This window comes from Festucalex cinctus, chromosome 15, assembly GCF_051991245.1.
Source record: "Festucalex cinctus isolate MCC-2025b chromosome 15, RoL_Fcin_1.0, whole genome shotgun sequence".
Taxonomy (NCBI): Eukaryota; Metazoa; Chordata; class Actinopteri; order Syngnathiformes; family Syngnathidae; genus Festucalex; species Festucalex cinctus.
The window spans coordinates 5,332,683-5,476,861 of record NC_135425.1 but is presented as its reverse complement, the minus strand read 5'-3'; the positions used below and the strand labels follow the sequence as shown (position 1 = coordinate 5,476,861).

Sequence of the window (144,179 nt, the reverse complement as noted above, 5' to 3'; positions counted from 1 at the left end):
ATATAGATGTTTTCAGGCCGTGACTATTACGTTGCCTGAGAAGTTTGAGATTTTTTGGAGCTTGAACATGGGAGTTATTAAGCATTTGCTCTTTCTGGACAAATGAAATTTTAAAGACAATATTTGATGCCCCGCCCCCATCATATAGTATTTCGAAAAGGCAAGACTTTTTGCCCAGTTGTTCTCTCAGGTCTTGAGATGATAAATGCCAAGTTTGATGTGAATTGGATGAAAAATGTTTGCAGAGGGGGAAAAAGCATGACCACAGTGAATGTGCCAAAATAGGCCAAAATTGGACATAAAAAAATTCATAGCTCATTTCCTGTACATTTTAGCTACATGGTCCCAATAGACTTTTTTGTGCGTCTCGGGGTGCTACACGTGCCTGCCAATTTTCGTTGCTCTAGCTCAAACGTGCCAGGCTTGGTTTTTATTTTTCTACGCTAGGGGGCGCTATAGAGTCGCGTTGTTATGACGACTTCATAATATCAAATTTTTCGCCGGGCCTGAGGAGTGTGCAAAGTTTGGTGAGTTTTCGTGAATGTTTAGGTACTCAAAAATGCGATTGTTTACGGAGAAAAAGAAGAAGAAGAATAATAATAACTAGAGCTGCGAGCAGCTATAAAGGGCCCTCGCAGCCCAGGCCACGTTGGGGTCCTTGCACGTTGGGGTACTTGCACGTTAGGGTACTGGCACGTTGGGGTACTGGCATATTGGAAGCAAAATTTCTTTGAAAATGGCAGAATAAACGTTTACATGTAGAATATTTTTTTTGCCAGTGTGTGTCAAGCTCAACGGGTTTTGGTGATTGTTAAGACCTGCAAAAATCAGCGTCCTTTTTTATTTTTAGGCAATGAGTTGCCCTGATTGGTATTTTTTGTAAAAGTGTATATATACATCATCGCTCGTTGTACTCATTGCACAATGTTACTTTTATTGTCCAAAGGGGCAATCAAAAATGAATAAAACAAAATGGAAACGTACATACGTTTGGATCGGTGTGAAGCCAGTGAACAATTTGAGTGGTGGAAACTAAAAGAATATTCATAAATGACTTAGTCATCACACTTAGAATGAGTTTACATTTTTTTGTACAAAATACCGTATGTGGGGTTTTTTTTTTATATAAGCCTCAAGGGCGAGGTGGCGCTGTATTTATAACTGAATGTTGTCATCGAGATACCTTCAGGCCTTGATTATAAGCATACATGTCAAGTGTGGGATTTTTTTTGGAGCATGTACCGTGGAGTTATTAAGCATATCCTTCATTCACGATATTGCTTTTAATGTCCACAGAGGCTATCAAAAATAAATAAAAATATATATATGTTTGGATAAGTCTGATGCCAGTGAACATTTTGAGTGGTGGAAACTAAAAGAATATTCATAAATGACTTCGTTATCACACTTAGAATGAGTTTACATTTTTTGTACAAAATACCGTATGTGGGGTATTTTTTTTTTATGCCTCAAGGGCTAGGTGGCGCTGCATATATAACTGAATGTTGTCATAGAGATAGCTTCAGGCCTTGACGATAAACATACATGTCAAGTTTGGGATTTTTTGGAGCATGTACCAGGGAGTTATTAAGCATATCCTTTTTCAGTGCGAAACACAAATTTTGATGCCCCGCCTTCATCATATAGTATTTCGAAAGGTCAAGATTTTTCCCCCTGTCGTTGGCTCAGGTCTTGACATGGTCCAGGTCAAGTCTTAACTCAGTCAGATGAAACGTGTAGGAGAAGTGGGCAAAAGTCTGCCCCCTGTGAATGTGCAAAAATTGTCAAAAATGGGACATTCAAAAATTCGTAGCTCACTTCCTGTTCATTTTAGCATATGGGTCCAAGAGACTTTTTTGTAGGACTTGGGCTCCCTCATACATCTAAAAATATTCGTCGTTCTTGCTTAAACGTACAACCGGGGCTGCTTCGTTAAAAACTTCTAGGGGGCGCTATTGAGTCATTTTTGTAAAAATAGCACAATCAACAATAAAATATGGCTCATTTTACCAGGCCAGATGTGTGTGCCAAGTTTCATGAGTTTCTGTGCATGTTTAGACCCTCAAAACTGGCGTTGTTTTCTTGGCGAACAGCGCTTAGCCACACCCACAGCAATTCGCGAAAACTCACAAACTTCGTGTTGTGACATCATGAAGGCCGAAACCCTCATCTGAGCAAATATGAGGTAGGTCCAGTTAACGTGTTTGGAGAAAAACGTAGAAGAAAATTCGTAAGAAAAAAAATTGCCACTAGGTGGCGCGATCAGTTAGATGAAATATAAGTCAGTAGATGTCTTTAGGGCTGGACTCTCATCAAATGTGTGAAATTTTGAGAAGATAGGATCATCTCGGTCAAGTTAATGCAGCTTTTATTTTCACGAAAAATCTTCAGACTTTGCGTCACAGTAGCGGCCACGCCCTTTGGCGAAAAGTTACAATATTCGGTGTGGGGCATGATCAACATCTTAAGGCTTTTCTGACCAATTTTCAAATGGATCCCTTCAACAAGCTCAGCACAGTAGCTAAAAACGTAAAGTATGACATTTATTGTAACCACTAGGTGGCGCTATATGTATAACTGAATTTTATCATATAGATGTTTTCAGGCCGTGACTATTACGTTGCCTGAGAAGTTTGAGATTTTTTGGAGCTTGAACATGGGAGTTATTAAGCATTTGCTCTTTCTGGACAAATGAAATTTTAAAGGCAATATTTGATGCCCCGCCCCCGTCATATAGTATTTCAAAAAGGCAAGATGTTTTGCCCAGTTGTTCTCTCAGGTCTTGAGATGATAAATGCCAAGTTTGAAGTCAATTGGATGAAAAATGTTTGCAAAGGGGGAAAAAGCATGACCACAGTGAATGTGCCAAAATAGGCCAAAATTGGACATTAAAAAATTCATAGCTCACTTCCTGTACATTTTAGCTACATGGTCCCAATAGACTTTTTTGTGCGTCTCGGGGTGCTACACGTGCCTGCCAATTTTTGTTGCTCTCGCTCAAACGTGCCGGGCTTGGTTTTTATTTTTCTACGCTAGGGGGCGCTATCGAGTCGCATTTTTATGACAACTTAATAATATCAAATTTTTCGCCGGGCCTGAGGAGTGTGCAAAGTTCGGTGAGTTTTCGTGAATGTTTAGGTACCCAAAATCGCGATTGTTTGCGGAGAATAAAGAAGAATAATAATAATAATAATAATAATAATAATAATAATTTTTACAAAAACAATAGGGACCTCGCAGCGGTCGCTGCTCGGGCCCTAATTACCATGATGTTGTCCCAGGTGTTGAGATGGTACAGCCCAAGTTTGAAGTCAATCGGGTTAACCGTGTAGGAGAAGCGGGCAAAAGTATGACCCCTGTAAATGTGCAAAAATGGGCCAAAATTGGACATTCAAATACTCATACCTCACTTCCTGTCTATTTTAGGGTACACATATCAAAGAGGTTTTTGTTCATCTGGATGTGCTACAGGTGCCACACAATTTTCGTAGCCATAGGACAATCGTAGCGGGACAGGGATCTGTTAAACCTATGTAGGTGGCGCTACAGAGCCATTTTTCTGTTATCATGTATGGCGACTTTAAAATATCAAATTTTTCGCCAGGCCCGATCTCCGTGTAAAGTTTGGTGAGTTTTCGTTCATGTTTAGTGCCTCAAAAATGTGGTTGTTTGCGGAAAAGAATAATAACAAAGAAAAAGAAGAAGAAGAATAATAATAAGAATTCCTTCAGGAACAATAGGGACCTCGCAGCGGTCGCTGCTCGGGCCCTAATAATAATAATAATTCGAACGAAAAACAATAGGGACCTCGCAGCGGTCGCTGCTCGGGCCCTAATAATAATAATAATTTTTACAAAAACAATAGGGACCTCGCAGCGGTCGCTGCTCGGGCCCTAATAATAATTTTTACAAAAACAATAGGGACCTCGCAGCGGTCGCTGCTCGGGCCCTAATAATAATAATAATAATAATTTTTACAAAAACAATAGGGACCTCGCAGCGGTCGCTGCTCGGGCCCTAACTAGAGCTGCGAGCAGCTATAAAGGGCCCTCGCAACCCGGGCCACGTTGGGGTATTTGCACGTCGGGGTCCTGGCATGTTGGGGTACTGTCAAATAGGAAACCATCTAAATTGTAAACGTTTTTGCCCGGCTTTGTGTTTGTAAAGTTTCATGGAAAGGCCAAAAATGATGCACAATTAACAAAATAAAATCAAAATGGATTGTCACATAGCTATATAGAATACTTTTTGAATATATTAGGCATGCCTGCCAATATTAACACATCTAGCTGAATCATATAATCGGAAAGACTTTACAAAAATGTCTAGAGGGCGCTATTGAGCAATTTATTACAAATTGCACAACAAATCTCTAAATAAAATATTCATGTTCCAGACAGGTCTGGTGTGTGTGCAAAGTTTTGTGAGTTTTCGCCCATATTTAGACTCTCAAAAAAGCATTTTTCTTCACAAACAATGCATGGCTACAGCAAAGGCGTGTGACAAAATAAAAAAATTCAATAACTTTTCATCTTAAATATCTTAAGATGAAACATGCCAAAGAATGAAGACGATCTGATAAGTTCTGTTGAAAATATGACCCCTATAAAAGGCCCCAAAAAATGGCAGACTTCCTGTTTGATTCAGCATATGGCTTTAGAAACCTTTTTGTAAGTCTTAGGCTGATAGGTATCCCAATTTTTACAAATCTAGCTGAATCATAAAATACAAAACATTTGCAAAAGCTTCATAAAAATGTCTAGAGGGTGCTATTGAACCATTTATTGCAAATTGAATAAGAAATCTCTAAAATATTCATGCTTATGACAAGCCTGATGTGTGTGTAAAGTTTCATGAGTTTTTGCACGTTTAGACCAAAAAAAAGCAGCATTTTACTTGGCAAACAATGCATCGCCATGACAACGGCGTGCGACAAAATAAATAACTTTCGATAACTTTGCATCTTAAACATCTTAAGATGAAGCACACCAAGTTTAAAGACAGTCGGATAAATTTTGTAGGAGGTGTTCGTTAAAATATGACCCTAAAAAAGGCCACAAAAAATGGCTACAAATCCCAACGTAAATCAAAATGGCGGACTTCCTGTTTGGTTTAGCAGATGGCGCCAAGAGACTTTTTTCGTACATCGTGGGCTCTTATGTATGCCTCTAAATTATCATAGCGCTAGGTGAAACGTACAACCGGGAATGCTTCGTTAAGAGGAGTTTTTTAGCTCAAAATGTGATGCCCGGCCCCTACGGGACTTCCTGTTGGGTTTAGCACATGGCACCAGGAGCCTTTTTTGTACATCGTGGGCTGTTACATTTGTCTCCAAATTTTCGTAGCTCTAGCTGCTTCGTACAACTGGGAATGCTTCATTAAGAAGGAATTTTTTCCTTTGCAAACTGTGCATGCCACGGCAACAGCGTGCGACGAAATAAAAAGCTTTCAATAACTTTTCATCTTCAACATCTTAAGATGAATCACACCAAGTTTGGAGATGATCGGATAAACTCTGTAGGAGGAGTTCGTTAAAATAAGACCCCTATGAAATGGCTCAAAAAATGGCAACACGTTCCAAAGTAAAGCAAAATGGCGGACTTCCTGTTCGGTTTAGCATATGGTCAAAAAGAGTTTTTTGTACCTTGAGGGCTGTTACATATGTCTTCAAATTTTGGTAACTCGAGGTGAAATGTACAGCCGGGAATGCTTCATTAAGTTAGAATTTTGAAACACAAAATTTGATGCCTCGCCTCTGGCGGACTTCCTGTTAGGTTTAGCATATGGCACCAACAGGCTTTTTTGTAGATCATAGTCTGTTACATATGTGTACCAATTTTCATAGCTCTAGGTTAAACGTACCACCGGCAATGCTTCGTTAAGTAAGAATTTTGAAACTGTAAATTTGATGCCCCGCCACCGTCATATAGTATGTCAAAAACTTTTGATTTTTTACCATGATGTTTTCCCAGGTGTTGAGATGGTACAGCCCAAGTTTGAAGTCAATCGGGTTAACCGTGTAGGAGAAGCGGGCAAAAGTATGACCCCTGTAAATGTGCAAAAATTGGCAAAAATTGGACATTTAAATACTCATACCTCACTTTCTGTCTACTTTAGGGAACACACTTCAAAGAGGTTTTTGTTCATTGGGATGTGCTACAGGTGCCACACAATTTTCATAGCCGTCGGACAATCGTAGCGGGACAGGGATCCGTTTAACCTATGTAGGTGGCGCTACAGAGCCATTTTTCTGTTATCATGTATGGCGACTTTAAAATATCAAATTTTTCGCCAGGCCCGATCTGCGTGTAAAGTTTGGTGAGTTTTCGTTCATGTTTAGTGCCTCAAAAATGTGGTTGTTTGCGGAAAAGAATAATAACAAAGAAAAAGAAGAAGAAGAAGAAGAACTAGAGCTGCGAGCAGCTATAAAGGGCCCTCGCAACCCGGGCCACGTTGGGGTACTTGCACGTCGGGGTACTGGCACGTTGGGGTACTGTCAAATAGGACAAGGACCATCTAACATGTTTTTGACAAGCCTTGTGTGTGCAAAGTTTAATCAAAACGCAAAATATGGTGCGCAATTCCCAAAATAAATTCAAAATGGCGGACTTCCTTTTAGGTTTAGCATACGGCTACAGAATACGTTTTGTAGGTCTTAAGCTAATAGGTATGCCTCCCAGTTTTCACAAATCTAGGTCAAGTCATCTTTAGTTGTGTATCGCTTGAATCATACAATTGGAAATGCTCCATAAAAATGCATAGAGGGCGCTATTGAGCACAACGTTGGGTTACTTGCACGTCAGGGTACTGGCACGTTGGGGTACTGTTACATGGAACAAGGACCATTTAAAATGTTAGTTTTTTCCATTCCTTGTCTGTGCAAAGTTTAATGAAAAAGGCCAAAAATGATGTATAATTCCCAAAATAAAATCAAAATAGCGGACTTCCTCTTTGGTTTGGCAAATGGCTACATAATACTTTTTTGTAGGTCTAGCATAATCATACAATCGGAAATGCTTCATAAAAATGTCTAGAGGGCGCTATTTATTGCAAATTGCACAATAAATCTCTGAAAATTCATGTTCATGACAAGTCTGATGTGTTTGCAAAGTTTCATGAGTTTTCATGTGTATAAAAAAAAAAAAAGCAGCACTTGACAAACAATGCATTGCTATGGCAACAGCGTGTTACAAAATAAAAAACTTTCGATTACTTTGCATCTTAAACATCTTAAGATGAAACACACCAAGTTTGAAGACAGTCGGATAAATTTTGTAGGAGGGGTTCGTTAAAATATGACCCCTGAAAAAGGCCACAAAAAATGGCAACAAATCCCATTATAAATCAAAATGGCAGACTTCCTGTTTGGTTTAGCACATGGTTCCAAGAGACTTTTTTGCACATCATGGGCTCTTATGTATGCCTGCAAATTATCATAGCGCTAGGTGAAACGTACAACCGGGAATGCTTCGTTAAAGAGGGGTTTTTTAGCTCAAAATGTGATGCCCGGCCCCTGGGGGACTTCCTGTTGGGTTTAGCACATGGCACCAAGAGACTTTTTTGTACATCCTGGGCTGTTACATATGTCTACAATTTTTCGTCGCTCTCGCTGCTTCGTACAAGTGGGAATGCTTCATTAAGAAGGATTTTTTTCCTTTGCAAAAAGTGCATGCCACGACAACAGCGTGTGACGAAATAAAGAGCTTTCAATAACTTTTCATTTTCAACATCTTAAGATGAATCACACCAAGTTTGAAGATGATCGGATAAACTCTGTAGGAGGAGTTTGTTAAAATATGACCCCTATGAAATGGCCAAAAAAAAATGGCAACACATTCCAAAGTAAATCAAAATGGCGGACGTCCTGTTAGGTTTAGCATATGGTTCAAAAAGAGTTTTTTGTACCTCGAGGGCTGTTATATACCTATACAAATGTTGGTAACTTTATGTGAAACGTACAGCCGGGTATGCTTTGTTAAAGAGGAGTTTTTTAGCTCAAAATGTGATGCCCGGCCCCTGGGGGACTTCCTGTTGGGTTTAGCACAGGGCACCAAGAGACTTTTTTTTACATCTTGGGCTGTTACATATGTCTACAAATTTTCGTAGCTCTAGCTGCTTCGTACAAATGGGAATGCTTCTTTAAGGATATTTTTTTTCCTTTAAAAACAGTGCATGCCATGACAACAGCGTGCGACGAAATACAAAGCTTTCAATAACTTTTCATCTTCAACATCTTAAGATGAATCACACCAAGTTTGAAGATGATCGGATAAACACTGTAGGAGGAGTTCGTTAAAATAAGACCCCAATGAAATGGCCAAAAAAATGGCAACACGACTTCCTGTGAGGTTTAGCATATGGTTCAAAAAGAGTTTTTTGTAGGTCATAGCCTGTTACATATGTGTACCAATTTTCGTAGCTCTAGATTAAACGTACAACCGGCAATGCTTCGTGAAGTAAGAATTTTTAAACTCTAAATTTGATGCGCCTCCGCCGTCATATAGTATATCAAAAACTTTTCATTTTTCACAATGATGTCCTAGGTGTTGAGATGGTACATCCCAAGTTTGAAGTAAATCGGGTTAACCGTGTAGGAGAAGCGGGCAAAAGTATGACCCCTGTAAATGTGCAAAAATTGGCAAAAATTGGACATTTAAATACTCATACCTCACTTTCTGTCTATTTTAGGGTACACACTTCAAAGAGGTTTTTGTTCATTGGGATGTGCTACAGGTGCCACACAATTTTCATAGCCGTCGGACAATCGTAGCGGGACAGGGATCCGTTTAACCTATGTAGGGGGCGCTAAGGAGCCATTTTTCTGTTATCATGTATGGCGACTTTAAAATATCAAATTTTTCGCCAGGCCTGATGTGCGTGTAAAGTTTGGTGAGTTTTCGGTCACGTTTAGTGTCTCAAAAATGCGATTGTTTGCGGAGAAGAATAATAATAAGAAGAATAATAAGAAGAATTCCTACAAAAACAATAGGGCCTCGCAGCGGCACCGCCGCCGCCGCTGCTCGGGCCCTAATAATAATAATAATAATAATAATTTTTACAAAAACAATAGGGACCTCGCAGCGGTCGCTGCTCGGGCCCTAATAATAATTTTTACAAAAACAATAGGGACCTCGCAGCGGTCGCTGCTCGGGCCCTAATAATAACTAGAGCTGCGAGCAGCTATAAAGGGCCCTCGCAGCCCGGGCCACGTTGGGGTACTTGCACGTTGGGGAACTTGCACATTGGGGTACTGGCACATTGGAAGCAGAATTTCTTTGAAAATGGCATGATAAACATGTGGACTTTTTTTTTTTTTTTGCCAGGTGTGATGAGTGTGTCAAGCTCAATGGGTTTTGGTGATTGTTAAGATCTGCAAAAATCAGCGTCTTTTTTTTATTTTTAGGCAATGAGTTGCTCTGATTGGTATTTTTCGTAAAAGTATATATACACACATCATCGCTCGTACTCATTGCACAATGTTGCTTTTATTGTCCATAGAGGCGATAAAAAAAATAAATAAAACTAAATAAAAAATACGTATGTTTGGATCGGTCTGATACCAGTGAACATATTGAGTGGTGGAAAGTAAAAGAATATTCATAAATGACTTAGTTATCACACTTACAATGAGTTTACAATTTTTGCAAAAATACCGTAAGTGAGGCATTTTTTTTTATGCCTCAAGGACTAGGTGGCGCTGTATTTATAACTGAATTTTGTCATAGAGATACCTTCAGGCCTTGACTCTAAATATACATTTCAAATATGGGATTTTTTGGAGCATGTACCTGGGAGTTATTCAGCATAGCCTTCATTCACCATATTGCTTTTAATGTCCATAGAGGCTATCAAAAATACATAAAACTAAATAACAAAAATATGTATGTTTGGTTAGGTCTGATGCCAGTGAATATTTTGAGTGGTGGAAAGTAAAAGAATATTCCTAAATGACTGAGTTATCACACTTAGAATGAGTTTACATTTTTTGTACAAAATACCGTAAGTGGGGTATTTTTTTTTCATGCCTCAAGGGCTAGGTGGCGCTGCATATATAACTGAATGTTGTCATAGAGATACCTTCAGGCCTTGACGATAAACATACATGTCAAGTTTGGGATTTTTTGGAGCATGTATCGGGGAGTTATTAAGCATATCCTTTTTCAGTGCGAAACACAAATTTTGATGCCCCGCCCTCATCATATAGTATTTCCAAAAGTCAAGATTTTTCCGTCTGTTGTTGGCTCAGGTCTTGGCATGGTCCAGGTCAAGTCATAAGTCAGTCGGATAAAACGTGTAGGAGAAGTGGGCAAAAGTATGCCCTCTGAAAATGTGCAAAAATCGTAAAAAATGGGACATTCAAAAATTCGTAGCTCACTTCCTGTTCATTTTAGCATATGGGTCCAAGAGTCTTTTTTGTAGGTCTTTGGCTCCCTCATACACGTAAAAATTTTCGTAGATCTTGCTTAAACGTACAATCGGGGCTGCTTCGTTAAAAATTTCTAGGGGGCGCTATTGAGTCATTTTTGTAAAAATAGCACAATCAACAATAAAATATTGTTCATTTTACCAGGCCAGATGTGTGTGCCAAGTTTCATGAGTTTCTGCGCATGTTTAGACCCTCAAAACTGGCGTTGTTTTCTTGGCGAACAGTGCTTAGCCACGCCCACAGCGACTCGCGAAAACTCACAAACTTCGTGTTGTGACAGCATGAAGGCCGACACCCTCATCTGAGCAAATATGAGGTAGGTCCAGTTAACATGGTTGGAGAAAAACATTGAAGAAAAATCGTAATAAAAAAAATTGCCAGTAGGTGGCGCTATCAGTAAGATGAAATATAAGTTTGTAGATGTCTTTAGGGCTGGACTCTCATCAATTGTGTAAAATTTTGAGAAGATAGCATCATCTCGGTCAAGTTAATGCAGCTTTTGTTGTCACGAGAAATCTTCAGACTTTGCGGCACCGTAGCGGCCACGCCCTTTGGCGAAAAGTTACAATATTCGGTGTGGGGCATGATCAACATCTTAAGGCTTTTCTGACCAATTTTCAACTGGATCCCTTCAACGAGCTCAGCACAGTAGCTAAAAACGTAAAGTATGACAATTATTGTTACCACTAGGTGGCGCTACATGGATAACTGAATTTTATCATATAGATGTTTTCAGGCCGTGACTATTAAGTTGCCTGATAAGTTTGAGATTTTTTGGAGCTTGAACATGGGAGTTATTAAGCATTTGCTCTTTCTGGACAAATGAAATTTTAAAGGCAATATTTGATGCCCCGCCCCCGTCATATAGTATTTCGAAAAGGCAAGATTTTTTCCCCAGTTGTTCTCTCACGTCTTGAGATGATAAATGCCAAGTTTGAAGTCAATTGGATGAAAAATGTTTGCAAAGGGGGAAAAAGCATGACCACAGTGAATGTGCCAAAATAGGCCAAAATTGGACATTAAAAAATTCATAGCTCACTTCCTGTACATTTTAGCTACATGGTCCCAATAGACTTTTTTGTGCGTCTCGGGGTGCTACACGTGCCTGCCAATTTTCGTTGCTCTAGCTCAAACGTGCCGGGCTTGGTTTTTATTTTTCTATGCTAGGGGGCGCTATAGAGTCGCGTTGTTATGACGACTTTATAATATCAAATTTTTCGCCGGGCCTGAGGAGTGTGCAAAGTTTGGTGAGTTTTCGTAAATGTTTAGGTACCCAAAATCGTGATCGTTTACGGAGAAGAAGAAGAAGAAGAAGAATAATAATAACTAGAGCTGCGAGCAGCTATAAAGGGCCCTCGCAGCCCGGGCCACGTTGGGGTCCTTGCACGTTGGGCTACTGGCATATTGGAAGCAAAATTTCTTTGAAAATGGCATAATAAACGTTTACATGTAGAATATTTTTTTTTGCCAGTGTGTGTCAAGCTCAACGGGTTTTGGTGGGTGTTAAGACCTGCAAAAATCAGCGTCCTTTTTTATTTTTTGGCAATGAGTTGCCCTGATTGGTATTTTTTGTAAAAGTGTATATACACATCATCGCTCGTTGTACTCATTGCACAATGTTACTTTTATTGTCCAAAGGGGCAATCAAAAATGAATAAAACAAAATGGAAACGTACATACGTTTGGATCGGTGTGAAGCCAGTGAACAATTTGAGTGGTGGAAACTAAAAGAATATTCATAAATGACTTAGTTATCACACTTAGAATGAGTGTACATTTTTTGTACAAAACACCGTATGTGGGTTTATATATATATATATATATATATATATATATATATATATATATATATATATATATATATATATATATATATATATATATATATATATATATATATATAAATGCCTCAAGGGCTAGGTGGCGCTGTATTTATAACTGAATGTTGTCATAGAGATACCTTCAGGCCTTGATTATAAGCATACATGTCAAGTGTGGGATTTTTTTTGGAGCATGTACCGTGGAGTTATTAAGCATATCCTTCATTCACGATATTGCTTTTAATGTCCATAAAGGCTATCAAAAATAAATAAAAATATATATATGTTTGGATAAGTCTGATGCCAGTGAACATTTTGAGTGGTGGAAACTAAAAGAATATTCATAAATGACTTAGTTATCACACTTAGAATGAGTTTACATTTTTTGTACAAAATACCGTATGTGGGGTATTTTTTTTTTATGCCTCAAGGGCTAGGTGGCGCTGCATATATAACTGAATGTTGTCATAGAGATAACTTCAGGCCTTGACGATAAACATACATGTCAAGTTGGGGATTTTTTGGAGCATGTACCGGGGAGTTATCAAGCATATCCTTTTTCATTGCGAAACACAAATTTTGATGCCCCGCCCTCATCATATAGTATTTTGAAAAGTCAAAATTTTTCCCCCTGTCGTTGGCTCAGGTCTTGACATGGTCCAGGCCAAGTCTTAACTCAGTCGGATGAAACGTGTAGGAGAAGTGGGCAAAAGTCTGCCCCCTGTGAATGTGCAAAAATCGTCAAAAATGGGACATTCAAAAATTCGTAGCTCACTTCCTGTTCATTTTAGCATATGGGTACAAGAGACTTTTTTGTAGGTCTTGGGCTCCCTCATACACCTAAAAATATTCGTCGTTCTTGCTTAAACGTACAACTGGGGCTGTTTCGTTAAAGATTTCTAGGGGGCGCTATTGAGTCATTTTTGTAAAAATAGCACAATCGGCGATAAAAAATTGCTCATTTTGCCAGGCCAGCTGTGTGTGCCAAGTTTCGTGTGTTTCTGTGCCAGTTTAGGCCCTCAAAATTGGCGTTGTTTTCTTGGCGAACAGCGCTTAGCCACGCCCACAGTGACTAGCGAAAACTCACAAACTTCGTGTTGTGACATCATGAAGGCCGAAACCCTCATCTGAGCAAATATGAGGTAGGTCCAGTTAACGTGTTTGGAGAAAAACGTAGAAGAAAATTCGTAAGAAAAAAAATTGCCACTAGGTGGCGCTATCAGTTAGATGAAATGTAAGTTAGTAGATGTCTTTAGAGCTGGACTCTCATCAATTGTGTACAATTTTGAGAAGATAGCATCATCTCGGTCAAGTTAATGCAGCTTTTGTTGTCACGAGAAATCTTCAGACTTTGCGGCACCGTAGCGGCCACGCCCTTTGGCGAAAAGTTACAATATTCGGTGTGGGGCATGATCAACATCTTAAGGCTTTTCTGACCAATTTTCAACTGGATCCCTTCAACGAGCTCAGCACAGTAGCTAAAAACGTAAAGTCTGACAATTATTGTTACCACTAGGTGGCGCTACATGGATAACTGAATTTTATCATATAGATGTTTTCAGGCCCTGACTATTAAGTTGCCTGATAAGTTTGAGATTTTTCGGAGCTTGAACATGGGAGTTATTAAGCATTTGCTCTTTCTGGACAAATGAAATTTTAAAGGCAATATTTGATGCCCCGCCCCCGTCATATAGTATTTCGAAAAGGCAAGATTTTTTCCCCAGTTGTTCTCTCAGGTCTTGAGATGATAAATGCCAAGTTTGAAGTCAATTGGATGAAAAATGTTTGCAAAGGGGGAAAAAGCATGACCACAGTGAATGTGCCAAAATAGGCCAAAATTGGACATTAAAAAATTCATAGCTCACTTCCTGTACATTTTAGCTACATGGTCCCAATAGACTTTTTTGTGCGTCTCGGGGTGCTACACGTGCCTGCCAATTTTCGTTGCTCTAGCTCAAACATGCCGGGCTTGGTTTTTATTTTTCTATGCTAGGGGGCGCTATAGAGTCGCGTTGTTATGACGACTTCATAATATCAAATTTTTCGCCGGGCCTGAGGAGTGTGCAAAGTTTGGTGAGTTTTCGTAAATGTTTAGGTACCCAAAATCGTGATCGTTTACGGAGAAAAAGAATAATAATAATAACTAGAGCTGCGAGCAGCTATAAAGGGCCCTCGCAGCCCGGGCCGCGTTGGGGTCCTTGCACGTTGGGGTACTTGCACGTTAGGGTACTGGCACGTTGGGGTACTGGCATATTGGAAGCAAAATTTCTTTGAAAATGGCATAATAAACGTTTACATGTAGAATTTTTTTTTGCCAGTGTGTGTCAAGCTCAACGGGTTTTGGTGATTGTTAAGACCTGCAAAAATCAGCGTCCTTATTTATTTTTAGGCAATGAGTTGCCCTGATTGGTATTTTTTGTAAAAGTGTATATAGACATCATCGCTCGTTGTACTCATTGCACAATGTTACTTTTATTGTCCAAAGGGGCAATCAAAAATGAATAAAACAAAATGGAAACGTACATACGTTTGGATCGGTGTGAAGCCAGTGAACAATTTGAGTGGTGGAAACTATAAGAATATTCATAAATGACTTAGTTATCACACTTAGAATGAGTGTACATTTTTTGTACAAAATACCGTATGTGGGGTATTTTTATTTTTTTTTATATAAGCCTCAAGGGCTAGGTGGCGCTGTATTTATAACTGAATGTTGTCATAGAGATACCTTCAGGCCTTGATTATAAGCATACATGTCAAGTGTGGGATTTTTTTTGGAGCATGTACCGTGGAGTTATTAAGCATATCCTTCATTCACGGTATTGCTTTTAATATCCATAGAGGCTATCAAAAATAAATAAAAATATATATATGTTTGGATAAGTCTGATGCCAGTGAACATTTTGAGTGGTGGAAACTAAAAGAATATTAATAAATGACTTAGTTATCACACTTAGAATGAGTTTACATTTTTTGTACAAAATACCGTATGTGGGGTATTTTTTTTTTATGCCTCAAGGGCTAGGTGGCGCTGCATATATAACTGAATGTTGTCATAGAGATAGCTTCAGGCCTTGACGATAAACATACATGTCAAGTTTGGGATTTTTTGGAGCATGTACCGGGGAGTTATTAAGCATATCCTTTTTCAGTGCGAAACACAAATTTTGATGCCCCGCCTTCATCATATAGTATTTCGAAAAGTCAAAATTTTTCCCCCTGTCGTTGGCTCAGGTCTTGACATGGTCCAGGTCAAGTCTTAACTCAGTCAGATGAAACGTGTAGGAGAAGTGGGCAAAAGTCTGCCCCCTGTGAATGTGCAAAAATCGTCAAAAATGGGACATTCAAAAATTCGTAGCTCACTTCCTGTTCATTTTAGCATATGGGTCCAAGAGACTTTTTTGTAGGTCTTGGGCTCCCTCATACACCTAAAAATTTTCGTAGATCTTGCTTGAACGTACAACCGGGGCTGCTTCATTAAAAATTCCTAGGGGGCGCTATTGAGTCATTTTTGTAAAAATAGCACAATCAACAATAAAATATTGTTCATTTTACCAGGCCAGATGTATGTGCCAAGTTTCATGAGTTTCTGCGCATGTTTAGACCCTCAAAACTGGCGTTGTTTTCTTGGCGAACAGTGCTTAGCCACGCCCACAGCGATTCGCGAAAACTCACAAACTTCGTGTTGTGACATCATGAAGGCCGAATCCCTCATCTGAGCAAATATGAGGTAGGTCCAGTTAACGTGTTTGGAGAAAAACGTAGAAGAAAATTCGTAAGAAAAAAAATTGCCACTAGGTGGCGCTATCAGTAGGATGAAATATAACTTCATAGATGTCTTTAGGGCTGGACTCTCATCAAATGTGTGAAATTTTGAGAAGATAGGATCATCTCGGTCAAGTTAATGCAGCTTTTATTGTCACGAAAAATCTTTAGACTTTGCGGCACCGTAGCGGCCACGCCCTTTGGCGAAAAGTTACAATATTCGGTGTGGGGCATGATCAACATCTTAAGGCTTTTCTGACCAATTTTCAACTGGACCCCTTCAACGAGCTCAGCGCAGTAGCTAAAAACGTAAAGTATGACATTTATTGTTACCACTAGGTGGCGCTATATGTATAACTGAATTTTATCATATAGATGTTTTCAGGCCGTGACTATTACATTGCCTGAGAAGTTTGAGATTTTTTGGAGCTTGAACATGGGAGTTATTAACCATTTGCTCTTTCTGGACAAATGAAATTTTAAAGGCAATATTTGATGCCCCGCCCCCATCATATAGTATTTCGAAAAGGCAAGACTTTTTGCCCAGTTGTTCTCTCACGTCTTGAGATGATAAATGCCAAGTTTGAAGTTAATTGGATGAAAAATGTTTGCAGAGGGGGAAAAAGCATGACCACAGTGAATGCGCCAAAATAGGCCAAAATTGGACATTAAAAAATTCATAGCTCATTTCCTGTACATTTTAGCTACATGGTCCCAATAGACTTTTTTGTGCAGCTCGGGGTGCTACACGTGCCTGCCAATTTTCGTTGCTCTAGCTCAAACGTGCCGGGCTTGGTTTTTATTTTTCTACGCTAGGGGGCGCTATAGAGTCGCTTTGTTATGACGACTTCATAATATCAAATTTTTCGCCGGGCCTGAGGAGTGTGCAAAGTTCGGTGAGTTTTCGTGAATGTTTAGGTACCCAAAATCGGGATCGTTTGCGGAGAATAAAGAAGAAGAATAATAATAATAATAATAATAATAATAATAATAATAATAATAACTAGAGCTGCGAGCAGCTATAAAGGGCCCTCGCAGCCCGGGCCACGTTGGGGTCCTTGCACGTTGTGGTACTTGCATGTTGGGGTACTGGCACATTGGGGTACTGGCATATTGGAAGCAAAATTTCTTTGAAAATGGCATAATAAACGTTTACATGTAGAATATTTTTTTGCCAGTGTGTGTGTCAAGCTCAACGGGTTTTGGTGATTGTTAAGACCTGCAAAAATCAGCGTCCTTTTTTATTTTTAGGCAATGAGTTGCCCTGATTGGTATTTTTTTGTAAAAGTGTATATACACATCATCGCTCGTTGTATGCACAATGTTACTTTTATTGTCCAAAGGGGCAATCAAAAATGAATAAAACAAAATGGAAACGTACATACGTTTGGATCGGTGTCAAGCCAGTGAACAATTTGAGTGGTGGAAACTAAAAGAATATTCATAAATGACTTAGTTATCACACTTAGAATGAGTGTACATTTTTTGTACAAAATACCGTATGTGGGGTATTTTTATTTTTTTTTATATAAGCCTCAAGGGCTAGGTGGCGCTGTATTTATAACTGAATGTTGTCATAGAGATACCTTCAGGCCTTGATTATAAGCATACATGTCAAGTGTGGGATTTTTTTTGGAGCATGTACCGTGGAGTTATTAAGCATATCCTTCATTCACGATATTGCTTTTAATGTCCATAGAGGCTATCAAAAATAAATAAAAATATATATATGTTTGGATAAGTCTGATGCCAGTGAACATTTTGAGTGGTGGAAACTAAAAGAATATTCATAAATGACTTAGTTATCACACTTAGAATGAGTGTACATTTTTTGTACAAAATACCGTATGTGGGGTATTTTTTTTTTATTCCTCAAGGGCTAGGTGGCGCTGCATATATAACTGAATGTTGTCATAGAGATAGCTTCAGGCCTTGACGATAAACATACATGTCAAGTTTGGGATTTTTTGGAGCATGTACCGGGGAGTTATTAAGCATATCCTTTTTCAGTGCGAAACACAAATTTTGATGCCCCGCCTTCATCATATAGTATTTCGAAAGGTCAAGATTTTTCCCCCTGTCGTTGGCTCAGGACTTGACATGGTCCAGGTCAAGTCTTAACTCAGTCAGATGAAACGTGTAGGAGAAGTGGGCAAAATTCTGCCCCCTGTGAATGTGCAAAAATTGTCAAAAATGGGACATTCAAAAATTCGTAGCTCACTTCCTGTTCATTTTAGCATATGGGTCCAAGAGACTTTTTTGTAGGTCTTGGGCTCCCTCATACACCTAAAAATATTCGTCGTTCTTGCTTAAACGTACAACCGGGGCTGCTTCGTTAAAAACTTCTAGGGGGCGCTATTGAGTCATTTTTGTAAAAATAGCACAATCAACAATAAAATATTGCTAATTTTACCAGGCCAGATGTGTGTGCCAAGTTTCATGTGTTTCTGTGCCAGTTTAGGCTCTCAAAATTGGCGTTGTTTTCTTGGCAAACAGCGCTTAGCCACGCCCACAGCGATTCGTGAAAACTCACAAACTTTGTGTTGTGACATCATGAAGGCCGAAACCCTCATCTGAGCAAATATGAGGTAGGTCCAGTTAACGTGTTTGGAGAAAAACGTAGAAGAAAATTCGTAAGAAAAAAAATTGCCACTAGGTGGCGCTATCAGTTAGATGAAATATAAGTCAGTAGATGTCTTTAGGGCTGGACTCTCATCAAATGTGTGAAATTTTGAGAAGATAGGATCATCTCGGTCAAGTTAATGCAGCTTTTATTTTCACGAAAAATCTTCAGACTTTGCGTCACCGTAGCGGCCACGCCCTTTGGCGAAAAGTTACAATATTTGGTGTGGGGCATGATCAACATCTTAAGGCTTTTCTGACCAATTTTCTAATGGATCCCTTCAACAAGCTCAGCACAGTAGCTAAAAACGTAAAGTATGACATTTATTGTAACCACTAGGTGGCGCTATATGTATAACTGAATTTTATCATATAGATGTTTTCAGGCCGTGACTATTACGTTGCCTGAGAAGTTTGAGATTTTTTGGAGCTTGAACATGGGAGTTATTAAGCATTTGCTCTTTCTGGACAAATGAAATTTTAAAGGCAATATTTGATGCCCCGCCCCCGTCATATAGTATTTCAAAAAGGCAAGATGTTTTGCCCAGTTGTTCTCTCAGGTCTTGACATGATAAATGCCAAGTTTGAAGTCAATTGGATGAAAAATGTTTGCAAAGGGGGAAAAAGCATGACCACAGTGAATGTGCCAAAATAGGCCAAAATTGGACATAAAAAAATTCATAGCTCACTTCCTGTACATTTTAGCTACATGGTCCAAATAGACTTTTTTGTGCGTCTCGGGGTGCTACACGTGCCTGCCAATTTTTGTTGCTCTAGCTCAAACGTGCCGGGCTTGGTTTTTATTTTTCTACGCTAGGGGGCGCTATCGAGTCGCATTGTTATGACGACTTAATAATATCAAATTTTTCGCCGGGCCTGAGGAGTGTGCAAAGTTCGGTGAGTTTTCGTGAATGTTTAGGTACCCAAAATCGCGATCGTTTGCGGAGAATAAAGAAGAAGAAGAAGAAGAAGAATAATAATAATAATAATAATAATAATAATAATAATAATAATAATAATAATAATTTTTACAAAAACAATAGGGACCTCGCAGCGGTCGCTGCTCGGGCCCTAATAATAATAATTTTTACAAAAACAATAGGGACCTCGCAGCGGTCGCTGCTCGGGCCCTAACTAGAGCTGCGAGCAGCTATAAAGGGCCCTCGCAACCCGGGCCACGTTGGGGTATTTGCACGTCGGGGTACTGGCACGTTGGGGTACTGTCAAATAGGACAAGGACCATCTAAAATGTTTTTGACAAGCCTTGTGTGTGCAAAGTTGAATCAAAACGCAAAATATGGTGCGCAATTCCCAAAATAAATTCAAAATGGCGGACTTCCTTTTAGGTTTAGCATACGGCTACAGAATACTTTTTGTAGGTCTTAGACTAATAGGTATGCCTCTGAGTTTTCACAAATCTCGGTCAAGTCAAGTCATCTTTAGTTATTTCGCGCTTGAATCATCCAATCGGAAATGCTCCATAAAAATGTATAGAGGGCGCGATTTATTGCAAATTACACAAGAAACATCTAAAAATTCATGTTCATGACAAGTCTGATGTGTGTGCAAAGTTTCATGAGTTTTCACACATGTATAGACCAAAAAAATAAGCAGCACTTTACTTGGCAAACAATGCATCGCTATGGCAACAGCATGTGACAAAATAAAAAACTTTCGATAACTTTGCATCTTAAACATCTTAAGATGAAACACACCAAGTTTGAAGACGGTCGGATGAATTTTGTACGAGGAGTTCGTGAAAATATGACCCCTAGGAAGGGCCACAAAAAATGGCTACAAATGCCGACGTAAATCAAAATGGCGGACTTCCTGTTTGGTTTAGCAGATGGTTCCATGAGACTTTTTTGTACATCGTGGGCTCTTATGTATGCCTCCAAATTATCATAGCGCTAGGTGAAACGTACAACCGGGAATGCTTCGTTAAAGAGGAGTTTTTTACCTCAAAATGTGATGACCGGCCCCTACGGGACTTCCTGTTGGGTTTAGCACATGGCACCAAGAGACTTTTTTGTACATCGTGGGCTGTTAAATTTGTCTCCAAATTTTCGTAGCTCTAGCTGCTTCGTACAACTGGGAATGCTTCATTAAGAGGGAATTTTTTTCCTTTGCAAACTGTGCATGCCACGGCAACAGCGTGCGACGAAATAAAAAGCTTTCAATAACTTTTCATCTTCAACATTTTAAGATGAATCACACCAAGTTTGGAGATGATCGGATAAACTCTGTAGGAGGAGCTCGTTAAAATAAGACCCCTATGAAATGGCCCAAAAAATGGCAACACGTTCCAAAGTAAATCAAAATGGCGGACTTCCTGTTCGGTTTAGCATATGGTACAAAAAGAGTTTTTTGTACCTTGAGGGCTGTTACATATGTCTTCAAATGTTGGTAACTCTAGGTGAAATGTACAGCCGGGAATGCTTCATTAAATAAGAATTTTGAAACACAAAATTTGATGCCTCGCCTCTGGCGGACTTCCTGTTAGGTTTAGCATATGGCACCAACAGGCTTTTTTGTAGATCATAGTCTGTTACATATGTGTACCAATTTCCGTGGCTCTCAATTAAACGTACCACCGGCAATGCTTTGTTAAGTAAGAATTTTGAAACTGTAAATTTGATGCCCCGCCACCGTCATATAGTATGTCTAAAAATTTAGATTTTTTACCATGATGTTGTCCCAGGTGTTGAGATGGTACAGCCCAAGTTTGAAGTCAATCGGGTTAACCGTGTAGGAGAAGCGGGCAAAAGTATGACCCCTGTAAATGTGCAAAAATGGGCCAAAATTGGACATTCAAATACTCATACCTCACTTCCTGTCTATTTTAGGGTACACATATCAAAGAGGTTTTTGTTCATCTGGATGTGCTACAGGTGCCACACAATTTTCGTAGCCATAGGACAATCGTAGCGGGACAGGGATCCGTTAAACCTATGTAGGTGGCGCTACAGAGCCATTTTTCTGTTATCATGTATGGCGACTTTAAAATATCAAATTTTTCGCCAGGCCCGATCTGCGTGTAAAGTTTGGTGAGTTTTCGTTCATGTTTAGTGCCTCAAAAATGTGGTTGTTTGCGGAAAAGAATAATAACAAAGAAAAAGAAGAAGAAGAATAATAATAAGAATTCCTTCAGGAACAATAGGGACCTCGCAGCGGTCGCTGCTCGGGCCCTAATAATAATAATAATAATCCGATCGAAAAACAATAGGGACCTCGCAGCGGTAGCTGCTCGGGCCCTAATAATAATAATAATAATAATAATAATCCGATCGAAAAACAATAGGGACCTCGCAGCGGTAGCTGCTCGGGCCCTAATAATAATAATAATAATAATAATAATAATTTTTACAAAAACAATAGGGACCTCGCAGCGGTCGCTGCTCGGGCCCTAATAATAATAATAATAATAATAATTTTTACAAAAACAATAGGGACCTCGCAGCGGTCGCTGCTCGGGCCCTAATAATCCGATCGAAAAACAATAGGGACCTCGCAGCGGTAGCTGCTCGGGCCCTAATAATAATAATAATAATAATAATAATTTTTACAAAAACAATAGGGACCTCGCAGCGGTCGCTGCTCGGGCCCTAATAATAATAATTCGAACGAAAAACAATAGGGACCTCGCAGCGGTCGCTGCTCGGGCCCTAACTAGAGCTGCGAGCAGCTATAAAGGGCCCTCGCAACCTGGGCCACGTTGGGGTACTTGCACGTCGGGGTACTGACATGTTGGGGTACTGTTTCATAGGAAACCGTCTAAATTGTAAATGTTTTTGCCATGCTTTGTGCTTGCAAAGTTTCATGGAAAGGTCAAAAATGATGCACAATTAACAAAATAAAATCAAAATGGTTTGGCACATGGCTATAGAATAATTTTTGTAGGTATTAAACTGATAGGTGTGCCTCCAAATATTCACACATCTAGCTGAATCATATAATCGGAAATACTTCATAAAAAATGTCTAGAGGGCGCTATTGAGCCATTTATTACAAATTGCACAACAAATCTCTAAAATATGTATGTTCTTGAGAGGTCTGATCTGTGTGCAAACTTTTGAGTTTTCGCTCATGTTTAGACTTTCAAAAAAAAAAAAGCATTTTTCTTTGCAAACAATGCATCGCTAGAGCAAAGGCGTGACAAACAATTTCAATAACTTTTCATCTTAAATATCTTCAGATGAAACACGCCAAAGAATGAAGACAATCTGATAAGTTTTGTAGAAAATATGAGGCCTATAAAAGGCCCCCAAAAATGGCTACAAATAGCAAAGTAAATCAAAATGGCAGACTTCCTGTTTGGTTTAGCATATGGCTTTAGAAACTTTTTTGTCAGTCTTAGGCTGATAGGTATCCCAATTTTTACAAATCTAGCTGAATCATACATTTCCAAAAGCTTCATAAAAATGTCTATAGGGCGCTATTGAGCCATTTATTGCAAATTGCACAAGAAATCTCTAAAATATTCATGTTTATGACAAGTCTGATGTGTGTGTAAAGTTTCATGAGTTTTCGCTCGTTTCGACAAAAAAAAAAAAAAACAGCATTTTACTTGACAAATAATGCATCGCTATGGGAACGGCTTGCGACAAAATAAAAAAAACTTTCGATAACTTTGTATCTTAAACATCTTAAGATGAAACACACCAAGTTGGAAGACAGTCGGATAAATTTCGTAGGAGTTCGTTAAAATGTGACCCCTAAAAAAGGCGTAAATCAAAATGCCGGACTTCCTGTTTGGTTTAGCATATGGTTCTAAGAGTCTTTTTTTTTTTTGTACATCGTGGGCTCTTATGTATGCCTCCAAATTATCATAGCGCTAGGTGAAACGTACAACCGGGAATGCTTCGTTAAAGAGGAGTTTTTTACCTCAAAATGTGATGCCCGGCCACAAGGGACTTCCTGTTGGGTTTAGCACATGGCACCAAGAGACTTTTTTTGTACATCGTTGGCTGGTACATTTGTCTCCAAATTTTCGTAGCTCTAGCTGCTTCGTACAACTGGGAATGCTTCATTAAGAAGGAATTTTTTCCTTTGCAAACTGTACATGCCACGGCAACAGCGTGCGACGAAATAAATAGCTTTCAATAACTCGCAGCGGCACCGCCGCCGCCGCTGCTCGGGCCCTAACTAGAGCTGCGAGCAGCTATAAAGGGCCCTCGCAACCCGGGCCACGTTGGGGTACTTGCACGTCGGGGTACTGTCAAATAGGACAACGACCATCTAAAATGTTTTTGACAAGCCTTGTGTGTGCAAAGTTTAATCAAAACACAAAATATGGTGTGCAATTCCCAAAATAAATTCAAATTGGCGGACTTCCTTTTAGGTTTAGCATACGGCTACAGAATACTTTTTGTAGGTCTTAAGCTAATAGGTATGCCTCCCAGTTTTCACAAATCTAGGTCAAGTCATCTTTAGTTGTGTATCGCTTGAATCATACAATAGGAAATGCTCCATACAAATGCATAGAGGGCGCTATTGAGCACAACGTTGGGTTACTTGCACGTCAGGGTACTGGCACGTTGGGGTACTGTTGCATGGAACAAGGACCATTTAAAATGTTAGTTTTTTCCATGCCTTGTCTGTGCAAAGTTTAATGAAAAAGGCCAAAAATGATGTATAATTCCCAAAATAAAATCAAAATCGCGGACTTCCTCTTTGGTTTGGCAAATGGCTACATAATACTTTTTTGTAGGTCTAGCATAATCATACAATCGGAAATGCTTCATAAAAATGTCTAGAGGGCGCTATTTATTGCAAATTGCACAATAAATCTCTAAAAATTCATGTTCATGACAAGTCTGATGTGTTTGCAAAGTTTCATGAGTTTTCATGTGTATAAAAAAAAAAAAAGCAGCACTTGACAAACAATGCATTGCTATGGCAACAGCGTGTGACAAAATAAAAAACTTTCGATTACTTTGCATCTTAAACATCTCAAGATGAAACACACCAAGTTTGAAGACAGTCGGATAAATTTTGTAGGAGGGGTTCGTTAAAATATGACCCCTGAAAAAGGCCACAAAAAATGGCAACAAATCCCATCATAAATCAAAATGGCGGACTTCCTGTTTGGTTTAACACATGGTTCCAAGAGACTTTTTTGTACATCGTGGGCTCTTATGTATGCCTGCAAATTATCATAGCGCTAGGTGAAACATACAACCGGGAATGCTTCGTTAAAGAGGAGTTTTTTTAGCTCAAAATGTGATGCCCGGCCCCTGGGGGACTTCCTGTTAGGTTAAGCACATGGCACCAAGAGACTTTTTTTGTACATCCTGGGCTGTTACATATGTCTACAATTTTTCGTCGCTCTAGCTGCCTCGTACAACTGGGAATGCTTCATTAATAAGATTTTTTTTTCCTTTGCAAAAAGTGCATGCCACGACAACAGCGTGTGACGAAATAAAAAACTTTCAATAACTTTTCATTTTCAACATCTTAAGATGAATCACACCAAGTTTGAAGATGATCGGATAAACTCTGTAGGAGGAGTTTGTTAAAATATGACCCCTATGAAATGGCCAAAAAAAATGGCAACACATTCCAAAGGAAATCAAAATGGCGGACGTCCTGTTAGGTTTAGCATATGGTTCAAAAAGAGTTTTTTGTACCTCGAGGGCTGTTATATACCTCTACAAATTTTGGTAACTCTATGTGAAACGTACAGCCGGGTATGCTTTGTTAAAGAGGAGTTTTTTATCTCAAAATGTGATGCCCGGCCCCTGGGGGACTTCCTGTTGGGTTTAGCACAGGGCACCAAGAGACTTTTTTGTACATCTTGGGCTGTTACATATGTCTACAAATTTTCGTAGCTCTAGCTGCTTCGTACAAATGGGAATGCTTCTTTAAGGATATTTTTTTTCCTTTAAAAACAGTGCATGCCATGACAACAGTGTGCGACGAAATACAAAGCTTTCAATAACTTTTCATCTTCAACATCTTAAGATGAATCACACCAAGTTTGAAGATGATCGGATAAACACTGTAGGAGGAGTTCGTTAAAATAAGACCCCAATGAAATGGCCAAAAAAATGGCAACACGTTCCAAAATAAATCAAAATGGTGGACTTCCTGTTAGGTTTAGCATATGGTTCAAAAAGAGTTTTTTGTAGGTCATAGCCTGTTACATATGTGTACCAATTTTCGTAGCTCGAGATTAAACGTACAACCGGCAATGCTTCGTGAAGTAAGAATTTTTAAACTCTAAATTTGATGCGCCGCCGCCGTCATATAGTATATCAAAAACTTTTCATTTTTCACAATGATGTTGTCCCAGGTGTTGAGATGGTACATCCCAAGTTTGAAGTCAATCGGGTTAACCGTGTAGGAGAAGCGGGCAAAAGTATGACCCCTGTAAATGTGCAAAAATTGGCAAAAATTGGACATTTAAATACTCATACCTCACTTTCTGTCTATTTTAGGGTACACACTTCAAAGAGGTTTTTGTTCATTGGGATGTGCTACAGGTGCCACACAATTTTCATAGCCGTCGGACAATCGTAGCGGGACAGGGATCCGTTTAACCTATGTAGGGGGCGCTAAGGAGCCATTTTTCTGTTATCATGTATGGCGACTTTAAAATATCAAATTTTTCGCCAGGCCTGATGTTCGTGTAAAGTTTGGTGAGTTTTCGTTCACGTTTAGTGTCTCAAAAATGCGATTGTTTGCGGAGAAGAAAAAGAATAATAATAAGAAGAATTCCTACAAAAACAATAGGGCCTCGCAGCGGCACCGCCGCCGCCGCTGCTCGGGCCCTAATAATAAGAATTCCTTCAGGAACAATAGGGACCTCGCAGCGGTCGCTGCTCGGGCCCTAATAATTCGAACGAAAAACAATAGGGACCTCGCAGCGTTCGCTGCTCGGGCCCTAATAATAATAACTAGAGCTGCGAGCAGCTATAAAGGGCCCTCGCAGCCCGGGCCACGTTGGAGTCCTTGCACGTTGGGGTACTTGCACGTTAGGGTACTGGCACGTTGGGGTACTGGCATATTGGAAGCAAAATTTCTTTGAAAATGGCATAATAAACGTTTACATGTAGAATATTTTTTTGCCAGTGTGTATCAAGCTCAACGGGTTTTGGGGATTGTTAAGACCTGCAAAAATCTGCGTCCTTATTTATTTTTAGGCAATGAGTTGCCCTGATTGGTATTTTTTGTAAAAGTGTATATATACATCATCGCTCGTTGTACTCATTGCACAATGTTACTTTTATTGTCCAAAGGGGCAATCAAAAATGAATAAAACAAAATGGAAACGTACATACGTTTGGATCGGTGTGAAGCCAGTGAACAATTTGAGTGGTGGAAACTAAAAGAATATTCATAAATGACTTAGTTATCACACTTAGAATGAGTGTACATTTTTTGTACAAAATACCGTATGTGGGGTATTTTTTATTTTTTTTTATATAAGCCTCAAGGGCTAGGTGGCGCTGTATTTATAACTGAATGTTGTCATAGAGATACCTTCAGGCCTTGATTATAAGCATACATGTCAAGTGTGGGATTTTTTTTGGAGCATGTACCGTGGAGTTATTAAGCATATCCTTCATTCACGATATTGCTTTTAATGTCCATAGAGGCTATCAAAAATAAATAAAAATATATATATGTTTGGATAAGTCTGATGCCAGTGAACATTTTGAGTGGTGGAAACTAAAAGAATATTCATAAATGACTTCGTTATCACACTTAGAATGAGTTTACATTTTTTGTACAAAATACCGTATGTGGGGTATTTTATTTTCATGCCTCAAGGGCTAGGTGGCGCTGCATATATAACTGAATGTTGTCATAGAGATAACTTCAGGCCTTGACGATAAACATACATGTCAAGTTTGGGATTTTTTGGAGCATGTACCGGGGAGTTATCAAGCATATCCTTTTTCATTGCGAAACACAAATTTTGATGCCACGCCCTCATCATATAGTATTTCGAAAAGTCAAGATTTTCCCCCCTGTCGTTGGCTCAGGTCTTGACATTGTCCAGGTCAAGTCTTAACTCAGTCGGATGAAACGTGGAGAAGAAGTGGGCAAAAGTATGCCCCCTGTAAATGTGCAAAAATCATCAAAAATGGGACATTCAAAAATGCGTAGCTCACTTCCTGTTCATTTTAGCATATGGGTCCAAGAGACTTTTATGTAGGTCTTGGGCTCCCTCATACAACTAAAATTTTTCGTAGATCTTGCTTAAACGTACAACCGGGGCTGCTTCGTTAAAATTTTCTAGGGGTCGCTATTGAGTCATTTTTGTAAAAATAGCACAATCAACATTAAAATATTGCTCATTTTACCAGGCCAGATGTGTGTGCCAAGTTTCATGAGTTTCTGTGCATGTTTAGACCCTCAAAACCGGCGTTGTTTTCTTGGCGAACAGCGCTTAGCCACGCCCACAGCAATTCACGAAAACTCACAAACTTCGTGTTGTGACATCATGAAGGCCGAAACCCTCATCTGAGCAAATCTGAGGGAGGTCCAGTTAACGTGTTTGGACAAAAACGTAGAAGAAAATTCGTAAGAAAAAAAAAATGCCACTAGGTGGCGCTATCAGTAAGATGAAATATAAGTTCGTAGATGTCTTTAGGGCTGGACTCTCATCAAATGTGTGAAATTTTGAGAAGATAGGATCATCTCGGTCAAGTTAATGCAGCTTTTATTGTCACCAAAAATCTTCAGACTTTGCGTCACCGTAGCGGCCACGCCCTTTGGCGAAAAGTTACAATATTCGGTGTGGGGCATGATCAACATCTTAAGGCTTTTCTGACCAATTTTCAACTGGATCCCTTCAACAACCTCAGCACAGTAGCTAAAAACGTAAAGTATGACATTTATTGTAACCACTAGGTGGCGCTATATGTATAACTGAATTTTATCATATAGATGTTTTCAGGCCGTGACTATTACGTTGCCTGAGAAGTTTGAGATTTTTTGGAGCTTGAACATGGGAGTTATTAAGCATTTGCTCTTTCTGGACAAATGAAATTTTAAAGGCAATATTTGATGCCCCGCCCCCGTCATATAGTATTTCAAAAAGGCAAGATGTTTTGCCCAGTTGTTCTCTCAGGTCTTGAGATGATAAATGCCAAGTTTGAAGTCAATTGGATGAAAAATGTTTGCAAAGGGGGAAAAAGCATGACCACAGTGAATGTGCCAAAATAGGCCAAAATTGGACATTAAAAAATTCATAGCTCATTTCCTGTACATTTTAGCTACATGGTCCCAATAGATTTTTTTGTGCGTCTCGGGGTGCTACACGTGCCTGCCAATTTTCGTTGCTCTAGCTCAAACGTGCCGGGCTTGGTTATTATTTTTCTACGCTAGGGGGCGCTATAGAGTCGCGTTGTTATGACGCCTTCATAATATCAAATTTTTCGCCGGGCCCGAAGAGTGCGCAAAGTTCGGTGAGTTTTCGTGAATGTTTAGGTACCCAAAATCGCGATCGTTTACGGAGAATAAAGAAGAAGAAGAGGAAGAATAATAACTAGAGCTGCGAGCAGCTATAAAGGGCCCTCGCAGCCCGGGCCACGTTGGGGTACTTGCACGTTGGGGTACTTGCACGTTGGGGTACTGGCACGTTGGGGTACTGGCAAGTTTAGGTAAGGCACATTGGAAGCAGAATTTCTTTGAAAATGGCATGATAAACCTTGACATGTGGATTTTTTTTTTTTTTGTAAAAATACCGTTAAGTTGGTGTATTTTTTTTTATGCCTCTAGGGCTAGGTGGCGCTGTATATATAATGGAATGTTGTCATAGGGATACCTTCAAGCCTTGACTCTAAACATACATGTCAAGTGTGGGATTTTTTTGGAGCATGTACCGTGGAGTTATTAAGCATATCCTTCATTCACGATATTGCTTTTAATGTCCATTAGAGGCTATCAAAAATAAATAAAAAAGTACATGTTTGGATAAGTCTAATGCCAGTGAACATTTTGAGTGGTGGAAAGTAAAAGAATATTCATAAATGACTTAGTTATCACACTTAGAATGAGTTTACATTTTTTGTACAAAATACCGTATGTGGGGTATTTTTTTGTTTTGCCTCAAGGGCGAGGTGGCGCTGCATATATAACTGAATGTTGTCATAGAGATACCTTCAGGCCTTGACGATAAACATACATGTCAAGTTTGGGATTTTTTGGAGCATGTATCGGGGAGTTATTAAGCATATCCTTTTTCAGTGCGAAACACAAATTTTGATGCCCCGCGCTCATCATATAGTATTTCCAAAAGTCAAGATTTTTCCGTCTGTTGTTGGCTCAGGTCTTGGCATGGTCCAGGTCAAGTCATAAGTCAGTCGGATAAAACATGTAGGAGAAGTGGGCAAAAGTATGCCCCCTGAAAATGTGCAAAAATCGTCAAAAATGGGACATTCAAAAATTCGTACCTCACTTCCTGTTCATTTTAGCATATGGGTCCAATAGACTTTTTTGTAGGTCTTTGGCTCCGTCATACACGTAAAAATTTTCGTAGATCTTGCTTAAACGTAGAATCGGGGCTGCTTCGTTAAAAATTTCTAGGGGGCGCTATTGAGTCATTTTTGTAAAAATAGTACAATCAACAATAAAATATTGTTCATTTTACCAGGCCAGATGTGTGTGCCAAGTTTCATGAGTTTCTGCGCATGTTTAGACCCTCAAAACTGGCGTTGTTTTCTTGGCGAACAGTGCTTAGCCACGCCCACAGCGATTCGCGAAAACTCACAAACTTCGTGTTGTGACATCATGAAGGCCGAAACCCTCATCTGAGCAAATATGAGGTTGGTCCAGTTAACGTGTTTGGAGAAAAATGTACAAGAAAATTCGTTAGAAAAAAAATTGCCACTAGGTGGCGCTATCAGTAAGATGAAATATAAGTTCGTAGATGTCTTAAGAGCTGGACTCTCATCAAATGTGTGAAATTTTGAGAAGATAGGATCATCTCGGTCAAGTTCATGCAGCTTTTATTGTCACGAAAAATTTTCGGACTTTGCGTCACCGTAGCGGCCACGCCCTTTGGCGAAAAGTTACAATATTCGGTGTGGGGCATGATCAACATCTTAAGGCTTTTCTGACCAATTTTCAACTGGATCCCTTCAACGAGCTCGGCACAGTAGCTAAAAACGTAAAGTATGACATTTATTGTTACCACTAGGTGGCGCTATATGTATAACTGAATTTTATCATATAGATGCTTTCAGGCTGTGACTATTACGTTGCCTGAGAAGTTTGAGATTTTTTGGAGCTTGAACATGGGAGTTATCACACTTAGAATGAGTTGACATTTTTTGTACAAAATACCATATGTGGGGTATTTTTTTTTCACGCCTGAAGGGCTAGGTGGCGCTGCATATATAACTGAATTTTGTCATAGAGATACCTTCAGGCTTTGACTATAAACATACATGTCAAGTTTGGGATTTTTTGGAGCATGTACCGGGGAGTTATTAAGCATATCCTTTTTCAGTGCGAAACACAAAATTTGATGCCCCGCCCTCATCATATAGTATTTCCAAAAGTCAAGATTTTTCTGCCTGTAGTTGGCTCAGGTCTTGACATGGTCCAGGTCAAGTCTAAAGTCAGTCGGATGAAATGTGTAGGAGAAGTGGGCAAAAGTATGCCCCCTGAAAATGTGCAAAAATCGTCAAAAATGGGACATTCAAAAATTCATAGCTCACTTCCTGTTCATTTTAGCACATGGGTCCAAGAGACTTTTTTGTAGGTCTTGGACTCCCTCATACACCTAAAAATTTTCGTAGATCTTGCTTAAACGTACAATCGGGGCTGCTTCGTTAAAAATTTCTAGGGGGCGCTATTGAGTCATTTTTGTAAAAATAGGACAATACATGATAAAATATTGCTCATTTTGCCAGGCCAGATGTGTGTGCCAAGTTTCATGAGTTTCTGCGCATGTTTAGACCATCAAAACTAGCGTTGTTTTCTTGGCGAACAGTGCTTAGCCACGCCCACAGCGATTCGCGAAAACTCACAAACTTCGTGTTGTGACATCATGAAGGCCGAAACCCCCATCTGAGCAAATATGAGGTTGGTCCAGTTAACGTGTTTGGAGAAAAATGTACAAGAAAATTCGTAAGAAAAAAAATTGCCACTAGGTGGCGCTATCAGTTAGATGAAATATAAGTTCGTAGATGTCTTTAGGGCTGGACTCTCATCAAATGTGTGAAATTTTGAGAAGATAGGATCATCTCGGTCAAGTTCATGCAGCTTTTATTGTCACGAAAAATCTTCAGACTTTGCGTCACCGTAGCGGCCACGCCCTTTGGTGAAAAGTTACAATATTCGGTGTGGGGCATCATCAACATCTTAAGGCTTTTCTGACCAATTTTCAACTGGATCCCTTCAACGAGCTCAGCACAGTAGCTAAAAACGTAAAGTATGACATTTATTGTAACCACTAGGTGGCGCTATATGTATAACTGAATTTTATCATATAGATGTTTTCAGGCCGTGACTATTACGTTGCCTGAGAAGTTTGAGATTTTTTGGAGCTTGAACATGGGAGTTATTAAGCATTTGCTCTTTCTGGACAAATGAAATTTTAAAGGCAATATTTGATGCCCCGCCCCCGTCATATAGTATTTCAAAAAGGCAAGATGTTTTGCCCAGTTGTTCTCTCAGGTCTTGAGATGATAAATGCCAAGTTTGAAGTCAATTGGATGAAAAATGTTTGCAAAGGGGGAAAAAGCATGACCACAGTGAATGTGCCAAAATAGGCCAAAATTGGACATTAAAAAATTCATAGCTCACTTCCTGTACATTTTAGCTACATGGTCCCAATAGACTTTTTTGTGCGTCTCGGGGTGCTACACGTGCCTGCCAATTTTTGTTGCTCTAGCTCAAACGTGCCGGGCTTGGTTTTTATTTTTCTACGCTAGGGGGCGCTATCGAGTCGCATTGTTATGACGACTTAATAATATCAAATTTTTCGCCGGGCCTGAGGAGTGTGCAAAGTTCGGTGAGTTTTCGTGAATGTTTAGGTACCCAAAATCGCGATCGTTTGCGGAGAATAAAGAAGAAGAAGAAGAAGAATAATAACTAGAGCTGCGAGCAGCTATAAAGGGCCCTCGCAACCCGTGCCACGTTGGGGTATTTGCACGTCGGGGTACTGGCACGTTAGGGTACTGTTTCATAAGAAACCGTCTAAATTGTAAATGTTTTGCCATGCTTTTTGTGTTTGTTCACATTGCTATGGAATGCTTTGTCGAGGTATTCGGCTGATAGGTATGCCTCCCAATATTCACACATCTAGCTGAATCATATATAAAAAAAAAAATTCTTTGCAAACAATGCATCGCTACAGCAAAGGCGTGCCACGTTGGGGTACTTGCACGTCGGGGTACTGGCACGTTGGGGTACTGTCAAATAGGACAAGGACCATCTAAAATGTTTTTGACAAGCCTTGTGTGTGCAAAGTTTAATCAAAACGCAAAATATGGTGCGCAATTCCCAAAATAAATTCAAAATGGCGGACTTCCTTTTAGGTTTAGCATACGGCTACAGAATACTTTTTGTAGGTCTTAAGCTAATAGGTATGCCTCCCAGTTTTCACAAATCTAGGTCAAGTCATCTTTAGTTGTGTATCGCTTGAATCATACAATTGGAAATGCTCCATAAAAATGCATAGAGGGCGCTATTGAGCACAACGTTGGGTTACTTGCACGTCAGGGTACTGGCACGTTGGGGTACTGTTACATGGAACAAGGACCATTTAAAATGTTAGTTTTTTCCATGCCTTGTCTGTGCAAAGTTTAATGAAGAAGGCCAAAAATTATGTATAATTCCCAAAATAAAATCAAAATAGCGGACTTCCTCTTTGGTTTGGCAAATGGCTACATAATACTTTTTTGTAGGTCTAGCATAATCATACAATCGGAAATGCTTCATAAAAATGTCTAGAGGGCGCTATTTATTGCAAATTGCACAATAAATCTCTGAAAATTCACGTTCATGACAAGTCTGATGTGTTTGCAAAGTTTCATGAGTTTTCATGTGTATAAAAAAAAAAAAAGCAGCACTTGACAAACAATGCATTGCTATGGCAACAGCGTGTTACAAAATAAAAAACTTTCGATTACTTTGCATCTTAAACATCTTAAGATGAAACACACCAAGTTTGAAGATGAACGGATAAACTCTGTAGGAGGAGTTTGTTAAAATATGACCCCTGAAAAAGGCCACAAAAAATGGCAACAAATCCCATCATAAATCAAAATGGCAGACTTCCTGTTTGGTTTAGCACATGGTTCCAAGAGACTTTTTTGCATACGCCTGCAAATTATCATAGCGCTAGGTGAAACGTACAACCGGGAATGCTTCGTTAAAGAGGAGTTTTTTAGCTCAAAATGTGATGCCCGGCCCCTGGGGGAATTCCTGTAGGGTTTAGCACATGGCACCAAGAGACTTTTTTGTACATCCTGGGCTGTTACATATGTCTACAATTTTTCGTCGCTCTAGCTGCTTCGTACAACTGGGAATGCTTCATTAAGAAGGATTTTTTCCTTTGCAAAAAGTGCATGCCACGACAACAGCGTGTGACGAAATAAAAAACTTTCAATAACTTTTCATTTTCAACATCTTAAGATGAATCACACCAAGTTTGAAGATGATCGGATAAACTCTGTAGGAGGAGTTTGTTAAAATATGACCCCTATGAAATGGCCAAAAAAAATGGCAACACATTCCAAAGTAAATCAAAATGGCGGACGTCCTGTTAGGTTTAGCATATGGTTCAAAAAGAGTTTTTTGTACCTCGAGGGCTGTTATATACCTCTACAAATGTTGGTAACTCTATGTGAAACGTACAGCCGGGTATGCTTTGTTAAAGAGGAGTTTTTTAGCTCAAAATGTGATGCCCGGCCCCTGAGGGACTTCCTGTTGGGTTTAGCACAGGGCACCAAGAGACTTTTTTTGTACATCTTGGGCTGTTACATATGTCTACAAATTTTCGTAGCTCTAGCTGCTTCGTACAAATGGGAATGCTTCTTTAAGGAATTTTTTTTTCCTTTAAAAACAGTGCATGCCATGCCAACAGCGTGCGACGAAATACAAAGCTTTCAATAACTTTTCATCTTCAACATCTTAAGATGAATCACACCAAGTTTGAAGATGATCGGATAAACACTGTAGGAGGAGTTCGTTAAAATAAGACCCCAATGAAATGGCCAAAAAAATGGCAACACGTTCCAAAATAAATCAAAATGGTGGACTTCCTGTTAGGTTTAGCATATGGTTCAAAAAGAGTTTTTTGTAGGTCATAGCCTGTTACATATGTGTACCAATTTCCGTAGCTCTAGATTAAACGTACAACCGGCAATGCTTCGTGAAGTAAGAATTATTAAACTCTAAATTTGATGCCCCGCCACCGTCATATAGTATGTCAAAAACTTTAGATTTTTTACCATGATGTTGTCCCAGGTGTTGAGATGGTACATCCCAAGTTTGAATTCAATCGGGTTAACCGTGTAGGAGAAGCGGACAAAAGTATGACCCCTGTAAATGTGCAAAAATTGGCAAAAATTGGACATTTAAATACTCATACCTCACTTTCTGTCTATTTTAGGGTACACACTTCAAAGAGGTTTTTGTTCATTGGGATGTGCTCCAGGTGCCACACAATTTTCATAGCAGTCGGACAATCGTAGCGGGACAGGGATCCGTTTAACCTATGTAGGGGGCGCTAAGGAGCCATTTTTCTGTTATCATGTATGGCGACTTTAAAATATAAAATTTTTCGCCAGGCCTGATGTGCGTGTAAAGTTTGGTGAGTTTTCGGTCACGTTTAGTGTCTCAAAAATGCGATTGTTTGCGGAGAAGAATAATAATAATAAGAATAATAATAAGAAGAATTCCTACAAAAACAATAGGGCCTCGCAGCGGCACCGCCGCCGCCGCTGCTCGGGCCCTAATAATAAGAATTCCTTGAAAAACAATAGGGACCTCGCAGCGGTCGCTGCTCGGGCCCTAATAATAATAATAATAAGAATTCCTACAAAAACAATAGGGCCTCGCAGCGGCACCGCCGCCGCCGCTGCTCGGGCCCTAACTAGAGCTGCGAGCAGCTATAAAGGGCCCTCGCAGCCCGGGCCACGTTGGGGTACTTGCACGTTGGGGTACTGGCACGTTGGGGTACTGGCATATTGGAAGCAAAATTTCTTTGAAAATGGCATAATAAACGTTTACATGTAGAATATTTTTTTGCCAGTGCGTGTGTCAAGCTCAACGGGTTTTGGTGATTGTTAAGACCTGCAAAAATCAGCGTCCTTTTTTATTTTTAGGCAATGAGTTGCCCTGATTGGTATTTTTTGTAAAAGTGTATATACACATCATCGCTCGTTGTACTCATTGCACAATGTTACTTTTATTGTCCAAAGGGGCAATCAAAAATGAATAAAACAAAATGGAAACGTACATACGTTTGGATCGGTGTGAAGCCAGTGAACAATTTGAGTGGTGGAAACTAAAAGAATATTCATAAATGACTTAGTCATCACACTTAGAATGAGTTTACATTTTTTGTACAAAATACCGTATGTTTTTTTTATTTTTTATATAAGCCTCAAGGGCTAAGTGGCGCTGTATTTCTAACTGAATGTTGTCATCGAGATACCTTCAGGCCTTGATTATAAGCATACATGTCAAGTGTGGGATTTTTTTTGGAGCATGTACCGTGGAGTTATTAAGCATATCTTTCATTCACGATATTGCTTTTAATGTCCACAGAGGCTATCAAAAATAAATAAAAATATATATATGTTTGGATAAGTCTGATTCCAGTGAACATTTTGAGTGGTGGAAACTAAAAGAATATTCATAAATGACTTAGTTATCACACTTAGAATGAGTTTACATTTTTTGTACAAAATACCATATGTGGGGTATTTTTTTTTTATGCCTCAAGGGCTAGGTGGCGCTGCATATATAACTGAATGTTGTCATAGAGATAGCTTCAGGCCTTGACGATAAACATACATGTCAAGTTTGGGATTTTTTGGAGCATGTACCGGGGAGTTATTAAGCATATCCTTTTTCAGTGCGAAACACAAATTTTGATGCCCCGCCTTCATCATATAGTATTTCGAAAGGTCAAGATTTTTCCCCCTGTCATTGGCTCAGGTCTTGACATGGTCCAGGTCAAGTCTTAACTCAGTCAGATGAAACGTGTAGGAGAAGTGGGCAAAAGTCTGCCCCCTGTGAATGTGCAAAAATCGTCAAAAATGGGACATTCAAAAATTCGTAGCTCACTTCCTGTTCATTTTAGCATATGGGTCCAAGAGGCTTTTTTGTAGGTCTTGGGCTCCCTCATACACCTAAAAATATTCGTCGTTCTTGCTTAAACGTACAACCGGGGCTGCTTCGTTAAAAACCTCTAGGGGGCGCTATTGAGTCATTTTTGTAAAAATAGCACAATCAACAATAAAATATTGCTCATTTTACCAGGCCAGATGTGTGTGCCAAGTTTCATGAGTTTCTGTGCATGTTTAGACCCTCAAAACTGGCGTTGTTTTCTTGGCGAACAGCGCTTAGCCACGCCCACAGCAATTCGCGAAAACTCACAAACTTCGTGTTGTGACATCATGAAGGCCAAAACCCTCATCTGAGCAAATATGAGGTAGGTCCAGTTAACGTGTTTGGAGAAAAACGTAGAAGAAAATTCGTAAGAAAAAAAATTGCCACTAGGTGGCGCTATCAGTTAGATGAAATATAAGTCAGTAGATGTCTTTAGGGCTGGACTCTCATCAAATGTGTGAAATTTTGAGAAGATAGGATCATCTCGGTCAAGTTAATGCAGCTTTTATTTTCACGAAAAATCTTCAGACTTTGCGTCACCGTAGCGGCCACGCCCTTTGGCGAAAAGTTACAATATTCGGTGTGGGGCATGATCAACATCTTAAGGCTTTTCTGACCAATTTTCAAATGGATCCCTTCAACAAGCTCAGCACAGTAGCTAAAAACTTAAAGTATGACATTTATTGTAACCACTAAGTGGCGCTATATGTATAACTGAATTTTATCATATAGATGTTTTCAGGCCGTGACTATTACGTTGCCTGAGAAGTTTGAGATTTTTTAGAGCTTGAACATGGGAGTTATTAAGCATTTGCTCTTTCTGGACAAATGAAATTTTAAAGGCAATATTTGATGCCCCGCCCCCGTCATATAGTATTTCGAAAAGGCAAGACTTTTTGCCCAGCTGTTCTCTTAGGTCTTGAGATGATAAATACCAAGTTTGAAGTCAATGGGATGAAAAATGTTTGCATAGGGGGAAAAAGCATGACCACAGTGAATGTGCCAAAATAGGCCAAAGTTGGACATTAAAAAATTCATAGCTCACTTCCTGTACATTTTAGCTACATGGTCCCAATAGACTTTTTTGTGCGTCTCGGGGTGCTACACGTGCCTGCCAATTTTCGTTGCTCTAGCTCAAACGTGCCGGGCTTGGTTTTTATTTTTCTATGCTAGGGGGCGCTATAGAGTCGCGTTGTTATAACGACTTCATAATATCAAATTTTTCGCCGGACCTGAGGAGTGTGCAAAGTTCGGTGAGTTTTCGTGAATATTTAGGTACCCAAAATTGCGATTGTTTGCGGAGAATAAAGAAGAATAATAATAATAATAATAATAATTTTTACAAAAACAATAGGGACCTCGCAGCGGTCGCTGCTCGGGCCCTAACTAGAGCTGCGAGCAGCTATAAAGGGCCCTCGCAACCCGGGCCACGTTGGGGTACTTGCACGTCGGGGTACTGGCACGTTGGGGTACTGTCAAATAGGACAAGGACCATCTAAAATGTTTTTGACAAGCCTTGTGTGTGCAAAGTTTAATCAAAACGCAAAATATGGTGTGCAATTCCCAAAATAAATTCAAAATGGTGGACTTCCTTTTAGGTTTAGCATACGGCTACAGAATACCTTTTGTAGGTCTTAAGCTAATAGGTATGCCTCCCAGTTTTCATAAATCTAGGTCAAGTCATCTTTAGTTGTGTATCGCTTGAATCATACAATTGGAAATGCTCCATAAAAATGCATAGAAGGCGCTATTGAGCACAACGTTGGGTTACTTGCACGTCAGGGTACTGGCACGTTGGGGTACTGTTACATGGAACAAGGACCATTTAAAATGTTAGTTTTTTCCATGCCTTGTCTGTGCAAAGTTTAATGAAAAAGGCCAAAAATGATGTATAATTCCCAAAATAAAATCAAAATAGCGGACTTCCTCTTTGGTTTGGCAAATGGCTACATAATACTTTTTTGTAGGTCTAGCATAATCATACAATCGGAAATGCTTCATAAAAATGTCTAGGGGTGCTATTTATTGCAAATTGCACAATAAATCTCTGAAAATTCATGTTCATGACAAGTCTGATGTGTTTGCAAAGTTTCATGAGTTTTCATGTGTATAAAAAAAAAAAAAAGCAGCACTTGACAAACAATGCATTGCTATGGCAACAGCGTGTTACAAAATAAAAAACTTTCGATTACTTTGCATCTTAAACATCTTAAGATGAAACACACCAAGTTTGAAGACAGTTGGATAAATTTTGTAGGAGGGGTTCGTTAAAATATGACCCCTGAAAAAGGCCACAAAAAATGGCAACAAATCCCATCATAAATCAAAATGGCAGACTTCCTGTTTGGTTTAGCACATGGTTCCAAGAGACTTTTTTGTACATCATGGGCTCTTATGTATGCCTGCAAATTATCATAGCGCTAGGTGAAACGTACAACCGGGAATGCTTCGTTAAAGAGGAGTTTTTTAGCTCAAAATGTGATGCCCGGCCCCTGGGGGACTTCCTGTTAGGTTAAGCACATGGCACCAAGAGACTTTTTTGTACATCCTGGACTGTTACATATGTCTACAATTTTTCGTCACTCTAGCTGCTTCGTACAACTGGGAATGCTTCATTAATAAGATTTTTTTTCCTTTGCAAAAAGTGCATGCCACGACAACAGCGTGTGACGAAATAAAAAACTTTCAATAACTTTTCATTTTCAACATCTTAAGATGAATCACACCAAGTTTGAAGATGATTGGATAAACTCTGTAGGAGGAGTTTGTTAAAATATGACCCCTATGAAATAGCCAAAAAAAATGGCAACACATTCCAAAGTAAATCAAAATGGCGGACGTCCTGTTAGGTTTAGCATATGGTTCAAAAAGAGTTTTTTGTACCTCGAGGGCTGTTATATACCTCTACAAATTTTGGTAACTCTATGTGAAACGTACAGCAGGGTATGCTTTGTTAAAGAGGAGTTTTTTAGCTCAAAATGTGATGCCCGGCCCCTGGGGGACTTCCTGTTGGGTTTAGCACAGGGCACCAAGAGACTTTTTTGTACATCTTGGGCTGTTACATATGTCTACAAATTTTCGTAGCTCTAGCTGCTTCGTACAAATGGGAATGCTTCTTTAAGGATATTTTTTTTCCTTTAAAAACGGTGCATGCCATGACAACAGTGTGCGACGAAATACAAAGCTTTCAATAACTTTTCATCTTCAACATCTTAAGATGAATCACACCAAGTTTGAAGATGATCGGATAAACACTGTAGGAGGAGTTCGTTAAAATAAGACCCCAATGAAATGGCCAAAAAAATGGCAACACGTTCCAAAATAAATCAAAATGGTGGACTTCCTGTTAGGTTTAGCATATGGTTCAAAAAGAGTTTTTTGTAGGTCATAGCCTGTTACATATGTGTACCAATTTTCGTAGCTCTAGATTAAACGTACAACCGGCAATGCTTCGTGAAGTAAGAATTTTTAAACTCTAAATTTGATGCGCCGCCGCCGTCATATAGTATATCAAAAACTTTTCATTTTTCACAATGATGTTGTCCCATGTGTTGAGATGGTACATCCCAAGTTTGAAGTCAATCGGGTTAACCGTGTAGGAGAAGCGGGCAAAAGTATGACCCCTGTAAATGTGCAAAAATTGGCAAAAATTGGACATTTAAATACTCATACCTCACTTTCTGTCTATTTTAGGGTACACACTTCAAAGAGGTTTTTGTTCATTGGGATGTGCTACAGGTGCCACACAATTTTCATAGCCGTCGGACAATCGTAGCGGGACAGGGATCCGTTTAACCTATGTAGGGGGCGCTAAGGAGCCATTTTTCTGTTATCATGTATGGCGACTTTAAAATATCAAATTTTTCGCCAGGCCTGATGTGCGTGTAAAGTTTGGTGAGTTTTCGTTCACGTTTAGTGTCTCAAAAATGCGATTGTTTGCGGAGAAGAAAAAGAAGAATAATAAGAAGAATTCCTACAAAAACAATAGGGCCTCGCAGCGGCACCGCCGCCGCCGCTGCTCGGGCCCTAATAATAATAATAATAATAATAATAATTTTTACAAAAACAATAGGGACCTCGCAGCGGTCGCTGCTCGGGCCCTAATAACTAGAGCTGCGAGCAGCTATAAAGGGCCCTCGCAGCCCGGGCCACGTTGGGGTCCTTGCACGTTGGGCTACTGGCATATTGGAAGCAAAATTTCTTTGAAAATGGCATAATAAACGTTTACATGTAGAATATTTTTTTTTGCCAGTGTGTGTCAAGCTCAACGGGTTTTGGTGGTTGTTAAGACCTGCAAAAATCAGCGTCCTTTTTATTTTTAGGCAATGAGTTGCCCTGATTGGTATTTTTTGTAAAAGTGTATATACACATCATCGCTCGTTGTACTCATTGCACAATGTTACTTTTATTGTCCAAAGGGGCAATCAAAAATGACTAAAACAAAATGGAAACGTACATACGTTTGGATCGGTGTGAAGCCAGTGAACAATTTGAGTGGTGGAAACTAAAAGAATATTCATAAATGACTTAGTTATCACACTTAGAATGAGTGTACATTTTTTGTACAAAACACCGTATGTGGGTTTTTATATATATATATATATATATATATATATATATATATATATATATATATATATATATATATATATAAATGCCTCAAGGGCTAGGTGGCGCTGTATTTATAACTGAATGTTGTCATAGAGATACCTTCAGGCCTTGATTATAAGCATACATGTCAAGTGTGGGATTTTTTTTGGAGCATGTACCGTGGAGTTATTAAGCATATCCTTCATTCACGATGTTGCTTTTAATGTCCATAAAGGCTATCATAAATAAATAAAAATATATATATGTTTGGATAAGTCTGATGCCAGTGAACATTTTGAGTGGTGGAAACTAAAAGAATATTCATAAATGACTTAGTTATCACACTTAGAATGAGTTTACATTTTTTGTACAAAATACCGTATGTGGGGTATTTTTTTTTTATGCCTCAAGGGCTAGGTGGCGCTGCATATATAACTGAATGTTGTCATAGGGATAACTTCAGGCCTTGACGATAAACATACATGTCAAGTTTGGGATTTTTTGGAGCATGTACCGGGGAGTTATCAAGCATATCCTTTTTCATTGCGAAACACAAATTTTGATGCCCCGCCCTCATCATATAGTATTTTGAAAAGTCAAAATTTTTCCCCCTGTCGTTGGCTCAGGTCTTGACATGGTCCAGGCCAAGTCTTAACTCAGTCGGATGAAACGTGTAGGAGAAGTGGGCAAAAGTCTGCCCCCTGTGAATGTGCAAAAATCGTCAAAAATGGGACATTCAAAAATTCGTAGCTCACTTCCTGTTCATTTTAGCATATGGGTACAAGAGACTTTTTTGTAGGTCTTGGGCTCCCTCATACACCTAAAAATATTCGTCGTTCTTGCTTAAACGTACAACTGGGGCTGTTTCGTTAAAGATTTCTAGGGGGCGCTATTGAGTCATTTTTGTAAAAATAGCACAATCGGCGATAAAAAATTGCTCATTTTGCCAGGCCAGCTGTGTGTGCCAAGTTTCGTGTGTTTCTGTGCCAGTTTAGGCCCTCAAAATTGGCGTTGTTTTCTTGGCGAACAGCGCTTAGCCACGCCCACAGCGACTCGCGAAAACTCACAAACTTCGTGTTGTGACATCATGAAGGCCGAAACCCTCATCTGAGCAAATATGAGGTAGGTCCAGTTAACGTGTTTGGAGAAAAACGTAGAAGAAAATTCGTAAGAAAAAAAATTGCCACTAGGTGGCGCTATCAGTTAGATGAAATGTAAGTTAGTAGATGTCTTTAGAGCTGGACTCTCATCAATTGTGTACAATTTTGAGAAGATAGCATCATCTCGGTCAAGTTAATGCAGCTTTTGTTGTCACGAGAAATCTTCAGACTTTGCGGCACCGTAGCGGCCACGCCCTTTGGCGAAAAGTTACAATATTCGGTGTGGGGCATGATCAACATCTTAAGGCTTTTCTGACAAATTTTCAACTGGATCCCTTCAACGAGCTCAGCACAGTAGCTAAAAACGTAAAGTCTGACAATTATTGTTACCACTAGGTGGCGCTACATGGATAACTGAATTTTATCATATAGATGTTTTCAGGCCGTGACTATTAAGTTGCCTGATAAGTTTGAGATTTTTTGGAGCTTGAACATGGGAGTTATTAAGCATTTGCTCTTTCTGGACAAATGAAATTTTAAAGGCAATATTTGATGCCCCGCCCCCGTCATATAGTATTTCGAAAAGGCAAGATTTTTTCCCCAGTTGTTCTCTCAGGTCTTGAGATGATAAATGCCAAGTTTGAAGTCAATTGGATGAAAAATGTTTGCAAAGGGGGAAAAAGCATGACCACAGTGAATGTGCCAAAATAGGCCAAAATTGGACATTAAAAAATTCATAGCTCACTTCCTGTACATTTTAGCTACATGGTCCCAATAGACTTTTTTGTGCGTCTCGGGGTGCTACACGTGCCTGCCAATTTTCGTTGCTCTAGCTCAAACATGCCGGGCTTGGTTTTTATTTTTCTATGCTAGGGGGCGCTATAGAGTCGCGTTGTTATGACGACTTCATAATATCAAATTTTTCGCCGGGCCTGAGGAGTGTGCAAAGTTTGGTGAGTTTTCGTAAATGTTTAGGTACCCAAAATCGTGATCGTTTACGGAGAAAAAGAATAATAATAATAATAATAATAATAATAATAATCCGATCGAAAAACAATAGGGACCTCGCAGCGGTAGCTGCTCGGGCCCTAACTAGAGCTGCGAGCAGCTATAAAGGGCCCTCGCAGCCCGGGCCACGTTGGGGTCCTTGCACGTTGGGGTACTTGCACGTTGGGGTACTGGCACGTTGGGGTACTGGCACGTTGGGGTACTGGCATATTGGAAGCAAAATTTCTTTGAAAATGGCATAATAAACGTTTACATGTAGAATTTTTTTTTTTCCAGTGTCTGTCAAGCTCAACGGATTTTGGTGATTGTTAAGACCTGCAAAAATCAGCGTCCTTATTTATTTTTAGGCAATGAGTTGCCCTGATTGGTATTTTTTTGTAAAAGTGTATATACACATCATCGCTCGTTGTACTCATTGCACAATGTTTACTTTTATTGTCCAAAGGGGCAATCAAAAATGAATAAAACAAAATGGAAACGTACATACGTTTGGATCGGTGTGAAGCCAGTGAACAATTTGAGTGGTGGAAACTAAAAGAATATTCATAAATGACTTAGTTATCACACTTAGAATGAGTGTACATTTTTTGTACAAAATACCGTATGTGGGGTATTTTTTTAATTTTTTTTATATAAGCCTCAACGGCTAGGTGGCGCTGTATTTATAACTGAATGTTGTCATAGAGATACCTTCAGGCCTTGATTATAAGCATACATGTCAAGTGTGGGATTATTTGGAGCATGTATCGGGGAGTTATTAAGCATATCCTTTTTCAGTGCGAAACACAAATTTTGATGCCCCGCCCTCATCATATAGTATTTCCAAAAGTCAAGATTTTTCCGTCTGTTGTTGGCTCAGGTCTTGGCATGGTCCAGGTCAAGTCATAAGTCAGTCGGATAAAACGTGTAGGAGAAGTGGGCAAAAGTATGCCTTCTGAAAATGTGCAAAAATCGTAAAAAATGGGACATTCAAAAATTCGTAGCTCACTTCCTGTTCATTTTAGCATATGGGTCCAAGAGACTTTTTTGTACGTCTTTGGCTCCCTCATACACGTAAAAATTTTCGTAGATCTTGCTTAAACGTACAATCGGGGCTGCTTCATTAAAAATTCCTAGGGGGCGCTATTGAGTCATTTTTGTAAAAATAGCACAATCAACAATAAAATATTGTTCATTTTACCAGGCCAGATGTGTGTGCCAAGTTTCATGAGTTTCTGTGCATGTTTAGACCCTCAAAACTGGCGTTGTTTTCTTGGCGAACAGCGCTTAGCCACACCCACAGCAATTCGTGAAAACTCACAAACTTCGTGTTGTGACATCATGAAGGCCGAAACCCTCATCTGAGCAAATATGAGGTAGGTTCATTTAACATGTTTGGAGAAAAACGTAGAAGAAAATTCGTAAGAAAAAAAATTGCCACTAGGTGGCGCTATCAGTTAGATGAAATATAAGTCAGTAGATGTCTTTAGGGCTGGACTCTCATCAAATGTGTGAAATTTTGAGAAGATAGGATCATCTCGGTCAAGTTAATGCAGCTTTTATTTTCACGAAAAATCTTCAGACTTTGCGTCACCGTAGCGGCCACGCCCTTTGGCGAAAAGTTACAATATTCGGTGTGGGGCATGATCAACATCTTAAGGCTTTTCTGACCAATTTTCAAATGGATCCCTTCAACAAGCTCAGCACAGTAGCTAAAAACGTAAAGTATGACATTTATTGTAACCACTAGGTGGCGCTATATGTATAACTGAATTTTATCATATAGATGTTTTCAGGCCGTGACTATTACGTTGCCTGAGAAGTTTGAGATTTTTTGGAGCTTGAACATGGGAGTTATTAAGCATTTGCTCTTTCTGGACAAATGAAATTTTAAAGGCAATATTTGATGCCCCGCCCCCGTCATATAGTATTTCAAAAAGGCAAGATGTTTTGCCCAGTTGTTCTCTCAGGTCTTGAGATGATAAATGCCAAGTTTGAAGTCAATTGGATGAAAAATGTTTGCAAAGGGGGAAAAAGCATGACCACAGTGAATGTGCCAAAATAGGCCAAAATTGGACATAAAAAAATTCATAGCTCACTTCCTGTACATTTTAGCTACATGGTTCCAATAGACTTTTTTGTGCGTCTCGGGGTGCTACACGTGCCTGCCAATTTTTGTTGCTCTAGCTCAAACGTGCCGGGCTTGGTTTTTATTTTTCTACGCTAGGGGGCGCTATCGAGTCGCATTGTTATGACGACTTAATAATATCAAATTTTTCGCCGGGCCTGAGGAGTGTGCAAAGTTCGGTGAGTTTTCGTGAATGTTTAGGTACCCAAAATCGCGATCGTTTGCGGAGAATAAAGAAGAAGAAGAAGAAGAAGAAGAAGAATAATAATAATAATAATAATAATAATAATTTTTACAAAAACAATAGGGACCTCGCAGCGGTCGCTGCTCGGGCCCTAACTAGAGCTGCGAGCAGCTATAAAGGGCCCTCGCAGCCCGGGCGACGTTGGGGTACTTGCACGTTGGGGTACTTGCACGTTGGGGTACTGGCACGTTGGGGTACTGGCAAGTTTAGGTACGGCACATTGGAAGCAGAATTTCTTTGAAAATGGCATGATAAACCTTGACATGTGGATTTTTTTTTTTTTTTTTAAATACCGTTAAGTTGGTGTATTTTTTTTTATGCCTCTAGGGCTAGGTGGCGCTGTATATATAATGGAATGTTGTCATAGGGATACCTTCAAGCCTTGACTCTAAACATACATGTCAAGTGTGGGATTTTTTTGGAGCATGTACCGTGGAGTTATTAAGCATATCCTTCATTCACGATATTGCTTTTAATGTCCATAGAGGCTATCAAAAATAAATAAAAAAGTACATGTTTGGATAAGTCTAATGCCAGTGAACATTTTGAGTGGTGGAAAGTAAAAGAATATTCATAAATGACTTAGTTATCACACTTAGAATGAGTTTACATTTTTTGTACAAAATACCGTATGTGGGGTATTTTTTTGTTTTGCCTCAAGGGCTAGGTGGCGCTGCATATATAACTGAATTTTGTCATAGAGATACCTTCAGGCTTTGACTATAAACATACATGTCAAGTTTGGGATTTTTTGGAGCATGTACCGGGGAGTTATTAAGCATATCCTTTTTCAGTGCGAAACACAAATTTTGATGCCCCGCCTTCATCATATATTATTTCGAAAGGTCAAGATTTTTCCCCCTGTCGTTGGCTCAGGTCTTGACATGGTCCAGGTCAAGTCTTAACTCAGTCAGATGAAACGTGTAGGAGAAGTGGGCAAAAGTCTGCCCCCTGTGAATGTGCAAAAATAGTCAAAAATGGGACATTCAAAAATTCGTAGCCAACTTCCTGTTCATTTTAGCATATGCGTCCAAGAGACTTTTTTGTAGGTCTTGGGCTCCCTCATACACCTAAAAATATTCGTCGTTCTTGCTTAAGCGTACAACCGGGGCTGCTTCGTTAAAAACTTCTCGGGGGCGCTATTGAGTCATTTTTGTAAAAATAGCACAATCAACAATAAAATATTGCTCATTTTACCAGGCCAGATGTGTGTGCCAAGTTTCATGAGTTTCTGTGCATGTTTAGACCCTCAAAACTGGCGTTGTTTTCTTGGCGAACAGCGCTTAGCCACACCCACAGCAATTCGCGAAAACTCACAAACTTCGTGTTGTGACATCATGAAGGCCGAAACCCTCATCTGAGCAAATATGAGGTAGGTCCAGTTAACGTGTTTGGAGAAAAACGTAGAAGAAAATTCGTAAGAAAATAAATAGCCACTAGGTGGCGCTATCAGTTAGATGAAATATAAGTCAGTAGATGTCTTTAGGGCTGGACTCTCATCAAATGTGTGAAATTTTGAGAAGATAGGATCATCTCGGTCAAGTTAATGCAGCTTTTATTTTCACGAAAAATCTTCAGATTTTGCGTCACCGTAGCGGCCACGCCCTTTGGCGACAAGTTACAATATTCGGTGTGGGGCATGATCAACATCTTAAGGCTTTTCTGACCAATTTTCAAATGGATCCCTTCAACAAGCTCAGCACAGTAGCTAAAAACGTAAAGTATGACATTTATTGTAACCACTAGGTGGCGCTATATGTATTACTGAATTTTATCATATAGATGTTTTCAGGCCGTGACTATTACGTTGCCTGAGAAGTTTGAGATTTTTTGGAGCTTGAACATGGGAGTTATTAAGCATTTGCTCTTTCTGGACAAATGAAATTTTAAAGGCAATATTTGATGCCCCGCCCCCGTCATATAGTATTTCAAAAAGGCAAGATGTTTTGCCCAGTTGTTCTCTCAGGTCTTGAGATGATAAATGCCAAGTTTGAAGTCAATTGGATGAAAAATGTTTGCAAAGGGGGAAAAAGCATGACCACAGTGAATGTGCCAAAATAGGCCAAAATTGGACATTAAAAAATTCATAGCTCACTTCCTGTACATTTTAGCTACATGGTCCCAATAGACTTTTTTGTGCGTCTCGGGGTGCTACACGTGCCTGCCAATTTTTGTTGCTCTAGCTCAAACGTGCCGGGCTTGGTTTTTATTTTTCTACGCTAGGGGGCGCTATCGAGTCGCATTGTTATGACGACTTAATAATATCAAATTTTTCGCCGGGCCTGAGGAGTGTGCAAAGTTCGGTGAGTTTTCGTGAATGTTTAGGTACCCAAAATCGCGATCGTTTGCGGAGAATAAAGAAGAAGAAGAAGAAGAAGAAGAAGAATAATAATAACTAGAGCTGCGAGCAGCTATAAAGGGCCCTCGCAGCCCGGGCCACGTTGGGGTCCTTGCACGTTGGGGTACTTGCACGTTGGGGTACTGGCACGTTGGGGTACTGGCATATTGGAAGCAAAATTTCTTTGAAAATGGCATAATAAACGTTTACATGTAGAATATTTTTTTGCCAGTGTGTGTGTCAAGTTCAACGGGTTTTGGTGATTGTTAAGACCTGCAAAAATCAGCGTTCTTTTTTATTTTTAGGCAGCAGTTGCCCTGATTGGTATTTTTTGTAAACGTGTATATACACATCATCGCTCGTTGTACTCATTGCACAATTGTCCAAAGGGGCAATTAAAAATGAATAAAACAATTAAAAATGAATAAAACAAAATGGAAACGTACATACGTTTGGATCGGTGTGAAGCCAGTGAACAATTTGAGTGGTGGAAACTAAAAGAATATTCATAAATGACTTAGTTATCACACTTAGAATGAGTGTACATTTTTTGTACAAAATACCGTATGTGGGGTATTTTATTTTTTTTATATAATATGCCTCAAGGGCTAGATGGCGCTGTATTTATAACTGAATGTTGTCATAGAGATACCTTTAGGCCTTGATTATAAGCATACATGTCAAGTGTGGGATTTTTTTTGGAGCATGTACCGTGGAGTTATTAAGCATATCCTTCATTCACGATATTGCTTTTAATGTCCACAGAGGCTATCAAAAATAAATAAAAAAATATATATGTTTGGATAAGTCTGATGCCAGTGAACATTTTGAGTGGTGGAAACTAAAAGAATATTCATAAATGACTGAGTTATCACACTTAGAATGAGTTTACATTTTTTGCACAAAATACCGTATGTGGGGTATTTTTTTTTTATGCCTCAAGGGCTAGGTGGCGCTGCATATATAACTGAATGTTGTCATAGAGATAGCTTCAGGCCTTGACGATAAACATACATGTCAAGTTTGGGATTTTTTGGAGCATGTACCGGGGAGTTATTAAGCATATCCTTTTTCAGTGCGAAACACAAATTTTGATGCCCCGCCTTCATCATATAGTATTTCGAAAGGTCAAGATTTTTCCCCCTGTCGTTGGCTCAGGTCTTGACATGGTCCAGGTCAAGTCTTAACTCAGTCAGATGAAACGTGTAGGAGAAGTGGGCAAAAGTCTGCCCCCTGTGAATGTGCAAAAATTGTCAAAAATGGGACATTCAAAAATTCGTAGCTCACTTCCTGTTCATTTTAGCATATGGGTCCAAGAGACTTTTTTGTAGGTCTTGGGCTCCCTCATACACCTAAAAATATTCGTCGTTCTTGCTTAAACGTACAACAGGGGCTGCTTCGTTAAAAACTTCTAGGGGGCGCTATTGAGTCATTTTTGTAAAAATAGCACAATCAACAATAAAATATTGCTCATTTTACCAGGCCAGATGTGTGTGCCAAGTTTCATGAGTTTCTGTGCATGTTTAGACCCTCAAAACTGGCGTTGTTTTCTTGGCGAACAGCGCTTAGCCACGCCCACAGCAATTCACGAAAACTCACAACCTTCGTGTTGTGACACCATGAAGGCCGAAACCCTCATCTGAGCAAATATGAGGTAGGTCCAGTTAACGTGTTTGGAGAAAAACGTAGAAGAAAATTCGTTAAAAAAAAAAAATGCCACTAGGTGGCGCTATCAGTAAGATGAAATATAAGTTCGTAGATGTCTTTAGGGCTGGACTCTCATCAAATGTGTGAAATTTTGAGAAGATTGGATCATCTGGGCCAAGTTCATGCAGCTTTTGTTGTCACGAAAAATCTTCAGACTTTGCGTTACCTTAGCGGCCACGCCCTTTGGCGAAAAGTTACACTATTCGGTGTGGGGCATGATCAACATCTTAAGGCTTTTCTGACCAATTTTCAACTGGATCCTTTCAACGAGCTCGGCACAGTAGCTAAAAACGTAAAGTATGACATTTATTGTTACCACTAGGTGGCGCTATATGTATAACTGAATTTTATCATATAAATGTTTTCAGGCTGTGACTATTACGTTGCCTGAGAAGTTTGAGATTTTTTGGAGCTTGAACATGGGAGTTATTAAGCATTTGCTCTTTCTGGACAAATGAAATTTTAAAGGCAATATTTGATGCCCCGCCCCCGTCATATAGTATTTCGAAAGGGCAAGATGTTTTGCCCAGTTGTTCTCTCAGGTCTTGAGATGATAAATGCCAAGTTTGAAGTCAATTGGATGAAAAATGTTTGCAAAGGGGGAAAAAGCATGACCACAGTGAATGTGCCAAAATAGGCCAAAATTGGACATAAAAAAATTCATAGCTCACTTCCTGTACATTTTAGCTACATGGTCCCAATAGACTTTTTTGTGCGTCTCGGGGTGCTACACGTGCCTGCCAATTTTCGTTGCTCTAGCTCAAACGTGCCGGCCTCGGTTTTTATTTTTCTATGCTAGGGGGCGCTATAGAGTTGCGTTGTTATGACGACTTCATAATATCAAATTTTTCGCCGGGCCTGAGGAGTGTGCAAAGTTTGGTGAGTTTTCGTGAATGTTTAGGTACCCAAAATCGCGATCGTTTGCGGAGAATAAAGAAGAAGAATAATAATAATAATAATAATAATAATAATAATAATAATAATAATAATAATTTTTACAAAAACAATAGGGACCTCGCAGCGGTCGCTGCTCGGGCCCTAATAATAATAATAATAATAATAATAATAATAATTTTTACAAAAACAATAGGGACCTCGCAGCGGTCGCTGCTCGGGCCCTAATAATAATAATAATAATAATAATAATAATTTTTACAAAAACAATAGGGACCTCGCAGCGGTCGCTGCTCGGGCCCTAATAATAATAATAATTTTTACAAAAACAATAGGGACCTCGCAGCGGTCGCTGCTCGGGCCCTAATAATAATAATAATAATAATAATAATAATAATAATAATAATTTTTACAAAAACAATAGGGACCTCGCAGCGGTCGCTGCTCGGGCCCTAACTAGAGCTGCGAGCAGCTATAAAGGGCCCTCGCAGCCCGGGCCACGTTGGAGTCCTTGCACGTTGGGGTACTTGCACGTTAGGGTACTGGCACGTTGGGGTACTGGCACGTTGGGGTACTGGCATATTGGAAGCAAAATTTCTTTGAAAATGGCATAATAAACGTTTACATGTAGAATATTTTTTTTGCCAGTGTGTGTCAAGCTCAACGGGTTTTGGTGATTGTTAAGACCTGCAAAAATCAGCGTCCTTTTTTATTTTTAGGCAATGAGTTGCCCTGATTGATATTTTTTGTAAAAGTGTATATATACATCATCACTCGTTGTACTCATTGCACAATGTTACTTTTATTGTCCAAAGGGGCAATCAAAAATGAATAAAACAAAATGGAAACGTACATACGTTTGGATCGGTGTGAAGCCAGTGAACAATTTGAGTGGTGGAAACTAAAAGAATATTCAGAAATGACTTAGTCATCACACTTAGAATGAGTTTAAATTTTTTTGTACAAAATACCGTATGTGGGTTTTTTTTTTTTTTATATAAGCCTCAAGGGCTAGGTAGCGCTGTATTTATAACTGAATGTTGTCATCGAGATACCTTCAGGCCTTGATTATAAGCATACATGTCAAGTGTGGGATTTTTTTGGGAGCATGTACCGTGGAGTTATTAAGCATATCCTTCATTCACGATATTGCTTTTAATGTCCACAGAGGCTATCAAAAATAAATAAAAATATATATATGTTTGGATAAGTCTGATGCCAGTGAACATTTTGAGTGGTGGAAACTAAAAGAATATTCATAAATGACTTAGTTATCACACTCAGAATGAGTTTACATTTTTTGTACAAAATACCGTATGTGGGGTATTTTTTTTTATGCCTCAAGGGCTAGGTGGCGCTGCATATATAACTGAATGTTGTCATAGAGATAGCTTCAGGCCTTGACGATAAACATACATGTCAAGTTTGGGATTTTTTGGAGCATGTACCGGGGAGTTATTAAGCATATCCTTTTTCAGTGCGAAACACAAATTTTGATGCCCCGCCTTCATCATATAGTATTTCGAAAGGTCAAGATTTTCCCCCCTATCGTTGGCTCAGGACTTGACATGGTCCAGGTCAAGTCTTAACTCAGTCAGATGAAACGTGTAGGAGAAGTGGGCAAAAGTCTGCCCCCTGTGAATGTGCAAAAATTGTCAAAAATGGGACATTCAAAAATTCGTAGCTCACTTCCTGTTCATTTTAGCATATGGGTCCAAGAGACTTTTTTGTAGGTCTTGGGCTCCCTCATACACCTAAAAATATTCGTCGTTCTTGCTTAAACGTACAACCGGGGCTGCTTCGTTAAAAACTTCTAGGGGGCGCTATTGAGTCATTTTTGTAAAAATAGCACAATCAACAATAAAATATTGCTAATTTTACCAGGCCAGATGTGTGTGCCAAGTTTCAGGAGTTTCTGTGCATGTTTAGACCCTCAAAACTGGCGTTATTTTCTTGGCGAACAGCGCTTAGCCACACCCACAGCAATTCGCGAAAACTCACAAACTTCGTGTTGTGACATCATGAAGGCCGAAACCCTCATCTGAGCAAATATGAGGTAGGTCCAGTTAACGTGTTTGGAGAAAAACGTAGAAGAAAATTCGTAAGAAAAAAAATTGCCACTAGGTGGCGCTATCAGTTAGATGAAATATAAGTCAGTAGATGTCTTTAGGGCTGGACTCTCATCAAATGTGTGAAATTTTGAGAAGATAGGATCATCTCGGTCAAGTTAATGCAGCTTTTATTTTCACGAAAAATCTTCAGACTTTGCGTCACCGTAGCGGCCACGCCCTTTGGCAAAAAGTTACAATATTCGGTGTGGGGCATGATCAACATCTTAAGGCTTTTCTGACCAATTTTCAAATGGATCCCTTCAACAAGCTCAGCACAGTAGCTAAAAACGTAAAGTATGACATTTATTGTAACCACTAGGTGGCGCTATAGTATAACTGAATTTTATCATATAGATGTTTTCAGGCCGTGACTATTACGTTGCCTGAGAAGTTTGAGATTTTTTGGAGCTTGAACATGGGAGTTATTAAGCATTTGCTCTTTCTGGACAAATTAAATTTTAAAGGCAATATTTGATGCCCCGCCCCCGTCATATAGTATTTCAAAAAGGCAAGATGTTTTGCCCAGTTTTTCTCTCAGGTCTTGAGATGATAAATGCCAAGTTTGAAGTCAATTGGATGAAAAATGTTTGCAAAGGGGGAAAAAGCATGACCACAGTGAATGTGCCAAAATAGGCCAAAATTGGACATAAAAAAATTCATAGCTCACTTCCTGTACATTTTAGCTACATGGTCCCAATAGACTTTTTTGTGCGTCTCGGGGTGCTACACGTGCCTGCCAATTTTTGTTGCTCTAGCTCAAACGTGCCGGGCTTGGTTTATATTTTTCTACGCTAGGGGGCGCTATCGAGTCGCATTGTTATGACGACTTAATAATATCAAATTTTTCGCCGGGCCTGAGGACTGTGCAAAGTTCGGTGAGTTTTCGTGAATGTTTAGGTACCCAAAATCGCGATCGTTTGCGGAGAATAAAGAAGAAGAAGAAGAAGAAGAAGAAGAAGAAGAAGAAGAAGAAGAAGAAGAAGAAGAAGAAGAATTTTTACAAAAACAATAGGGACCTCGCAGCGGTCGCTGCTCGGGCCCTAATAATAATAATAATAATAATAATAATAATAATAATAATAATTTTTACAAAAACAATAGGGACCTCGCAGCGGTCGCTGCTCGGGCCCTAATAATAATAATTCGAACGAAAAACAATAGAAAACTAGAGCTGCGAGCAGCTATAAAGGGCCCTCGCAGCCCGGGCCACGTTGGGGTCCTTGCACGTTGGGGTACTTGCACGTTGGGGTACTGGCACGTTGGGGTACTGGCATATTGGAAGCAAAATTTCTTTGAAAATGGCATAATAAACGTTTACATGTAGAATATTTTTTTGCCAGTGTGTGTGTCAAGCTCAACGGGTTTTGGTGATTGTTAAGACCTGCAAAAATCAGCGTCCTTTTTTATTTTTAGGCAATGAGTTGCCCTGATTGGTATTTTTTTGTAAAAGTGTATATACACATCATCGCTCGTTGTACTCATTGCACAATGTTACTTTTATTGTCCAAAGGGGCAATCAAAAATGAATAAAACAAAATGGAAACGTACATACGTTTGGATCGGTGTGAAGCCAGTGAACAATTTGAGTGGTGGAAACTAAAAGAATATTCATAAATGACTTAGTTATCACACTTAGAATGAGTGTACATTTTTTGTACAAAATACCGTATGTGGGGTATTTTTTTTTTTTTTATATAAGCCTCAAGGGCTAGGTGGCGCTGTATTTATAACTGAATGTTGTCATAGAGATACCTTCAGGCCTTGATTATAAGCATATTGTTGTTGTTATAACGACTTCATAATATCAAATTTTTCGCCGGACCTGAGGAGTGTGCAAAGTTTGGTGAGTTTTCGTGAATATTTAGGTACCCAAAATCGCGATTGTTTGCGGAGAATAAAGAAGAAGAAGAAGAATAATAATAATAATAATAATAATAATAATAATAATTTTTACAAAAACAATAGGGACCTCGCAGCGGTCGCTGCTCGGGCCCTAAAAAAACAAACTGAGGGAGAAGGCTGATGGCTTTTATTACAGGGGATAATTGGTGGCAGGTGGCGACAATCATGGGCGGACCGGTAATGAGCGGGCAGCAGGAAGGGCAAGTGACCTGGGGTGAGAAGGGAGTTAGTGACTTTCAAAATAAACAGGAAATATGAGTACAAAATAAAAGCACGATCCGTCACACTGGTGGCGGCGTGACACATTTACACTCCTTTAAACAACACCTTTTCTTTTTATGCCGCTTTTTCGGCTGAAAACCAGGATCGACTCATGTTGACGACTCGGAAGCCACGTTTAAGCTCGAGAGGTTTTGCGAGACTTCCCGTCACATTCTTGAATGAACTCTGCTCGAATGGGGTGTGTTGGTTGTGCAGTGTGGCCGCACACTGTACGTTCAAAACTGGAACTCCCGTGATTTTTTCTCTTCACGTGTGGTGTCTGTCAAAGATTGGAAATCGGCGACAATTTTAAAATCTTTCCGTGTGAACCAGGGTTTCGGGCAGTGCTTCTCAAATAGTGGGGCGGGACCCCCAGGAGGGTGCGAGACTCCATCAAGGGGAAGTTTGACCTCGGAGAACATGCTTTTTTATTTTTTATTTTTTATTATTATTATTATTTTTATTTTTTTTTTACTGTCCTAGAATAAATTGCAATTGCACCTCCACTACATTAGGGGGCAGTGGCGCTCTCATTATTGGCAGAGTGCGCACAGAGAGCATTCGCTCGGTGGTGTAGGGGTTTTGTTTGCACTGAGCATGCGCGCTTGCACACAGCAAATAAATAAATAAATCAGCACAAATTATTTTATTTATTTTTGTTTTGCAGGTTAAAGTTTTTTTTTTAATATTGTGCTCCCGAGTTTATTATTATTATTATTTATTGATTTTATGTAATTTTATTTTTCCGTATCATATGATTTGACATGGTCAGTCAAAAAATGTTTATAATTTAATTAAGGATTTAATTTTATTTTTGAATTTCAAATGCACTTTAAATCTTTTCTATTACAGTTAATAAAGCTATTCTTTGTATAAGTTGGTCCATATTTCTTTCTTTCTTTATTCTCTTATACGTTAATAAGGATACAGTGTTATGCAGAGGTGTGCTTATAACAATTTTATAGACAAATGATACTATTTATAGTCGCGCGGGGGGCGCGAGATGTTTTCTTCTTACTGGGGCGGGGCATGACAGAAAATAAGGGTTAGGGTAAGGGGCTAGGAAATGCATTGTTAATGAGATGGCCCCACAAAGATAGCACCGCGAGGATGTGTGTTTGAGAGAGAAAGAGTGCGTGCAGCCTATACACAGACTAAGCAGCACACTTAGGGCCCCGGCCTTCCTGGGTGGAGTTTGCATGTTCTCCCCGTGCCCGCGTGGGTCTTCTCCGGGTACTCCGGTCTCCTCCCACATTCCAGAGACATGCATGGCAGGTTGATTGGGCGCTCCGAATTGTCCCTAGGTGTGCTTGTGAGTGTGGATGGTTGTTTGTCTCTGTGTGCCCTGCGATTGGCTGGCAACCAGTCCAGGGTGTCCCCCGCCTACTGCCCAAAGCCAGCTGAGATAGGCGCCAGCACCCCCCGCGACCCTTGTGAGGAATAGGTGGTCAAGAAAATAGATGGATGGATGGATGGATGTTATTATTATTAATTCAATCTCTGGTGTAATAACCTTATTTATTGATTGATTTTTCATTTTTTATTTTATTTTCTGTTCTTATTGCTGCTGGATATATAAATTTCCCAGAGGGAGCAATCCCAAAGGGATCAATAAAGTCAAGTCTAAATCTAAGTCATGCATGCTGAGCTCAGGTCTCTGATCAACTGATGAAAGGAGACTGATTATGTCCTCTTTCATCTAAAACTGCTTCAAACATCAAAAGCGTATGTAGGAATGGAAGAATGTTGATTTGTTGTGATTGTATTGGTGTTAATGTTTTATTAGGGCCCGAGCAGCGACCGCTGCGAGGTCCCTATTGTTTTTGTAAAAATTATTATTATTATTATTATTGTTATTATTATTAGGGCCCGAGCAGCGACCGCTGCGAGGTCCCTATTGTTTTTGTAAAAATTATTATTATTATTATTATTATTATTATTATTATTATTAGGGCCCGAGCAGCGACCGCTGCGAGGTCCCTATTGTTTTTGTAAAAATTATTATTATTATTATTATTATTATTATTATTATTATTATTATTATTAGGGCCCGAGCAGCGACCGCTGCGAGGTCCCTATTGTTTTTCGTTCGAATTATTAGGGCCCGAGCAGCGACCGCTGCAAGGTCCCTATTGTTTTTCGTTCGAATTATTATTAGGGCCCGAGCAGCGACCGCTGCGAGGTCCCTATTGTTTTTGTAAAAATTATTAGGGCCCGAGCAGCGACCGCTGCGAGGTCCCTATTGTTTTTGTAAAAATTATTATTATTATTATTAGGGCCCGAGCAGCTACCGCTGCGAGGTCCCTATTGTTTTTCGATCGGATTATTATTATTATTATTATTATTATTCTTCTTCTTCTTCTTCTTCTTCTCCGTAAACGATCACGATTTTGGGTACCTAAACATTTACGAAAACTCACCAAACTTTGCACACTCCTCAGGCCCGGCGAAAAATTTGATATTATGAAGTCGTCATAACAACGCGACTCTATAGCGCCCCCTAGCATAGAAAAATAAAAACCAAGCCCGGCACGTTTGAGCTAGAGCAACGAAAATTGGCAGGCACGTGTAGCACCCCGAGACGCACAAAAAAGTCTATTGGGACCATGTAGCTAAAATGTACAGGAAGTGAGCTATGAATTTTTTAATGTCCAATTTTGGCCTATTTTGGCACATTCACTGTGGTCATGCTTTTTCCCCCTTTGCAAACATTTTTCATCCAATTGACTTCAAACTTGGCATTTATCATCTCAAGACCTGAGAAAACAACTGGGGAAAAAATCTTGCCTTTTCGAAATACTATATGACGGGGGCGGGGCATCAAATATTGCCTTTAAAATTTCATTTGTCCAGAAAGAGCAAATGCTTAATAACTCCCATGTTCAAGCTCCAAAAAATCTCAAACTTATCAGGCAACTTAATAGTCACGGCCTGAAAACATCTATATGATAAAATTCAGTTATCCATGTAGCGCCACCTAGTGGTAACAATAATTGTCATACTTTACGTTTTTAGCTACTGTGCTGAGCTCGTTGAAGGGATCCAGTTGAAAATTGGTCAGAAAAGCCTTAAGATGTTGATCATGCCCCACACCGAATATTGTAACTTTTCGCCAAAGGGCGTGGCCGCTACGGTGCCGCAAAGTCTGAAGATTTCTCGTGACAACAAAAGCTGCATTAACTTGACCGAGATGATGCTATCTTCTCAAAATTTTACACAATTGATGAGAGTCCAGCCCTAAAGACATCTACAAACTTATATTTCATCTTACTGATAGCGCCACCTACTGGCAATTTTTTTTCTTACGATTTTTCTTCAATGTTTTTCTCCAACCATGTTAACTGGACCTACCTCATATTTGCTCAGATGAGGGTGTCGGCCTTCATGCTGTCACAACACGAAGTTTGTGAGTTTTCGCGAGTCGCTGTGGGCGTGGCTAAGCACTGTTCGCCAAGAAAACAACGCCAGTTTTGAGGGTCTAAACATGCGCAGAAACTCATGAAACTTGGCACACACATCTGGCCTGGTAAAATGAACAATATTTTATTGTTGATTGTGCTATTTTTACAAAAATGACTCAATAGCGCCCCCTAGAAATTTTTAACTTAGCAGCCCCGATTGTACGTTTAAGCAAGATCTACGAAAATTTTTACGTGTATGAGGGAGCCAAAGACCTACAAAAAAGACTCTTGGACCCATATGCTAAAATGAACAGGAAGTGAGCTACGAATTTTTGAATGTCCCATTTTTTACGATTTTTGCACATTTTCAGAGGGCATACTTTTGCCCACTTCTCCTACACGTTTTATCCGACTGACTTATGACTTGACCTGGACCATGCCAAGACCTGAGCCAACAACAGACGGAAAAATCTTGACTTTTGGAAATACTATATGATGAGGGCGGGGCATCAAAATTTGTGTTTCGCACTGAAAAAGGATATGCTTAATAACTCCCCGATACATGCTCCAAAAAAATCCCAAACTTGACATGTATGTTTATCGTCAAGGCCTGAAGGTATCTCTATGACAACATTCAGTTATATATGCAGCGCCACCTAGCCCTTGAGGCATGAAAAAAAAATACCCCACTTACGGTATTTTGTACAAAAAATGTAAACTCATTCTAAGTGTGATAACGAAGTCATTTAGGAATATTCTTTTACCTTCCACCACTCAAAATATTCACTGGCATCAGACCTAACCAAACATACATATTTTTGTTATTTAGTTTTATGTATTTTTGATAGCCTCTATGGACATTAAAAGCAATATGGTGAATGAAGGATATGCTTAATAACTCCCAGGTACATGCTCCAAAAAATCCCATATTTGAAATGTATATTTAGAGTCAAGGCCTGAAGGCATCTCTATGACAAAATTCAGTTATAAATACAGCGCCACCTAGCCCTTGAGGCTTATATAAAAAAAAATAAAAAATACCCCACATACGGTATTTTGTACAAAAAATGTACAATCATTCTAAGTGTGATAACTAAGTCATTTATGAATATTCTTTTAGTTTCCACCACTCAAATTGTTCACTGGCTTCACACCGATCCAAACGTATGTACGTTTCCATTTTGTTTTATTCATTTTTAATTGCCCCTTTGGACAATAAAAGTAACATTGTGCAATGAGTACAACGAGCGATGATGTGTATATACACTTTTACAAAAAAATACCAATCAGGGCAACTCATTGCCTAAAAATAAAAAAGGACGCTGATTTTTGCAGGTCTTAACAATCACCAAAACCCGTTGAGCTTGTCACACACACTGGCAAAAAAATATACTACATGTAAACGTTTATTATGCCATTTTCAAAGAAATTTTGCTTCCAATATGCCAGTACCCCAACGTGCCAGTACCCCAAAGTGCAAGTACCCCAACGTGCAAGGACCCCAATGTGGCCCGGGCTGCGAGGGCCCTTTATAGCTGCTCGCAGCTCTAGTTATTATTATTATTCTTCTTCTTCTTTATTCTCCGCAAACAATCGCGATTTTGGGTACCTAAATATTCACGAAAACTCACCGAACTTTGCACACTCCTCAGGTCCGGCGAAAAATTTGATATTATGAAGTCGTTATAACAATGCGACTCGATAGCGCCCCCTAGCGTAGAAAAATAAAAACCAAGCCCGGCACGTTTGAGCTAGAGCAACAAAAATTGGCAGGCACGTGTAGTACCCCGAGACGCACAAAAAAGTCTCTTGGGACCATGTAGCTAAAATGTACAGGAAGTGAGCTATGAATTTTTTTATGTCCAATTTTGGCCTATTTTGGCACATTCACTGTGGTCATGCTTTTTCCCCCTTTGCAAACATTTTTCATCCAATTGACTTCAAACTTGGCATTTATCATCTCAAGACCTGAGAGAACAACTGGGCAAAACATCTTGCCTTTTTGAAATACTATATGACGGGGGCGGGGCATCAAATATTGCCTTTAAAATTTCATTTGTCGAGAAAGAGCAAATGCTTAATAACTCCCATGTTCAAGCTCCAAAAAATCTCAAACTTCTCAGGCAACGTAATAGTCACGGCCTGAAAACATCTATATGATAAAATTCAGTTATACATATAGCGCCACCTAGTGGTTACAATAAATATCATACTTTACGTTTTTAGCTACTGTGCTGAGCTTGTTGAAGGGATCCATTTGAAAATTGGTCAGAAAAGCCTTAAGATGTTGATCATGCCCCACACCGAATATTGTAACTTTTCGCCAAAGGGCGTGGCCTCTACGGTGACGCAAAGTCTGAAGATTTTTCGTGAAAATAAAAGCTGCATTAACTTGACCGAGATGATCCTATCTTCTCAAAATTTCACACATTTGATGAGAGTCCAGCCCTAAAGACATCTACTGACTTATATTTCATCTAACTGATAGCGCCACCTAGTGGCAATTTTTTTTCTTACGAATTTTCTTCTACGTTTTTCTCCAAACACGTTAACTGGACCTACCTCATATTTGCTCAGATGAGGGTTTCGGCCTTCATGATGTCACAACACGAAGTTTGTGAGTTTTCGCGAATTGCTGTGGGTGTGGCTAAGCGCTGTTCTACAAGAAAACAACGCCAGTTTTGAGGGTCTAAACATGCACAGAAACTCATGAAACTTGGCACACACATCTGGCCTGGTAAAATGAGCCATATTTTATTGTTGATTGTGCTATTTTTTACAAAAATGACTCAATAGCGCCCCCTAGAAGTTTTTAACAAAGCAGCCCCGGTTGTACGTTTAAGCAAGAACGACGAATATTTTTAGGTGTATGAGGGAGCCCAAGTCCTACAAAAAAGTCTCTTGGACCCATATGCTAAAATGAACAGGAAGTGAGCTATGAATTTTTGAATGTCCCATTTTTTACGATTTTTGCACATTCACAGGGGGCAGACTTTTGCCCACTTCTCCTACACGTTTCATCCGACTGAGTTAAGACTTGGCCTGGACCATGTCAAGACCTGAGCCAACGACAGGGGGAAAAATTTTGACTTTTCGAAATACTATATGATGAGGGCGGGGCATCAAATTTTGTGTTTCGCAATGAAAAAGGATATGCTTGATAACTCCCCGGTACATGCTCCAAAAAATCCCAAACTTGACATGTATGTTTATCGTCAAGGCCTGAAGTTATCTCTGTGACAACATTCAGTTATATATGCAGCGCCACCTAGCCCTTGAGGAATAAAAAAAAAAATACCCCACATACGGTATTTTGTACAAAAAATGTACACTCATTCTAAGTGTGATAACGAAGTCATTTCTGAATATTCTTTTAGTTTCCACCACTCAAAATGTTCACTGGCATCAGACTTATCCAAACATATATATATTTTTATTTATTTTTGATAGCCTCTACGGACATTAAAAGCAATATCGTGAATGAAGGATATGCTTAATAACTCCACGGTACATGCTCCAAAAAAATCCCACACTTGACATGTATGCTTATAATCAAGGCCTGAAGGTATCTCTATGACAACATTCAGTTATAAATACAGCGCCACCTAGCCCTTGAGGCTTATATAAAAAAAAAAAAAAATACCTCACATACGGTATTTTGTACAAAAAATGTACACTCATTCTAAGTGTGATAACTAAGTCATTTATGAATATTCTTTTAGTTTCCACCACTCAAATTGTTCACTGGCTTGACACCGATCCAAATGTATGTACGTTTCCATTTTGTTTTATTCATTTTTGATTGCCCCTTTGGACAATAAAAGTAACATTGTGCAATGAGTACAACGAGCGATGATGTGTATATACACTTTTACAAAAAAATACCAATCAGGGCAACTCATTGCCTAAAAATAAAAAAGGACGCTGATTTTTGCAGGTCTTAACAATCACCAAAACCCGTTGAGCTTGACACACACACTGGCAAAAAAATATTCTACATGTAAACGTTTATTATGCCATTTTCAAAGAAATTTTGCTTCCAATATGCCAGTACCCCAATGTGCCAGTACCCCAACATGCAAGTACCACAACGTGCAAGGACCCCAACGTGGCCCGGGCTGCGAGGGCCCTTTATAGCTGCTCGCAGCTCTAGTTATTATTATTCTTCTTCTTCTTCTTCTTTATTCTCCGCAAACAATCGTGATTTTGGGTACCTAAATATTCACGAAAACTCACCAAACTTTGCACACTCCTCAGGTCCGGCGAAAAATTTGATATTATGAAGTCGTTATAACAACGCGACTCTATAGCGCCCCCTAGCGTAGAAAAATAAAAACCAAGCCCGACACGTTTGAGCTAGAGCAACGAAAATTGGCAGGCACGTGTAGCACCCCGAGACGCACAAAAAAGTCTATTGGGACCATGTAGCTAAAATGTACAGGAAGTGAGCTATGAATTTTTTAATGTCCAATTTTGGCCTATTTTGGCACATTCACTGTGGTCATGCTTTTTCCCCCTTTGCAAACATTTTTCATCCAATTGACTTCAAACTTGGCATTTATCATCTCAAGACCTAAGAGAACAGCTGGGCAAAACATCTTGCCTTTTCGAAATACTATACGACGGGGGCGGAGCATCAAATATTGCCTTTAAAATTTCATTTGTCCAGAAAGAGCAAATGCTTAATAACTCCCATGTTCAAGCTCCAAAAAATCTCAAACTTCTCAGGCAACGTAATAGTCACAGCCTGAAAACATCTATATGACAAAATTCAGTTATACATATAGCGCCACCTAGTGGTTACAATAAATGTCATACTTTACATTTTTAGCTACTGTGCTGAGCTTGTTGAAGGGATCCATTTGAAAATTGGTCAGAAAAGCCTTAAGATGTTGATCATGCCCCGCACCGAATATTGTAACTTTTCGTCAAAGGGCGTGGCCGCTACGGTGACGCAAAATATGAAGATTTTTCGTGAAAATAAAAGCTGCATTAACTTGACCGAGATGATCCTATCTTCTCAAAATTTCACACATTTGATGAGAGTCCAGCTCTAAAGACATCTACTAACTTACATTTCATCTAACTGATAGCGCCACCTAGTGGCAATTTTTTTTCTTACGAATTTTCTTCTACGTTTTTCTCCAAACACGTTAACTGGACCTACCTCATATTTGCTCAGAGGAGGGTTTCGGCCTTCATGATGTCACAACACGAAGTTTGTGAGTTTTCGCGAATTGCTGTAGGCGTGGCTAAGCGCTGTTCGCCAAGAAAACAACGCCAGTTTTGAGGGTCTAAACATGCACAGAAACTCCTGAAACTTGGCACACACATCTGGCCTGGTAAAATGAGCAATATTTTATTGTTGATTGTGCTATTTTTAAAAAAATGACTCAATAGCGCCCCCTCGAAATTTTTAACGAAGCAGCCCCGGTTGTACGTTTAAGCAAGAACGACGAATATTTTTAGGTGTATGAGGGAGCTCAAGACCTACAAAAAAGTCTCTTGTACCCATATGCTAAAATGAACAGGAAGTGAGCTACGAATTTTTGAATGTCCCATTTTTTACAATTTTTGCACATTCCCAGGGGGCAGACTTTTGCCCACTTCTCCTACACGTTTCATCCGACTGAGTTAAGACTTGGCCTGGACCATGTCAAGACCTGAGCCAACGACAGGGGGAAAAATCTTGACCTTTCGAAATACTATATGATGAGGGCGGGGCATCAAAATGTGTGTTTCGCAATGAAAAAGGATATGCTTGATAACTCCCCGGTACATGCTCCAAAAAATCCCAAACTTGACATGTATGTTTATCGTCAAGGCCTGAAGTTATCTCTATGACAACATTCAGTTATATATGCAGCGCCACCTAGCCCTTGAGGGATGAAAAAAAAATACCCCACATACGGTATTTTGTACAAAAAATGTACACTCATTCTAAGTGTGATAACTAAGTCATTTATGAATATTTTTTTAGTTTCCACCACTCAAAATGTTCACTGGCATCAGACTTATCCAAACATATATATATTTTTATTTATTTTTGATAGCCTCTATGGACATTAAAAGCAATATCGTGAATGAAGGATATGCTTAATAACTCCACGGTACATGCTCCAAAAAAAAATCCCACACTTGACATGTATGCTTATAATCAAGGCCTGAAGGTATCTCTATGACAACATTCAGTTATAAATACAGCGCCACCTAGCCCTTGAGGCTTATATAAAAAAAATAAAAAATACCCCACATACGGTATTTTGTACAAAAAATGTACACTCATTCTAAGTGTGATAACTAAGTCATTTATGAATATTCTTTTAGTTTCCACCACTCAAATTGTTCACTGGCTTCACACCGATCCAAACGTATGTACGTTTCCATTTTGTTTTATTCATTTTTGATTGCCCCTTTGGACAATAAAAGTAACATTGTGCAATGAGTACAACGAGCGATGATGTGTATATACACTTTTACAAAAAAATACCAATCAGGGCAACTCATTGCTTAAAAATAAAAAAGGACGCTGATTTTTGCAGGTCTTAACAATCACCAAAACCCGTTGAGCTTGACACACACACTGGCAAAAAAATATTCTACATGTAAACGTTTATTATGCCATTTTCAAAGAAATTTTGCTTCCAATATGCCAGTACCCCAACGTGCCAGTACCCCAACGTGCAAGTACCCCAACGTGCAAGGACCCCAACGTGGCCCGGGCTGCGAGGGCCCTTTATAGCTGCTCGCAGCTCTAGTTATTATTATTATTCTTCTTCTTCTTTATTCTCCGCAAACAATCGCGATTTTGGGTACCTAAATATTCACGAAAACTCACCGAACTTTGCACACTCCTCAGGTCCGGCGAAAAATTTGATATTATGAAGTCGTTATAACAATGCGACTCGATAGCGCCCCCTAGCGTAGAAAAATAAAAACCAAGCCCGGCACGTTTGAGCTAGAGCAACAAAAATTGGCAGGCACGTGTAGTACCCCGAGACGCACAAAAAAGTCTCTTGGGACCATGTAGCTAAAATGTACAGGAAGTGAGCTCTGAATTTTTTTATGTCCAATTTTGGCCTATTTTGGCACATTCACTGTGGTCATGCTTTTTCCCCCTTTGCAAACATTTTTCATCCAATTGACTTCAAACTTGGCATTTATCATCTCAAGACCTGAGAGAACAACTGGGCAAAACATCTTGCCTTTTTGAAATACTATATGACGGGGGCGGGGCATCAAATATTGCCTTTAAAATTTCATTTGTTGAGAAAGAGCAAATGCTTAATAACTCCCATGTTCAAGCTCCAAAAAATCTCAAACTTCTCAGGCAACGTAATAGTCACGGCCTGAAAACATCTATATGATAAAATTCAGTTATACATATAGTGCCACCTAGTGGTTACAATAAATGTCATACTTTACGTTTTTAGCTACTGTGCTGAGCTTGTTGAAGGGATCCATTTGAAAATTGGTCAGAAAAGCCTTAAGATGTTGATCATGCCCCACACCGAATATTGTAACTTTTCGCCAAAGGGCGTGGCCGCTACGGTGACGCAAAGTCTGAAGATTTTTCGTGAAAATAAAAGCTGCATTAACTTGACCGAGATGATCCTATCTTCTCAAAATTTCACACATTTGATGAGAGTCCAGCCCTAAAGACATCTACTGACTTATATTTCATCTAACTGATAGCGCCACCTAGTGGCAATTTTTTTTCTTACGAATTTTCTTCTACGTTTTTCTCCAAACACGTTAACTGGACCTACCTCATATTTGCTCAGATGAGGGTTTCGGCCTTCATGATGTCACAACACGAAGTTTGTGAGTTTTCGCGAATTGCTGTGGGTGTGGCTAAGCGCTGTTCGCCAAGAAAACAACGCCAGTTTTGAGGGTCTAAACATGCACAGAAACTCATGAAACTTGGCACACACATCTGGCCTGGTAAAATGAGCAATATTTTATTGTTGATTGTGCTATTTTTTACAAAAATGACTCAATAGCGCCCCCTAGAGGTTTTTAACAAAGCAGCCCCGGTTGTACGTTTAAGCAAGAACGACGAATATTTTTAGGTGTATGAGGGAGCCCAAGTCATACAAAAAAGTCTCTTGGACCCATATGCTAAAATGAACAGGAAGTGAGCTATGAATTTTTGAATGTCCCATTTTTTACGATTTTTGCACATTCACAGGGGGCAGACTTTTGCCCACTTCTCCTACACATTTCATCCGACTGAGTTAAGACTTGGCCTGGACCATGTCAAGACCTGAGCCAACGACAGGGGGAAAAATTTTGACTTTTCGAAATACTATATGATGAGGGCGGGGCATCAAATTTTGTGTTTCGCAATGAAAAAGGATATGCTTGATAACTCCCCGGTACATGCTCCAAAAAATCCCAAACTTGACATGTATGTTTATCGTCAAGGCCTGAAGTTATCTCTGTGACAACATTCAGTTATATATGCAGCGCCACCTAGCCCTTGAGGAATAAAAAAAAAATACCCCACATACGGTATTTTGTACAAAAAATGTACACTCATTCTAAGTGTGATAACGAAGTCATTTCTGAATATTCTTTTAGTTTCCACCACTCAAAATGTTCACTGGCATCAGACTTATCCAAACATATATATATTTTTATTTATTTTTGATAGCCTCTATGGACATTAAAAGCAATATCGTGAATGAAGGATATGCTTAATAACTCCACGGTACATGCTCCAAAAAAAATCCCACACTTGACATGTATGCTTATAATCAAGGCCTGAAGGTATCTCTATGACAACATTCAGTTATAAATACAGCGCCACCTAGCCCTTGAGGCTTATATAAAAAAAATAAAAATACCCCACATACGGTATTTTGTACAAAAAATGTACACTCATTCTAAGTGTGATAACTAAGTCATTTATGAATATTCTTTTAGTTTCCACCACTCAAATTGTTCACTGGCTTGACACCGATCCAAACGTATGTACGTTTCCATTTTGTTTTATTCATTTTTGATTGCCCCTTTGGACAATAAAAGTAACATTGTGCAATGAGTACAACGAGCGATGATGTGTATATACACTTTTACAAAAAAATACCAATCAGGGCAACTCATTGCCTAAAAATAAAAAAGGACGCTGATTTTTGCAGGTCTTAACAATCACCAAAACCCGTTGAGCTTGACACACACACTGGCAAAAAAATATTCTACATGTAAACGTTTATTATGCCATTTTCAAAGAAATTTTGCTTCCAATATGCCAGTACCCCAATGTGCCAGTACCCCAACATGCAAGTACCACAACGTGCAAGGACCCCAACGTGGCCCGGGCTGCGAGGGCCCTTTATAGCTGCTCGCAGCTCTAGTTATTATTATTAGGGCCCGAGCAGCGACCGCTGCGAGGTCCCTATTGTTTTTGTAAAAATTATTATTATTATTATTATTATTATTATTATTATTATTATTATTATTATTATTATTATTATTATTATTCTTTATTCTCCGCAAACGATCGCGATTTTGGGTACCTAAACATTCACGAAAACTCACCGAACTTTGCACACTCCTCAGGCCCGGCGAAAAATTTGATATTATTAAGTCGTCATAACAATGCGACTCGATAGCGCCCCCTAGCGTAGAAAAATAAAAACCAAGCCCGGCACGTTTGAGCTAGAGCAACAATAATTGGCAGGCACGTGTAGCACCCCGAGACGCACAAAAAAAGTCTATTGGGACCATGTAGCTAAAATGTACAGGAAGTGAGCTATGAATTTTTTAATGTCCAATTTTGGCCTATTTTGGCACATTCACTGTGGTCATGCTTTTTCCCCCTTTGCAAACATTTTTCATCCAATTGACTTCAAACTTGGCATTTATCATCTCAAGACCTGAGAGAACAACTGGGCAAAACATCTTGCCTTTTTGAAATACTATATGACGGGGGCGGGGCATCAAATATTGCCTTTAAAATTTCATTTGTCCAAAAAGAGCAAATGCTTAATAACTCCCATGTTTAAGCTCCAAAAAATCTCAAACTTCTCAGGCAACGTAATAGTCACGGCCTGAGAACATCTATATGATAAAATTCAGTTATACATATAGCGCCACCTAGTGGTTACAATAAATGTCATACTTTACGTTTTTAGCTACTGTGCTGAGCTTGTTGAAGGGATCCATTTGAAAATTGGTCAGAAAAGCCTTAAGATGTTGATCATGCCCCACACCGAATATTGTAACTTTTCGCCAAAGGGCGTGGCCGCTACGGTGACGCAAAGTCTGAAGATTTTTCGTGACAATAAAAGCTGCATTAACTTGACCGAGATGATCCTATCTTCTCAAAATTTCACACATTTGATGAGAGTCCAGCCCTAAAGACATCTACTGACTTATATTTCATCTAACTGATAGCGCCACCTAGTGGCAATTTTTTTTTTTACGAATTTTCTTCTACGTTTTTCTCCAAACACGTTAACTGGACCTACCTCATAATTGCTCAGATGAGGGTTTCGGCCTTCATGATGTCACAACACGAAGTTTGTGAGTTTTCGCGAATTGCTGTAGGCGTGGCTAAGCGCTGTTCGCCAAGAAAACAACGCCAGTTTTGAGGGTCTAAACATGCACAGAAACTCCTGAAACTTGGCACACACATCTGGCCTGGTAAAATGAGCAATATTTTATTGTTGATTGTGCTATTTTTACAAAAATGACTCAATAGCGCCCCCTCGAGATTTTTAACGAAGCAGCCCCGGTTGTACGTTTAAGCAAGAACACCGAATATTTTTAGGTGTATGAAGGAGCCCAAGACCTACAAAAAGGTCTCTTGTACCCATATGCTAAAATGAACAGGAAGTGAGCTACGAATTTTTGATTGTCCCATTTTTGACGATTTTTGCACATTCACAGGGGGCAGACTTTTGCCCACTTCTCCTACACGTTTCATCCGACTGAGTTAAGACTTGGCCTGGACCATGTCAAGACCTGAGCCAACGACAGGGGGAAAAATTTTGACTTTTCGAAATACTATATGATGAGGGCGGGGCATCGAAATTTGTGTTTCGCAATGTAAAAGGATATGCTTGATAACTCCCCGGGACATGCTCCATAAAATCCCAAACTTGACATGTATGTTTATCGTCAAGGCCTGAAGTTATCTCTATGACAACATTCAGTTATATATGCAGCGCCACCTAGCCCTTGAGGCATGAAAAAAAAATACCCCACATACGGTATTTTGTACAAAAAATGTACACTCATTCTAAGTGTGATAACTAAGTCATTTATGAATATTCTTTTAGTTTCCACCACTCAAATTGTTCACTGGCTTCACACCGATCCAAACGTATGTACGTTTCCATTTTGTTTTATTCATTTTTGATTGCCCCTTTAGACAATAAAAGTAACATTGTGCAATGAGTACAACGAGCGATGATGTGTATATACACTTTTACAAAAAAATACCAATCAGGGCAACTCATTGCCTAAAAATAAAAAAGGACGCTGATTTTTGCAGGTCTTAACAATCACCAAAACCAGTTGAGCTTGACACACACACTGGCAAAAAAATATTCTACATGTAAACGTTTATTATGCCATTTTCAAAGACATTTTGCTTCCAATATGCCAGTACCCCAATGTGCCAGTACCCCAACGTGCAAGTACCCCAACGTGCAAGGACCCCAACGTGGCCCGGGCTGCGAGGGCCCTTTATAGCTGCTCGCAGCTCTAGTTATTATTATTCTTCTTCTTCTTCTTCTTCTTTATTCTCCGCAAACGATCGCGATTTTGGGTACCTAAACATTCACGAAAACTCACCGAACTTTGCACACTCCTCAGGCCCGGCGAAAAATTTGATATTATTAAGTCGTCATAACAATGCGACTCGATAGCGCCCCCTAGCGTAGAAAAATAAAAACCAAGCCCGGCACGTTTGAGCTAGAGCAACAAAAATTGGCAGGCACGTGTAGCACCCCGAGACGCAAAAAAAAGTCTATTGGGACCATGTAGCTAAAATGTACAGGAAGTGAGCTATGAATTTTTTTATGTCCAATTTTGGCCTATTTTGGCACATTCACTGTGGTCATGCTTTTTCCCCCTTTGCAAACATTTTTCATCCAATTGACTTCAAACTTGGCATTTATCATCTCAAGACCTGAGAGAACAACTGGGCAAACCATCTTGCCTTTTTGAAATACTATATGACGGGGGCGGGGCATCAAATATTGCCTTTAAAATTTCATTTGTCCAGAAAGAGCAAATGCTTAATAACTCCCATGTTCAAGCTCCAAAAAATCTCAAACTTCTCAGGCAACGTAATAGTCACGGCCTGAAAACATCTATTTGATCAAATTCAGTTATACATATAGCGCCACCTAGTGGTTACAATAAATGTCATACTTTACGTTTTTAGCTACTGTGCTGAGCTTGTTGAAGGGATCCATTTGAAAATTGGTCAGAAAAGCCTTAAGATGTTGATTATGACCCACACCGAATATTGTAACTTTTCGCCAAAGGGCGTGGCCGCTACGGTGACGCAAAGTCTGAAGATTTTTCGTGAAAATAAAAGCTGCATTAACTTGACCGAGATGATCCTATCTTCTCAAAATTTCACACATTTGATGAGAGTCCAGCCCTAAAGACATCTATGAACTTATATTTCATCTAACTGATCGCGCCACCTAGTGGCAATTTTTTTTCTTACGAATTTTCTTCTACGTTTTTCTCCAAACACGTTAACTGGACCTACCTCATATTTGCTCAGATGAGGGTTTCGGCCTTCATGATGTCACAACACGAAGTTTGTGAGTTTTCGCGAATTGCTGTGGGTGTGGCTAAGCGCTGTTCGCCAAGAAAACAACGCCAGTTTTGAGGGTCTAAACATGCACAGAAACTCATGAAACTTGGCACACACATCTGGCCTGGTAAAATGAGCAACATTTTATTGTTGATTGTGCTATTTTTACAAAAAATGACTCAATAGCGCCCCCTAGAAGTTTTTAATGAAGCAGCCCCGGTTGTACGTTTAAGCAAGAACGACGAATATTTTTAGGTGTATGAGGGAGCCCAAGACCTACAAAAAAGTCTCTTGGACCCATATGCTAAAATGAACAGGAAGTGAGCTACGAATTTTTGAATGTCCCATTTTTGACAATTTTTGCACATTCACAGGGGGCAGACTTTTGCCCACTTCTCCTACACGTTTCATCTGACTGAGTTAAGACTTGACCTGGACCATGTCAAGACCTGTGCCAACGACAGGGGGGAAAATCTTGACCTTTCGAAATACTATATGATGAAGGCGGGGCATCAAAATTTGTGTTTCGCACTGAAAAAGGATATGCTTAATAACTCCCCGGTACATGCTCCAAAAAATCCCAAACTTGACATGTATGTTTATCGTCAAGGCCTGAAGCTATCTCTATGACAACATTCAGTTATATATGCAGCGCCACCTAGCCCTTGAGGCATAAAAAAAAAATACCCCACATACGGTATTTTGTACAAAAAATGTAAACTCATTCTAAGTGTGATAACTAAGTCATTTATGAATATTCTTTTAGTTTCCACCACTCAAAATGTTCACTGGCATCAGACTTATCCAAACATATATATATTTTTATTTATTTTTGATAGCCTCTGTGGACATTAAAAGCAATATCGTGAATGAAGGATATGCTTAATAACTCCACGGTACATGCTCCAAAAAAAATCCCACACTTGACATGTATGCTTATAATCAAGGCCTGAAGGTATCTCGATGACAACATTCAGTTATAAATACAGCGCCACCTAGCCGTTGAGGCTTATATAAAAAAAAATGAAAAAAATACCCCACATACGGTATTTTGTACAAAAAATGTACACTCATTCTAAGTGTGATAACTAAGTCATTTATGAATATTCTTTTAGTTTCCACCACTCAAATTGTTCACTGGCTTCACACCGATCCAAACGTATGTACGTTTCCATTTTGTTTTATTCATTTTTGATTGCCCCTTTGGACAATAAAAGTAAACATTGTGCAATGAGTACAACGAGCGATGATGTGCATATACACTTTTACAAAAAAATACCAATCAGGGCAACTCATTGCCTAAAAATAAATAAGGACGCTGATTTTTGCAGGTCTTAACAATCACCAAAATCCGTTGAGCTTGACACTGGCAAAAAAAATATTCTACATGTAAACGTTTATTATGCCATTTTCAAAGAAATTTTGCTTCCAATATGCCAGTACCCCAACGTGCCAGTACCCCAATGTGCAAGTACCCCAACGTGCAAGGACCCCAACGTGGCCCGGGCTGCGAGGGCCCTTTATAGCTGCTCGCAGCTCTAGTGTTATGTTTGTTTTTTTGTGTTTCTGTAAAGCGCTTTGTGAAAGTCACTTTGCTGATGACACTAATATTTTAAAAAAAAATAAAGCAATGCTCCAAAAGTCCTTAAATGTTATCTCTAAGTTTTCTCAGGCATCAGGCATTAGACTTAATATTTAAAAATGTGAATTATTACCACTTGACACGACGTAAGAAGGGAGGACTCAGGCGCAGGTGATAAGTTGGCCTCAAAGGCTGCATTTTTAATAACTGGAAACACAAGACGCCTCTTAAAGAGGGACAAAACGCTGAACATAAAGAGCTCCAAACTGGAGAGGGAAAAAGGGCACTCAAAAAGGGGACAACAAAAGGCGCAAGACAAGGTAAGGCAAAAACAAGGACTGTGATTCGAGGGCTGTGAGGACGCTTCCATGCACGGGTTGTGACACTTCGGCAAACTGCAGGTGGTGGCTGATGGCTTTTATTGACGGGGTAATTGGTGGCAGGTGGAAACAATCATGGGCGTGGACCGGTGATGAGCTGAGCAGAAGGAAGGGTAAGTGACCTGAGGTGAGAAGGGAGTTGGTGATTTCAAAATAAACAGGAAGCATGAGTACAAAATAAAAGCATGACCGCCACGCCGTGGCGGCGTGACAGTACCCCCCCCCTCAACGGCCGGCTCTTGACGGCCCAGGCAAGTCAGGATGCTCCCCATGGAATTCATCGATGAGGGAGGGGTCCACGATGAAACGGGAGGGCACCCACTGCCTCTCCTCTGGACCGTATCCCTCCCAGTCCACCAAGCACTGACATCCCCGGCCCCGCTTTCTGACCTTGTATACCGGGCCCCCCTCCACCATCTCCGGAGGGGGCGGTGCAGGCTCGGGCGGGACCAGGGGACTGTCCCGAACCGGCTTGACCTGGCTCACGTGGAATGTGGGGTGGGCGCGGAGGGACCGAGGAAGGCGAAGGTGCACTGCGGCAGGCGTGGCAGATTTGGCCTGGCGTGGCAGACTTGGCGTGGCAGGCTTGGCAGACTTGACGTGGCGCGGCAGACTTGACAGACTTGGATTTGCTGATCACTTCTCGGAGATTATGATAACAGGAGGAAACTGTGTTCAGGTCCGGGTAGTCATTGTCGGTCGTGAGGGTCACCTGGTGGACGGCAGCTGAGGGTGCATCTGCTGCTGGCTGCTCCAGCCCATGGTTCTCACAGTCTTTTCCCCACTCCAAGATTTGCCCGGATCGCCAGTCAATGCGTGGTTTGTGCAAGCGCAACCAGGGATGTCCCAAGACCAGAGTGTGTGACGGAGATCGAAAGATGGAAGCAAATGTGTTCCTTGTGCTGTCCAATATGGACCTCGAGAGGCTCTGTGATATGCGTGATAACAAATAAGTCCTTGCCATTTAGTGCCCTGGCTCTCATATTGGTGGTGAGCGGCTCTGTGTTAGCCTGCAACTTTTTCACTAGGTCCCAATCCATGAGGCTTTCGTTGGCCCCTGAGTCAATGAGGGCAGGCAAATCTGTGGTGGTCGCCTGGCTAACGATCATGAGGTGAATGAGTTTTCGGGCTTTGATTTGCGTGGGAGAGTGGGAACTCACCAGGGAACCTCTCTTGATGGGACAGGCTACCACCAAATGACCTTGTTCACCACAGTAGTAGCACCGTCCCTCCTGGCGACGTCGCTGGCGTTCCTGCTGTGTCAGTCGGGCGCGGTCAAACTGCATGGGTTCCTCGTCATTCCCACTGACCTCCCTCGCGGTGGATGACTGGGGAAAAGCATGTCGTGGAGACTCACTTGCCATGTGGATACTGGAGGGGTCCAGAACCAGGTATCCCTTGGAGTCCGCTGCTCTTCTTGAGCTCCCGCCTCCGATGATCAGTGTGGATGGCAAGCGAAATCAACGAGTCCAGGTCGCCGGGTAAGTCACTGGGAAGCAAGAGTTCTTGCATGGGTGTTGTGAGCCCCTTTAAAAAGTGATCATATAGTGCTATGGCGTTCCAGCCACTTTTGGCTGCTAAGGTTCGGAATCGGATGGCATAATCGTTGACCGATTCTCTGCCTTGTCGAAGATAACTGAGTTCTCGAGCCTTCTCTCGATCCATACTGACCGGATCAAAAACTTGGCGGAGAGCTGTGCAAAACCCGGCTGCGGTTGAGCAGGCCGGGGAGTTCCGTGCCCATTCAGCGGTGGCCCAGTCTCTGGCTCGTCCAGTCAGGTGAGAGGTCATGAAGGCCACGTGGGTCTGTGGGGAAGGCCTGTGGCGCAAGTTCAAAGTGAATGTCGCATTCCGTCAGGAAGGCCTGGCAGTGTCCTGGTTCTCCCGAGTAACGCTCCGGGGGAGCCAGTCTCAGGCCTACTCCGGTAAATGCTGGAGTTGAAGTAGGCGGTTCAGCTGCTGTTTCCTGTCTCGTGGTAGTTGGCGTGGAGCTTTGCAGGTGGCACACCAGGTCCCGTATTTGTTCAACAAATTCCCCCATCCGGGTGGCCATGGCTTGCTGGACCTCCTCCTGGTGCGACAAGCGAGTCTCTTGGGTCTGTAGCCAGATCTCCAACTTGCCTGCTGAGTCCATTCTGGCCGAAGTCTGCTGACACGACGTAAGAAGGGAGGACTCAGGCGCAGGTGATAAGTTGGCCTCAAAGGCTGCAGTTTTAATAACAGGAAACACAAGACGCCTCTTAAAGAGGGACAAAACGCTGAACATAAAGAGCTCCAAACTGGAGAGGGAAAAAGGGCACTCAAAAAGGGGACAACAAAAGGCGCAAGGCAAGGCAAGGCAAGGCAAGGCAAGGCAAGGCAAGGCAAGGCAAGGCAAGGCAAGGCAAAAACAAGGACTGTGATTCGAGGGCTGTGAGGACGCTTCCATGCACGGGTTGTGACACTTCGGCAAACTGCAGGTGGTGGCTGATGGCTTTTATTGACGGGGTAATTGGTGGCAGGTGGAAACAATCATGGGCGTGGACCGGTGATGAGCTGAGCAGAAGGAAGGGTAAGTGACCTGAGGTGAGAAGGGAGTTGGTGATTTCAAAATAAACAGGAAGCATGAGTACAAAATAAAAGCATGACCCGCCACGCCGGTGGCGGCGTGACACCACTCTGAATGCTTGGACACAAGCTTAGAATCCATTCCGGTGGAGACAGAAGTAACATATTTGGACATAAACATTACGAGAGATGCAGAACTAAGAGAATCTAAAAATATAAGGGAAAAAATTGACAAAATTTACTGAGAGTCTAAATCACTGGTTAACTAGGGATCTGACCATATTGGGTAGGAATTTATCATCAAAATCAGAAGGTATCTCAAAATTAGTATACGGTAACCCATGTTATTCACTTTATGCCACTCCGCACAATATCAAAAATACTAATACAATAAAATATCAATTCATGTGGTATGATAAAGGCGGTTTAAAAACAATAGACTTTGAATCTATGATTGGAGTTTTTAGAATTAACTGGATTAAAGGGTTACTAGACAAACCAGATTCTTTGTGGTTTCACATTCCAAAGAGTATTTTTGACAAAGTAGGCGGTTTTGAATTTCCTTTAAAATGTGATTTTGAAATATATAAAGTAGCTAGTGAAATTATCTGAGCATCATAAACAGGTGTTATATTTTTGGTCGATTTTATTTACCCAGGGCGGCACAGTAGCTGACTGCACGTTCGCCTCCCAGTGCTGAGGACGCAAAACCGAGTCCAGACTTCAGCCTTCCTGGGTGGAGTTTGCATGTTCTCCCCATGCCTGCGTGGGTCTTCTCCGGGTACTCCTCCCACATTCCAAAAACATGCATGGCAGGTTAATTGGGCGCTCAGAATTGTCCCAAGGTGTGCTTGTGAGTGTGAGTAGTTGTCATCTTTGAGTGCCCTGCGATTGGCTGGCAACCAGTTCAGGGTGTACCCTGCCTACTGCTCGAAGCCGGGTGGGATAGGCTCCAGCATCCCCGCGACCCTTGTGAGCAACAAGCAGTTAAGATGATGGAAAGATGGTATTTACCCATAATTTTTCACCACATGGCTCCACCTTATGGAACAACAGAATAATTATAGCTAATAGGAAGACTGTTTATTCAAAATGGTATGAGAAAAACATTATCTTTGTTATTGATATATAAGATGAAGTTTGGACGGGTTTGGGAGAAAATGTAACATAAGAAGAGAATATAAGTTTGTAAAGCGGTTCCTGTGGCCTTAATAAGCATGATTAAAAATTACTCTAGAAGACAAATCGTGCTACCAAACATTCAATTAATGCACATTTTCCTTAAAGATAAAAACTGTAAAAACAAATGTGTCAAAAAACATTTCAAAATTAATAGATTTTATTATTTTGATGGAAGTGTTAAAATGTTTAACAGTGAAAGTCAAAGGATGGTGTGAACTTTTTGAAATGGCCAATTTCTCCTAAAATAAAAGAAATGCAATTAAAAAATTTTACATGGTTATTATTCAGTTGCAGCGGTTTGGGTTTACGGTGGAGCCATGCGTTCTTTTTTTTTTGTTTTGCGATCGAGAGAAGGCACCAATTTAATTTTATCTTGTAGCGTAACGAAGGAATTTTTGGGGAAAAAATGTAAACACTATGGATGCAAATTAAGTACCAAAACTAAATTTGTACCAAATTCTTTATGGTTTGACTAATGTACCAATCGAAGGAAGGAGACTTTGCAATATAATAATAATTATGGTTATGGGTAAATGTAAATCGTAAAATTGAAAGCTTGTAGCGAGTAGTGACGGGAGTCGGAGGCGGAGTGTTGAAGTCTGGAGCCAAAGACTGGCATTTTATTGACATCAGCTTCTCAGTGTTTAACAGCAACTCTACACTCTGCGCGAGGCTCACAGGCCAACTAACATTTCGTCCTTTTATCCTTTCATCCTTTCATCCTTTCATCCTAACCAACTCCTCACACCCGGAACGCCCCCTTCGTCCCAACGTTCCGTGGGTGAATTATGTTCCCATCACTACAAGCTATCCCGTTTTGTTTAAAAGTGTATTGCAGTCACATTTTCCTTCCTTGTGAATCTTGAAGGACTTGAATACGGACTATCAGGTGCTTTGTGAAGAGGTCTTAATTTGTTTTTGATTTGTGAGACGGAACATATAGTTGTGTTGTAGAAGTGTAAAAATGCCTTGCTGTTTCTTCTTGTTTTTTTTTTTTTTCCTTGTTTTTTTTTGTTTGCAGCACAAATATTATCTCCCAGGGACAATTTGTGTATTGTTTTTGTGTAATAAATAAATACATACATACATACATACATACATACATACATACATACATACATACATACATACATACATACATACATACATACATACATACATAAATAAATAAATAAAAAGCGTGGTCAAGTGGTTCAGTGCGTCACAAAAGCTTATGGCCATCACTAGATGGTAGTAATACGCCATGATGCATCAAAACAGCCGAAGAAGAAGAAGAAGAAGAAGAAGAAGAAGAAGAAGAAGAAAGAAACTAGAAACAAGGAACATGTTTGGAGACATTTATTCACTGTAAAATTGCGTGACGGGAAGTACCGGATGCGTACAATCGATTCAGAATGGCTTACCAGACATTTCAACAAGAGTATTTACAAATTCCGCTTGTGACTAGGGCATATACTACGGCATGTGTCCTGACAACTGCAGCAGTGGTAAGATGAACATTTTCTGTGTCGTTAGAGGAAAGACTGCATTCTCTTACTTAATTTATTGGTATATATATGTAATGCTGCTTTCGCGCTTCTTCGATAACTGTCGTAATTCATAAGAGGCTAAAATGTTTGAGTAAGACACGTCATCCCTTGATGCGTAACGTACAGACCCCTAAAATGCAAAATATGCACCCGAATTTATTTAAACGTCATGTTTTAATGACTACAGCTGATTTTAATTTTTGCATTCTTTCCTCGCTGAGCAGTTAACAGATAGCCAGTGGATATTTTTGCTGTGACCGGCAACTCTCCAGCCAGCGTTATTTTGCCGTGAACATTCTAATAGACCCTTCCAGTGTGACGTCACGTCGCGGTGGAGGGCAGGGCGTCAATGCGAGTGAATTAGAAAACAACAAATCAGCGACCGACACATGCTTTGCATGTTAATAAAAAACAGCAACTTTCCAGCGGTTGAAACGTTACTATATGGTAGTTTCACCTATGCACGCCGCTACCCATAATGCACCTTTAATTACCCATAATGCACCTTGATTTTGAGGCGCACACATCGCTTAAACTTTGTTGTCAATGTAAAGTATTGAGAATTTGTTGTGTGTTGTCTTACAATTTTACCTTTGAAAAAATAAGATATTTGTCACAGTTTATTTGTGGGTCATATGTATGCTAACAATATTTCTTAGAACATGGTATGTATGTGCTGACTGTAGAAAGTATAATATTGAACCCGTATCAAATGTAAAAACTCTAGTGAGAGGCTAACAGTAATTTCTTCCTGTGATTTATTGATGATGCACAGGAGGGCTGAGTATTGCTTATCACGATATGAATACGAGCACCTTAAGTATGAGAAATTATGTCCAGTTTATTCCTAAATTTGGATTACCTAACTGCAACAATAAGTATGTCGTGCATTTTAATAAAATAAATACAAAATAAAGGACCCTGAGAAATAACCCGAATAAAGTAAACAAAAACAAATTGTACTCTTTGAAGTTCAACATATTATATATATATATATATATATATATATATATATATATATATATATATATATATATATATATATATACGCCAAGCACGGCAGAAGGATTGATTGTACACGGTAGGCGACACGGACCTACGTAGACGTGTACGCGTGCAATTTTTCACATGCACGAACGTCGCGTGTCAGCGAGAGGGAAGAGGGGAGGCGATTTTCGCCTTGTCGCCTTGCTTCCATAGGAAATGAAGGGAGAGCGAGCAACGTCGCCTCCCGTGTGGCGAGCCCCTGAGCCAGCGAGCAGCAGTGAGCATGAATGGCTAGCAACAAGCTACACTACACTCGCTACACTGAGAGGAGAGCAATAGACAAGTGCAAACGAGGGGTGGACCGCGGAAGCACGACAAATACTTTTCGCCATCTAAACAGTGCGACAAATTTAAGTATAAAGTGTGTAGCTGCATGCTGCAGGAGCTTAGTACTTATTGTTTGTTTATTTATTGAACATATAAACATAAAATATAAACATAAACAAGTAGTAAATAAAAATTTAAAGAAGAAACTCATAGCAATTATTTGTGAGGGTTTACATGTCCAAAGGGAGTATTAAGAAGTTAAAAACTTATCTAGTCCTACTCCTTATTCTTTGTATCTTTTAACTTATTTCATTATTAAATCCAGTAAATTAACACATTGCAATAAAAGAATGTGTAATCCTGCTCATGTAGGCAATTTCACTTTACCATACGTACAATTGTCAGTAGCATATGTACATGAATTTCTTAGTTATACACAATAATAATACATCCTCATACTCACATATACAATTTTCATTACACCCATAATGGTACATCGTAAAAAATTAAATAACATTTCTGCAATTGTACTAGCTCATGTCTAATTGTGGGATGCTGAAAGCATTCCACATATGTTATTGAGATTCTTTCATCTTACTTATTATAGCATTTTATTCTCCTCACCTTTTTGCCGTCAAACTACTCCCACATAATACTTCAGATTTACACCGTTCAAATTTCAACGTGCTGAGAAAATTCACGCCTTTCGGGGTATATATCGTCTGACTCCATATTATTTACAGTACTCGCATAATTTAATGTTAAATATGAACTTTTCCCCATTCATTGTGGGATGCTGAAAGCATCCCACATATGTTATTGAGATTCTTTCATCTTACTTATTATAGCATTTTATTCTCCTCACTTTTTTGCCGTCAAACTACTAACACATAATATTTCCGATTTACACCGTTCAAATTTCAACTTGCTGAGAAAATTCACGCCTTTCGGGGTATGTATCGTCTGACTCCATATTACTTACAACATATGTTGTTTCTAACCTTTATTATTATACTTATTATAGCATTTTATTCACAACACTTTTTGCAATCAAACTATTCCTACATAATACTTCCGATCTACACCGTTCAAATTCCAACTTGCTGACAAAATTCTCGCCTTTTGGGGTATTTATCGTTTGACTCCATATTACTTACAGTACTCGCATAATTTAATGTTAAAGATCTACTTTTCCCCATTCAGTTTTTAATGGGACTGACACTGAATTTTTTCTAAGTCCCATTTTCCACGCCCACTTCCATACATACAACAGACCATCTTGACTGGCTTTCTGATACTGCTCAGTGGCGCAGTTGGGAGAGTGCATGTACAGTAAGCAGGAGGTCGCAGGTTCAAAGCCCACTGCCGACTGTACATTGCACAAGTGTCCCGTGACAATTATGTAAACGGACATTAAGTATACCAACTGACTATCACACCAGGAAATGCGTTATACTGGCATGATCAAACGCGTGTCCCAAATCAGCGCTGATGACTTTAAGTTAAGCGCTGGAGCCAGGTGAATAGCAAAGACAGCCCTACAAATGGTTCGCTGGTTCAAACCTCGGATGGAGCAACTTTTTTTTTTTTTTTTTTCCTCAGTTTCGTCATAATACAACAAGTTAACATCTATTTCGTTAAATGTCATTTGACAAACTATTTCTTCAAAATTAATCCATATTGCATAATGCATTCTATAATTTCATTGAAGTGATTGAACACGTGGCCCCCATTATTCAGCATCATATGTCACTTTTCAATATAGATGCACTGTAAGACATACTTCTTTTTTTTTTTAGTTAAAGCTAAAACTTTCGTCTTTTCATTTATAATTCATCCATAATTTCTCATTTGTAATTTACAACCAATTTATCTTTCTTTATTCATTTAACATATATATTTTTTTAATGCATTCGTTCAATGACACATTCGCTGCTTCCATTTCACAACACTTCAATGATGCCACCAAGTCTTCTGTGGGTCAGTGGATAGATTGGCAGTGCAGTAGCTCATTGAACAGTAAACAGGAGGTGAGGGTTCGATACCAGTCTCAAACTGGTTGAATTTAAGCTTCAGTCTTTTCATTTATAATTCATTCATAATTTCTCATGTAATTTACAACCAATGTAATGTAATGTAGTCTACAAGTTACTAAATAATTACGAGTAATACTACTACTAGTAATACTGTTTCTACTACTGCTAATACTACTACTGCTACTAGTACTACTACTACTACTACTACTACTGTTACTAGTAATTAATAGTTAATTACGATGTAATTTTCACGGAATTTCTTCTTATTTCCTTCATTAGCATTCTGCTATTAGAAGTCAGCTTAGCATTCAGCTATTAGCATTCGGCTTTCAGCATCCCACGCAATTTCTTCAGAAATTGCTTAGTCTAGTTATTATTATGGGATGCTGAAAGCATCCCACATATGTTGTTTCTAACCTTTATTATTATACTTATTATTATTATAGCATTTTATTCTCAACACTTTTTGCAATCAAACTACTCCTACATTATACTTCCGATTTACACCGTTCAAATTTCAACTTGCTGACAAAATTAACGCCTTTCGGGGTATTTATCGTTTGACTCCATATTACTTGCAGTACTCGCATAATTTAATGTTAAAGATCTACTTTTCCCCATTCAGTTTTAATGGGACTGACACAGATTTTTTTTCTAAGTCCCACTTTCCACGCCCACTTCCATACATACAACAGACCATTATGACCGGCTTTCTGATACTGCTCAGTGGCGCAGTTGGGAGAGTGCATGTACAGTAGGGGTGGGACAAAAAAACGATTCGACCGAACCATCGGTCGTCAAGGGGAGCTAAACGGCCGTATCGGTAGCAGACATGTCAACCGATACAAAATCCGCCCGGAATCCTTAGATACATTGCTTGTCAAGCTGTGGACCGGATATCGCGTTGCTGTGAATCGGTTGCGAGTGAGGCTTTATGGTTTTCATAACAATAGCAAGAGTTCTGCACCGTGCTCTACTTGTTTTGTTTACATTTCAGTAGCAGCACTATTCAAGCTACTTCCGTGTTTACAGAGAGCCAGCAAAGTAGCGCTCAGAGACGCTTCATTCCCCGGATGTTGTAAACATAATGCAAAGACGTTACACACCTTTTTTTGGGGGGGGGGGGGGGGGGGGGCGCCTACCGTCAACGCCTTGCTCGCGACACGGCTCGCGCGCAGTCGCGCACAACAAGTGGCAACATGCAAATGGAGACAGTTAGCAGAAGGTGCCGTACATCTCTGTATTTCCCATGGCTATCGAGTCCTCTCGGTGCACTTGTATGTGCCGGGCCGGCGCTGGTACTGCGCGCGAGCCAAAAAGAATAACTCCCGTGACGATCCAATGCATGGATTCAAACGACACAGGTATGTCCCACAGCCAACACACCAGCTAAGCTAAAAGCATACTGCAAGCATCTCATTTCTCAGTTTGTGGCTCCCTGTCAATGTACCCAACTAGCATGAGCAGCAGATAGGAGAACTGAGACGTGCCCGCGATTACGTCATCAAACTCAAAATGAACGACAGCCCAAAAAACTAAATATAAACAGTAGTAATTCTGTGGTCATCATCGTGTCTCAGATTAAAAAAACAAAAAAGATGTCATACATTAACCAAAAATGAATGTGATGGCAAAGAAAAACAAAAATTGTTAAAAACAAAAATTGTTGATTAAAAGGTTAGGGGACTTTTGGAAATATTTTGGGATATATTAAGTTGTTAAAATGTGTTTGATAGATTTATTGTTCCATAAGGTGGCTTCATATTTCTTTTGGCTGGACGGTAGGTTTATTTCATGTCTTAAATTTATGATTCTGAAATACTTCACAATGTGGACATATTCTGTTGAATTGTGTTGGTGTCTTTTTAAAGGTTAAATATTTATATTTCAAATTGAATTATCAGCCTTTTGTTTTCCTTATCCTGATTTTGAATTACAAAAAAAAAACAAAAAACAATTATAACTGTCAATAACAACTAATAAATATTTAAACTGATAAATTTTTCAGTCATATTGCCCAGCCCTTTGTTCCGGTCCATTTAAATAATTGATTCAATATATAAAAATCTAGAAGACATTGTTGTTGTTCTTTTTTTTTTACAGATTTGTAGATACTGTAAAAATTTGTGGTGTTTTAAGATTAATGTTTACAACCAACAAATGTCACTATAAGTTTTGAATATTGAAATTAATCGTATCGAATCGAAAATTGTATCGTTCCCAAACTAAATCGAACCGTTCTGTTCTGAAAGATAATAGTTTTTCAATCGAATCGCAACTTGTGTATCGAGATACATATCGAATCGGCCTCATGTCAGAGATTCCCACCCCTAATGTACAGTAAGCAGGAGGTCGCACGTTCAAAGCCACCGCCGACTGTACATTGCACATGTGTCCGTAGCTATTACGTAAATGGATATTAAGTATGCCAACTGACTATCATACCAGGAAATGCGTTATACTGACATGGTTAAACACGTGTTCCAAATCAGTGCTGATGGCTCAGCATTAGATGACACTTTGAAAGACAAATCCGCCAATTTGCTCAGATTTGCAGCGAGCCCCATTAGCTCACAGGATAAGTAACTTGCCTGCGGTTGCATTTTTACACCCAAGCCCGGGTTCGAACCGGGTTTTTTTTTTTTTGTCACCCTCAACTTTCATTTCAGACATGGATATTTTCCAATTGTTTCACATAAAATAATTAATGTACTAAACCTCAGTGCATCCATCAATTATGTAAATTATGTAAAAAAAAAAACCCAAAAAAACAGGAAGTTTAAGTAGGAAGGAGTGCAGTGGAGTGCAGCCTAGGAAGAAATTTAAATAAAATAATAAAAACAATGTCACATACTTTATTGCAGCTGTGGTGGTCGAGCGGGTCTTTGTCCAGTAATTAGGAGGTAAAAATACGCCGATTGGCTCTGTTGCTCACCAAGTCAAGTAGCTCTTGCAGTAAGTGCTTTAGAGTAGGGCCATTGTTGAAACACGGAAGTTCCAAGTTCGAATCTCAATGTGGAAATGTTAGCCCCCCCAACTTTAATTTCAGAAATGGACATTGTTCAATTGTTTTACATAAACAAATTAATAGACTAACCCTAAGTGCATCCATCGATTCTGTAAATAAAACGTGATTAGAGATAGCGTGAATCACTTTATTACACTCGTACTCCCTGTGGATCACTTGATAATACAAATTTGAAGCAAGGCTACAAGTCCGTCCTCCGTAGCTGAGCGGATAGCGCACGAAAACGCGAGTCATGATATCGTGGTTACGACATCGTGGGTACGATCCCAGTCGGGCATGTATTTTTATTTTTTTTTAATAAACGTTAAAACAAATCTCTTGACAACAGCCATTAGCTCTTGTCAATATTGTAAAACGTCACTTGTTAATAGGTAATTACTTTGTAATTTTCAGTTTCTTTGTTTCCTTCATTAGCATTCAGCTATTAGCATTCGGCTTAGCATTCAGCTATTAGCATTCAGCTTTCAGCATTCCCACGCAATTTCTCCAGAAATCGCTTCGTCTAGTTGTGGGAATGCTGAAAGCATATGTTGTTTCTAACCTTTATTATTATACTTATTATTATTATTATTATTATTATTATTATTATTATAGCATTTTATTCTCAACACTTTTTGCAATCAAACTATTCCTACATAATACTTCCGATCTACACCATTCAAATTCCAACTTGCTGACAAAATTCTCGCCTTTTGGGGTATTTATCGTTTGACTCCATATTACTTACAGTACTCGCATAATTTAATGTTAAAGATCAACTTTTCCCCATTCATTTTTAACGGGACTGACACTGAATTTTTTCTAAGTCCCATTTTCCACGCCCACTTCCATTCATACAACATACCATCTTGACCAGCTTTCTGCTACTGCTCAGTGGCGCAGTTGGGAGAGTGCATGTACAGTAAGCAGGAGGTCGCAGGTTCAAAGCCCACCGCCGACTGTACATTGCACAAATGTCCGTGGCAATTACATAAACGGATATTAAGTATACCAACTGACTATCATACCAGGAAATGCGTTATAGTGACATGATCAAACACGTGTCCCAAATCAGCGCTGATTTCTCAGCATCTGGTGACACACTAAATTACAAATACGCCAATTCTCTATGATTCTCACAGGTCCGGTGGCTCACGGGTTTAAGAGCTTGAGCCAGGTAAATAGCAAAGACAGCCCTACGAATGGTTCGCCGGTTCAAACCCCGGATGGAGCAACATTTTTTTTTTTTTCAGTTTCGTCATAATACAACAAGTTAACATCTATTGCATAATGCATTCTATAATTTCATTGAAGTGATTGAACACATGACCCCATTATTCAGCATCATATGTCACTTTTCAATAGGGGTGTGAATTGCCTAGTACCTGACGATTCGATTCATATCACGATTCACAGGTCACGATTCGATTCGATACCGATTAATCCCGATACGAATTTATAAGTCGATTGTTGCGATTTTTTTCATTCAGATTTAGAAAATACTAATCAGTAAACTTGTTGAGTGTAAGATTTGTATGAAAATGTATTATTTATTTATCTGAAACTTCAGTCTTATTCGGGTTGTAATCTGTTTCATGTTTGAACAGCATTAAAATAAAATATTACGGCTTAATGTTCCGTTCATATAACATTTTTCCATGTTGTGTGAACCCTAACCCGAAGTAAGACGTTTTGTTGAATATTTTTCAATTAAAAATGGAAGTTTAAAAATCGATTCAGCCGCCAATTGAATCGATTCGAGAATTGCGCGATGTAGTATCACGATATATTGCCGAATCGATTTTTTTTAACACCCCTACTTTTCAATATAGATACACTGTAAGACACATTTCTTTTTTTTTTTTTTTTTTTAGTTAAAGCTAAAACTTTCGTCTTTTCATTTATAATTCATCCATAATTTCTCATTTGTAATTTACAACCAATTTATCATTCTTTATTCATTAACATACATTTTATAGCGGATACAGGGGCTGTGGCATGAACCACGAGGTCATGGGTGCAATGCCAGGCAGGTCTTTTTTTTTTTTTTTCTTTTTTTTTTTTAATTTATAAAATTAATATACTAATCCTAAGAAAATTTGTCATTTTTTAATATTTGTTTCGATATTATCCGTTCTATATTCAAGGCAAGGCAAGTTTATTTGTGTAGCACATTTCATACACAAGGCAACTCAAGGTGCTTTACACAAGGAAAGACAACACAGCATCAGCAAACACAGTATTTAACATTCACAGTAAAGAAAAGACAACAAAAGTAGGTTACAAAATTTACTAAAGGAACATACATTGAAAATGTTAAAACATATACAGCAAACTTCAAAAAAATCGTGAGGAAGTTTAAAATAATAAAAATGTCACAGGTTTTATTGTTGTTGTGGTGGTCGAGTGGTTAAGTTCTTTGTCCAGTAATCAGGAGGTTGTGGGTTCAAATCCCACCTCTGACTGTATATGCTTCTTCTTTTTTCTTTTTTCTTTTTTTTTAGTTAAAACTAAAATCTCTTGACAACAGACATTTTCTCTTGTCATAATTGTAAAACATAAAAACAAACGAGAGCTGCGAGCAGCTATAAAGGCCCTCGCAACCTGGGCCACGTTGGGGTACTTGCACGTCGGGGTACTGGCATGTTGGGGTACTGTTTCATAGGAAACTGTCTAAATTGTAAATGTTTTTGCCATGCTTTGTGCTTGCAAAGTTTCATGGAAAGGCCAAAAATGATGCACAATTAACAAAATAAAATCAAAATGGTTTGGCACATGGCTATAGAATAATTTTTGTAGGTATTAGGCTGATAGGTGTGCCTCCAAATATTCACACATCTAGCTGAATCATATAATCGGAAATACTTCATAAAAATGTCTAGAGGGCGCTATTGAGCCATTTATTACAAATTGCGCAACAGATCTCTAAAATATTCATGTTCTTGAGAGGTCTGATCTGTGTGCAAAGTTTTGAGTTTTCGCTCATGTTTAGACTTAAAAAAAAAAAAAAGCATTTTTCTTTGCAAACAATGCATCGCTAGAGCAAAGGCGTGACAAAAAATTTCAATAACTTTTCATCTTAAATATCTTCAGATGAAACACGCCAAAGAATGAAGACAATCTGATAAGTTTTGTAGAAAATATCAGGCCTATAAAAGGCCCCAAAAAATGGCGACAAATAGCAAAGTAAATCAAAATGGCAGACTTCCTGTTTGGTTTAGCATATGGCTTTAGAAACTTTTTTTGTCAGTCTTAGGCTGATAGGTATCCCAATTTTTACAAATCTAGCTGAATCATACATTTCCAAAAGCTTCATAAAAATGTCTATAGGGCGCTATTGAGCCATTTATTGCAAATTGCACAAGAAATCTCTAAAATATTCATGTTTATGACAAGTCTGATGTGTGTGTAAAGTTTCATGAGTTTTCGCTCGTTTAGACAAAAAAAATAAAAAATAAAAAAAAGCAGCATTTTACTTGGCAAATAATGCATCGCTATGGCAACGGCTTGCGACAAAATAAAAAAAAACTTTCGATAACTTTGCATCTTAAAAATCTTAAGATGAAACACACCAAGTTGGAAGACAGTCGGATAAATTTCGTTGGAGTTCGTTAAAATGTGACCCCTAAAAAAGGCCACAAAAAATGGCTACAAATCCCGACGTAAATCAAAATGCCGGACTTCCTGTTTGGTTTAGCATATAGTTCTAAGAGACTTTTTTGTACATCGTGGGCTCTTATGTATGCCTCCAATTTATCATAGCGCTAGGTGAAACGTACAACCGGGAATGCTTCGTTTAAAGAGGAGTTTTTTAGCTCAAATTGTGATGCCCGGCCCCTGCGGGACTTCCTGTTGGGTTTAGCACAAAGCAGCAAGAGACTTTTTTTGTACATCGTGGGCTGTTATATATGTCTACAAATTTTCGTAGCTCTAGCTGCTTCGTACAACTGGAATTCTTCATTAAGAAGAATATTTTTCCTTTGCAAACAAGTGCATGCCACGACAACAGCGTGCGGCGAAATAAAAAGCTTTCAATAACTTTTCATCTCCAACATCTTAAGATGAATCACACCAAGTTTGAAGATGATCGGATAAACTGTAGGAGGAGTTCGTTAAAATAGGACCCCTATGAAATGGCCAAAAAAATGGCAACACGTTCAAAAGTAAATCAAAATGGCGGACTTCCTGTTAGGTTTAGCATATGGTTCAAAAAGAGTTTTTTGTACCTTGAGGGCTGTTACATATGTCTTCAAATTTTGGTCACTCGAGGTAAAACGTACAACCGGGAATGCTTCGTTAAGTAAGAATTTTGAAACTCAAAATTTGATGCCCCGCCTCTGGCGGACTTCCTGTTGGGTTTAGCATATGGCACCAACAGACTTTTTTGTAGATCATAGTCTGTTACATATGTGTACCAATTTTCGTAGATCAAGGTTAAACGTACAACCGGCAATGCTACGTTTAGTAAGAGTTTTGAAACGCTAAATTTGATGCCCCACCGCCAGTGTTGCCACAGTTACCTTGAAAAAGTAACTTAGTTACTTTACTGATTACTTGGTTTTAAAAGTAACTAAATTGCGTTACTGATTACTTGATTTTAAAAGTAACTAAGTTAGATTAAAAGTTACTTTTTTAGTTACTTTCAGCAGCTGCCGATAACACCATCTCAACATAAAAATAATGCAGTAGAAACGGAGTTCCAAATACTTTATTGAAAGTGCATTTTTAACATGAAAATAAAGGTTTTTTTTTATGAAAAACAAAATAGGCAGTCTCTCTTGACTTCTTGTAACGTAAATACTTTTTATAAAACAAAAAATAAAAATCTATCCAGGTTGAAAATGAAAATCCCCTAAATTCCTCTATTGTTTGTTTGTTCCGCTATTCCAGTGTGTACACATGTATCAGTTTAAATATTTATTAGTAGTTATTGACAGTTATAATTGTTTTTTGGTTGGTTTGTTTTTTCTCTTCAAAATAAGGATCAGGAAAACAAAAGGTTGATAATTTAATGTTAAATATAAATATTTAACCTTTAGACAGACACCAACACAATTAAACAGAATATTTGCACATTGTGAAGTATTTCAGAAACATAAATTTAAGACATGAAATAAACCTACCGTCCAGCCAAAAGAAATATGAAGCCACCTTATGGAACAATAAATCTATCAAACACATTTTAACCACTTAATATATGCAAAAATATTTCCAAAAGTTCAGTTTCCTTTTTAATCAACAATTTTTGTATTTAACAATTGTTTTTTCTTTTGTCATCACTTTCATTTTTGGTTAATGTATGGCATCTTTTTTTGTTTTTTTAATCTGAGACACGATGATGAGCACAGAATCACTACTGTTTATATTTTGTTTTTTGGGCTGTCGTAATCGCGGGCACGTCTCAGTTCTCCTATCTGCTGCTCATGCTAGTTGTAGACATTGACAGGGAGCCACAAACTGAGAAATGAGATACTTGCAGTGTGCTTAGCTTAGCTGGTGTGTTGGCTGTGGGACATACCTGTGTCGTTTGAATCCATGCATTGGATCGTCACGGGAGTTATTCTTTTTGGCTCGCGCGCAGTACCAGCGCCGTCCCGGGACAAGTGCACCGAGAGGAGTCGATAGCAATGGGAAATACCGAGATGTACGGCACCGGCTTCTGCTAACTGTCTCCATTTGTAAGTTGTCACTCGTTGCGCGCGCGCGCGCCGTGTCGCGAGCACGGAAACACGGAAGTAGCTTGAATGGTGATGCTACTGAAATGTAAACAAAACAAGTAGAGCACGGCGCAGAACTCTTGCTATTGTTATGAAAACCATAAAGCCTCACTCGCAACCGATACGGTCGTTTAGCTCCCCTTGACGAACGATGGTTCGGTCGAATCGTTTTTTTGTTCCACCCCTACTGAAAACGTAACTTGTCTGACGTCACTCCCCCTGGCGAGAGGGCGGAGACGACCTCATCCCATAATGCTTCACGGACCAGTTGAGGATGGAAATAAATTATTTTTTTTTTACCACTTTTATGGTCCATAATGCACACTTTTTTTGTTGTGTTGTGTGCCTGTTGGTTAATAAAACTAGTAGTAAAAGTATCATCACTTTTGTTTTGAATGTGCAAACCATTCATGACCAGACCATGGCTGAATTCAGTGTGGTGATCAATGACTTCTGCCTCATCTTCGTAGTTAGCAGTAGTTGTTTGTGACTGTTACAACAGTGAGATAGTTTGCCTTCTTCATCACAATGTGGAGTAACGCATTGATTCTCTGGACAGTAACTTTAATCAGACTACTTTGTAGAATAAAGTAACGCGTTAGACTATTAGTTACTTTAGAAAGCAACTTTTTTGAGTAACGCGTTACTAAGTAACGCGTTACCGGCAACACTGCCCACCGCTGTCATATAGAATGTCAAAAACTTTAGATTTTTTAACATGGTGTTGTCCCAGGTCTTGAGATGGTACATCCCAAGTTTGAAGTCAATCGGATTAACCGTGTAGGAGAAGCGGGCAAAAGTATGACCCCTGTAAATGTGCAAAAATGGGCCAAAATTCGACATTTAAATACTCATATCTCACTTCCTGTCTATTTTAAGGTACACATATCAAAGAGGTTTTTGTTCATCTGGATATGCTACAGGTGCCACACAATTTTCATAGCCGTAGGACAATCGTAGCGGGACAGGGATCCGTTTAAGCTATGTAGGTGGCGCTACAGAGCCATTTTTTTTGTTATCATGTATGGTGACTTTAAAATATCAAATTTTTCGCCAGGCCCGATCTGCGTGTAAAGTTTGGTGAGTTTTCGTTCACGTTTAGTGTCTCAAAAATGTGATTGTTTGCGGAAAAGAATAATAACAAACTAGAGCTGCGAGCAGCTATAAAGGGCCCTCGCAACCCGGGCCACGTTGGGGTATTTGCACGTCGGGGTACTGGCATGTTGGGGTACTGTCAAATAGGAAACCATCTAAATTTTAAACGTTTTTGCCATGCTTTGTGTTTGTAAAGTTTCATGGAAAGGCCAAAAATGATGCACAATTAACAAAATAAAATCAAAATGGATTGGCACATGGCGATATAGAATACTTTTTGAATATATTAGGCATGCCTGCCAATATTCACACATCTAGCTGAATCATATAATCGGAAAGACTTCATAAAAATGTCTAGAGGGTGCTATTGAAGCATTTATTGCAAATTTAATAAGAAATCTCTAAAATATTCATGCTTATGACAAGCCTGATGTGTGTGTAAAGTTTCATGAGTTTTTGCACATGTTTAGACCAAAAAAAAAAGCAGCATTTTACTTGGCAAACAATGCATCGCCATGAAACGGCGTGGGACAAAATAAATAACTTTCGATAACTTTGTATCTTAAACATCTTAAGATGAAGCACACCAAGTTTGAAGACAGTCGGATAAATTTTGTAGGAGGAGTTCGTTAAAATATGACCCCTAAAAAAGGCCACAAAAAATGGCTACAAATCCCAACGTAAATCAAAATGGCGGACTTCCTGTTTGTTTTGGAAGATGGTTCCAAGAGACTATTTTGTACATCGTGGGCTCTTATGTATGCCTCTAAATTATCATAGCGCTAGGTGAAACGTACAACCGGGAATGCTTCGTTAAAGAGGAGTTTTTTACCTCAAAATGTGATGACCGGCCCTTACGGGACTTCCTGTTGGGTTTAGCACATGGCACCAAGAGACTTTTTTGTACATTGTGGGCTGTTAAATTTGTCTCCAAATTTTCGTAGCTCTAGCTGCTTCGTACAACTGTGAATGCTTCATTAAGAGGGAATTTTTTCCTTTGCAAACTGTGCATGCCACGGCAACAGCGTGCGACGAAATAAAAAGCTTTCAATAACTTTTCATCTTCAACATTTTAAGATGAATCACACCAAGTTTGGAGATGATCGGATAAACTCTGTAGGAGGAGTTCGTTAAAATAAGACCCCTATGAAATGGCCCAAAAAATGGCAACACGTTCCAAAGTAAATCAAAATGGCGGACTTCCTGTTCGGTTTAGCATATGGTTCAAAAAGAGTTTTTTGTACCTTGAGGGCTGTTACATATGTCTTCAAATGTTGGTAACTCTAGGTGAAATGTACAGCCGGGAATGCTTCATTAAATAAGAATTTTGAAACACAAAATTTGATGCCTCGCCTCTGGCGGACTTCCTGTTAGGTTTAGCATATGGTTCAAAAAGAGTTTTTTGTAGATCATAGTCTGTTACATATGTGTACCAATTTTCGTGGCTCTCAATTAAACGTACCACGGCAATGCTTTGTTAAGTAAGAATTTTGAAACTGTAAATTTGATGCCCCGCCACCGTCATATAGTATGTCAAAAACTTTAGATTTTTTACCATGATGTTGTCCCAGGTGTTGAGATGGTACAGCCCAAGTTTGAAGTCAATCGGGTTAACCGTGTAGGAGAAGCGGGCAAAAGTATGACCCCTGTAAATGTGCAAAAATTGGCAAAAATTGGACATTTAAATACTCATACCTCACTTTCTGTCTATTTTAGGGTACACACTTCAAAGAGGTTTTTGTTCATTGGGATGTGCTACAGGTGCCACACAATTTTCATAGCCGTCGGACAATCGTAGCGGGACAGGGATCCGTTTAACCTATGTAGGGGGTGCTAAGGAGCCATTTTTCTGTTATCATGTATGGCGACTTTAAAATATCAAATTTTTCGCCAGGCCTGATGTGCGTGTAAAGTTTGGTGAGTTTTCGGTCACGTTTAGTGTCTCAAAAATGTGATCGTTTGCGGAGAATAATAATAATAATAATAATAATAATAATAATAATAATAAGAATTCCTACAAAAACAATAGGGCCTCGCAGCGGCACCGCCGCCGCCGCTGCTCGGGCCCTAATAAGAATTCCTTGAAAAACAATAGGGACCTCGCAGCGGTCGCTGCTCGGGCCCTAACTAGAGCTGCGAGTAGCTATAAAGGGCCCTCGCAACCCGGGCCACGTTGGGGTACTTGCACGTAGGGGTACTGGCACGTTGGGGTACTGTCAAATAGGACAAGGACCATCTAAAATGTTTTTGACAAGCCTTGTGTGTGCAAAGTTTAATCAAAACGCAAAATATGGTGTGCAATTCCCAAAATAAATTCAAAATGGTGGACTTCCTTTTAGGTTTAGCATACGGCTACAGAATACCTTTTGTAGGTCTTAAGCTAATAGGTATGCCTCCCAGTTTTCATAAATCTTGGTCAAGTCATCTTTAGTTGTGTATCGCTTGAATCATACAATTGGAAATGCTCCATAAAAATGCATAGAGTGCGCTATTGAGCACAACGTTAGGTTACTTGCACGTCAGGGTACTGGCACGTTGGGGTACTGTTACATGGAACAAGGACCATTTAAAATGTTAGTTTTTTCCATGCCTTGTATGTGCAAAGTTTAATGAAAAAGACCAAAAATGATGTATAATTCCCAAAATAAAATCAAAATAGCGGACTTCCTCTTTGGTTTGGCAAATGGCTACATAATACTTTTTTGTAGGTCTAGCATAATCATACAATCGGAAATGCTTCATAAAAATGTCTAGAGGGCGCTATTTATTGCAAATTGCACAATAAATCTCTGAAAATTCATGTTCATGACAAGTCTGATGTGTTTGCAAAGTTTCATGAGTTTTCATGTGTATAAAAAAAAAAAAGCAGCACTTGACAAACAATGCATTGCTATGGCAACAGCGTGTTACAAAATAAAAAACTTTCGATTACTTTGCATCTTAAACATCTTAAGATGAAACACACCAAGTTTGAAGACAGTCGGATAAATTTTGTAGGAGGGGTTCGTTAAAATATGACCCCTGAAAAAGGCCACAAAAAATGGCAACAAATCCCATCATAAATCAAAATGGCAGACTTCCTGTTTGGTTTAGCACATGGTTCCAAGAGACTTTTTTTGTACATCATGGGCTCTTATGTATGCCTGCAAATTATCATAGCGCTAGGTGAAACGTACAACCGGGAATGCTTCGTTAAAGAGGAGTTTTTTAGCTCAAAATGTGATGCCCGGCCCCTGGGGGACTTCCTGTTAGGTTAAGCACATGGCACCAAGAGACTTTTTTGTACATCCTGGACTGTTACATATGTCTACAATTTTTCGTCGCTCTAGCTGCTTCGTACAACTGGGAATGCTTCATTAATAAGATTTTTTTTCCTTTGCAAAAAGTGCATGCCACGACAACAGCGTGTGACGAAATAAAAAACTTTCAATAACTTTTCATTTTCAACATCTTAAGATGAATCACACCAAGTTTGAAGGTGATCGGATAAACTCTGTAGGAGGAGTTTGTTAAAATATGACCCCTATGAAATGGCCAAAAAAAATGGCAACACATTCAAAAGTAAATCAAAATGGCGGACGTCCTGTTAGGTTTAGCATATGGTTCAAAAAGAGTTTTTTGTACCTCGAGGGCTGTTATATACCTCTCCAAATTTGGTAACTCTATGTGAAACGTACAGCCGGGTATGCTTTGTTAAAGAGGAGTTTTTTAGCTCAAAATGTGATGCCCGGCCCCTGGGGGACTTCCTGTTGGGTTTAGCACAGGGCACCAAGAGACTTTTTTTGTACATCTTGGGCTGTTACATATGTCTACAAATTTTCGTAGCTCTAGCTGCTTCGTACAAATGGGAATGCTTCTTTAAGGATATTTTTTTTCCTTTAAAAACAGTGCATGCCATGACAACAGTGTGCGACGAAATACAAAGCTTTCAATAACTTTTCATCTTCAACATCTTAAGATGAATCACACCAAGTTTGAAGATGATCGGATAACCACTGTAGGAGGAGTTCGTTAAAATAAGACCCCAATGAAATGGCCAAAAAAATGGCAACACGTTCCAAAATAAATCAAAATGGTGGACTTCCTGTTAGGTTTAGCATATGGTTCAAAAAGAGTTTTTTGTAGGTCATAGCCTGTTACATATGTGTACCAATTTTCGTAGCTCTAGATTAAACGTACAACCGGCAATGCTTCGTGAAGTAAGAATTTTTAAACTCTAAATTTGATGCGCCGCCGCCGTCATATAGTATATCAAAAACTTTTCATTTTTCACAATGATGTTGTCCCAGGTGTTGAGATGGTACATCCCAAGTTTGAAGTCAATCGGGTTAACCGTGTAGGAGAAGCGGGCAAAAGTATGACCCCTGTAAATGTGCAAAAATTGGCAAAAATTGGACATTTAAATACTCATACCTCACTTTCTGTCTATTTTAGGGTACACACTTCAAAGAGGTTTTTGTTCATTGGGATGTGCTACAGGTGCCACACAATTTTCATAGCCGTCGGACAATCGTAGCGGGACAGGGATCCGTTTAACCTATGTAGGGGGCGCTAAGGAGCCATTTTTCTGTTATCATGTATGGCGACTTTAGAATATCAAATTTTTCGCCAGGCCTGATGTGCGTGTAAAGTTTGGTGAGTTTTCGTTCACGTTTAGTGTCTCAAAAATGCGATTGTTTGAGGAGAAGAAAAAGAAGAATAATAAGAAGAATTCCTACAAAAACAATAGGGCCTCGCAGCGGCACCGCCGCCGCCGCTGCTCGGGCCCTAATAAAAAGAATAAAGAGAGCTGCGAGCAGCTATAAAGGGCCCTCGCAGCCCGGGCCACATTGGGGTATTTGCACGTTGGGGTACTGGCACGTTGGGGTACTGGCAAGTTTAGGTACGGCACATTGGAAGCAGAATTTCTTTGGGTACCTAAATATTCACAAAAACTCACCGAACTTTGCACACTCCTCAGGTCCGGCGAAAAATTTGATATTATGAAGTCGTTATAACAACGCGACTCTATAGCGCCCCCTAGCGTAGAAAAATAAAAACCAAGCCCGGCACGTTTGAGCTAGAGCAACGAAAATTGGCAGGCATGTGTAGCACCCCGATACCCACAAAAAAGTCAATTGGGACCATGTAGCTAAAATGTACAGGAAGTGAGCTATGAATTTTTTAATGTCCAATTTTGGCCTATTTTGGCACATTCACTGTGGTCATGCTTTTTCCCTCTTTGCAAAATTTTTTCATCCAATTAACTTCAAACTTGGCATTTATCATCTCAAGACCTAAGAGAACAACTGGGCAAAAAATCTTGCCTTTTGAAATACTATATGACGGGGGCGGGGCATCAAATATTGCCTTTAAAATTTCATTTGTCCAGAAAGAGCAAATGCTTAATAACTCCCATGTTCAAGCGCCAAAAAATCTCAAACTTCTCAGGCAACGTAATAGTCACGGCCTGAAAAATTCAGTTATACATATAGCGCCACCTAGTGGTTACATTAAATGTCATACTTTACGTTTTTAGCTACTGTGCTGAGCTCGTTGAAGGGATCCAGTTGAAAATTGGTCAGAAAAGCCTTAAGATGTTAATCATGCCCCACACCGAATATTGTCACTTTTCGCCAAAGGGCGTGGCCGCTACGGTGACGCAAAGTCTGAAGATTTTTCGTGAAAATAAAAGCTGCATTAACTTGACCGAGATAAACTTCTCAAAATTTCACACATTTGATGAGAGTCCAGCCCTAAATACATCTACGAACTTATATTTCATCTAACTGATAGCGCCACCTAGTAGCAATTTTTTTTCTTACGAATTTTCTTCTACGTTTTTCTCCAAACACGTTAACTCTTTCAATCCCACGCATTTTCTGACAAGGTAACTCCAGAATCCCACCAGATTTCGCATATTTTCACCCATTTTCAATGCTTATTAGAATATTGTGTGCTATGACTAAATAGACATGGTGGTCGTTTGAAAGATTGGGGTCTCCTCTTTCATTAGAAAAAAAAAGTATGATTCTACCTTATTCTGTTCTTTAGTAATCATCATTTGAAAATGGCTTGATTTGACATAATTCAAGAATCTCGGGCAAAATAAGGAGAAATTAAGCTTTTTGTGAAATGATGCATTTTCTGCAAAACAGTGACTTTTACAGTAATATTTTTTGGTTTAGTGACATCTCAAATATCTCAACAATCCTTGCCTTCCATAAAACATGAAAAAAAAATGAAAATGTGTTTTTGATAGCAAAATAAGGATTTATTTACATATCTGATAGCGTGTGTAAACAGCAATATTTTCACATTTCACAAACTATTTACAAAATGTTGATCATTTACAGGAATGTTTGTGCATGTGTGTGGGCGTGCGTGTGCGTGCTCGTGTGTGCGTGCTCGTGCGTGTGCGCTATTTACGTACTATACAGGGAAATAACAGCTCCATTTTCACATTTGATAAACTATTTACAAATTTGGGGTTATTTACAAAATATGCATGCATGAGTGGGTGCATAGGTTTTGTTTTGAAACCCAATAGTGTCTCTTGTGTGATCGCGTGTGAAGCTTTCTTCTGCGTTCAAGAGGGACACGGCAAGATGTTCACACGCTTGTGCCTCTTCCAGTGTAGTAGCTGCTTCTGTAAATTACAGAAAATACTGTGATCAAGATGTAATTTTTATTATTGTTGCAAGGTATTGTGATTTTTTTTTTTTACCTTTCGGTCGCACTGCGTGTGACTGCGAAGGGGCCATTTGTGTACGCTGCCCCAACTGTAATCGAATGTTGTGCAACATGCGTTAGTTAGTACGAGGTTACAGACATTGCACATACAGTATACAGAAGCATGTCTGTGAATATTCTCATCCATCCAAGTCATTTCATCGCTGTCACATTCAATATACTGAACTAGTACAATTGTGATCACTCGATTTACAGAATGCTAAACGTTAGCTTACCTCCGGGGCTTCCAGGAGCTTTCGGGGATAAATCGCTGCTGCTGCTACCTTCGCCACACTTGAATTGATCTGTTCAACTGGTGAAGGCGGCTCGAGTTCGCCAAATTCGTCACGGATTCCTCGTCAGATGACGTGGACTGGTCAGAGATACGACGATGCAAACTTTCTCTCCGTGTCTCAGAGAACCCCGGAGGCGGTGGCTTCTGAAGTGGGCGCCTGTGACGTTTTTGTCGCTTTTCACACTCTCTTATGCAGAATCCGGCTCCTTGATCTTTCTATTCGTCATCTCTTGACCGATCGTGACAAACGCTCTGCTCAAAAGCGTGAGCTTTTGTTTTTAGCGGCCTCCGGTTAGCCGCCGTTAGCACTCGTCTTTTCTCCCCCAGCCACCGGCCCCCACCACTCCACAACACTCCGCCTCTACTAGGAAATCACATCCTTCTCGTGTAAAGAGACCATCACTGCCATCAAGAGGGCACAGTTCGTCACTACAGTGCTTCACGGGCTTAATATTCAGAGGGAAACTGCCCAAGAGTCTCATCCACCCATTCATAAAAAAAAACACGTTTGACGAACTAGTTTGTCTTCGGGTGACGCCCACCGGGTGTCACATGACGAACTAGTTCGTCGGCGGATTGCAAAGAGTTAACTAGACCTACCTCATATTTGCTCAGATGAGGGTTTCGGCCTTCATGATGTCACAATACGAAGTTTGTGAGTTTTCGCGAATTGCTGTGGGCGTGGCTAAGCGCTGTGCGGCAAGAAAACAACGCCAGTTTTGAGGGTCTAAACATGCACAGAAACTCATGAAACTTGGCACACACATCTGGCCTGGTAAAATGAGCGATATTTTATTGTTGATTGTGCTATTTTTACAAAAATGACTCAATAGCGCACCCTAGAAACATTTAACAGAGCAGCCCCGGTTGTACGTTCAAGCAAGATCTACGAAAATTTTTAGGTGTATGAGGGAGCCCAAGACCTACAAAAAAAGTCTCTTGGACCCATATGCTAAAATGAACAGGAAGTGAGCTACGAATTTTTGAATGTCCCATTTTTGACGATTTTTGCACATTTACAGGGGGCATACTTTTGCCCACTTCTCCTACACGTTTCATCCGACTGAGTTAAGACTTGACCTGGACCATGTCAAGATCTGAGCCAACGACAGGGGGAAAAATCTTGACTTTTCGAAATACTATATGATGAGGGCGGGGCATCAAAATTTGTGTTTCGCACTGAAAATGGATATGCTTAATAACTCCCCGGTACATGCTCCAAAAAATCCCAAACTTGACATGTATGTTTATAGTCAAGGCCTGAAGCTATCTATATGACAACATTCAGTTATATATGCAGCGCCACCTAGCCCTTGAGGCATGAAAAAAAAATACCCCACTTACGGTATTTTTACAAAAATTGTAAACTCATTCTCAGTGTGATAACTAAGTCATTTATGAATATTCTTTTACTTTCCACCACTCATAATGTTCACTGGCATCAGACTTATCCAAACATATATATATTTTTATTTATTTTTGATAGCCTCTGTGGACATTAAAAGCAGTATCGTGAATGAAGGATATGCATAATAACTCCACGGTACATGCTCCAAAAAAAATCCCACACTTGACATGTATGCTTATAATCAAGGCCTGAAGGTATCTCTATGACAACATTCAGTTATAAATACAGCGCCACCTAGCCCTTGAGGCATAATATATATTAAAAAAAAAAACCACATACGGTATTTTGTACAAAAAATGTAAACTCATTCTAAGTGTGATAACTAAGTCATTTATGAATATTCTTTTAGTTTCCACCACTCAAATTGTTCACTGGCTTCACACCGATCCAAACGTATGTACGTTTCCATTTTGTTTTATTCATTTTTGATTGCCCCTTTGGACAATAAAAGTAACATTGTGCAATGAGTACAACGAGCGATGATGTATATATACACTTTTACAAAAAATACCAATCAGGGCAACTCATTGCCTAAAAATAAATAAGGATGCTGATTTTTGCAGGTCTTAACAATCACCAAAACCCGTTGAGCTTGACACACACTGGCAAAAAAAAAATCTACATGTAAACGTTTATTATGCCATTTTCAAAGAAATTTTGCTTCCAATATGCCAGTACCCCAACGTGCCAGTACCCTAACGTGCAAGTACCCCAACGTGCAAGGACTCCAACGTGGCCCGGGCTGCGAGGGCCCTTTATAGCTGCTCGCAGCTCTAGTTATTATTATTATTATTATTATTATTCTCCGTAAACGATCGCATTTTTGAGGACCTAAACATTCACGAAAACTCACCGAACTTTGCACACTCCTCAGGCCCGGCGAAAAATTTTATATTATGAAGTCGTCATAACAACGCGACTCTATAGCGCCCCCTAGCGTAGAAAAATAAAAACCAAGCCTGGCACGTTTGAGCTAGAGCAACGAAAATTGGCAGGCACGTGTAGCACCCCGAGACGCACAAAAAAGTCTATTGGGACCATGTAGCTAAAATGTACAGGAAATGAGCTATGAATTTTTTTATGCCCAATTTTGGCCTATTTTGGCACATTCACTGTGGTCATGCTTTTTCCCCCTTTGCAAACATTTTTCATCCAATTCATATCAAACTTGGCATTTATCATCTCAAGACCTGAGAGAACAACTGGGCAAAAAGTCTTGCCTTTTAGAAATACTATATGATGGGGGCGGGGCATCAAATATTGTCTTTAAAATTTCATTTGTCCAGAAAGAGCAAATGCTTAATAACTCCCATGTTCAAGCTCCAAAAAATCTCAAACTTCTCAGGCAACGTAATAGTCACGGCCTGAAAACATCTATATGATAAAATTCAGTTATACATATAGCACCACCTAGTGGTAACAATAAATGTCATACTTTACGTTTTTAGCTACTGCGCTGAGCTCGTTGAAGGGATCCAGTTGAAAGTTGGTCAGAAAATCCTTAAGATGTTGATCATGCCCCACACCGAATATTGTAACTTTTCGCCAAAGGGCGTGGCCGCTACGGTGCCGCAAAGTCTGAAGATTTTTCGTGACAATAAAAGCTGCATGAACTTGACCGAGATGATCCTATCTTCTCAAAATTTCACACATTTGATGAGAGTCCAGCCCTAAAGACATCTACGAACCTAAATTTCATCTTACTGATAGCTAGTGGCAATTTTTTTTCTTACGAATTTTCTTGTACATTTTTCTCCAAACACGTTAACTGGACCAACCTCATATTTGCTCAGATGAGGGTTTCGGCCTTCATGATGTCACAACACGAAGTTTGTGAGTTTTCGCGAATCACTGTGGGCGTGGCTAAGCACTGTTCGCCAAGAAAACAACGCCAGTTTTGATGGTCTAAACATGCGCAGAAACTCATGAAACTTGGCACACACATCTGGCCTGGCAAAATGAGCAATATTTTATCATGTATTGTCCTATTTTTACAAAAATGACTCAATAGCGCCCCCTAGAAATTTTTAACGAAGCAGCCCCGATTGTACGTTTAAGCAAGATCTACGAAAATTTTTAGGTGTATGAGGGAGCCAAAGACCTACAAAAAAGTCTCTTGGACCCATATGCTAAAATGAACAGGAAGTGAGCTACGAATTTTTGAATGTCCCATTTTTGACGATTTTTGCACATTTTCAGGGGGCATACTTTTGCCCACTTCTCCTACACGTTTTATCCGACTGACTTATGACTTGACCTGGACCATGCCAAGACCTGAGCCAACAACAGACGGAAAATTCTTGACTTTTGGAAATACTATATGATGAGGGCGGGGCATCAAAATTTGTGTTTCGCACTGAAAAAGGATATGCTTAATAACTCCCCGGTACATGCTCCAAAAAATCCCAAACTTGACATGTATGTTTATTGTCAAGGCCTGAAGGTATCTCTATGACAACATTCAGTTATATATGCAGCGCCACCTAGCCCTTGAGGCATGAAAAAAAAATACCCCACTTACGGTATTTTGTGCAAAAAATGTAAACTCATTCTATGTGTGATAACTAAGTCATTTAGGAATATTCTTTTACTTTCCACCACTCAAAATATTCACTGGCATCAGACCTAACCAAACACACATATTTTTGTTATTTAGTTTTATGTATTTTTGATAGCCTCTATGGACATTAAAAGCAATATCGTGAATGAAGGCTATGCTGAATAACTCCCAGGTACATGCTCCAAAAAATCCCATACTTGAAATGTATATTTATAGTCAAGGCCTGAAGGTATCTCTATGACAAAATTCAGTTATAAATACAGCGCCACCTAGTCCTTGAGGCATAAAAAAAAAAAATGCCTCACTTACGGTATTTTTGCAAAAATTGTAAACTCATTGTAAGTGTGATAACTAAGTCATTTATGAATATTCTTTTACTTTCCACCACTCAATCTCTTCACTGGTATCAGACCGATCCAAACATACATATTTTTTATTTAGTTTTTTTTTTTTTTTTTTGATCGCCTCTATGGACAATAAAAGCAACATTGTGCAATGAGTACGAGCGATGATGTGTGTATATATACTTTTACGAAAAATACCAATCAGGGCAACTCATTGCCTAAAAATAAAAAAAAAGACGCTGATTTTTGCAGATCTTAACAATCACCAAAACCCATTGAGCTTGACACACTCATCACACCTGGCAAAAAAAAAAAAAAATCTACATGTTTATCATGCCATTTTCAAAGAAATTCTGCTTCCAATGTGCCAGTACCACAATGTGCAAGTTCCCCAACGTGCAAGTACCCCAACGTGGCCCGGGCTGCGAGGGCCCTTTATAGCTGCTCGCAGCTCTAGTTGTTGTTGTTGTTGTTGTTATTATTATTATTATTATTATTATTCTTATTCTTCTTCATTCTTATTCTTCTTCATTCTTATTCTTCTTCATTCTTATTCTTCTTCATTCTTCTTCTTCATTCTTCTTCTTCTTTATTCTTTATTCTCCGCAAACGATCGCGATTTTGGGTACCTAAACATTCACGAAAACTCACCGAACTTTGCACACTCCTCAGGCCCGGCGAAAAATTTGATATTATTAAGTCGTCATAACAATGCGACTCGATAGCGCCCCCTAGCGTAGAAAAATAAAAACCAAGCCCGGCACGTTTGAGCTAGAGCAACAAAAATTGGCAGGCACGTGTAGCACCCCAAGACGCACAAAAAAAGTCTCTTGGGACCATGTAGCTAAAATGTACAGGAAGTGAGCTATGAATTTTTTTATGTCCAATTTTGGCCTATTTTGGCACATTCACTGTGGTCATGCTTTTTCCCCCTTTGCAAACATTTTTCATCCAATTGACTTCAAACTTGGCATTTATCATCTCAAGACCTGAGAGAACAACTGGGCAAAACATCTTGCCTTTTTGAAATACTATATGACGGGGGCGGGGCATCAAATATTGCCTTTAAAATTTCATTTGTCCAGAAAGAGCAAATGCTTAATAACTCCCATGTTCAAGCTCCAAAAAATCTCAAACTTCTCAGGCAACGTAATAGTCACGGCCTGAAAACATCTATATGATAAAATTCAGTTATACATATAGCGCCACCTAGTGGTTACAATAAATGTCATACTTTACGTTTTTACCTACTGTGCTGAGCTTGTTGAAGGGATCCATTTGAAAATTGGTCAGAAAAGCCTTAAGATGTTGATCATGCCCCACACCGAATATTGTAACTTTTCGCCAAAGGGCGTGGCCGCTACGGTGACGCAAAGTCTGAAGATTTTTCGTGAAAATAAAAGCTGCATTAACTTGACCGAGATGATCCTATCTTCTCAAAATTTCACACATTTGATGAGAGTCCAGCCCTAAAGACATCTACTGACTTATATTTCATCTAACTGATAGCGCCACCTAGTGGCAATTTTTTTTCTTACGAATTTTCTTCTACGTTTTTCTCCAAACACGTTAACTGGACCTACCTCATATTTGCTCAGATGAGGGTTTCGGCCTTCATGATGTCACAACACGAAGTTTGTGAGTTTTCGTGAATTGCTGTGGGCGTGGCTAAGCGCTGTTCGCCAAGAAAACAACGCCAGTTTTGAGGGTCTAAACATGCACAGAAACTCATGAAACTTGGCACACACATCTGGCCTGGTAAAATGAGCAATATTTTATTGTTGATTGTGCTATTTTTACAAAAATGACTCAATAGCGCCCCCTAGAAGTTTTTAACGAAGCAGCCCCGGTTGTACGTTTAAGCAAGATCTACGAGAATTTTTACGTGTATGAGGGAGCCAAAGACCTACAAAAAAGTCTCTTGGACCCATATGCTAAAATGAACAGGAAGTGAGCTACGAATTTTTGAATGTCCCATTTTTTACGATTTCTGCACATTTTTAGAGGGCATACTTTTGCCCACTTCTCCTACACGTTTCATCTGACTGAGTTAAGACTTGACCTGGACCATGTCAAGACCTGAGCCAACGACAGGGGGAAAAATCTTGACCTTTCGAAATACTATATGATGAAGGCGGGGCATCAAAATTTGTGTTTCGCACTGAAAAAGGATATGCTTAATAACTCCCCGGTACATGCTCCAAAAAATCCCAAACTTGACATGTATGTTTATCGTCAAGGCCTGAAGCTATCTCTATGACAACATTCAGTTATATATGCAGCGCCACCTAGCCCTTGAGGCATAAAAAAAAAATGCCCCACATACGGTATTTTGTACAAAAAATGTAAACTCATTCTAAGTGTGATAACTAAGTCATTTATGAATATTCTTTTAGTTTCCACCACTCAAAATGTTCACTGGCATCAGACTTATCCAAACATATATATATTTTTATTTATTTTTGATAGCCTCTGTGGACATTAAAAGCAATATCGTGAATGAAGGATATGCTTAATAACTCCACGGTACATGCTCCAAAAAAAATCCCACACTTGACATGTATGCTTATAATCAAGGCCTGAAGGTATCTCGATGACAACATTCAGTTATAAATACAGCGCCACCTAGCCCTTGAGGCTTATATAAAAAAAAAAAAACCACATACGGTATTTTGTACAAAAAAATTTAAACTCATTCTAAGTGTGATGACTAAGTCATTTCTGAATATTCTTTTAGTTTCCACCACTCAAATTGTTCACTGGCTTCACACCGATCCAAACGTATGTACGTTTCCATTTTGTTTTATTCATTTTTGATTGCCCCTTTGGACAATAAATGTAACATTGTGCAATGAGTACAACGAGCGATGATGTATATATACACTTTTACAAAAAATACCAATCAGGGCAACTCATTGCCTAAAAATAAAAAAGGACGCTGATTTTTGCAGGTCTTAACAATCACCAAAACCCGTTGAGCTTGACACACACTGGCAAAAAAAATATTCTACTTGTAAACGTTTATTATGCCATTTTCAAAGAAATTTTGCTTCCAATATGCCAGTACCCCAACGTGCCAGTACCCCAACGTGCCAGTACCCTAACGTGCAAGTACCCCAACGTGCAAGGACTCCAACGTGGCCCGGGCTGCGAGGGCCCTTTATAGCTGCTCGCAGCTCTAGTTATTCTTCTTCTTCTTCTTCTTCTTCTTCTTCTTCTTTATTCTCCGCAAACAATCGCGATTTTGGGTACCTAAAAATTCACGAAAACTCACCGAACTTTGCACACTCCTCAGGTCCGGCGAAAAATTTGATATTATGAAGTCGTTATAACAACGCGACTCTATAGCGCCCCCTAGCATAGAAAAATAAAAACCAAGCCCGGCACGTTTGAGCTAGAGCAACGTAAATTGGCAGGCACGTGTAGCACCCCGAGACGCACAAAAAAGTCTATTGGGACCATGTAGCTAAAATGTACAGGAAGTGAGCTATGAATTTTTTAATGTCCAATTTTGGCCTATTTTGGCACATTCACTGTGGTCATGCTTTTTCCCCCTATGCAAACATTTTTCATCCCATTGACTTCAAACTTGGTATTTATCATCTCAAGACCTAAGAGAACAGCTGGGCAAAAAGTCTTGCCTTTTCGAAATACTATATGACGGGGGCGGGGCATCAAATATTGCCTTTAAAATTTCATTTGTCCAGAAAGAGCAAATGCTGAATAACTCCCATGTACAAGCTCCAAAAAATCTCAAACTTCTCAGGCAACGTAATAGTCACGGCCTGAAAACATCTATATGATAAAATTCAGTTCTACATATAGCGCCACCTAGTGGTTACAATAAATGTCATACTTTACGTTTTTAGCTACTGTGCTGAGCTCGTTGAAGGGATCCAGTTGAAAATTGGTCGGAAAAGCCTTAAGATGTTGATGATGCCCCACACCGAATATTGTAACTTTTCGCCAAAGGGCGTGGCCGCTACGGTGACGCAAAGTCTGAAGATTTTTCGTGACAATAAAAGCTGCATTAACTTGACCGAGATGATCCTATCATCTCAAAATTTCACACATTTGATGAGATTCCAGCTCTAAAGACATCTACTAACTTACATTTCATCTAACTGATAGCGCCACCTAGTGGCAATTTTTTTTCTTACGAATATTCTTCTACGTTTTTCTCCAAACACGTTAACTGGACCTCCCTCATATTTGCTCAGATGAGGGTTTCGGCCTTCATGATGTCACAACACGAAGTTTGTGAGTTTTCGCGAATTGCTGTGGGCGTGGCTAAGCGCTGTTCCCAAGAAAACAACGCCAGTTTTGAGGGTCTAAACTGGCACAGAAACTCCTGAAACTAGGCACACACATCTGGCCTGGTAAAATGAGCAATATTTTATTGTTGATTGTGCTATTTTTACAAAAATGACTCAATAGCGCCCCCTCGAAATTTTTAACGAAGCAGCCCCGGTTGTACGTTTAAGCAAGAACGACGTATATTTTCAGGTGTATGAGGGAGCCCAAGACCTACAAAAAAGTCTCTTGTACCCATGTGCTAAAATGAACAGGAAGTGAGCTACGAATTTTTGAATGTCCCATTTTTGACGATTTTTGCACATTCACAGGGGGCAGACTTTTGCCCACCTCTCCTACACGTTTCATCCGACTGAGTTAAGACTTGGCCTGGACCATGTCAAGACCTGAGCCAACGACAGGGGGAAAAATTTTGACTTTTCGAAATACTATATGATGAGGGCGGGGCATCAAAATTTGTGTTTCGCAATGAAAAAGGATATGCTTGATAACTCCCCGGTACATGCTCCAAAAAACCCCAACTTGACATGTATGTTTATCGTCAAGGCCTGAAGTTATCTCTATGACAACATTCAGTTATATATGCAGCGCCACCTAGCCCTTGAGGCATGAAAAAAAAATACCCCACATACGGTATTTTGTACAAAAAATGTAAACTCATTCTAAGTGTGATAACGAAGTCATTTATGAATATTCTTTTAGTTTCCACCACTCAAAATGTTCACTGGCATCAGACTTAACCAAACATATATATATTTTTATTTATTTTTGATAGCCTCTATGGACATTAAAAGCAATATCGTGGATGAAGGCTATGCTTAATAACTCCACGGTACATGCTCCAAAAAAAATCCCACACTTGACATGTATGCTTATAATCAAGGCCTGAAGGTATCTCTATGACAACATTCAGTTATAAATACAGCGCCACCTAGCCGTTGAGGCTTATATAAAAAAATTTTAAAAAATACCCCACATACGGTATTTTGTACAAAAAATGTACACTCATTCTAAGTGTGATAACTAAGTCATTTATGAATATTCTTTTAGTTTCCACCACTCAAATTGTTCACTGGCTTCACACCGATCCAAACGTATGTACGTTTCCATTTTGTTTTATTCATTTTTGATTGCCCCTTTGGACAATAAAAGTAAACATTGTGCAATGAGTACAACAAGCGATGATGTGTATATACACTTTTACAAAAAAATACCAATCAGGGCAACTCATTGCCTAAAAATAAATAAGGACGCTGATTTTTGCAGGTCTTAACAATCACCAAAATCCGTTGAGCTTGACAGACACTGGCAAAAAAAATATTCTACATGTAAACGTTTATTATGCCATTTTCAAAGAAATTTTGCTTCCAATATGCCAGTACCCCAACGTGCCAGTACCCCAACGTGCAAGTACCCCAACGTGCAAGGACCCCAACGTGGCCCGGGCTGCGAGGGCCCTTTATAGCTGCTCGCAGCTCTAGTTATTAGGGCCCGAGCAGCGACCGCTGCGAGGTCCCTATTGTTTTTCGTTCGAATTATTATTATTATTATTATTATTATTATTATTATTCTCCGTAAACAATCGCATTTTTGAGTACCTAAACATTCACGAAAACTCACCAAACTTTGCACACTCCTCAGGCCCGGCGAAAAATTTGATATTATGAAGTCGTCATAACAACGCGATCTATAGCGCCCCCTAGCGTAGAAAAATAAAAACCAAGCCTGGCACGTTTGAGCTAGAGCAACGAAAATTGGCAGGCACGTGTAGCACCCCGAGACGCACAAAAAAGTCTATTGGGACCATGTAGCTAAAATGTACAGGAAATGAGCTATGAATTTTTTTATGTCCAATTTTGGCCTATTTTGGCACATTCACTGTGGTCATGCTTTTTCCCCCTCTGCAAACATTTTTCATCCAATTCACATCAAACTTGGCATTTATCATCTCAAGACCTGAGAGAACAACTGGGCAAAAAGTCTTGCCTTTTCGAAATACTATATGATGGGGGCGGGGCATCAAATATTGTCTTTAAAATTTCATTTGTCCAGAAAGAGCAAATGCTTAATAACTCCCATGTTCAAGCTCCAAAAAATCTCAAACTTCTCAGGCAACGTAATAGTCACGGCCTGAAAACATCTATATGATAAAATTCAGTTATACATATAGCGCCACCTAGTGGTGACAATAAATGTCATACTTTACGTTTTTAGCTACTGCGCTGAGCTCGTTGAAGGGATCCAGTTGAAAGTTGGTCAGAAAAGCCTTAAGATGTTGATCATGCCCAACACCGAATATTGTAACTTTTCGCCAAAGGGCGTGGCCGCTACGGTGCCGCAAAGTCTGAAGATTTTTCGTGACAATAAAAGCTGCATGAACTTGACCGAGATGATCCTATCTTCTCAAAATTTCACACATTTGATGAGAGTCCAGCCCTAAAGACATCTTCGAACTTATATTTCATCTTACTGATAGCGCCACCTAGTGGCAATTTTTTTTCTTACGAATTTTCTTGTAAATTTTTTCTCCAAACACGTTAACTGGACCAACCTCATATTTGCTCAGATGAGGGTTTCGGCCTTCATGATGTCACAACACGAAGTTTGTGAGTTTTCGCGAATCGCTGTGGGCGTGGCTAAGCACTGTTCGCCAAGAAAACAACGCCAGTTTTGAGGGTCTAAACATGCGCAGAAACTCATGAAACTTGGCACACACATCTGGCCTGGTAAAATGAACAATATTTTATTGTTGATTGTGCTATTTTTACAAAAATGACTCAATAGCGCCCCCTAGAATTTTTTAACGAAGCAGCCCCGATTGTACGTTTAAGCAAGATCTACGAAAATTTTTACGTGTATGAGGGAACCAAAGACCTACAAAAAAGTCTCTTGGACCCATATGCTAAAATGAACAGGAAGTGAGCTACGAATTTTTGAATGTCCCATTTTTTACGATTTTTGCACATTTTCAGAGGGCATACTTTTGCCCACTTCTCCTACACGTTTTATCCGACTGACTTATGACTTGACCTGGACGATGCCAAGACCTGAGCCAACAACAGACGGAAAAATCTTTTCTTTTGGAAATACTATATGATGAGGGCGGGGCATCAAAATTTGTGTTTCGCACTGAAAAAGGATATGCTTAATAACTCCCCGATACATGCTCCAAAAAATCCCAAACTTGACATGTATGTTTATCGTCAAGGCCTGAAGGTATCTCTATGACAACATGCAGTTATATATGCAGCGCCACCTAGCCCTTGAGGCATGAAAAAAAAATACCCCACTTACGGTATTTTGTACAAAAAATGTAAACTCATTCTAAGTGTGATAACTAAGTCATTTAGGAATATTCTTTTACCTTCCACCACTCAAAATATTCACTGGCATCAGACCTAACCAAACATACATATTTTTGTTATTTAGTTTTATGTATTTTTGATAGCCTCTATGGACATTAAAAGCAATATCGTGAATGAAGGCTATGCTTAATAACTCCCAGGTACATGCTCCAAAAAATCCCATATTTGAAATGTATATTTAGAGTCAAGGCCTGAAGGTATCTCTATGACAAAATTCAGTTATAAATACAGCGCCACCTAGTCCTAGAGGCATAAAAAAAATGCCTCACTTACGGTATTTTTGCAAAAATTGTAAACTCATTGTAAGTGTGATAACTAAGTCATTTATGAATATTCTTTTACTTTCCACCACTCAATATGTTCACTGGTATCAGACCGATCCAAACATACGTATTTTTTATTTAGTTTTATTTTATTTTTTTATCGCCTCTATGGACAATAAAAGCAACATTGTGCAATGAGTACGAGCGATGATGTGTGTATATATACTTTTACGAAAAATACCAATCAGAGCAACTCATTGCCTAAAAATAAAAAAAAAAAGCTGATTTTTGCAGATCTTAACAATCACCAAAACCCATTGAGCTTGACACACTCATCACACCTGGCAAAAAATAAAAAATAAATTTTCGAAATACTATATGATGAAGGCGGGGCATCAAAATTTGTGTTTCGCACTGAAAAAGGATATGCTTAATAACTCCCCGGTACATGCTCCAAAAAATCCCAAACTTGACATGTATGTTTATCGTCAAGGCCTGAAGCTATCTCTATGACAACATTCAGTTATATATGCAGCGCCACCTAGCCCTTGAGGCATAAAAAAAAAATACCCCACATACGGTATTTTGTAAAAAAAATGTAAACTCATTCTAAGTGTGATAACTAAGTCATTTATGAATATTCTTTTAGTTTCCACCACTCAAAATGTTCACTGGCATCAGACTTATCCAAACATATATATATTTTTCATTTATTTTTGATAGCCTCTGTGGACATTAAAAGCAATATCGTGAATGAAGGATATGCTTAATAACTCCACGGTACATGCTCCAAAAAAAATCCCACACTTGACATGTATGCTTATAATCAAGGCCTGAAGGTATCTCGATGACAACATTCAGTTATAAATACAGCGCCACCTAGCCCTTGAGGCTAATATAAAAAAAAAAAAACCCACATACGGTATTTTGTACAAAAAATGTAAACTCATTCTAAGTGTGATGACTAAGTCATTTATGAATATTCTTTTAGTTTCCACCACTCAAATTGTTCACTGGCTTCACACCGATCCAAACGTATGTACGTTTCCATTTTGTTTTATTCATTTTTGATTGCCCCTTTGGACAATAAAAGTAACATTGTGCAATGAGTACAACGAGCGATGATGTATATATACACTTTTACAAAAAATACCAATCAGGGCAACTCATTTCCTAAAAATAAAAAAGGACGCTGATTTTTGCAGGTCTTAACAATCCCCAAAACCCGTTGAGCTTGACACACACTGGCAAAAAAAATATTCTACATGTAAACGTTTATTATGCCATTTTCAAAGAAATTTTGCTTCCAATATGCCAGTACCCCAACGTGCCAGTACCCTAACGTGCAAGTACCCCAAGGTGCAAGGACTCCAACGTGGCCCGGGCTGCGAGGGCCCTTTATAGCTGCTCGCAGCTCTAGTTTCTTTTATCTTTTCTGTTTTTTTTACACAAGAGTATAGAGAAAGCTTTGACATGCAGCTTGACAGAAAGTGGTGGCTTCAAAGAATGGTAGTTACAGTATTAGGTTTCATGTTTTGAAAACGGCCAGCAGGTGACAGCAGAGTATGAGCAATCAGCCAAGGCCATGTTACAAAACAAGCTCTTTTTTCCAGATTCAACCAAGAATGTGAATAATGACAGCATTTAATTTGTCGGACTATATTGTTTATAACAATTAATTGCAAGTACAATTAAAAGGGTAAAATTTACATGTTTAACTTCTAGAGCTCAATTAGCTCGATTAGGTCACTTCCTGTTTCCTGCTAGCATAGCAAAGCAGTAGCCTGATGCAGCTCGACTTCACGCAAGTTGCCGATACTAAAGTGAGTTAATTAAGTGAAATGGGTGTGCGTTTGTTATTTAACTACAAGTTACTAAATAATTACTAGTAATACTACTACAAGTAATACTGTTTCTACTACTACTACTATTACTACTACTACTACTACTATTACTAGTAATTAATAGGTAATTACAATGTAATTTTCACGGAATTTCTTTTTATTTCCTTCATTAGCATTGTGTTATTAGCAGTCAGCTTAGCATTCAGCTATTAGCATTCGGCTTTCAGCATCCCACGTAATTTCTTCAGAAATTGCACTTAGTCTAGTTTAAATAATGCTCTTGAACTTTGCTTTGAAACATTTTTTTTTTAACTCAATAATTGACTTGTATCTTTTCAAGTCATTACCAAAATGATTTCACAAATGAACACCTCTTACAGAAACACACATTTGTTCTTATTTTGATTTTTTTTTTTTTTGTAGACACTTGTACCCCTTATTGTCACGTTTCAGTTTGGTTGGGTTTGAGTTTTTGTTATATTTTGGTGAGTGTTGGTTGTCTGGTGTTCTTGTGTGTTTTTCCTCCAGTCTCGTTAGCATTAACCTTGTCCACCTGCTTGTCTTCCCTTCCCCGTGTGTGTTGCTGATTGGTTCCCCCTGCCTGCTGTGTCTCCCAGGTGTGTTTTGTTCGTGTCATTAGTGTTGGTATAAGGGAGTGGTGTTTGTCTCACACGGTTGTGGGAGCATTGTTAAATGTTGCATGTTGAATGTTTGAATGTTATTCGTTACATGTTGCATGTTAGAGGTTATACGCTATATGTTAGTCTTCCAAGTCATCCACGCCAAGTCTTCCTAGTCATCCACGCCAAGTCTTCCAAGTCATCCACGCCAAGTCTTCCTAGTCATCCACGCCAAGTCTTCCAAGTCATCCACGCCAAGTCTTCCAAGTCATCCACGCCAAGTCTTCCAAGTCATCCACGCCAAGTCTTCCTAGTCATCCACGCCAAGTCTTCCAAGTCATCCACACAAAGTCTTCCAAGTCATCCACGCCAAGTCTTCCAAGTCATCCACGCCAAGTCTTCCAAGTCATCCACGCCAAGTCTTCCTAGTCATCCACGCCAAGTCTTCCTAGTCATCCACGCCAAGTCTTCCTAGTCATCCACGCCAAGTCTTCCTCGTCATCCACGCCAAGTCTTCCAAGTCATCCACGCCAAGTCTTCCAAGTCATCCACGCCACGCCAAGTATCAGCATCTGTCCACGCCAAGTCTCCGCATCTGTGCACGCCAAGTCTCCGCATCTGTGCACGCCAAGTCTCCGCATCTGTGCACGCCAAGTCTCCGCATCTGTGCACGCCAAGTCTCCGCATCTGTGCACGCCAAGTCTCCGCATCTGTGCACGCCAAGTCTCCGCATCTGTCCACGCCAAGTCTCCGCATCTGTCCACGCTAAGTCAGTCCAGGTTCGCCATGCCAGTTCTGGCCCCCTTCGTCATGCCAGTTCTTCCCCCCTTCGTCATGCCAGTTCTCCCCCCGTTCGTCACGCCAAGTCCATCCACGTTTCACACTGTCAATAAAGTTATTCTAGTTGCTGTCATTCCTCTTCTCCCTGCCTGTTTTTTCTGCCTCTGGGTCCATCCACCACACCCCCACCATAACAGAATGCTCCCACCAACCCGGACCCTGCGGAAGCCTCTAGTCCCCGCCGGCCTCTAGTCCCCGTTCTGGCTCCCCACCGGCCTCTAGTCCCCGTTCCGGCTCCCAGTCGGCCTCTCGCTCGGCCTCTCGTCCCCGTCCCGGCGCTCCGCCAGGTCCAGGCCCTCGTCCCGGCGCCTCTGCAGCCCTTGAATGCTACGCCTGTGCCGCTGCTGCCACTTCAGCCCCTGGCCTCTCTGCCTGTGCCGCTGCTGCCGCTTCAGCCCCTGGCCACTACGCCACTGCCGCCCCAGGACGCTTCGCCTGTGCCGCTGCCGCCGCAGCACCTGGCCGCTTCGCCAGTGCCGCTGCCGCTGCAGTCCCTGGCCAATTCGCCAGTGCCAATACCGCCGCTGGCCGCTTCGCCTGTGCCGCTGCCGCCGCAGCCCCTGGACGATTCGCCTGTGCCTCTTCAGCCCCTGGCCGCTTCACCAGTGCCGCCACTGGACACTGCGCCTGTGCCGCTGCCGCCCCTGGACAATTCGCCTGTGCCGCTGCCGCCCCTGGCCGTTTCGCCTGTGCCGCTGCAGCCCCTGGCGTCTCAGGTCCCCTTGTTGCGGCCAATTGGCGTCTCAGGTCCCTTCGTCACGGCAAAGTTGCCGCCTTCTCCAGCTGCCTCGTCTTTGCCCCAGCCCAAGTCTCAAGCTTCCTCGTCTCTGCCCCAGCCCAAGTCTCAAGCTTCCTCGGCTCTGCCCCAGCCCAAGTCTCCAGCTTCCTCGGCTCTGCCCCAGCCCAAGTCTCCAGCTTCCTCGTCTCAGCCCCAGCCCAAGTCTCCAGCTTCCTCGTCTCAGCCCCAGCCCAAGTCTCCAGCTTCCTCGTCTCAGCCCCAGCCCAAGTCTCCAGCTTCCTCGTCTCAGCCCCAGCCCAAGTCTCCAGCTTCCTCGTCTCAGCCCCAGCCCAAGTCTCCAGCTTCCTCGGCTCTGCCCCAGCCCAAGTCTCCAGCTTCCTCGGCTCTGCCCCAGCCCAAGTCTCCAGCTTCCTCGTCTCAGCCCCAGCCCAAGTCTCCAGCTTCCTCGTCTCAGCCCCAGCCCAAGTCTCCAGCTTCCTCGTCTCAGCCCCAGCCCAAGTCTCCAGCTTCCTCGTCTCAGCCCCAGCCCAAGTCTCCAGCTTCCTCGTCTCAGCCCCAGCCCAAGTCTCCAGCTTCCTCGTCTCAGCCCCAGCCCAAGTCTCCAGCTTCCTCGTCTCAGCCCCAGCCCAAGTCTCCAGCTTCCTCGTCTCAGCCCCAGCCCAAGTCTCAAGCTTCCTCGTCTCAGCCCCAGCCCAAGTCTCAAGCTTCCTCGTCTCAGCCCCAGCCCAAGTCTCAAGCTTCCTCGTCTCAGCCCCAGCCCAAGTCTCAAGCTTCCTCGTCTCAGCCCCAGCCCAAGTCTCAAGTTTTTTCGTCCCTTCTGCCACAGTCTCCGGGCCTGGGGTCCGCCCCAAGCAGTGAGGTCACGGTGGCCGATCCGGGACCTAGCGCCAGGCGGCGCAGAAGACGGGCCTACCGCGGGGACCGGCCCTTGGGGGAGCCACCCCACTTTCAGCCCTCTGAGCCGATGATTATGCCTCCTCCTGGGGGGAGTTTATGGCTTTGTGAGAGGCCGTGTTTCTCCCCCTTGTGTCCTCCTATTCCTACCCTGGTTGAGGGCTATTGTGCTTTCGTTACCGTCCCCGCCCTCCCCGTTTTGGCTTGTTTTTGTTTTGGGGACGTCCGGGAGCCGTCCCTTGGGGGTGGTGTACTGTCACGTTTGGTTGGGGTTGAGTTTTTGTTATATTTTGGTGAGTGTTGGTTGTCTGGTGTTCTTGTGTGTTTTTCCTCCAGTCTCGTTAGCATTAACCTTGTCCACCTGCTTGTGTCTTCCCTTCCCCGTGTGTGTTGCTGATTGGTTCCCCCTGCCTGCTGTGTCTCCCAGGTGTGTCCTGTTAGTGTCATTAGTGTTGGCATAAGGGAGTGGTGTTTGTCTCACGCGGTTGTGGGAGCATTGTTAATGTTGCATGTTGAATGTTTGAATGTTATTCGTTGCACGTTGCATGTTAGAGGTTATACGCTATATGTTAGTCTTCCAAGTCATCCACGCCAAGTCTTCCAAGTCATCCACGCCAAGTCTTTCTAGTCATCCACGCCAAGTCTTCCTAGTCATCCACGCCAAGTCTTCCAAGTCATCCACGCCAAGTCTTCCAAGTCATCCACGCCAAGTCTTCCAAGTCATCCACGCCAAGTCTTCCGAGTCATCCACGCCAAGTCTTCCGAGTCATCCACGCCAAGTCTTCCGAGTCATCCACGCCAAGTCTTCCGAGTCATCCACTCCAAGTCTTCCGAGTCATCCACGCCAAGTCTTCCGAGTCATCCACGCCAAGTCTTCCGAGTCATCCACTCCAAGTCTTCCGAGTCATCCACGCCAAGTCTTCCGAGTCATCCACGCCAAGTCTTCCTAGTCATCCACGCCAAGTCTTCCTAGTCATCCACGCCAAGTCTTCCTAGTCATCCACGCCAAGTCTTCCTAGTCATCCACGCCACGCCAAGTATCAGCATCTCGCCACGCCAAGTATCAGCATCTCGCCACGCCAAGTATCAGCATCTCGCCACGCCAAGTATCAGCATCTCGCCACGCCAAGTATCAGCATCTCGTCACGCCAAGTCTCAGCATCTGTGCACGGCAAGTCTCAGCATCTGTGCACGCCAAGTCTCCGCATCTGTGCGCGCCAAGTCTCCGCATCTGTGCGCGCCAAGTCTCCGCATCTGTGCACGCCAAGTCTCCGCATCTGTGCACGCCAAGTCTCCGCACCTGTGCACGCCAAGTCTCCGCACCTGTGCACGCCAAGTCTCCGGACCTGTCCACGCCAAGTCTCCGCACCTGTCCACGCCAAGTCTCCGCACCTGTCCACGCCAAGTCTCCGCACCTGTCCACGCCAAGTCTCCGCACCTGTCCACGCCAAGTCTCCGCACCTGTCCACGCCAAGTCTCCGCACCTGTCCACGCCAAGTCTCCGCACCTGTCCACGCTAAGTCTCCGCACCTGTCCACGCCAAGTCTCCGCACCTGTCCACGCCAAGTCTCCGCACCTGTCCACGCTAAGTCAGTCCAGGTTCGCCATGCCAGCTCTGGCCCCATTCGTCATGCCAGTTCTTCCCCCGTTCGTCATGCCAGTTCTCCCCCTGTTCGTCATGCCAAGTCCATCCACGTTTCACACTGTCAATAAAGTTATTATAGTTGCTGTCATTCCTCTTCTCCCTGCCTTTTTTTTCCGCCTCTGGGTCCATCCACCACACCCCCACCATAACACTTATGTCATAAGGACTCTTTCTAATTTCAAATGGCTTCTGAATACTGTGGCAGAGTAGATTGTTGTAAGCGTTATACATTATTTGTGCTATTACTGTACTTAACTCGTACATGCACAGTATTTTAAGTTAATGCTTTAAAGCTACATGGCAATGGTTCTGTTTAACCAAACAGTATCATTGTTTGTTATTCACTTCTAATAAAGGGGTGAATGTTGAAGTACATGGAATTTATTGCTTATTTTCTATTTTTACCGTGGTATCGAAATGGCATCGAGAATCGTGGAATTTCAGTGGTATCGGCATCGACTACTACCGCAACGATATATTGCCGTATCGTTTTTTTGAGCACACCCCTAATGCACAGGATTCAAACGAGTTATCAGCTTTGAAATAACAAACACAAATGCACTCTATACTGAAAATACCATAAAATACCACATAATGCTATACCCTCTATATTCCACAGTCTTGGCACTTCAAAGCCTTCTTTCTCTCTGTACTTGCCACAAGTGTACCTGCCAAGGAGGGTAGTCTTCTGTCGGAGGAGTTGTTTGACGAGTGCCAGAGATGTGAAGAAATTATCCGTCGTCACAGTTCTCTCTTTGTCCAGAAATAGCTCCATAAGCTTCATCAACACGTCTTCCCCCACTCTGACCCCGTTGGGGTCTTTCACACAGAACTTTATCCAAAACTTGTCTGGTTTTGATGGAATATATTGGATAAAAGCGCAGCGAGACTTTGTTCGGAACAGCTGTTCTTCTATGGTGATTGTATGACAAAATGCAGTTTGCCACACCTCCAAACATCAGAGATTAGGCAAACCTGTCAGTCTCAGATCGTCCATTACGCGTGTCCTTATCATCGAAGCGTAGGTGTCTCACGTTTCACCGACAAAATCACTATTGTGGGTCTGACGTCACTTTAGTTCCATTGACCAAAATCTATGGGGAAAGCTTTGTCGAAAGTTTCACTGTTTCAGAGGAAAATAGTTTGCTGACAAGCACAGGTTAAGTTAAAAAAAAAAAAAAAAAAAAAAAAAAAAAAGTGGTACCGGACAAGAAGCGGAAAGGACTTTTCTGGTCTGAATACACCCTTAATGTGTTTTAGGTTTTTTATGCAAATTATTTTGATGTAAATATTAACTTTAATAGGGAAATTTGACTTAAGTTAGAACGTGACTCCGACATAACTCGAGGACTCCCTGTATTAATGGGTCTTACAGATAAAGTTCAAGTTTGAAGTTCATTGAAGACATGTTTGTTTTTTTTCCTTCCAGCAACTAGAGATCATCACACCTTTTCAACTATACTTCAATCCAGATTTGATCCTAAGAAACTACCAAGTGAGTAATCAAAGTTGAATCATGCTTATTCTTGGTATAATTTCAAGATAACGTGTAATGTGAAAACCGGATGCAAATGTTACTGTATTTCTGCAAATATTCCAGTTTTAAAAGTGGAAGAGATAAGATGTCAACACATTTGGGAAAAGCAGTGTTTCAGCTGTGTGTATTGAAATTTTTAAGAATCTGTAATGTGTGTAATTCCATCTATAGTTCAGACTTCGGCAAAGTACAGCCAAATCCTGCTTATGCCTATTTTCTGGCTCTCGCCAAGTTTTTATGAAGTCAAAATACCACATGAATTATTTATGCAGCACTTTAATTTTGAAAGCGTGTGTAGTTGTACAAGTGAGAGAGAGGAGCGACTCACAAATGTGACAATGCCAACTGTTGCTGTACAGCAGGCTTCCCCAATCTTGGTCCTCGAGGGCCAGACTACTGCAGTTTTAAATGTTTCCGTCCTCCAACACATCTGATTGTAAAGATCGGGACTGTTAACATGCTTCTGCAAAGCTTGCTGAAGAGCTGATTATATGAATCAGGTGTGTTGGGGGACGCAAACATTTAAAACTTTCAGGACTCCGGCCTTCGAAGACCAGGATTGTGCCCCGAAATGCACACAGGCTATATTGACTTGTAAATACAATAGTGTAGTGTCCCTCGTGTATTACTTGGGGTGGGGTGGTGGGACAAAACTAACAAAAAAATGTTAACCCATCACATTTTCATTTTTTCATGACGCCAGAAGCATTTGAGATATCACATCCATGATAAGTTATCAATAATACACTTATCACAGGCCACATCAAATGGCAAATAATCTTTTAATTGAGACAAAATTCCATCCATCCATTTTCTGAAACGCTTACTCCTCACAAGGGTCGCGGAGATGCTGGAGCCTATCCCAGCTGGCTTTGGGCAGTAGGCGGGGTACCATCCACACTCACAAGCACACCTAAGGACAATTCGGAGCGCCCAATTAACCTGCCATGCATGTCTTGGGAATGTGGGAGGAGACCAGAGTACCAGGAGGAGACCCACGGAGGCACGGGGAGAGCATGCAAACGCCACCCAGGAAGGTTGGAGCCTGGACTCGATGTAAAATTACAAGACTATAATAATTTTTTAAGAACATAAGACCGAGCTAAAACTATAAAAAGAACTCCGGGACAATAGAACATAAAATTAATCTATATGCCGATGATATATTACTCTATTTAGAAGAACCTGCTATCTCGCTAGGGGAAGCATTTAAATTAATAACTAAATTCTCTCACTTATCAGATTACTCTATTAACTGGACAAAATCAACATTATTACCTATTACAGAAAATTCATGGAATCCTACAAGTCAGGATCCACACTACTCCTTTCCTACAGGTAATTTAAAATACTTAGGTGTTAAAATTTCACCTAAGTTAACTGAATTAACTTCTTTAAATTTTTCACCATTATTGGATAGTATCCGTAGTGACCTGGAGCGCTGGAATAATCTTCCGATCTCTTTAATAGGACGGATAGCTACTATAAAAATGAAAGTTTTACCAAAGATTAATTATTTATTTTCAATGATTCCATTTAAACCTACGTTTAACTGGTTCCAATCGCTGGACTCTGCTATCATAAAATTCTATTGGAATAAAAAAAAAAGCCAAAATTAGTCTATCTACTCTTCAGGAAAGTAAATCTAAAGGAGGTTTAGAGGCACCAAACTTTATGTACTATTATTTAGCTAATCAACTACAATATCTTGTGCTATGGACACAACCCAACAGAGATACTAACTGTTGGTTGGAATTGGAGCAGAAGGATTGTAATAATCTTAGACTGTCAGATTTACTCTTTATTACAAAATCAATAAGACGACATAATTGTTTTAAAAACCCAATGATAGCCGCCACCATGACTGCCTGGTGGAAGGCATTAGAAATTACAAACTCCCAATTGGCGCCCTGTGGGCTCTCTCCCATTTGGCATAACCCCGACTTTCAACTTAATAATCAGTCGTTCCATTTAAGCCTATGGGAGCAGAAAGGAATTACACACCTTCATCATCTTTTCTCAGATAATAAGTTTATATCGTATACAAACTTGGTCCAGAAATATGAAATAAAAAAGGGAAATTTCTTACATTATCTGCAAGTTAAAAATATGGTTAAGAAACAAATCCCAACACTTCAGGATACGCTCCAACTTGCCTGTCTTAGCTAAAGATATTATAAAGCTTTCTCCAACAACAATAAAGAAAATATCAAAAATATATAAGTTATTTTTATACACAAATAAAACGTATTTACCGACTTTAAAATGGGAAAAAGACTTGTCTATAGTTCCGGAACCAGACTTTTGGACCCAAATCTGTGAAAATGTATTTAAAATGACCAAACAGACAAATTTGCAACTTATCCAATATAAGATACTTCATAGAACATATATTACACAATATATGATGAAAAAAATGGGACTCTCTGATTCCGACATTTGTCTCCAGTGCTCACAAAACACTGCCGATACTTATCTTCATGCTTTATGGTCATGTACTCCAGTGCTGCATTTCTGGACTAAAATCTTGGAAAAGCTCGCTGATATATTAAACTGTAGGCTTCCTTTATCTCCAAGATTGTGTTTACTAGGTGACTTAACAATAACTGAGCTACCATGTAAACAATCTCAATCTATATTTATAGCCCTTACTATTGCTAAAAAAATAATCCTTGTCAATTGGAAAAATAAACAATCTCTAAATATCGACCACTGGTTAAACTTACTAATAAATTATATCTCAATGGAAAAAATCTCTGCCTTAAATAAAAATCAAGTATCAAGATTTAAACAAATATGGTCTATGTACATAGAATATTTTAATCTCAATTTGGCAACTTAATCCTGCCAAGATTCTGCCTGTTAACGAGAGCCACCACATCGTTACAACTTCTGTTTTCGCTGCTTCTGTATTTGGTATTTTGTATCTGATTGTTTTTATTTTTATATAGTCAGGAACCTAGTTGCTGCTAGTGGGCTCGAGCATACCACACTATACGACACTATACTCATTAACTCCTTAAGATCTATTTCTAGTGGGCACTAAGCATCAACACTTGGTGTTACTGCATGCTAATTAGTCAATTTTCTTGACGCCGTCCCCTGTGGTCGGGCGGGGGTGGTTCTGCCCCCCCCCCCCCCCGTTGTCTGCTCGGTGGCGGTTGCGTCTTGGCCGCTCCCTGGGCCCCCTGTGGGGTGCGGTGTTGGGGTGCTTCCCCTGGTGCCCGGGGCGGTGCCGTCCCGGCGCGGTCCGCTGCTCCGTGCCCGGCGGCGCGGTTCGGGGTGGGTGGGCCTCCGGTGTGCCCCGTGGTTCCCTCTCCCCTCCCCCTTCCTCCCCCCCGTCGCCTCTCCCTCCTCCTCCCGCCCATCCTCCTCTGCCTCCCGGTCCCTTTTCCCTTGTCGCCCTCCCTCCTCCCCCCCCCCCTCCTGCCCTGCAGCCGCCCTTTCGCCTTCTTGTCGTCTTCTCCCCGCTTCAGACCCCCCCCCCCCCCCGCCCCCCACCCCTTCCCTGTCTGCCCTGCGGCCCCTCCCCCTCCCTCTCCCTGGGCCTGGGGCTCCCGGCCCGGGCGTCGGGCTCCGGGGGCCGGGCGAGGGTTTGGGGCCTGCCCCACTCCGGTAGAACTCCTGGCGCCCCGGGCGGGCTCCGGTGGCCGGTGGGCTGTCCGGTAGCCCTGCTGCGCTGGCTGTCCGCCCATTGTGGTGCCGGGTGGATGAGGTGGGGGGCGGGTGGGGGTGGGGGTGCTGGGGGGCGGGCGTGCCACCTACACCCGCCGGGTTGGGTGAGGCCCCGCTGGTCGCTCCTCTTACTCACTTCACTAGCTTGCACTATACACTTTGTAAATATACACATAGGGCACACAACACATTTCTTGGTGGGGTGGGGAAGGGTGGAAACACCGTCTTCACCCTTCAACTCCCCTCCAATTTTAATGCACCTCACGTCCAAGGGGAGGGGTGAGTTGGGGCGGGGAGCCATCAGAGGGGATGGACTGCAGTGCCTGGCAGCGCTGTGGTCCCCCCCATTTGTAGGTATGGGTGGGTGGGGGGTTGGGTGCTGGGGGTCGGGGTGTGTTCGGGGGTTTGGGGGTCGGGGGTGGTGGGGCCTGGGTCGTGGTGGATGGCGGGTTTGGGTGGGGTGCGGGGGGGTCGTGGGGTGATGGGGGCTGGGGACCGGTGGGGCGCTGTGGGGGCCCGCTGGGCCTCGTTCTGCGGCCTTGGGCTCGGGGGTGTGGGCCGGGGCTGGGGCGGGGGTGTTCCGGGTGTCTGGGTCGGCTCGCCGACCGGTGTCCGCTCGGGTGGCTTGGGGGTGGCCTTGGTGCTGCCGCAGCCTGGGGATTCCGAGGGGGGGGGGGGGGAGTGCTCGCTTTGCTGGACCGCGGTTGACGGCTTCTTTCTTTGGTGGTGGTCCTTATGCATGCCAGATCCGTCGCACCAGCATCTACTGAAACTCAACAGAAGTACCCTCTCCCTCCCACAGCCCCTTGAATCAGTTGGTGCTGGTGTCTGTGGTTCTCACTTTGCTTTATCTATCCTTCCCTCCTTCCTCTCTTTAGTTTTTCCTCTGGTCACTTGAGATCTTAATTTATTAGAAGTATGAGGTTTCTGGGGTTGGCATAAGACTCTGGTTTTGTAACCACGTAGGAGGGGTCTTGTTGGTGCTGGACTTCACTTTGATGGATTGGATGTACTGGCTTCTATGGATCTCACTCTGCCTTATCGATCCTTCCCTCCTTCCTCTCTTTAGTTTTTCCTCTGGTCTCTTGAGATCTCGCTAAATTTGCTGGAATTTAGAGGCTTCCGGGGTTGGCGTAAGACTTTGATTTTGTAATCATGGGGAAGGCAGGAAGTGTTTGGTCGGTGCTGGATTTCACTTTGATTTACCTTTCTTTTCTCTTTATTTCTTTTTTTTTCTGACCTTTTCTCTGGTCTCCTGACCATTTAAACCTCACGACTCTGGCAAGATTCTGAAGTACCTGGTTAAGGCGAAGGGTAATGGGATATTTATAAGGTTTTAGGTGAATGAATGAGTATAAATTTATACGTATTTGCACGCACGCACACGCACGCGCACGCACGCGCACGCACGCACGCAAACGCACACATACACACACAAAAAAAAAAAAAAAAAAAAAAAAAAAGCAATGATGACATGACGTTGAATCGGTAAGACTACCGAATGAACAATTCTGAGCTCTTTAAAAAAAAAAAAAAAAAAAAAAAAAGAGCAATGATGACAAGACGTTGAATCGGTAAGACTACCGAATGAACAATTCTGAGCTCTTAAAAAAAAAAAAAAAAAAAAAAAAAAACACCTATAAAAAGAAAATACTAAAAGAATAAAAAAGAGAAGAAGAAAAATACAAAATGCTAAATGTTCAAAACATAAATAATGAATCAACCCAAAAAAACAGGAAACCGAAGATTTTGTTTGACATAAAATTAAAGCTAAGATAAATAAAATAAATGCATACAATAAAACTTAGGTAAAAGCTACATTAAAAGATATATCTTGAGCCTGTTCTTAAAAACAGGAACATTCTCTACAGCTAGGGGCGGGGAATATGGTAATGTCATATCGCGATTCTTTAAAAATAAAATCACGATCTCGATTTTTATCACAGTTCTTTTTTTTTACATATATTTTTAGACTAATCTGCACATTTCTGAACATTTTTGTAAAATTTAAAACATTTCAAATTTATATAAAACCCTAAAAGAAAAAAGAAAACACACAGTTTAAGCCAACTAAGCTTTCTGAACAGGTTTTAATTGAAATAGTGCCTCCCAGACTACAGGAGGCAGTAAAGCGTGCCAACGGTGTATGAACAGCGCTTAACACCACAATAGAAGTTGAAAATATTTTTTCCTCAATGAACTATCGATAAAAACAGTTTGGGATGGGTTAGCAAAGTAAATAAAACATAGATTGGGAAGTAGAAAACATTGTTCACCAAAGCGTTTGCTCGTGCGACTGCGTAGTTTACAAATTGTCATAGGTGCGTGTGTAGTCAATGTGGACGCGTCGCAGAGGGACGGGGATGCTGAAATTGCGTCATTTCGCATTGTGGAGTTGTGCAGAGCATTAAGACACTTACAAACCAATATTAATACCTATGAATACACAGGGAACCAATGCAAAGCTTTTTAAATTGGTGTAATATGCTCTTGTTTACTTCAAGGAGTGAAAAACAAAAAACAACTTGTATGTGTCAGACCCGTATCGGGAGGAGTGAGTCTCTATGGTAGGGGTGGACGAAATGACGATAATAGATTGTTAAGAACTTTAATGTGTTGACAATCTCATAAAGCTGAGAACTCTCAGAACTCTTTGTACTCGTCTGAGCACTGGCGGAGCATGCATGATGTAGAAAAATCTTTAACATAAAAATGTTAAACTCCACAATGCACCTTTAAAGCCAGAAAAAGGGTGGAATTGTGAATTTTAAAAATGGTTTGTGGAATATTTAAACATTTAAATGATCTACCTACAAGAAGCGAAGATTCCATAATTTTTGCCAGTAGTTGTGTAGAAAAATTGATGCATGCAGTGCACCCACTGCATGTAAAAAGCATACACACTCATGTTAAAATGCCCGGTTTTCGTGATATTAAAATAGTCAGAGATTAATCATTTTAAAGAAAATTCCACCATTGATGGGACCTATAACCTGTACAACTCGATAGAAAAAAAAAAATCTTTAACAGACTGGAAGTATGAATAAACAACTAAAGTAATGTGGTTGCAGAAGTGTGCACACCCTCTTAACTGGGGTTTGGGGTGTGCTCAGACTTATTACGTTCAAATTCAACGCACACCTGCCAGAATGTTAAGTATAATTAGTGTTGGGCGGTATTACAGTGATACGGTATCCCGAGGTGTCTAGAAATAGCAATGATGTCACTTTCAATACCGTCCTTTAAAAAAAAAAAAAAAAAAAAAAACTACAGAGCGTTAGGATCTAATATGATATTAAATATATTTACGTATATATATATATTTTTTTTACTTTATTATATTACCTCGACACTGCGATTGGCTGACAACCAGTTGAGGGTGTACCCCGCCTACTGCCCGAAGCCGGCTGGCATATTCTCCAGCGACCCCGCAGCCCTTGTGAGGATTAAGTGGTTCAGAAAATAGATGGGTGGATGGATATTATCTCTACCTTATTTATTACCTTTCTACATTTTGCATAAAAACTGTTATTTGCTTAATATGGAACAACTTCATTCAATATTTTTTCTTTAATTTAGCTCAGTTCTAAAACTAATTTTTAAACATACATTATCAGAGATTGGGTGATATAATTAGACGGGAAAACATGCAAAAATCTTCACCTGAAAAACGTACGAAATGTATGCAATGTGTTGTTTCTAGTGTGTAACCTCTCTTTCTTCTTTTTATAGGTATGGCGACTAATAACAAACTTCCTATTTTTTGGTCCCATTGGCTTCAATTTTCTGTTCAATATGATATTTTTGTATCCTTCTCAGTTTTCAGTACAACTATATTGTCAAACCCATAATGCAATTAATTTAAAATCTTTGGTTCTTCCTTCCCATCTTTGTTAGAATTATTTAGGGAATTGAGCTGTTAGATACCTTTGTGTCCAATCAGGATATTTATCTGTGTTTTCAATTCAAGCATTCATCCATCTATTCGCTAACTTGCTTATCCTGTTTGGAGTTATGGGATCCTATAACCTGGCCAAAGCCAGATTAATAATTGTGATTCACTCAAGGGAGTTCTCCACAACATCAATCTAGGACTGCTCCCCGGTGAGTTGGTCGGGAAAGGCGGGACATTCTGTACAATACTTCAAGCTGATTGGACGACGCGTCCTCTTGTACACGTCTACCTAAATTTTGTTTTGACCAATCACCGCAGCGGAAGAAAACGTCTTCATTCTCGTCGTAGGGGAAAAACAAAACAAACATCTTTGACAGCTTAAAATGCACAAAGTGCCTCTCGCTTTCAACAAGGAAACGGTGAGTAATTCTACGAGAACATAATTAATTGCAAGGTTCATTCGGCCATTTTAGGTTTGTTTGTTTCCCATGGTGTCGGCGCTTCCTGGTTTCGTCACGGCTGCATATCAAGCCCCCACACAAGACCACGTTGTGATTGGTCTGTACAAAACACGTACAGATCAGTGAAAATCAGCGGACTCAGTACAAATCCAAGATCTATTTTCTGGAGTTTGTGAACTCGCAAATACAGCGAGAATTCAGCTTGCAGAGCAAGGTTAGGGAGCCTATCCCAGGTGAAAGACTTTTGAGTGATTGTCAGTTAAGTCCCCATATCTCACTAAGCGGCGCAGCCTTTCAAGGGTGTGTGAATGTAGCAAGTGTTGCTCTTTTGGCAGGCTTAGTTCAATGGTTCTCAAACCCTCTTGAGTCTTGATGCTCGTTTTTCTTGTCACTTTTTTTAACTTTTTTTTTATTTTTTTTATTTTTTTTATTACTATAACGTAATTCAATTACTCAGTTACTCTTTTGAGCAAGTAATGGGTAGGGGTGGGAATCTCTGACATGAGGCCGATTCGATATGTATCTCGATACACAGGTTGCGATTCGATTGAAAAACGATATCTTTCAGAACAGAACGGTTCGATACGGTTCGATTAAGTTTGGGAACGATACAATTTTCTATTCGATACGATTCATTTCAATATTCAAAACTTATAGTGACATTTGTTGCTTGTAGACGTTAATCTTAAAATACCACAAATTTTTACAGTATCTTCAAACGTGTTAAAAAACAACAACAAAAATGTCTTCTATATTTTTATATATTGAATCAATTATTTAAATAGACCGCAACAAAGGGCTGGGCGATATGGACTAAAAAATGTATCAGTTTAAATATTTTATTAGTCGTTATTGACAGTTATAATTGTTTGTTTGTTTTTAATCCAAAATAAGGATCAGGAAAACAAATGGCTGATAATTTAATTTGAAATATAAATATTTAACCTTTAAAAAGACACCAACACAATAAAACAGAATATGTGCACAGTGTGAAGTATTTCAGAAACTTAATAAATTTAAGACATGAAATAAACCTACCGTCCAGGCAAAAGAAATATGAAGCCACCTTATGGAACAATAAATCTATCAAACACATTTAACCACTTAATATATCCAAAACTATTGCCAAAAGTGCCCTTCCCTTTTTATCAACATTTGTGTAATTTCTTTTGCCATCACAATCATTTTTGGTTAATATATGATGTTTTTTTTTATTTTTTATTTATTTATTTATTTTTAGCTGAGACACGATGATGACCACGTAATCACAACTGTTCATGTTTTGTTTTTTTGGGGTGGGGGGGCTGTCGTTTGATGACGTAATTGCGGGCACGTCTCAGTTCTCCTATCTGCTGCTCATGCTAGTTGTGTACATTGATGCTTGCAGTGTGCTTTTACCTTAGCTGGTGTGTTGGCTGTGGGACATACCTGTGAAGTTTGAATCCATGCATTGGATCGCCACGGAAGTTATTGAATTCTTTTGGGTCACGGGCGGTACCAATTCTTTGGGCTCGCGCGCAGTACCAACACCAGGACATACAAGTGCACCGAGAGGACTCGATAGCCATGGGAAATACCGAGATGTACAGCACGGGCTTCTTCTAACTGTCTCCAGTTGCATGTTGTTACTCGTTGTGGCGCGTGCGCGTGCACACTATCCCGTGAGGTGTCGCGAGCCCGCCATTGACGGTGGGCAGACCCCCCAAAATGGTGCGTAAAGTCTTTGCATTATGTTTACAACATCCGGGGAATGAAACGTCTCTGAGCGCTACTTTGCTAGCTGTCTGTAAACAGAAGTAGCTTGAATAGTGATGCTACTGAAACGTAAACAAAACAAGTGGAGCACGGCGCAGAACTCTTGCTATTGTTATGAAAACCATAAAGCCTCACTCACAACTGATTCACAGCCATGCGATATCCGGTCCACAGCTTTACAAGCAATGTATCTTAAGGATTCTCGGCGGATTTTGTATCGGTTGACGAGTCTGCTACCGATACGGTCGTTTAGCTCCCCTTGACGAACGATGATCCGGTCAATCGCTTTTTTGTCCCACCCCTAGTAATGGGTAACTATAGACCCCTTCAAAGTTTGTAAACAATGTGACGCAATTTAAAGGGCGGGGCTTAGCTGGAGGCAAAAACCCCTCAGTGGCGTGTGGTTCTAACACCAGTCAGCATATTTTCACAGAAAGTTCTCGTCAGAATGGACGCGGAAAACGGCCATTTGAGTTAATATGTGAGTAAACTGACTCCCCACGACCGTGAATGTTACTTTAAAAAGTTAACCCTGACTGATGGGACGATATTTACTGACCCCTCTGCACTCACGCACTGGATAGATAATTTAACGGGACTTCAGTCCTCTTTGTAAATCTCACTGGAACGACACCAAACAAAAGTTCCAGCATCATCACCTTGTCACCTTGTCATCACTGTAGATAACCTTCATCCAGTCATCCACAGTCCATGATTGCCTCTCCTTAAGCCAAGTCTTGTTCTTTTTTTTTTTTTAAGCGTCAATGATGGTTTCCTTTTAGCTTTCCTGTATGCAAATCCCATTTCCTTTAAGCGATTTTGCAGAGTTCTGTCACATACATTGAATCCAGCTTCCTCCCATTTCTTCTTCATTTGTCTTGTGCATTTTCTGTTTTCAAGACAAATGGCCTTTAGTTGTCTTGACGCTTAGATGTCTTCCTTGGTCTACCAGTACGCTTGACTTTAACAACCTTCCCATGTTGTTTGTACTTGGTCCAGATCTTTGATACAGAATGACTGTGAAGTTCACAGTCAGCTGTATCAAAGATATCAGCCCACATCTTTGGCAACCATACGTGTAGAGTTACCTTCTTCAAGAAGTTTGATAATCCTGTCTTTGGTCTCAAGAGACATCTCCGTTGTTTGAGCCATGATTCTTGCCAATCCACTTGATCCAGCAGCCCTCCAAGGTGTGATAACTGCACTATTTTTAACTGCCGACTAACGAGCAGATGTAATTTGAGGCAGGTACCCAATTCAGGAAAGGAAATTGACAGGGTGTGTCCTTATTTTCTGCTCAAAATGGAGTGATTCCATATTTGTTTCCACAGAATGGAGTGATTCCTAATTTATTTCCCTCCACTTGCTCTATGAAAGTAACATTTACTGACCAGCACAATGTTTTTTCTTCATTTACTTTAGTGTTTCTGAAAGCCAAGATTTTGCACTTTGGAATGACCTTACGACTGTGTCATGCTTTTTATCTGAGTTTGATCAACAGAATAAAACATCTGAGTGAGTGCTCGTCCAAGACAGGTGATTACATACTTTTTGCTAGGGGTTGTAATGTATATTTTTACGGTTCTTTTTAACAAACAAGAAAAAATACATAGTATGTATATAAACCCTAAAATTTAAAAGTAATATTTAAACAACAAAAATACAGTACCCCCCCCATTTTGATTAGAATATGGTTCCACCTTAGTACATCGCTCCCTCCCACCTACACTGTTGAGACGTTGTGTCCAAGCAGAGCACGCTGATCGTCCTCTAGCGGTACCCCTCTAGTGACTGTCTAGTTGAGTGAAATTGTAAGTTCCTCACTTCTACCAGGATATATGAAAGGTTTATTACTCAATCAACACGTTATTTTCATGACTTGTCTGCTTTTTTATTTTATTTTTATTTTTATTTTTTTATTTTTTTTTATTTGCTTTTGCAGTCATGCTACTTGGTAGTTGGCTGAAGTTTCCCCCAAAGCTAGGAAACGTTGCATGTGCTCAGACTGAAGGCTTATGCCACTGTAATTTTTGAGTGGAATGAGGCAACCAAGTGTTAATATTAATGTCTCTATTCTGCTGCTATTGGCTATCTTAAAGCAGCTATATGGAAGATTTAAAATTTAAAATCGCTACTGCCACCTGTGGCTGAAAACAAACGGCACGCTCGTACACGCTGCGTGCACTCGTACGTGCGTGCCCTCATTACTGAAGACTGGGCTCTTCATATCCAATTAAACTTTGTTTTCAGAGGTAAGCAATTTTATAATGTCATACAAAGCTGGCCACTTCACGGAATGAGACTCTCGATCCCCACTAAACAACTGATGTCCAGGGGACGTGCAGATCATATTGCTTTAGTCGGTCGAAGTCCAGTTCTGTGCTGTACTCCAAAACGATGTGCAAATTACGTGAATTAATTGGACCTCATTCCGACGTCAATTCGCAGTTACATATTGTAATCACCCCGCTCAACAGACGTCAACCTGATTCAAGTCATTATTAGTTTGGCGCCCCCAGGCTAGTGTCATTGTGCATTAGCTGAAAGGTGGGCCGTCATTTATGGGAACTGACGATTGAGAAAAACATATAGACCCATTCAGTGCTTAGTGTGATACGGCCGTGAATGTTATCGCCATTCAGTAGTAGCGTTCACATTCCGCTAGCATAGTGTAGCTACACTAGGCTGTTTTCACGGTGGAAAATAACACAACATTTAGCCTGATTGAAACGCCGCGGTATGGAACGTCTCTTCTTCATAAAGTCATTCTTTTCTATTTCAATCAATCTTGCCGCCCCTTTCACGCTAAATGTTGCCTTCCACCTCCTTTCACCCCTAGTTACGACCGAGAAGGGATCAATCTTGAGGTTACTGCTATTTGAAAACAACACATTTTTTCTAAATGTGAAGATACTCGCTTCTTACCTTTTGGAGTAGAAAGAAAGCTAGTCGTGAATCACTTTTCTAATCCAAGTCCGATCTCACCATCTTTCCACCACTGAAATGTCAAACCGATGTTCACTCTCGTTCTTGCCTGGCGTCAGGCACTATCAAGTTTAGATTTTTTTTCGTGGCACTTGACTATGGAATCGGAATCCTGCCAATACTCGAAACCTCGTAACCTCGGTTTGAAACCTCGTAACTTCGGTTTGAATCTCCGAAAACATTTTTGTATAACTGAAAAAATGTTTGAATCTCCAACAAAATGTTATTTGGAGATTCAAAACAATTTTTTGGAGATTCAAAAAAAAATTTCAGTCATACAAAAATGTTTTCGGAGATTCAAACCGAAGTCACGAGGTTTCAAACCGAGGTTTCGAGTATTGGCAGGATTCTGATTCCATACTTGACATTGTATTAATTTTTTTTTAAGCAGCCTTCCACGGAGTAACAGCGGGTGTCTGGGGCAGCGAAAATCTGTACTAGTTCCGTCTTCGTGACTACAGGAAACAACGGACGAGAATGCGCATGACGTCACATCCCGCAGACAGAGGCCGGGAAATTCGAAGGACTCGGACCGGACGCTTCCTAAATAATATTGGCCAGAGGCTTGTAGGAGTACCCATTGTGAACAGCTAAGATGTTGATCTACTAATTAGAATATGTTTTCGTCATAAATGGTCAAATAAAAAGGCTATTAGTAAGATATTTTGGGGGGAAATACTCCATATAGTAGCTTTAACTATTGTGTGTGGCATGCATGCATGTGTACATTTGCAGAGAAAAATGTAGCCTCATGGAGTAAGTCATGGACATAAGATTGCTTTTCATCAAACAAAAGCTCAATTTTGAAGTATATTTTTATTTATATATCTGTATTAAAGACAAGATTTAAAAAGGCAGAGACAAACAGTGCTAAAGTTAGTTTTTGTTAAAATGTAGTCTGCACTTAAGTTAACCCAAACACAGACTTGTACATGTAATATTATTTTCCAGATTCAAGCTTATTTCTTTTTTAAATGTGTTTTAAGGTGGTGCACAAGTTGCCACATCACCCAATAAGCTCAAAGTATTGTACCAAGTCTTTCCAGAGCAGGTCACACATGAGCAGTTCCTGATTGAAATTTTGGAGAACTCGTTTGAGTGATTCACATCATCAATGTGGCTCTTGCCAGGTTTGACATTTTTTCGGAGAGTACTTCATGGCATGAAACCTCGCCGAAAATGTGGGCGTCTGTCAACAACAGGAGAGGCAGGGAGACAGAATTGCCCACCTCTGGTAATAAGCTGCCTACTCACAGGCGCCTGCCTCCTTTTCTAGATTTAATCACCATCCTTACAAATTTTGATGTGCATGAGTTGAGATATTTAAGAAATGTTGTCCACTTCCTCAACAATTTGTTTTTAGATACAGATACTGTCGCATGCTGGAGGAGGGCTCTTTCAGGGGGCGAACAGGTGACTTTGTTTTCATGTTCCTCTTTGGTGGATTTCTTATGACCGTATCCTTTTCATTGATATTTTAGTGGAGAACCTTTTTCTCTGTGCCAATTCAATCTATTTTATAAATGTCAATTTGTTTATTTTTATTATATTTGTTGGTTAAACATTTTTAGTCTCTTTCAACAGTTGATGACTTTCATTTTTTTTTTTTTTTTTTTTTTTTTTTTTTTTTTAACAAAAGACAAATACACTGGCAGCCCATTGAAAATCGAATGCTGCCATCTGCTGGCCATAGTTAGTGAGTGTTTTTGATTCCACAACCAATTGACCAGGCAGCGATGCACTTAGACATTGCACTGCCCATTGATTTAAAAAAAAAAAAAAAAAAAAAAAAAAAAAAAGTAGTTGGCGTCATTTAACGTTTATGGCGGCATACATTGTGATTTTATTAATTGTTATTAAACGTTTTTAGCGGTCAAAGAGTTAAGTAGCAGCAGCCATAATCAGGGAGATGGGCCTCAGCTGCTGACTCTCCAACACACCTAACCGACAAAGCTTCCGAGCATGCACGCATTGCACGCACACGTTTTTCTTGGCATTATGTGTTTATTTTTAGTTGGTTTTATATTTTAAATATGTCTTCCAGTTTTATAGGACTTAAATGTTTTAGTACTGACTGGTTTTGGCACTTGAATTTTCGTTGTACATGTTACAATGACAAAGATTCTGTTCTATTCCAAAACACAATGTACAGTAGTAATTCTCATAGTAATACTACGTATTAAATACAGTAGTTCCCAAATTTGGCACCTGCTTAATGCAGTCTTCTACCAGTTTAAAATCTGCCGATCTATTATTTCAGGTTCTTTAACGTGGTTTCAGATATTTGGAACTTTTGTGAGTTTGGTGTTCTTGGGCCAAGCTTTCACAATAATGTTGGTGTATGTATGGAGTCGAAGAAATCCAAATGTACGTATGAATTTCTTCGGCCTTTTGAATTTCCAGGCACCCTTCCTACCTTGGGTGCTGATGGGATTTTCACTTCTGCTGGGGAATTCCATCATTATCGATCTTTTAGGTATTTATAGCAATGTTGTGCAATATACTGTTTTAGTGACTGATGTCTCATATTGTATTGTATTGTATTGTTGAAATGTCGTTTTCCTGTCTAAGGTATTGCTGTTGGTCACGTATACTTCTTCTTGGAAGACGTATTCCCCAACCAGCCAGGTGGTGGAAGATGGCTGAGAACTCCATCTATCATGTGAGCTGCTAAAACCTTTAGCCATTTCATGTCCGAAATTGAGATTTCCCAAAAGACGCTGCTACTCTGCATCGTTGTGCAGTACATTCAAGTTCCCATTGAGGAAGGCACCAATCCCACTCCATTCTCAGCTTAATTTGTGCAGCTGAGTTTGCCGACCTCTCTATCTCCATGTGCGTGACCTGGTTCTCCGTGTGGTGTGCAACAAAAATATATAGTGGTCCTTAGGGAAGTAACGATAAGGGCAATATCGTGATATTAAAACTGCCACAATATCGTCTGCGTCGTGTTCACAATGTTTAAAGGGAACACATCTGTTTAGAAAGTCAGGTTGATTTCCATTTGTGCAGTTCTAGCACCCTCTGGTGGCTAGTTTATTAATGCAATTTAATTTTCATTAGGGATGTTTTGGCCTTTTATGTTTAAAATCTGTGCTAATTGTCAGATGAAGGGGAACGTAATATACTTGTGAACCGAGTCAATATGTGGAGGAACTCAATTTGTGCGTGCATTAGCAAGTAAGCGCCTCGATATTATTAGAAGTTGTAGATGGTTTACAGTGGTATGAAAAAGTATCTGAACCTTTTGGAATTTCTCACATTTCTGCATAAAATCACCATCAAACGTGATCTGATCTTTGTCAAAATCACACAGATGAAACAACAGTGTCTGCTTTAACTAAAACCACCCAAACATTTACAGGTTTTCATAATTTAATGAGGATAGCATGCAAACAATGACAGAAGGGGGAGGAATAAGTAACTGAACCCTCTGCCTAAGGATACTTAAAGAGCAATTGAAACCAATTTTTACCAAACAATTTAAGTCAGGTGTGTGCCCAATCACTGATGAGTGACTTAAAGCTGCCCTGCCCACTATAAAACACACACCTGGTCAGAATTGTCTTGATGAGAAGCATTGTCTGATGTGCACCATGACTCACTTAAAAGAGCTGTCGGAAGACCTGCTATCAAGAATTGTTGGTTTGTATAAAACTGGCAAAGGATACAAAACCATCTCTAAAAGTCTGGATGTTCATCAATCAACAGTCAGCGAAGTTGTGTACAAATGGAGAGAGTTTGGCACTGTTGCTTCCCTCCCAAGGAGTGGCCGCCCACCAAAGATGACGCCAAGAGTTCAGCGCAGACCACTCAGAGAGGTAAAAAAGAACCCTAGAGTGTCTGCTAAAGACTTACAGAAATCACTGGCACAGTCCAATATCTCTGTGCATGCATCAACTATATGTAAAACATTGGCCAAGAATGGTGTTCATGGGAGGACTCCACGGAGGAAGCCACTGCTGTCTAAAAAAAACATTGTTGCTCGTTTGATGTTCGCAAAAAGGTTGTTTGGGAGGAACACACAACGTCATGTGTGGAGGAAAAATGGAACAGCTCACCAACATCAACACCTCATCCCCACCGCGAAGCATGGTGGAGGGTGCATCATGGTTTGGGGCTGTTTTGCTTCCTCAGGGCCTGGACAACTTGCAATCATTCATGGAAAAATGAATTCAAAAGTTTATCAGGATGTTTTGCAGGAAAACCTGAGGCCGTCTGTCAGACAGTTGAAGCTAAAAAGAGGATGGATGCTGCAGCAAGACAATGATCCAAAACACAGAAGCAAATCGACTTCAAAATGGTTTCAGAAGAACAAAATACACGTTCTGGAGTGGCCAAGTCAAAGTCCAGACTTGAACCCCATTGGGATGCTGTGGCATGACCTCAAGACAGCGATTCATGCCAGACATCCCAGGAATCTGACTGAACTACAGCAGTTTTGTAAAGAAGAATGGGCCAAGATCAGTCCTGATCGATGTGCCAGACTGATCTGCAGCTACAGGAAGCGTCCGGTTGAAGTTATTGCTGCCAAAGGGGGGCCACAAAATATTAAATGTGATGGTTCAGTTACTTATTCTTCCCCCCTTCTGTCATTGTTTGCATGCTATCCTTGTTAAAATATGAAAACCTGTAAATGTTTGGGTGGTTTTAGTTAAAGCAGACACTGTTGTTTCATCTGTGTGATTTTGACAAAGATCAGATCACGTTTGATGGTGATTTTAGGCAGAAATGTGAGAAATTCCAAAAGGTTCAGATACTTTTTCATGCCACTGTATATGCATTGCTATTATGTACTTTTTTTTATATGAGCTTATTATCATTATTATTATTATTATTATTATAATTTTTTTTACAATATTGTGACCCTTTTTAAATACCGCCAACCCCCCCGCCAATATTAATAAGTTAATATTCACACTCGTGCATAAAGTGTAAAAAAACAAAATTTAGGTCATTCATGCTTGATCATTCAACGTGGATGGAAATTGATTGCATTTTCAAACTGCTCCGGGAATGTGGACATTTTGTTTTGCTGTCAAACTGGAAGTATGTGGGCGGAATTATTTATAACATTTCAATAAAACAGAGTGTCAAAGTGTCAGAGACATGAGACAAAAATCACCCTAAAAGCATTTTACAACATGTACAGATGATTCAATGTTTGCTTTGGTAAACACACGATGAGACGGCCTCGCAATAATGAGATTTTTTCTGTGAATTTTGCAAGGCATGACATCTCATTTCCATGCCTCCCCCCCGTTATTAACTTGTGTTGTCAGCCGCCCAAGCAGTCATGCTCATTGTTGAGTCTCTCAAGCTGGCAATGACGAGCTGCCTGTAAATTGCTTGCTCTTTTTTTGTTGTTTAATTGAAGCAGCACAGAAAAGCCACATGTATAGCCATATAGCTATTATACAGTAATATTTAATGCAGAAAAGTCATACAAAACATGCCTCACAATTTGAGGCAGGACTGGACTGGCACAAAATAATCACCCCTGTCATTTTGACTTAAAGCAATACTAAGGAACTTTCTGTTTACATTGATTATGGAGGCGCCATATGAACAATAGAGGTATTGCCTCCCTGATGGAAAACCACATTTCCTATGAGGACAAGCGCATTGCATCATTTTTAAGCTCACGCCAGCGAGTGAAATGCGGGCCAATGTTGATACTGACTGTCCTTTTATCCGGGTAGCTTCCCTTATTCTTTTTTTTTGTTTCCTCAGACAAAACTTTCATTAAGTAGTTTTACAGCTTCTTCCAGGAAAGCAGTAATTGTGTGTCGACATTCAAATTGACTTCCGTCTTCGGAACAAATGGGGAAAGGGGGAAGTGAATTATGCCATAAAGCAATCAGCACGTTTGTAGTTTTTTCTGTGGCAGTGTTCCACACCTTCCATCCTCCTCAAGGTTGCTTAGTGCCAGTAAAAATGATGCAGACTAGGCCTGCACGATATACCGTTTGAACATCGCCATCGCGATATGCGCATGCGCGATAGTCACATCGCGGGACGCGCAATGTTTTTATTTATTTATTTATTTATTTTTGAACACGCAAACTTTTGTTTTGCTTCATAATATCTGCAATTACGCCATGCTCCGTGGGAGCCTGCCTCGCTTTCCCCCTCCCTCCTGCCATTCACTCGCCATTGTTGCCGCAACCCGCCCAACAGCACCGACGAAGCCGGTGGGGAATCCAAAATCAATACGGTCATGACTCAGCGGAAAGTCTGTGCTCGCGCTTTTACACTCTTTTTCTTTTATTTTTTAAATTAATTATTTGTAGTTTATTTTTTTTTTATTTTTTTTTTATACACACACCCACACACACATTGTGGTCTCCGGGTGGGACGCCAACCCGCGCCACCAACACCGAGCCGAGGGCAAACGATGTCTTGCCAGTGCCCATTTACACTCCTTTAATGGTCCCCTCATATGAAATGTTCACTTCTGGTGGGTTTTGGTCATAAATATGCCATACTACAGCCTGACAAAGTCCCCAAGTTGTAAGATAAACGATCCATGTTTCCCTTTTCTATGGCCGTTTGTATCAAAATAGGTCAAATAGCACTCTCAAATGGGCTGTTTCAGCAGGTCAGTTTTACACGTCACTAACCCCACCTTTTTCGGTTTTACACGTTACTAGTTCAGCGCGAACTCCACCCTCACAATTTTCAATCCCTCCTGCCGCTGGAGATTTCCAACCCACGAACAAACAGCAGCAGCAGCAGGAGGACAGCAAAACAACCCCATAGGAACTGCTCTGAACCACATTGTACAAGAGGACAACCAAAACATTTTTCTTCTGCCACAGAAAGGCTTGTGGTTGGACTGTATTTATGCATTAAATATGCCCAAGCAACTCCCAAAACGTGTTAGTTCCCGCGAGTTGGGTGGGATGTGTTCATTTTCCCTGTAGGACTTATGCTGCATTCGAGGATGGTCGGAAGTTGGAAATATCAGAATTGGGGGTGTGGGCCGGGGCTGGGGCGGGGGTGTTCCGGGTGTCTGGGTCGGCTCGCCGACCGGTGTCCGCTCGGGTGGCTTGGGGGTGGCCTTGGTGCTGCCGCGGCCTGGGGATTCCGGGGGGGGGGGGGGGGGGGGCGGTGCTCGCTTTGCTGGACCGCGGTTGACGGCTTCTTTCTTTGGTGGTGGTCCTTATGCATGCCAGATCCGTCGCACCAGCATCTACTGAAACTCAACAGAAGTACCCTCTCCCTCCCACAGCCCCTTGAATCAGTTGGTGCTGGTGTCTGTGGTTCTCACTTTGCTTTATCTATCCTTCCCTCCTTCCTCTCTTTAGTTTTTCCTCTGGTCACTTGAGATTTTAATTTATTAGAAGTATGAGGTTTCTGGGGTTGGCATAAGACTCTGGTTTTGTAACCACGCAGGAGGGGTCTTGTTGGTGCTGGACTTCACTTTGATGGATTGGATGTACTGGCTTCTATTGATCTCACTCTGCCTTATCGATCCTTCCCTCCTTCCTCTCTTTAGTTTTTCCTCTGGGCTCTTGAGATCTCGCTAAATTTGCTGGAATTTAGAGGCTTCCGGGATTGGCGTAAGACTTTGATTTTGTAACCATGGGGAAGGCAGGAAGTGTTTGGTCGGTGCTGGATGTCACTTTGATTTACCTTTCTTTTCTCTTTATTTCTTTTTTTTTTCTGACCTTTTCTCTGGTCTCCTGACCATTTAAATCTCACGACTCTGGCAAGATTCTGAAGTACCTGGTTAAGGCGAAGGGTAATGGGATATTTATAAGGTTTTAGGTGAATGAATGAGTATAAATTTATACGTATTTGCACGCACGCACACGCACGCACGCAAACGCACGCAAACGCACACACGCAAACGCACGCACGCACGCAAACGCACGCACACATACACACAAAAAAAAAAAAAAAAAAAAAAAAAAAAGGAAATATCAGAATTGAAACTTCCCAATTCTGACCTCAAAGCGTTCAAGGTGAAAGTAAACAACCAAAATGGCGGATAGTGATAAATTGTTTTTTATTTTGGTCCTCAAAACTCAATTTGACCTCCAGAAAACTTACCTTTTTGCAATTTGGCTTAATTTATTGTTTTAATCTTATTTCATAAGCATTTCATACAGTTAAGTAGTTTACCGTATAATTTCATGCAGGGATATAGCGGCAATACTGTCACGTATGTTGCGTTACATGAAGTTATGGTGAATATTTATGAATGAAGAAAGCTATCTAGTTTTATATTATTTGTGTTTTGCCATTCAGAGTGACGTCACATTGTAGTCCGCCGATGAAGTCGGGGTCCTTGTTTTTTTCCGACTTCGCCCGTGGAATTTCCGAGTTCAAGGGGGCGTTCCCGGACGCACTTCCTGGTTTGAACTCTGATATTTCCGACTTCCGACCATCCTCGAATGCAGCATTATGGTTCGACCGGTGTCAATCTATCTCCCGAGAGTCGGGTGGCCGATTTCGCGGCCCCGTATCTCCAACCCGGAGGGTCGTGGAGGGCCGGCACCTACACCGATGGAAAGCCGAGTTCGACCCGGTTCCGGCGATGTGTTCATTTTCCCCGTAGGTCTTATGCTTCGACCGGTACAGGGGTGTCAATCCCAGTAGCTGTACCCAGAAAATGTGCATCGTGAGGAGCGTTAGCAACACTGACTTTTTTTTTTTTTTTTTTTTTTTTTTCCCCTGACAACTGCTTCAGGAATTTGGGACAATACAAACGTGAATTAGCAGAACATCTTTCACTTACCCCGGGATCGGTACCGACTATTGAAAGTAAAGCATGCAAAAGCATTGCCAATATTACCACAGGTGCAGATGTGAAGACTGTTTGTAAACAGGAGCACACGGAAAAGATGAGACTTGGCCACGCCCAACTCATTTTGTAGTCAAAAACACACGGAAGTCACCAAAATCCGCTCGTTTGATGCTAGGCTAACAGTAGACCTTCCTAGTGGAGACTGCAACTCTACAACAATTTCGTGAATGTTTCTTTTGATACATTATTAGGGCGTCCAGAGGATGGTTGGTGTCATTGCTGCAAAGCTCATTTCAGGAGATCTTTAAACGTCACCTTTTCTTTTTATGCCACTTTTTCGGCTGCAAACCAGGATCGACTCACGTTGACTCGTAAACCACGTTTAATCTCGAGAGGTTTTGCGGGACTTCCCGTCACATTCTTGAATGAACTCGGCTCTTGTGTGCCGTGTGCGATTGTGCAGTGTGGCTGCATACCACACACGGTACGTTCAAAACTGTTAACTCCCGTGATTTTTTTTCTCTTCACGTGTGGTGTCTGTCAAAGATTGGAAATCAGCCGAGAATTTTAAAATCTTGCCAGGCTTTAAACGAGTTGACCAAGCTGCGTCTTGCAGTTTTTGCTCTGGGGAGCAAGAACAGGTGCGTACGAGACTGCGTGGTACAAATCCAGGAGGAAAAAAAAACAAACAAATACGAACAACCAGCCAGGAGGGTCGCTGTGCATCATTTTCGGTTAATATTCTGTTAGTATATTTTGATTCGATGAGCCTTCAAGAAAACATTAAAATTTGTCCTAGAATGTCTCTTACACTTTACGTCTTGAATATTTATCTGTATATATTTTTTCCCACCCCCTCTAATCTCACATCACCATGTCACCAGAAAAATGCTGTTTGACACTCCCGATGACGATGCCAATTACCATCCATTGCCCGAGGATCGCCCAGGAGGGTTTGCTTGGGGAGAGGGACCACCAAACCTTGGAGGTTAACTACAATCTGATGTTGTCAAGTATCTTCCAAAAACGTTCCGCCAGTGTGATGAGGTGTATTGATGATTTTTTTTCTTTTTTCTTTTTTTTTTTTTTTAATTCATAGGTGGATAATGCAAAAAAAACGTAAGGTAAAACTCGTCCTTAGAAATCCATGTTTTGTTTTTCCAAAAGTGGATTCAAAGTATCTAAACAATTTGCTAAGCCAGTCTCTTTCTCTGAAGACTCATGCTTTCTTCTCTCATCCGTGAACAATTAAGTTCATGCTTCCAGTTATTTTCACTAGAAGGGTCTAAGGAAGGGTGAAGTCAAAAAGTTTGTTTTCTAAGTCTGTTCAACACAGTAAATTTACAGCTTCTGGATGACTCTGGTTTCTTGTTTTGTTTGATGCTATCAATTTACTTGCTAGTTTTCATTTGCACAATACTGTACAAATTGAACAGTCATGTATGTGATTGTCTTTTAAATTAAACATCACTTGCAAGTTGAAGAATGCAAAATATCATTATAATGTCATCTTAACGCTTCATCTACATTGAAATGTTAGACTAGTGAGTTAACAAATGCTTAAAAAAAATACCACAGACCATTGCTCAACCACCCAACATACACACAGAAATAATCACAGGCAAAGATAAGTTAGCATGTAGTTGGGGTGGGCTTCGGAGGCCCTCTGGTGTCAGGGTCTGAATTTATTTATTTATTTATTTATTTATTTTTTTGCTAATCTGTACCCACAGTTTAGCAATCTGTACCCACAGTTTAGCAATCTGTACCCACAGTTTAGTAAAGTGTACCCACAGTTTAGCAATCTGGACTCATAGTTTACTAATCTGTACCCACAGTTTTCTAATCTGTACCCACAGTTCAGCAATCTGTACCCACAGTTCAGTTAACTGTACCCACAGTTTAACAATCTGTACCCACAGTTTACTAATCTGTACCCACAGTTTAGTAAACCGTACCCACGGTTTACTAAACCGTACCCACTGTTTAGCTCTTCTGTGGCGTTATGTAATGCACATGCGCGCGCAACGTTCGAGTCGTTGCTTGACAACAGTATTAGCAGCAAACGGCTGCTTCTTTTCATCTTAGACTGTAGACTTATGTATTTAGTTGATGTGTAATGTTGCGCTTGTGCCACTGTGAGGCGCTCAAACACTTTTCTTTTATCTTTCTTTTACTTCCCTGTTAAACCTGAAGGCTGTTGAAATGCAGACGTGTTTTGTTGTGCTCCGCAATTAATACTCCATACTTGGCTAAAGAAACTTCATCTTTCCATCATCCACTCATCCGAATGCATCGTTAAGCTGCCAAAACTAGTCTACAGTTTAAGATAAAAGATAAAAGCAGCCGTTCGCTGCTAATACTGCTGTCAAGCAACCACCCGAACGTTGCGTGCGCATTGCATAACGCTACAGTAGTGCTAAACCATGGGTACGGTTTGCTAAACTGTGGGTACAGATTGTTAAACTGCGGGTACAGATTGTTAAACTGTGGGTACAGATTGTTAAACTGTGAGTACGGTTTACTAAACTTTGGGTACAGATTGTTAAACTGTGAGTACGGTTTACTAAACTGTGGGGATAGATTATTAAACGGTGGTACGGTTTACTAAACTGAGTACAGTTTACTTAACTGTGGGTACGGTTTACTAAACTGTGGGTACAGATTGTTAAACTGTGGGTACGGTTTACTAAACTGTGGGTACAGTTTACCAAACTGTGGGTACAGTTTACTAAACTGTGGGTACAGTTTACCAAACTGTGGGTACAGTTTACTAAACTGTGGGTACAGTTTACCAAACTGTGGGTACAGATAAACTGTGAGTACAGATTACTAAACTGTGGGTACAGATTAGCAAAAAATAAATACAAAAAATTCAGACCCTGACACCTGAGGGGCTCCGTCGGTTTATTAATGCATTCACTGTATAAACACTGGAACTTTAATTGATATTTATTGATGAAAGTGAACTGATGCTAGGTAAACAAGATGTCACAACATACACAAGGGCTGAGAGAACAAAAACAAATGTAAAAATTACAGCAATTTTTGTTTTGTAGATGATCTTTGTTGTAACAATACCTCTTGCCAATAAATTCTATACTTGGACACCTTCTTTATTTCATGTTTTAATTTGTAAGGATTGAAGCGTGTATTTGTGGGAAGATTAACTTGTTCCCGTGCCAAATATGTGCTGCATACACTATGCCAAACACTATATTTTGCTGTGCTCTATGTAGGAAATTGAATTCCAAATCGCTATGATGGTAATGGAAAAGTAATGGATGTGAAATAATCTGACAATGATTAGTATTCAATATTGTATTTGTACTAAAGAGTTGCCCAAGCAGGGTTTGAACCCACATCTTCCAATGTGTTAAGCAAGTGCTCAAACCTCTGACCTATCCATCCATCCATCCATCCATCCATCCATCCATCCATCTTCTTCCGCTTATCCGAGGTCGGGTCGTGGGGGCAGCAGCTTTAGGAGGGAAACCCAGAC

At 40.3% G+C, this 144,179-nt stretch overlaps 1 protein-coding gene across 1 annotated transcript; it reads left to right on the top strand.

Moving 5' to 3' along the window:
- Positions 1-78,328: 78,328 nt before the first annotated feature.
- derl2 (derlin 2) lies at positions 78,329-143,785 on the top strand. The gene is made up of 8 exons (XM_077497320.1): positions 78,329-78,561; positions 119,044-119,109; positions 126,559-126,632; positions 133,286-133,379; positions 134,203-134,398; positions 134,494-134,584; positions 141,562-141,665; positions 141,777-143,785. Exons 1-8 carry the CDS (start codon positions 78,469-78,471, stop codon positions 141,782-141,784), a joined length of 726 nt encoding a protein of 241 aa, XP_077353446.1. The 5' UTR covers positions 78,329-78,468; the 3' UTR covers positions 141,785-143,785.
- Positions 143,786-144,179: the final 394 nt, after the last annotated feature.

What these genes read in the sequence shown, in the direction of transcription:
- derl2 (XM_077497320.1), top strand. Translation starts at nt 78,469, where the DNA reads ATGGCTTACCAGACATTTCAACAAGAGTATTTACAAATTCCGCTTGTG. An exon ending in CATCATTATCGATCTTTTAG is followed by an intron (nt 134,399 to 134,493) that starts GTATTTATAGCA and finishes TTCCTGTCTAAG; the next exon opens with GTATTGCTGTTGGTCACGTA. An exon ending in CTGAGAACTCCATCTATCAT is followed by an intron (nt 134,585 to 141,561) that starts GTGAGCTGCTAA and finishes CCATGTCACCAG; the next exon opens with AAAAATGCTGTTTGACACTC.